We start from the raw sequence: 144,179 nt of genomic DNA on the forward strand, positions 1-144,179 counted from the left end.
AAATTTTTGAAAAAGAGCAACATCTCTTTCAGAATAGTTAGAATTCTTTTGTTTAAGGGGAGGAAAAAATTCTTGTTTTTGCTTAGAATGTTTGGAGATAACTTTTTGTCGAAGTAAAAAACTTTCTGGTATTTATATGTGTCATACAATGATCTCTAAGATAAGAGCAATTTTTTTCCCTTCAATTTTTCGAGTTAAGTTGTTATATCTCCATTCATTCAAATCAAGCTTATCATGTGCATTTACGCTATAACGAGAAAAAAAATAAATAAGCTCGGATAAATTTAGAATATTCATATAATTGTAATTTATTTTCTTTTTCTTCGTTTTTTTAGAAAATAATGTAAGTTTTAATAACTTGCGTGAAATGTAACAGATTTTAATTGATAACACTAAGTAAAAAAAAAATTTTCTGTAGCAGGAAATTTTTTTAACGGATCTCGTATATTTTTACTTTGCTGATTTCAAATATGTAATCGGTTTCTCTCTCCAAACTACAATCTTTTTTAATTTTATTAAAATCGAATTTTTTTTTAGTTTATTTTGCGTCTAAGTGTACAAGTTTAAAAACGTTATATATAATAAGGAATGAATAAATGCTGCGACAAACTTTTACAGGAGTTAGGGCACATCATCAGGATTAAAATTATATAGGAACCCATGTACGGCAATATTGCGTTCCTATATTGAACTGTTTCTTCCTACATTCCTAACAGGACAAAAATGCAAAGCGTACCAGCCACGTACGATGAGATTTCGGGCATGGGTTCCTATTCTTTTTAAATCCTGATAATGGGACTCTCAACTCCTTTGGAAGTTTATCGCAACATTTACACAAGCTCCGGTTATATCTAACGTTTACGACCTTGTACATTTCGACAAAAAATAGACTAAAAATGTTATTCAAAAGTAATCGGTAACTTTAGGAGCAAAACTAATATCAGATTTGAAATCCTCTCGCCAGAATTAGGCAAGATCAAGTACTTGTATTAATGCAACAAAAATTTCGGACCCCTATGTAAATATTTTAAAGTTTTAAATGGATAACTCTTGCATAAAAGAATTTAAAATTGACTTCTTGCTGAACAGTAATTTATGAGAATACTAGATATTTTTCTATTTGAGAATACTAGATTCAAAAGCGAGCTTGGCAGTGTAGCCAATAGGAGAATCGCTCAAACTTGTCATAGCGCTTGAGAATTCATATTACCATCTAATGATTTAACTGCATCGTTGAATAGAAATCAGAACTATTCCATCGGATTTATTGAGAGAGAGTGTTGATCCACATTTTCGAAGTTCTTAGAATTTTTGATAAAAGTTAAAAGCGGTTGCATTGCTCAAACGTGTCTTCGAAAGCAGGAATTCATATGACTACCATTCATCTAACCGTATACACGAATCATGATCAAAATTAATTCAGGATTTTAATGTAATAAAATGAAAATCCGCATCGTTGTTTTTATGATTTTTGAAAAAATATAAATTAATGACATTTTGATCAAAGTTCAAGTAAAGTTGAAAAATAATTATAATGAACAGTAAAAAACCTCATTGCATAGCTACAAAATCTATAATTTTTGCTAAAGACTTTTTTGAGAAAGATTATGTATACTGTATATAGCCAGAGCAAAATATATTAATAAAATAGTGAGAGGAGCACTAAAAAAATTTAAAAATTTAAACAAAAAAGAACACATAAAGTAAAAAATATATCACGTAAAAAATGGAAAATAAAGTGTAAAAACAAAAACAGAACAGAATGAAATCTATAGATCGTGCAGTGAATTCAAATGAACTTACAACTACGGAAACTTTACAGAATGATTCTAAATTTTTCGTAATACGACTTCCAGATTACAAAACAAGAAAACAGAAACGTAAATGGAGCTAAAAGCGTAAATAGAGAGATTTTGTTTTATGATTTTGTTTTTATATTTTTGTTTACTAAATACTCTAAATACTTTTTAAATTTTAATTACTTTAGTTGGATATTCTTTTGTTTTTTTGATCAAATTTAAAATAAAATCTTTTTAATGTTCTTAATTTTCTTCGTTTTTCGATTTTTTCTTTTTGTCTTTACTTTGATATAAATATATATATGGGTGATTCACACGAAATATGACAATTCACTGTCCCTTGCTCCCAGATCTAATACTAAAAGAAATTTTTCTTTTTAAAAAAATTAATAAATAGCATTGCTGTTAGAATTTTTAAATGACTTTGCAGTAGCATTGACTGTTTTGTATAGTTAAAAAATTTAATTGAACTTTAAAATTTCATGTTTCTGTCATGTCACAAGCAATGTTTCAAAATTTCCCATAAATTTTTCAATATCTAATTTTTTTTATCTCAACCGGTGTAAGCATTTCTAGAACATATGCAGAGGGTATTATTTACGAAAAATTCGTTTAAAAGAATTTTTTTCAGTCAATAATTTGTTTGTCCCACGAAAATCTGTCATTTTCCTGGCTACTTTTATTTAGTGGTTCATAACAAAATAGATAGGACCAGCAAACAATATTTTATGTTAATAGATTGATTAGATACCCTCCTATATGAACATGTCTTGTTGCATGAATAAAGAACCCATTTTCCGGCTCAAAATCTATTTAAAAAAATTTTTCATGGTGAGTAGGTTTCTGTGTTGTCATTTTCCTGACTTCTTGAAATCATTAATAACATAAGCTACATAGATTTATCTGAGTTATTTTAAGAAATCCTGTTATTTTCTGCAGAATATAAACGTCTCAGGCCAAAATATTAAATTAAAGTAAAGTTATGTGCTATAAAATGGCGAATTTGTCACTATTCCGGCTGTCATTTTCCTGGCTTATGAATGCCAGGACATTGAAGTGTTACCAGAAATTTTTTTTAACTGCTACTACTGTAAGGAGAGAAAGCAAAGATTAACCTAATACCAAGTTTATGTATGATTGTATTATGTTTGGATGTAATCAAAGTTATTTATTTATTTATTTAATGATTGATTATAATACACAATTTTATTCTGTACATATCAGCAACAAAAATTTTTTTGATTCTTTCTACAGTGGATAAAAAGAATTAATTTAAGCAATTTATGATTCATCTAACATAAAGGCTTAAGTTGAGTTACTTACTATTAACTTAAAATGACTGTTTTTTAAACTTCTAAGCTAATATGTCATTTTCCTGGCATTCAAGATTTGGTGAATTTCTATTTTTTTTTTTTTCGAGCAAATGTCAATAAACTACACCGCTGTCTGTAAGATATTAATAATTAATAAGTGTAACTACAGAAGTAAACGAAACATTTTTTAGATTATTTTGAAGAATTTAAATTTGAAGAAATTTTTTGGTCCGAATTGTCATGTTTAAGAGGAATCACCCATATATATATATATATATATATATATATATATATATATATATATATATATATATATATATATATATATATATATATATATATATATATATATATATATATATATATATATATATATATATATATATACACCGAAGAGCCACCCTGCTACTAACCTTTAGGACCACCTTTAGCGCTCAAAACTGCTAGCATCCGCCGTGGCATTGACTCCGCAAGGTGCTGATAGGTAGTCAGAAGTATCTGGTACCAAGCGCTCTCCAACTGGTCCGGCAATTCCCTCACATTGCGAGGGGGCAGCGTGGCAGCACGAATTTGGCTTTCCAAGTAGGACCACAAATGCTCTATTGGATTAAGTTCAGGTAAATTTGGGGGCCAAGACGTGACTTGAAAGTCACTGGAATGTTCCTCGAACCAATCCATGACGATTCGACCCTAATGACATGGTGCATTATCCTGTTGGTAAACACCATCCCTCTCAGGAAAAACTGTTGCCATGAATGGGTGAACCTGGTCTGCAACTCTGTTCAAGTAGCTTACTGACGTCAGGGATTGTTCTATGAGGATTATGGGTCCTAGTGTGCCTCATGAAAACACTGTTCCTCGGCAAGAAACCATGAAAACCAAGGCGAGCCCATTGTTATAGATGGAGAGTGGTCATAATGTAATGGCTCTTCGGTGTATATATATTGCATAACCGATGTGACTTGCTTCTAAAACTTGGATTCCTTTGTTTAAAATTAAAAAAATTGTGATCGTTTTCTTAAATAAACAGGTGTTGGAAAAAAATATTCAAACACTTGTATGCTAACTCCATTTAAACAATCTTTTTTTAGCAGCAAATGTCTTGCAAAATTTTATACGCCAAAAATGTTGACATAATTTGAAAGATCATGCTTGAACTTTTTAGAAATGGTGTCATTTTTACCCATGGAAAAGTTGTATCGGCCAAAATGAGAAAAGACAGGTTGTATCAGGAATTTTGAAATTTTTCTATGGGGGTGCAATATGGATATAAGAATGATTATAATGGTATTTAAAAAGATAAAAGCTTTTAACATTCATTTTGATCGATCCGAATTATGTATGGGTAAAAGGACCACCATTCCCAACAGCTTTAAGAATCATCTTTCAAATTGAGCCTACCACTTTGCCTTCTTCCAAAACATTTACTGCTAAAAGAAACAGTTTACAAAAAGTTTACAAAGGAGAGTATAGAAATGTTTCCATAACTTTGTCCAACCCATGTATTCTACTTTTACTTTCAAGTTCATTGAATTTACTCAGAGTATAGGGCTTCTATTGTAGCTTTAGATCTCACTCTATTTGTGGACTAATATTTTGCCTCTCTCCATGTCTTAATATTGTTTTTTAATTCGTTTACAATAGTCCTGTGCCAAGTATTTTAGGTCTTTTTCTCTGAGGGTTCCAATCAAAAACTTGTTTCAGGATAATTTAAAACATGACCAATCCATTTATCTTTTTTAATTTCCAGAACAAAATTTGGTTTCTGTTTTGTTTTTCTAAGGATTTCTGCATTTCAAATTTTATGGAATCACTTGATGCGTACGATTATTCTTAAACAGTTGTTAATGAATGCTTGAAGTTTTCCATGTTATTTTTATTGCAGTCCCATGTCTCAGATTCATATAGTAGAACATATTTAATATATTAGTACTGAAAAATCAAAGTTTTGTTGAATTTCTTACGTTCTTGTTTTTCCAGAATTTATTGAGAATAGCGTAACTGCTCCGGGCTTTGTTTACTCTTTTTTGTCTATCTTCATCATATCCTCCTTTTTTGTAAATTACACTTAAAAGATCCTTAAAACTGATCCCATAGTTCATTATTTTCTAAGAACATTGAATTTTGTTAAGTTCATTTTATTAAACTCGTCTTTTGAATTCTATCATTTCATTTTCCAACTCTGCATTTCAGGCGACTGACAAACCTATGTATGTTGACTTTTACCGAATTACAAATTTTATAATTTTATTGTTTTTGCATGCTTAGTATTTAATAATTAGTAACTTAGACATAGACAGGTGATCAACACGTAGAGGTAGATGTGGTACGTAACACATGACAGGTGTAACGATGACAGGTGTAACATATAGAGGTCAAGAAACTTAACAGATTTCATTGTATGTCTATTTGCACAAATGCATTAAACATGATTTCCGTAAATTAGACATAAATTAACAAGTGTTTCTCTGTATTTGGCTTTTAATCATTCATTGATTGTGATTGACAACCGTATTCGTACGGAATTTAAAAATAAAAAAACTAATCTAGTGCTAATTTGAAATATCTGTAAAAACTGTCTCTAAAAACTATTATAGCTCGCACATGAATATTTCTTTATTTTATGGGGAAAAAATATTAACAGATAATTCTAAATACAAAGATATTTTGAAGTCGGATATTTATTTACCCTTTAACGCGGAACATATTTTCATACTTTTTTTTCATTATTTTAGATCAAAATAAGTAAATACTATTATATTTAGCATCGAAATAATTTATTGGATATCGAACATCTTTGTCTTTTTCTAGGTTAAAGATAGAATCTACCAAACACGGCTCACTTTCAAACAAAAATTTTTCAAATTTGCACTTATTTGCAGTTATTTAGATCTAAAAGAACTGTTATTAATAATAATTTAATCGATCATTTAGAATTTTTTGAATATGTATGAAAAAAATTGTTCTAATTTATTATTGTTTATTGTTTATTGAATTATATTTGTTTAGCACAAATATAATTCCGATTATCTAACATATTTTTAGTAACTACTAAACTGCCTTTTTTTATAATGTAATATTTATATATATATATATATATATATATATATATATATATATATATATATATATATATATATATATATATACATACATATATATAAATACAAAAAAATACGAAGAAAATTAAACAAAACAATAAGATTAATTTATTGCGCATAAGCTACAAGTAAATAGAACTCATAAAATAGTTCAAAATGAAGATAAAACAAGGAAAATTACAGACTAATGAAAAAAGAGGGAAATAGAAAATTAATAATAAAAATAAAAATAATAAAAACTGAAGAAAAAAAACCAAAAAAAAGGATAGAATTCTTTTAAAAAATCCGGAAAATAAAAGATATATTCTTTTCATCAGCCCACACGATTATATCCGCAAAAAAGAGTGCTTTCTAATATTGTATAAATATAGCCAAAGCGAAATATATCAATACAATAGTGAGAGGAGCCTTCAAGGAATTTTTACAAAAATTACAACAATTAAAATAGAACACAACGTAAAGTAAAAATAACACGTAAAAACAGAAATTAAAATATAAAGAAACAACTGAATTAAACATAATCTATAAAACGAGTAGCGAAATCAAATGCACTTACCTGAATCGGAAATTTTTCAAGAATGATTTAAAATATTTGCGTAACAAGATTGCCAGATTGCAAAATATGAAAACAAACACGCTAATTGAGATAAAAGCGTAACAAGAGGAGTTTTTTTTATTAAAGTGCGTTCTTACTGCAGTACTGAAGTGCGTTTGATTTGTTAGTTACCAAGGATGGGCCCGAAAATGGATGTGCGCAAGGTAATATTATACTGGATAATTTAAAAAAGTTGACTATAAATAATTTTAGAAAATAAATATATATTTAAGAGAAAAATGGAAAAGAGAAAAGAGAAAGAAGCATGAATTGCCTGTTTTGCACGCAATTTTAGCCACGGTTTTGCCAGAAATGGATTTGCACATGGAAAATTTGATAAATTAACAAAGATATTTATTTAGTAAATAATTTTATCCACGGATTTGCCCGAAATGGATTTGCACGTGGAAAAATTGTATAAATTAACAAAGAAATTTATTAGTAAGACTCCATTTCGGACAAATCCGTGGCTAAAATTATTATTTCTGTTTTTACGTGTTATTTTTACTTATTGTGTTCGATTGTGTATATATTTGCTTGTAATTAGAGCGTCAGAAAAAATATATAAAAGGGGCAACGGTGACCCATCTGCATCAAAGGGTTTATATGATATTCTTAATAACTATTAACCCTATCAATTTAATCCTATTAAATACTATTTTTATAACATTAAAAAACATATTATTAAAGAAATTGTGAATATGTTTTAATATCAATTCATGATGTTCCAACACAATCCCTCAAAGAAAACCCCTTTGAATGAAAAAAATTAAAATCAATCAATTCAGATAGAACTAAAATTACGTAATATTTTATTGAAATGTAACTTAAATCAGATTTGCAATTGAAAAGCGAGATCGGGCATTAAAAATACGTTTATTATTTTGTATCTTTTACGCGGATTACATAAGACTATCACTTTACAATTTGAAGGTTATGTCTTGAATGGTTTCTTTAACTTAAATATTTTGTCAGTTTAGAAGTCGGTGGCTTGAAGAGATATAAAATTATAAAAAATAACGAGTTTTAAATTTCCAGATGGGACGGGGCGAAACTTAGGTTCGAACAAACCCATTTCCCTCTTTAATATAATCTAATGTTCTAGAGCTTCACTACTTAACGGTCTATGGAGAATTCTTTGGGAGAAAAAAAAGAATTTAAAAAAAAAAAATTTATACAGTGACACAGGAAGAGGGGAACGAAGAAATAAACAAGCTCCAAAATAATGATTCGAGGAGAAGTCGCAGAAAAGACGTTGTAACCTATATTTAACAACAAAAAAATAAATAAATAAATAATAAAAAAATGCTCCAACCAGTCAGGAAATCGTCTTGAAAACAGATGCGTTGCTGTTAGAGTATTTATTAACAGATGAATAAAGTGAATCCTATTCATTTGGCTTTGTGAAAAGTAACTAAAACAGTCCTGCCAACTTTTAGTCTTTGCGAAAAAGTATTTCCCTAGCAATAGGGAAAGATTAATAGGAATGCAATCGTAGATAAAATTACCTTTAATCAATTGTTATGGTTTATACTCGTTTTCGTTTTCATAATTTGGCCTTACATATAAGATTGATTAATTTGCTTTCTGTAGTATATAAAATCATATTAAATTAAATTTATAAATCAAAGTGAATCCTATTCATCTAACTCTGTGAAAAGTAACTAAAGTAACATTAATGCTTTATGAGGAAGTATTTCCCAAGAGGTAGTGAAAGACTAATTGAAATGCAATTGCAGATAAAATTAACTTTTCAAAATTGCTATGACATACACTCATTTATGGTTCCATAACTTCCGTATAAGATTGATTTATTTGCATTCAGTGGTATTTAAAATCATATTAAATAAAATTTGTAAATCCAAGTGAATCCTATTCATCTAACTCTGAGAAAAGTAACTAAAACAACTTTTATGCTTTCCGAGGAAGTATTTCCCAAGAGGTAGTGAAGGACTAATTAAAATGAAATTGCAGATAAAATTAACTTTTCAAAATTGCTATGACATACACTCATTTATGGCCTCATAACTTCCATATAAGATTGATTTATTTGCATTCAGTGTTAGTCAAAATCATATTAAATTAAATTCATAAATCCAAGTGAATCCTATTCATTTGAATTTGTGAAAAGTAACTGAAACAGGCTTATTTCCTTTCCGAGGAAATATTTCCGAAGTTATGCAATTGCATAGCTATCAGCTTGTACTGTTGTTGAGAAGTTTATAGAGAGTCTTGTAATACTTATTGTATATTTTCTGAAGATTAAGCTATTTCACCAACACACGTAAGGATATTTGCCGGACTAATCTGCCGACTTTCTACGCTTTGAGGGAAAATTTTTTTCGAATTTAGCTAAATCAATGTTTTAACACGTTCACGCCGGGGTGACCCACCGGTGAATCACGCTAGATTGTCTCATTTTGGCAGCGCACCGGAGTAAAAACTGGTAACAATAAATTTCATTTTTTAGTTTTTTTCCGGGAATAATAAAAATTCATAACTACCAATTGTTTTAAACGGATGCAATTTTTATATTGAATTGCTTCTCCGCCGTGATAAATTTCCTTACAGTGAATTGTTATTGTTGAGAATAGAATAACTCCTCCCGAATATTATCTAATATTGAAATAGTTCCTCTACCAGTATTTTCACTTTATCCCGGCGTGAACGTGTTAAAATATTATTCTTTGTTTTATAATTGAATTTAAAGTTATTTTCCAAAACACTACAAGTAAAGGATTCAAAAGTTTATCTGAAATGCCTCTTTGTTCTCTCATGGTGCGGCTTTTAAAATTTAGCGAAATTATCTAAAATTATGAAAACTTTAGCTTAATAATTGCCTACTACTCATTAAAAAAATTTGCAAACAGCGTAATAGTTAATAGTGCTATACTCTATCTTATATACATAGGATTGAATTATTGATTTGTCTTGGTAGGTAAACCAATCTAAAATTTAATATTTAACTTAAAATGTTTATGCTAAAAAAATATTACTTCCATTACGATAAAAAAAATTGCCCAATGGTCATACCAGTTGGCGCCTATGCAATTAAAATTAACTTTTCGGAATTGCTTTAGCTTACAATTATTTTCGGTTCTATAACTTCCTCTTATATATAAGATTAATTTTTTATTTTATTTATTTATTTACTTATTTTTGCATTCAGTGGTAGTCAAAATCATATTCAATTAAATTTATAAATCCAAGAAATAAAAAGAAATGTATAAGACTCATTACCACATAAATATAAGAATGAAATACTACGGACAGCAATGGAATGTTGTTTAATCTCTTCAAGACGAGCGAGTCATATATGCATTCTCAGAGTGGTGATAATCAGGGTAAAAAAAGATAAAACTGGTAGCAAAACTATTTTTATAGCAGTTTCATACCTGCCAACTTTTAATCCTTTCCATTATAATTTTTCCTAGTGGTATTGAAATGGAATTAAAACTTCAATTTTAAGCAAACAAATGCGTTGTATTTGAAAAAACTTAAGTTGACAACCATGATAGTAACGCATATTGATATATGTGCTAAATTTTTGTAAGAATAGTGGTGATCAAAATCATTTAAAAATTAAATTTATAACAGAAAAAATAGTATATATTTACTACCACTTTAAATACGAAAATAAAATCTTCCGGAAAATCCGGAAGAGTTGGCAGGTATGCAGTTTATTTCTGGGCTGGGTAATGATAGTTTGCTTTATTTAATTCACCACTACTTAGTTTAAATTAAAAATTGTATATAGTTACGCTTTTAACACACATGGCTTGGTTGTAGCTACCACAAAATCGCTAAACCCAATATGTTTATAAACCAATGTATCATATACTTTCATGGTGTATGGGATATGGGCAGCTGCGCTACCCAGGAGCCCAGTTTTTGATAAATAAAGGTAAAGGTACATGTCTTGGATGTGTTAGATTTAACCGCTTCCCTTACTAATTTTTTTTTTGAAAAAAAAAATGCAAATAATCACCGTATTTTTTTCTTTCATTAATAAATACAAGGAACTAAAGCAAAACATAAAATACAAGTTCTAAGTTGAGATTTTAATTTTTCTTATGTGTAAAAAAATATTTAATTTACCATCAGTTTACTATTCCGAATTATCTCGGGCAATTAAAAAAAAAATTAAATATTAGTCTTTGTATAAGTTCACATTTTCATAATCTGAAAAATCCCCTGCATTACTTTTACTTTTGCTCGTGAATCCCATTTTTTTACTCCTTTTTTCTATGTAAATTCAGCAACCATCGTAAATACAATAGCACAAAACACGTCTGCAGTTCCGCAAACAGCAACACTCCAAAAAAAAAAAATTTTAATCTTCTAATCACTGCAAATTATCATTATTTTTCCTTTGCTTTGCTTCCGGCCGAGTAAAAACGTGATAAAAAAAAAAAAAAAAAAAAAAAAAAAAAAAAAAACGTATTGATGAATTTTGCTGTAGCCGAGTTTACTCGGGATTATAAATATTTGCAATATATACATACCTGAGTTAACTCAGGATAATCAGGGAAGCGGTTAAAGTGAAAGCAAAAATAATTAGCAAAAATAAAATTACGAATACATGACTCGCCCGTCCCGAAAGGGTGAAAAGCGGCCACTCAATTGACTTTTAACCCTTTCGGGCCGACTGTCACAAATACGTGCCAGCATAAAACTGTATCAATCAGGGTAAAAAGATAAAACTGGTAACCAAAGTTATTCTTTAGCAGTTTATTTGTGGGCGGAGTTATAATTATTTGATTTATTTAATTCACCATTACTTTGTTCAAAATAAAACTATTTAGTTATGCTTTGAATTAACATTGATTATATATATGATTAAACTAACAATAATTAAAGTAAAAGCAAAGTAAGTCTGTCAAATTAGCAACGACTACATTTAAGTTACCGTTTTTTATTTAATTACAACTTGATTCTGATTATGTACGAATGCTTTTTTGAATCAACCGTCCCCAAGGGGTTAAACATCATTTAAGTTCAGATCAATTTTACAAAAAGGTAAATAGTGGTAACATTTGGATTTCAATAACAGATGGTTCTTCAGAGGAGGAAATCTATTTTTAAGAATAAATTTTTCATCGGGGAAGAAGCAGTCTTATACATGTATTGAGCAAGTTAAAAAATTTTGGTACTCATGAATGGTTTATTCTTCCCCCCCCCCAAAAAAAGGCCAAAAATGAAATTTCTTTGTACACTTTTCCGTCTTGATATATATGAATTTTCAACTTTGATCATCTTCGAGAAAGCCTTTAGGATTTTAGATAATTTCGCTGAAACCACTCTGCCTGCTAATAACAACCCCAAACTGTGTAATATTTTATGATGACTGGGATAGGGTCCGCTTCAAGGCGTCGGTGCTCAGCTTCAACGAAATACTAGGACTAGGATCATCTTAAAATTTTATCTGGGCGTTTTAAGTATCTGACTTTTTTGAAATTCGATTTCTCAGTAACTTTTCGACCAATTTTTGTCAAATTTTATTTCTTGCTATATAAAATTATATTCTTTAAAATGATGTAAAAAAATTATGTAAAATTCTTTTGACCTTTCTTAAATAAAATAATAAAAAATAATAAACATTTACTAAAAATTCTTTTTTGCATGGAATTATCTTTGAATAAACGAATTTTATAACTGTGTGTAAAATATATCAATTCTCTTAAAAGTTCTCGAGATGTAGTGAAATACGTAAAATTTAAATTAACATTAAGGGATCCAAAATTAGGAGCACTCTCCTGACCAAACTATTGGTACCAAATTTCCCAGATTGCTGTCAACCCCTTTTAAACATTTTAGGGACCAGAAATCCGGATCCGTCAGAAAAAAAGGTGTGTTTATTCAGAGAAAGTACGTTTTTATGTCTGATTTTGTAGCTTGAAGCATGGTCTGCACTTAGCTATTTGAGCATTAACATATTTGAGGTCACCCCTTTGAGCCATTAAGATTGAGTTGAGTCCTGGAACGTGAAAATCCAATCATTAGAGCAAAAGTTATTCAAGATGATCCATTATATACATATGTATATATATATATATATATATGTATATATATATATATATATATATATATATATATATATATATATATATATATATATATATATATATATATATATATATATATATATATATATATATATATATTGTACTTTTTACACAAAAGCTATATATAATTATGAAATTTTCAGAAATAGGTTTACATGTTACAGGGACGCCACTGTTGAATAAAGATGTAAGAAGTAGTAGAAACTCAATTGATTTTTATTTATTTATTATCTCTTTAATTATTAATTCGTAACTACCATTATGGCTTACATTTCAAATTATTCATATTTAAAGAAAAATATTTCTTTACATTCATTTTCAACAGTAAACTGAACGAAAAAAAAATGCTATATTTATTTATGTAATGCTAATTTTAATTTTGTTTGATAAAATTTTGGATTTACTACTTTTTCCAATATTAGTAGCCAGTTGCTTCACTCACTACTTTTGCCTAGTCACTACTTTTTACAATATTAGTCTCCAGTTGCCTCACTCACTACTTTTGCCTAATCACTACTTTTTACAATATTAGTCTCCAGTTGCCTCACTCACTACTTTTGCCTAGTCACTACTTCTTACAATATTAGTCTCCAGGTTTCATATAGAGGGCTGCCAACTTTTTACACTTCAGGAGAAAATTTCTTCTAGTACGAGCTAAGTATATGTTTTAATATATGATTCTTAATTTTATATATTTGATATAAAATTATTTTCCACGCCACAATTTGTGAAAAATTCAAAAATCTCATGACACGCCACTTTGCTCCAGCTCTCTCACAGTAAGTCATTTGAAAGGCTTGAAAAAATATCAAGAATTCTGAATGCTTTAATTTTTAAAGACGCTATAAAATATTTGTTTAAAAGTGCTGGCAGTTCTGTAAAGAAGTAGTGTTTACTTCATTGGAACCTCATACCTGTCAACTCCTTCGAATAATAAAAATAAATTTTTCTACCACATTAAACATAAAAATAAAATCTTCCAGAAATTCCGAAATAGTTTGCACGCATGCTGCATTTTTTCTTCTTCTTTTATAATATAGAAGTAAGCACTAATAATTTATGAAAAAAAAACTGATACCTGCCTAGATTTGAATTTATGTTATAATACATTTTATAGCTAAAGTGGTTGATACAGGAAGTGAGTTTAACGGGGCAGTGAATTCCTCTTAAAAAAGAAAAAATTAATAGTAAATCTGTTTTATGTCAAGTTTAGTGATTCATATCTAGTTTAACCAAAATATTGTGTTTAACACTAGACTACTTCATGAAATCTTTTACTAAAAAGCGGAGCAGTTGGAGTTTCTGCTCTAAATAAATTTCTGCGAAATTAAACAAATTTATATTCATATTTGAATTTCATATTCATATATGTTAAAATCATACGAAATACAAGAAGAGCTTGCTGATAGTGAAACTCTTAAATGTTACTCTTTGTGTCATAGCTTAAAAATAATCACCCATCATTTACTTACTTTGCATGTATTTTCTAAGTAATTTGATACATTGAACGCATAAGATTACTTATGTGGTGTTAAAAGTGAAATCAGAAAATGTCATTTCTGATGCAAAATTATATTAAACCGATTTTGAAAATTAACATACATGATAAAATAAAGAACTTAAAAATGAAAAACTTCTTCTTTCAGCCTTGATATATTATATAAGGATAAAACTTTTTTTTTCTGAACAGTTCAAACTTTATATGTAAATATTTTCCAAAGAAATAAATATGATTCAATACTAAAGCCCAAAAGCAAAAAAGACCCGAATGTCAGTTTGGCCGAAGTCTGTCAAAAAATACTACGAAGCTACGGAAATGAATTTGATACGAAATGAATGAATACAGACTTCCGATCTCTGGCCAGCATAGACAATGTATCATGTATAGAAAACCGAAAAAATATTCAAGAAATTCATGAAAAATCCCCCTCCTATTCGGCTTCATCGATCAATTCAAATTCGAATCATTTTTCTTTGCTGAGTCCATTTCTTTTAACCTTTACAGAAAATGAGGTCTATGCAGGGTGTTCGGGGTCTTTCGCGGAAATCGAATGGAGAACAAACTGACATTTCTCGAGATATTTTCCTTAAACCTTCCATTCTAGTGTATAAAAAAATACAAAATTGTGAGAAAGGAAAAAGGGGGTTCTATACCGGTTTGTTTTGGGTATTGCGTGCATTTTTGGACACCTTAGACAGTATACTGATATAAAGTAGAGGGAAGGGATCACGGTCAATACATATACTCCAACATGATAAATTGAAGAAGCTAGATTGCCACCCTAAACTCTGTTGAATTTGGGGGATTTTCATAAAGCCGGTCATTCACAAACATCGATAGATATTCCCGTTTCAAATCTTTAAAGGAAATCTTTCCTATTATTAAAAAATAAAATTGACTTCTTAACCATTTTACAATTTTGATCCTAATGCAAAGACAACTTTTTAATAGGCTTGTTTTCTCTCTCTTTCGAATTAACTGGCTCGTTTTTAACAAAACATGAAAGCAACTATTTTTAAAAATTGATACTTTTCTTAAAAAAAGGGTATAACACAATTGTTCATTGTTATAATTAATATCGCAACGGTAAAGCGATAGACAATATTCCGGAATAGCTAACGAATACAAAGATCATTATGGTAGAAGGAAAAGCTAACAAAACAATGCCAAACTTACTGAGTAAATCTCCTTAATATGATGTACTAAGGAACACTATACCTCTGCTTGTATAGTCATATCCTTTAGTCCTGATAGTCAAATCCTTTTCCTTTCTAGCAATGAATTGATGTTTGTAATCATCAGACACTTATTTTTCACTGTTTTGGTTTTCGTTGTTTTGGGTAGTGTAAATTTTTGAGCACCGTGGACTCTATAATGATATAAAGTATAGGGAAAGGACAGAGAAAAATCACGATCAATACGCATTAAAAACAGAAAGAAAAAAAAGACTCCAACTCCAAGAAGATAAATTGAAGAAGGCCAGAGTTAGAAAGCCATCCTAAACTCTGTAGAATTTGGGAGATTTTCATAAAGCCATTCATCTACAAACATCGATAGGTACTCTAGTCTCATATATATTTGGGAAAAACCTTCTCTATTATTAAAAAAAAAAAAGGTTCGCTTTGTAACTATTTTACTATTTTGAACGAACCACAATGACAACGCTTAGTAGTGTGTGTGTGTGTGTTTTTTTTTTTTTTTTTTTGAAGTTAACTGGCTTTGTTTTTAGCAAGACATGAAAACAACTAATTTAAAAAGGTTTATTCTTTTCTTCAAAAAAAAAATACAGATGACACAATTGTTTATTGTTAGAATTAATTTTACAACTGTAAACGGATAAACAATATTCCGGAATAATTAACAAAAACAAAGATCATTATGGTAGAAAGTAAGGCTAACATAACAATGCCGATCTTACTGAGCAAATATCTTTCGTATGATGTACTAATGAACAATATACTTCTGTTAGTATTTTTCGAGAGATAGAAAATAAAACTGGTATTAAAATCCTTCTTTTGTTCAGACTTGTTTTCCCAAGGAACAAATGTGCGTGCATGTCAAGACTTACTAACATTTATTTTAGAGTTTGAACACATGAACTTTTTAAATGACATTATTTGTCTTACTTACTTCGTTTTAACTTTATTTATTTGATGATTCTATTCTAAAATCAAATTTACATAAATTATTATACTTAAAAACAGAATTGTAGGGAAAATCGATTGACACCATTCATCGAGTCTTCTAAGTATAGAAGCTTAAAGAGACGGAAAAAAATGTCTCCGAAAGAAATTTTGAGTATATGTGCACATTCACAAAGTCTTATGATATTTTTTCTTTTATAACTGAAGAAATTAGAGAATGCTAAATGGAGTTTTAAAGACATTGAAATATGTATGTTTAAGAATATTATATGATTCATTGTTTAAAAAATTCCTTCATTCAGACATATATTTAAATTACGTGGTTTTCTTTGGATAAATATGATTTGCAAATAGCATTCGATGTTGCTATGCATTGCGAAACTAATTTTTGCAAATTTGCTATAAAATGTCGTTTAAGATGTTCTTCAATTTCGATCAGCTACATTTATCACCAAATAACGCTCCTATCATTTTCTCGTAAATTTCATTTATTTTCGAACTTATTTTATGATTCTCACCATTACTACATTCGTATATCTGATACGATAACATTCGCAAATTTATTGAGAAATTGAAATGGTGGCACCAAAATTAGGAAGATAAAATGTAATTTATTGCACTTATATTCAATTTCAATAACACCAAATACCTGTCACGTAATTGTAAGTTTTGAAATTTTAATTTTGAAGTTAAAAATAACTTCATAATTAGAATATTGATGCCATGGTTTTCTCACCTACCACGGTTTTCTTATCTTGGAACCATATGAACCGTGTTAAAATGTTAAAATGTAGATGTTTGCCTCGATAAGAATCAGAATCTGATTTTTTAAAAAATGATCAAATTATTCCAAACGTAACGCAATGATAAAAACTTCATTGGTTTCAAAAAAATGTGAATATAGTAATAAAAGTCGACAAAAATAGGCTCCCATTCTCACGACGTATCAGATGCGAATAAGGGAAGCGAAAGTGATTTGAAAAAGAAAATGAAAGAAGGAAAATAAAGGTGAAAAAAACGAACGAGAACAAGCACTAATTAATTAGCTATATTAGAGGTAACACCCAGAAACCATTAAAATCCGATTATAAGAACAAACGTTATTCAGGGGGACTTTTTTTTTTAATCTTTCAGAAATATGAAAGTGGAACCTTCATAATGGATATTAAAAAAAGGGTAAAATATGAGAACATTGGTAAATAAAAAGTATTAGAACTAGGTCTGTTATTATTCGTAAAAGACATTATTGGAAATTTAACATTGTAAGTTTAGCATCTGTATATAAAATAAATCATGAAATTCGTTTTCTTCACAATTTATTAATTGTTTATTCCAAGTATTTTGCGTCAAATTCGTTAGTTTTACAAAAATTCGATAAGAAATATTAGTTTAGTTTTAACGTAAGCACCATACAAACTCTTATTATTTTTTCAAATAACTTTTTATTTTTAAACTGATTACCACATACAGTTTTCTTGAAATCGATAATGGGATAGAAATTATATAATAATAGATTATTTTTAAAAAGAAATATATTCAACGCATAGTAATAACTTAGAAATTCAATTTCATCCAAGTACTTTAAAAGAGACGCCTTTTCCGCTAAAGTTGCCTTCATATGCCCAATCTATGAGTAGCTTACAACTCCATTGTTTTATCCGCAAAGTTCAACAATCATCGTTTGAGATGGAACAGATCGTTAGTTATCTCAAGTTCTAATTACTGTCTCGTTTTCATTATCTTTAGTTACAATCAGCTTGCTTCAGCTCTTTCCAACGACAATAATTGCTGCCGATTTTAATGAGCTGAATCCAGCAGCTTTCCACCTCCCTTTCGGCTTTATTTTATAGCCATAATGTCACAGCACTGTTTCTGTTACGTCAAATATTTGAAATCCATATTATCTGGCATGTATATATTTTTCCATGGAAGGTTTCTGTATAGAGTCAAATATGTCCATCTAATTTACAGATCACTAAATTAACGAAATCTTTTCATGCAATTGTATTAAAAAACACATTATTACATAATTCATAGCTTTTTAAGCTTTTTTTTAAAAAGTAAAAACCCACTGTTAATTGTATTCCCTAAAAACTGTAATATTTGAGCACAGGTGTCCATGCGGTTAACAAAGAGAAGTGGCATATCATAAAAATCATAAGTATAAGAGAATGAATATTGTATATTTCATATTCTTGTCTACCACCTTAGTTTTTGAAAATAATATTACCATTATTTCAGATTTAATAAGCTTCAGTTTTTTACTAGAGATTTCGCCTTGAATATATTCAAGCCAAACTTTTAAATTATGTTTCCTTTTGTTCGTAAAAGTACACGCCTCTTTTTACAGTAATACAAGAGATTCTTTTTAGAAAAGAAGGGTATTGCATACCTGCCAACTTTTACGCATTTGGCGTAAAATTTTATTTTTATATTTAATGTGGTAGTAAATATATACTATTTTTTCCTTTATAAACTAAATTTTTAAATGATTTTCATCACCACTATTCTAAAAAAAATTAAGCATATATATTAATATGCGTTACTATCACAGAGATGCCAACTTGCTCCGGACAACAAATAAATATTTTAAAGTGGTAGTTTATCAATTGTGATTCTTGGTTTAATAATTTCAATTTAATAGATTTTTATCCACCACTATTTCTAAATAATTCGTAGGCTTATATAAAACCACTTTTCAGTAGTTATTTCATGTTGAGCCTTTTAAAAAGCAAGCAAAAAATAGTCAAATATTTGCAAAATTTAGCATGTAGTTATTTACCGGTTTTTTAATTATTTTGGCGCGTCCGGAGCAGTTGGCATCTCTGCTATCATGATAGGCAGCTTAAGCCTTTTCAAATACAGCGTTTTACCCTCCAACTTATTAGGATATTGAAAATAATTCTTTCTAGTGGTAGCGAACCAAAGTAGAAATTTTTAAAGCAAAAGGATCTTTGCCTTAAATTTTATTTATTTTTTTTTTTCATCCTGTTTCTGATTCCACACGAATATCTTTATGACGCGCCCGTCCGAAATTACTCTTTCATTTAAGAATCATTGATTTTGCGATGCAAGTAAAATCAGTGTAAAAAGCAGAATTAACGGTAAAAAAGTCAACAATTTAACGAAAAAGTAGTTAATTTTAAATGCTCAATTACGTTAAAATTTTATTTAAGTTTCGGTGAGCAATTGTGTATTTCTAATCATAATAGTTTATGTCCTCCTTCTGAAAACTAAGAAAGTACAAACGAGTTTTGCTACCAGTTTTTTTTCTTCTTTTCTTTCTCCGGTCACAAATAGCTCTATCTTGTTTCACTCACAAATGTTTGAATAAATTCGAAAGTTTCCCACCATTTTATTTTGTTAAATACTTATTTATTTAATTTCTTAGGTGCTATAAACTTTGAGAAACGAACAAATCGGTTAGTCAAAATTTTCAGTCATTATTTTTTTAGCACATTGCTGACCGGCAACTTTTCTGCGGAATGGTTGTGGAAGTAAAAGAATATAAATAAATTTTAAAAAATTTTATTTATTATTCAACTCTGAATATTTATTTTTTGTATAATAAAAAGTTTAACAATCCCCTACGTGTAATGGTACACCACAAGTTTTGCAAATATATCGGGTTTCGTAAAGTTATGATAAATTGTTAGAGAATTAAATAGTAAAACTTGAAAAGTGAGGAAAATTACGCTCACTTTTTAGAATAGTCATTACACGATCATTGATTGCTATGACTCGTGACCGGTCACCAACTCTTGACCACGAAAACACGTGTTAACTCGTGACTGGTCAGCAATGTGTTAAAAAAATATTTTTTACTTTTCATATATTTACTATTTTATTTTCTTACTATTTCTTAGTTAGTTTTAAGTTACATTTACTGCCCTTTCATATAAAATAGATATTTTAGAACATTATGAAATAAAAATAACAAACTTAAAAAAAAAATCAGAAAAAAATAACATGAAATGAATTTTTAGAAATGAAAAGCGGCAAGGTTTGTTTCATATTCCCAATTTTATCTGTCCTCCCCCCAACAGTGTGAGGGGTGCCCTTGATCACCCCCGCCAGGAAAAGAAAGTCAATCGATCATTGGGTAGTGGAAAACTACAAAAGCAAAACCTCTTTCTCCCAATCAGTTGAGGATTGGAGGGTCAAAGAGTGGCCATGAATCACATATTTCTAATCAAATAACTCTTTATCATAGTTGCCTTATATGGCTTTTCTGCTAAAAGATATGCCGAATACTATCTTCTATTCGGCTAAATGTTAGTTCGAACAAAAACTCCGAATAAATATTCTTACATTATTTTTTAAACAGTTAATAATTATTGGCAGCAAAGATATAATATATTAGACTAATTAACAAACCTCTAAAAATGGCTTCATTATTTATTATTTTTATTATCCTCTTTTTCACATTCAGAGTCAAAAAATGTTTCCAACTCCTTATTTTTAATTTGTAACTGGAAAAAATTTACAGCTCATGTGGAGTCTTTTCTAAATGTTATTTTCAAAAATTTTTGTACTTTTGAAAAAAATTTCGTATGTATCGCTCGTGGGCTGCAATAGCGGCACAACTCAAAAAATCAAGTTTTGAGATAAGTGGGTTTAAAGTTTTCATAGCGAAGCAAAATGCATAAGAAATGATTTAGTTTGCTTAAACGAAGATTACTTTCAAGTTGAATTATGAGTTGTGCTAGTAATGCTGCTGAAATAATGCGTATTTTCATATTTACACCTGTTCTTAGTCCAAAACGCGCGTTTTTTGAGTTGTGCCACTATTGCAGCCCATGAGCGATATATTTTTATATTATTTTACTTAACAACATTCAACTTTTTGTGCTTGTAGTATAATATATTAATTTATGTACAGATTTCTAAATATGAATAGTTTTTTAATACCCTACCATTCATATATTCCGCATAAAAAAACTAAGCCAACTATTTATTCTTAATCTGTCTGTAAATGGAAAAATTGATAGCTCATATGCAGTTTTTTCTAAATATTTCTTTCAGGTTGTATTTCTGACAAAAATTGCGAATAAAGTTTTTTACATAATTCCTTCCTTTATTTTCTTTGTCAACTTATAATTTCGGGTATACAGTGTATTCCATTAATTTACTAACAACGAAAAATTATTAATTTTTATTATTTCCTCCTTCACATTCTGAATTCAGAAATTTTAATTTCTGTTTCATAAACTCACATTGTATTTTGTGAAGGTTCTTTATTTATCATTTATTTTTTTTATTATTTATTTATTTTTTTTCAAAAATGCTAATTTCAAATTGTTTGTATTTCAGACAAAGAATTCCAATAAATGCTTTTACTTAATTTACTTCAATTACTTATAACTTTTTTCGCATCTGGGACAGGTCCACTATTTTTAAATACCAATAAAATTGACTTTTTTTTTTATCATCTTCTAATATAGTCGTTATTTACCAACTTATTTTCATTTAACTCGCTATCGTGAAAGCAATCTCATTTAAGGAGAATTATTCGCATTAAAATAAAAAAAAAAACTATGACACAATTATTTCCTAAATACTTTTTATTCATAAGAGAAATAGGTTTAACCAACGTGATATATTAATAGTATAAAACTTTGAATTTGGATTATTAATCATAGAATTATACTTTTTTGTAATTTAATTGATAGACAAAATGAGAAAACACCCACTTAATTTAAATAATTCACTGCCACGCTTTTCATAAAAATAATACGTTTTAAGTCAAAGTGTGTATTAGGTAAGTTTTCTGGCTTAATAACTCTTTATACCTGAAGATTCATATAGTTTTACATTTTTCTATAAATTATTAGGAACATACTATTTAGGAAATACTTCGATTTAAAAAATAAATAAATATTTACATTGGAAATAGAATTCCCGATAACTTTATTACATTTATAAAATTTAATGAATGTTCACAAAACTTAATTTTTTTTTTGATTTCCATGTTTACAGAACAAAGCAGCCGTGTGTATTTAAAATTATTTTTATCGAAAATTGAATTGAATACTAAATAAAAATATTACATGATTCAACACTTTGACGCAGATGGGACACTAGTGTCCCTTTTATGTAATTTTTTTTTTCTGACGTTCTATTTACAAGCAAAATATATGTTGGTATACTTTTTAATTATAAGAAAAACAGTCTAATAGTAACTGAAAAAATTTGTCAAATTATCGGAATGATATTTGTACTGTGATATAAAATCCAAAATTATAAAATCAAAAAAATAAATAAATAAAATAAAATAAAATAAGTAAATGAATAGTTCGAAATTTCTCTTATTCATATTCAAAAATTTATCAACAATTAATTTTGTAAATTAAAGAATTTCAATGATCAATATTTGTTTCTCTTAGATCTAAATAACTGCAAATAAATGCAAAGTGAGCGGTGTTTGGAAGATTTTTACCTTTAACGCAAAAAAAAAAAAAAAAGACACCGGTGTTTCACGCCATAATTCATGACCATAAATTATTAAATTGCTAAAGATAATATTTTTCATTGATTTCATTGATGACTAATATAATTCAAAATATAAAAAAAGAAGAAAATTATGTTTAATAAAATTTCAACGTCAAAGGAATGACTGATTTATTATAATATTATAATTAGAGGATATATTATTTCATGTTTTATGTTAACAACTGCTTATATTTTACATGATTTACATTTTCGTACAAATCTTAGCAACAGAACGAAAAAAAAATTCAGGTCTTTAGTCAATTCTAGTTAGATATGTTCTATGAGGTCGAAAAAAGCGCCAAAAGTCGCCAATTGCAGCACTAGACAAATGTCGGAAAGGAAGGCTTGTTAACACGTGCTCATTCGTCACTTTCACTGACAGTAGAGAACCCATTACCATCAACTGAGTTGACATTGGCAGACGACTTGGGGAGTGAGTGTAGAGCTTCCCCTTTATAGGACTGCAATTTCTTCCTCAGCTAGACGTGATTTAAAATTCTCTCTAATTATGTTTTTAAATCAAATTTAATAAGTGTTCTATACTTTATTTCGTTGCAAAATAGTGAAATATAGTAAGATGATTCTTAAATTAATTTCTTTTACTTCCTAAATCTACATAAACAGTTGAACATTGCTATTAACTTTTACCAAGTACAAGTTTTTTCTTTTCTTGCGGGCTAACAACATGTATGCTTTACATTTGATTTACTAAACATAAATTAAAATGCTTTTGTTCACCGCAACACACAAATAAATAGAGTTGATAATATTATATAAATATGATCAACAGACCTGACAGAAGCTAAACGCTTTTCCGTGATGCTAACCAAATTTAATTCTAATTCCGCTTTAGTGGATTCTAAGGGACCGAAACTAAGCAATAACAAAAAGTGGTTACGAATTTTAACATAAACAAAAATTATTTTGTTACATTGGAATTTTTCGACTAAAAGATTTAGAAGTTTACTGTTTTGTTAGATTTGAACTTTAGAGTTAGAAAAATATCAATGTAATATTTAAAAAGCTCATAAAAACTATTAAATTAAAACAAACAATGTTAACATATACTACGAACAATATATTATTTTTCTTTCGTACATATGTATAACTTAGAACCAGTAGAAGTTGAAACTTCTCCAAGTTTTGTACATGTTCGCACAAAGTATTCAAAAAAAAAAAAAAAACTTGTTTTTTCTTTTTTCGTTCCGAATAAAAAGTTTTGTTACATGAAGAAATTCGCTGCAACGAATCTTCGTCGTAAAGGTACATAGTTCATTAGTGACTAATTTATAAAAATGTTATGCACTACTGCAAAAAGATAGAAAAAATTGTAAATCGTTTATAATGATCCATTGTAGCGAGTTTCCTACTCCATATAAAATCAAATCTCCTTGGCATTACAGTCCACGTTGGCCACACTAACTATTTTCCTCCAACTTCGCCAGCTCTTTGTTTCCAGTTTCGATATAAATTCAAATATAAACCGTTATTAATTAGTAAGTTAAAAGGGGGTCAATATGCTTTTGAAACTTCTGCGATCCGTACAAAAGTTTAAAAAGTGGTAGCCTCAGTGGTAGTAGCTACCTCAAACATAAAGGATTCAGTGTGTATATATGTAATCCGTACTACAATTACTCGTCATAATTTTTTTTTTTTTAATTGAGGTTGTAGCTGTAAAGACAAGCTGTAATCACAACTTTTATGAAATCTTGCTTATCACAATTTAAAATTTTATTCTATAGTAGCTTTAATAAATTTTTTTGGAATAGTTGGCCGAATGAAATGTGTTTATAGTGGTTGTAAATAAGTTGCGCGTTCTTGCTTTCGTACTAATTGTACGCTAAAGGTACATTTTTCCAAGATTTTGAACACTAGGCAGCATTGTTCAAAACATCATTTCTATTTAGACTTATATTATAAATTGAAATAGTTGGAACGGCTTATCGGGAATAAAAACAATTTGCGTGAACTACAATAAAATCGGAAAATTTCTTCTAGAATAATTTGTTAAAAATATATTTATGTTCGAATATAGGTACTCATTAATTTATAGTAGTTAATAAGTTGAGCGTGCTTGCTAAAAAATTGTGCGCAACTATGTTCGAATATAAGCAGTATTGTAACTGTAAATAAGTTGAGCGTACTTGTTTTCGAATTCAAAAGGTACGTATTTCTAAGGTTTTAAACATTAGGCAGCATTGTTCAAAACCACATTTATATTTATATTTTAAATTGAAATAGTTGGAAGTGCTTATCGAGAGTAAAAACAATTTGCGTAAAATACAATAGAAATCGGGAAATTTCTTCTAGAATGATGATCTTCCTTATTTAAGAAAACCATGGTTCCGTACACTGATTTTCCCCTAACATGATTTTCCCTTTTACCCTCCGCTTAGAACAGTAGCATCCCGAATTTTCCCCTCCAGGCGTTTTTCAGAAACAGAAAAAAGGAACCCTTTCATTACAAGAGCTTCAATTTGATTTGAAACAAAAAGCAAATGAAAGTTAAAGAAATAAAGAAGTAAAAGAAAAGAATTAAATAAAAAAATGCCATTTCAAAAACCCAGCCGTCTGTATCTTCTTTTATCACATAGCAGAACGGGTGGAAGCTGAAAAGAAAAAGGACAAAATTTTGCAACCAGTCAGTGGAGGATAAATTTTTAAGCGAAGAATTTTTAAAGGGAAAAAATGCATTTTCTGTTTCTGCGGAGCGAAAATTGCTTAAGACGAAAAAGGCAAGAACAAAAAAGGACAAAAAAAAAAGTCAGCATGAAAAAAAAATTTAAAAAATTGTAAAGAAAGAAGAAAATAAGATAGAGAGAAAATACTGAAGACTATCCGACTTTCGGGCTTATCAGAGCAAAAGAATGAAAGGGAGGAGGGTGAGTGGAAGCGGTGACTGCAGCCAATCAAATTCGCTATACCACTAACTTTCTGCCTTGCTGTCTAGAAAAACTAGAACGGCAAAGAGACCGACACTGCTGATTTCGGGGTAGATAAAACTTCTAAAATCAATGTAGCTTACAATATAAATATTTCCCCATCATTTTCTATCAGAACCAGACTGTAGTTCAAATACGAAATCTTTATAAAATGTAATATTTAGATTTCGGGGGAAAAATCGGCTAAAAATAAATTCAAACAGGTGTCTATTAAATTAAGGTAGCTTTAGCTGATTTTTTGAAGGAAGCATTGGAACGTGTGCAAATAAAGTAGAAAAGTACTAAAATTTCATTTTAATTTTCCTAATTTAACTATTTATTTATAACTAACACCTTAATGTTACCAACCTTGGGTTACCAACAATGTTGTAGTAGCAAATTTCCAACTTTTTTTCATACAAAATAATTATTATTATCACTATATTACTATTATTAAAATAACTAGTAAAATTGTTATTGGCACTTTTGGTTCTAACAGCATTTCGTTTAAAATTCTCGACGCATTTAATTTCAATTCATATTACAACTTATTAAAGCTCATTCAAATACAATAATAACAATATAAGCAGCACTTAAAATAGAACTTGCTAATTTGTCGTTTTAAATTTACATTGTTATTTGGCAGTTACTTGTCACAATAAAATGTTATATATATATATATATATAATATATATATATATATATATATATATATATATATATATATATATATATATATATATATATATATATATATATATATATATATATATATGAGGGTGATTCTAAAAAGATGGACATAATTTTAGGAAGTGATAGTACACACCCAAGCAAACAATTTTTATCAAAGAATGCATGGTCGAAAACCAAACGCAAGGGTGCTGGCGCATTTGGAAAGTTGTTTGATGCAAACGTGAAAGCTCCATTCCCGTTACGAGTTACTGTGCTGCGTTACTTGTCACCAAGTTTTCGGCAGCTGCAGGGAAAGTTCGTGATATGCCTGGTGTGTTTCAGAATGTTCGTCTATCTTTTCTTCGCCGTTGTACTGCGTGCATAACCGCTGCCGGCCACTGTTTTGAACACTTATTGTAATCACATGCCATTAAATTTGCTTTTATAACTAAACTTCATCGTTCTTTGTGTGTTTTTGCCTCATATAAGAACATAAACTTTGACGCTCTCTTGCGGTTTTGCGTTTGGTTTTCGACCATGCATTCTTTGATAAAAATTGTTTGCTTGGTTGTGTACTATCACTTCCTAAAATCTTGCCCATCTTTTTAGAATCACTCTGTATATATATATATATATATATATATATATATATATATATATATATATATATATATATATATATATATATATATATATATATATATATATATATATATATATATATATATTATACATATATGTATGTATATGTGTGTATGTATACAGTGAAACCTCCAGGAAAGACCACCCCTATGTAGCTATGTCTATTTACAACTACTTTTGTGAGGTACGGAATTTTTTCTATAGACTTGGCGGTAAGGAAAATCTTTAGGAAAGACCATCAAAACATCTTCCAGCGACCGGGTGAACTTCTGCATCAAATGCCGGTCAAATAAGGAAACACGAAATAATATCAAAACAAAGAATCATAACAAAACAAATAAGAAGATAATAGTATATATATTTAAAATATTGGAGCGAAGTTCTTATTTAGCGAACTCTTGTTGACGACTAAAGACGATGTTATCAATGATTTATTTTTAGAGTTGAAAGTTAAATTAGAAGATAAACAAAGTATCTACAACGAAGTAAACGAACAGACAACTCATTTTTTATAGCAAACTAATTTTCATGATATAAAATTAAATGCAAACTTAAGCAAAAAAACGTAATTGCTTATTTATTTAAAATAGATCTATCATTCAAAATTGATAAATTTATTTATGCACATAATTATATCAGAAGAGATCATTTAAATTGATGTTAAATATTATTCATCGATCCGGTTTCCATGATGCCAACACAGGTGGAATTTCTGCACCATGAAAATGACACTGAGTAAAATTAAAATCTTTTGTGAAATATCATGCACCATCGATAACATTTTGAAGTCAATGGAGGTATCTTCGAAGACCGACCCACCTCCGATTATTTTACTGTGGAACAGAGAGTTCTATAGAGGTTTCACTAAGTATAAAAAAAAAAAAATTTTTTTTTTGCTAAAAATACAAAACTAGGCACGAAAAAATTTGATTTTATTATTATTAAAAAAAAAATAATAAAAATTGTCTCCGGTTCAGATTATTAAGAATACATGTTTTTAATAATAAATTGAAAGAAATACATTTTTATTAATCACTGCTTATTAAACCCTGCACAAAAGCTGGCTATAAAGAAACACAGTTTGAAATTGGAGCATACAAATTCGAAGCCGTTGATAGCTTCACCTATTTGGGATCTAAGATTAACAACAAAAATGACACTGCACAAGAAATACACACGAGAATCACGATGGCCAATAAGTGTTTTTATGGCCTAAGAAAATATCTTAAGTCAAGCCTAATAAAAAGGAAAAAGAAAAGTGTTACTCTATAAATGTCTTATACGATCAGTGCTTACATACGCATGTGAGACCTGGACAATGACCCGTGGAGATGAAAATATGATAGCTAGTTTTGAGAGAAAAATACTGCGAAGCATTTTTGGTGGAATAAGTAAAAATGGTACCTGGTTTAGAAGATCAAACACGGAACTTAACAAAGCATATAAAGAACCTGATGTCATTAAATTTATCAAAATTCAAAGAATTAAATGGGCAAACCACATTATAAGAATGGAGGATAGCAGGACAACCAAAAAAGCTTTCTGTGCCAGACCAACAGGTACAAGAAAAAGAGGACGACCAAACCTAAGATTTTTAGATTGCCTTGAAAAGGTCCTACAAATTTTAAAGATAACTAACTGGAGAACCTTGGCTAAGGGAAGAATGTCTTGGCATAGACTTGTTGAGATGGCTAAGGCCCATCCTGGGCTGTCGTGCCAATGAGAAGAGAAGAAGAAGACATTCTTTTTATTATCTCTATAATTAATCATTCGTATTTATGACTTCATAAACAAAAATTTTAACTTTCAATAGTAAACTGTAAAAAATTTGCTGTAAAAAATTTTGAAATTTATTAGTTTGCATTTTTAGACACGCAACCCTGTATCTAACTTTTCACACGGATCTTACAAATTTAAAAAAGTGCTGAAAAATTTGAGTAAGTACTGACGTTTTATTTATGTGACGTTTTATGTCACGACGTTAAGTTTCGAGAAGTGGCAACTTGAATTTCTCATACAAATGTATTTTTTTTTAGTAAACAATATATAGGGGTGGTCACAAATGTATTAAAATACCGACGTGTGTTTCATTTTCTTCACCACTTTTTAAAACTTGTAAGGAGCGTTTGAAACCTGGTTCTATCCAATTCATGAATGAAGAAATCGATTGCTGCTTTCAAACAGATTCCCGTAAAAACAAACCGTTAATTTTCTTTTCAGACGTGTGTAACAAAAATACTTTTGAATTTCTCAAAATTGATTAAAATAGTATGTAACAGAACTCATACAGAAATAATATTTATTGCAAATGTAGATATTATTAATATTCAGTTCAGCAAAAAAAATCTTATAAATGAAAAAAAGAACCTTTAAAATATGCACAAATGTGTTAATTAAAAGTTAGCAGAAGAATACTCTAAGTTAAGACTTTAAAAAAACTATGTGTTGCATAAAAAATTTATTTAGATTGATTATCTGATTCATGCTGTTTAAAAAACATTAAAAAAATTCCGAATTAAATTACGGCACTCAGGATGCCAGTATTTTTTACTGTAAAATCCATTTTTATTGTTAAGTTTAGCGGGACAAAAAAAAAATATGATATACCATAATTTTTATGCAGCAATATTTACTATAAAATCACAGAATTACAGTAATTAAATGAATATTACCGTAACGTATACGGTTTAAAATTATACTGTAAAAATGGATTTTACGGTAAAAGGGATTTTATTAATGCTGCACTTCGTATGCCAATACCTTTTACCGTAATTTTATCGGAAATTTTTTTTATGATGTATTTTTTAAACAGCGTAAAATAAAGTACGTATTATATAATATACCTGAAAACTAAACCATATTTAAAGCTATATAATTAAGGGTTTCCTGCTGAAGCTAAAGCAAATGCATAACAAAAAGAAAAATTAAATTCATTAAATTTAAAATGTTAAGTTAAAAAAGTACAAATAATTTAAATTATCAATGGAATAAATAGCACAGTTTGTAAGTATTTATACACATGCTACTATTTAAGAGCATCTGTATTTTAAAATATTCCTAAAAAATTGAACTAGCATCCCATAGATACTTTCTAGTATAAACTAAAATATTTGTATTAATATAAAATGGACTTAAAGTAAATGTTTAAGTCAATTGCTATTATTAATTGATCTATAAAATTATATGCTAGAGAAAGTTAGTTTAAATAAAAAGTTTGTTTAATACTCGCTGTCCAAGAACCCCTTAGAATAAAATATTCACCTGAAAAACAAAAGTAAAACTTAAGCAGTCAAAAGCAGGATTAAAAATGAGTAAAAAGAACTACTTTTTGGAGCAAGGCTATTCGTTTCGACGATTGTAAAAAGATATGAAAAAGAAGTAAAAGGCGAGCGAAGGAAAACGAAATGAAACGAAGTATGAAAAAAAAAAAAGAGTCAAAAAAGTTAAATGAACGAATTCAGTATCCGAAAGAATATCATTGGAAGTAAAAAAAAATATTTAAAAAAAAAAAAATTAAAAGCTATCCAGCAATTTGGTTTTATCTTATTTCACTATTGCCCGAGGATTTGGAAAAGTCTGTCATCTGCAGGGGCATGAAGCGTAGAAGGAAGCAGGGGCGCAGTACTGTTCTGGTGCACTCTTTGTCTAATGGAAAGACTGGATCCCACCCTTAACAGTCACCTGCAACTGTTAGAAATATAATTGATGCATTTTGAGCTTCTTCAGATACTTTTCTTTCTTTTCATAACTCAGTTTAGTCTTTCGGTACGTTAAAATTATTCTTTCACTTCTCCTAGTTTCCATTAGGCACATTTATGCACAATTTTTTTTTTATTAATATTTTATTTCTATCAACCCCTTCCTTCGATTTTTGTTTATTTATATGTCTTTACATAGCGCCTTTTCCAGATAGTCCCCCCTTTCTCTTTTACCATTTTCCTAAATTTCTCTTTTCCCGTTTTAAATTTATTTAAGCATTTCGAATAGGACTGCAAAATGCTTTAAGCGTACAGAAGATTGTAGGGGAAGGGGGGTTCTTTTTTTCTAACGTTCCCGACTCCGTATTTCTTTTAATAAAATAAGGGATTTATTTGATGATCATCTTTTTGAAAAAAGCCTCCTCTCCTTTTCAATATGACTTTACTGTCTTTTGCAGAAAAGATGGAATAAAATGTCACTGGAAAAAAAAAATAATGAGTAGTGATAGGATTCTCAGAGAAACAGGTTTAATATAGATTTCATGGAGAATAAGAGACTTAAATCAAGAATTTATGGGACAGATACTGCTTTTTTCCCTTTTCAAATTATAAAAATTACTCTAAACGTAATTAAATTGATATAAATTTTATACACAAAGTTTGGTTAAAGCTTTTTTTAAACTAAGATATAATTGATATAATATAATATACTATTTATAACTGTAAATTTTATTAAGTTATATAGATTTTTTTTAATATTAAAAGTTATGAAGCTAGCGAGGTATGTTTGACCCATACACTGTGAAAAATGTAATGTAATATCTCTCCGAATTTGACGTGGAACAACCCTAACAGTTTTTTTATTTTTTATTTCAAGCTAACACCAAATTGAGCTTTTATGTGCAATTTAAATAGTACATCTCTGTTAGTATTCAATGATTTTATAATGTATTATTTCTATATAATAAGCCTTGTTCCTCTTCTGTCTGCTACACGTACGATTTCTATAAATTTCTTACTTAATTTTGTTTCATAAAAATAACTTCATTGATTCCTTTGTCTCTTATTGAAATTTTATTCTTACAAAACAGCAAAAAAGGGTTCTTTTACACCAAGTAGTGAACATTCTAGGTCAGGGGTGGTGAACCTTTATGCACCAACGTGCCATTTTTTCTAAAAAATTGTTTACTGAGGTCATAGGCGTGCCGACAAATAGTTTTGACTTCGTGATTATTGGGTAAATAATAATACTAAATACTATCAACTCATAACTCTTTATTCACTACGACAAAAAAAAATACTTTTTGCAATGTCTCAGTTACAAGCGTAATTCAACTAAGTAACATTAGTGTGACTTCTGTTGTTGCAGATTAGATGAGTAACTTATATTAGGGCCATAAGATGTTAGTTTAAGCAGAACTGCTAATTTTTTTTTGCTAGTTATTTATTGTTAGCTTGTTAATTTTTTGTGAATTTTACTTTAATTGTTAATATGCTTCACAGTGACCTTTGTGATCGGTGGCGTGTCCAAAATATTGTGTCACGTGCCATAAGTGGCACGCGTGCCATTGGTTCGCTATTCCTGTTCTAGGTGTTTCACAGCACCTTTGCTATAGTGGAGTACCATTTTTAAGTAAACAAGTTGCCTCCATTTTTGCTGAATACACATAAATTTTAGACGACGAAGGAATCACTAGGGTCAGTTAAATGTATTGAAGTGGTTATAAACCTTAAAGCAAGTAGAAATTTTTTTCTAGTTTAGCAACCTCCTCAATTTCTATTCGGTAAAAATTTCAATTCACGCATTTGGTTTATTGAGGTACTCAAGAATGTGATTGATAATTATTTTCAAAAAAGAAATGTATTTTATTACACGAGTTTTGATTCTAATTTAAATATTTTGGTGGGCTATTGGGAACCTGGAATTATGAATTAAAGAATTCAATATTGCGACAGCCCATGGAGGGCCAAGGAACTAGTATATTATAAGTCAGTGCTGTTTGTGTCCCGGAAGAGAGAAAAAGCTGGTAGGGAAATCTTTTTATGGCAAGCTTATTTACGCAAGAAATAAAGAACCCTGTCTGCCAAGACTTATTAAAAGGAATAATGAATGTACCAAACTGTTTCCTCAAGTGAAAACTACTGTTTCAAAGTCTTGGTAGCATGCATTTGTTTTCATGCTAAAGCAAGCTGAAAATGAAATGGCTTTATAACCAGTTTTTTCTCCTTTCCGGGGTACGCACAAGCCTGACATTCCTTATTAAACATAGGGAATGCTGATATAACATTAACCATTTTAACTACAATCAAAAAATTTTCCATTTTATCCTTTTTCTTATACAATAAAATGGAGACATTTATAGCACTAACCGTTAAACAACTTAAAGGTATTTATTACATCCCTACAAGAGAGGCTGCTATTCAAATATTTCGTCAACACCTAACTAGAGAAAGGTTTTTCAGGGCCTGATTATCGCCTAGGCCCAATAGGCACGGGTCTAGGGCCTTCAATTTCTGAAAGACCTCAAAAATTAGTAAAAAGTCCTCAAGATTACAATTAATTACTGAAAGAAATAGTTTTTCTCAAAAAGTGCATTTTTTTTTTACTTCAAATTTTCCTTATATCGTGATGCAACCAAACTCACATGAACATTGTACGATTCAAAATCGAAAATACAGCTGAATTTCAGCTGGTGCAATTTTTACGCTAACGGCTTAAACGAATGTAACAAGAATACACATTCGCAAAGTATTTTATTAATGATTAGTGTAAACAAGAGCTATAAGCTTATTCTTAACAAATATGTCAAGCTGTAGACAGAGTTGTTCATTTACGTCACACTAGAGCTGCACAATGGGCTATTGGCGATGGTCTGGGAAACATCCCTGAGGATGATCCGAAGACATGCCATCACAATTTTGATCCTCTGCAGAGAGGATTACACCCCCGATTCGGTATCCCGATGACCTGCACGCGAAGTCGAGAACTTTGTGGTAGAACAGTTTAACGAAGATTAATACCACACACCCTCGGTCTCTACGCAGACTTATCCAAGTGACCACCCACACGCGCACTGACCGCAGCCAGTGATGCTTGATTTCGGTGATCTGCTGGGAACCGTGTCTTAACGATCAGTCCACTGCGGGACGCTGTAAACAGAGAGCAATAATATTTGAAGTTGATGTTTTAAACTGATTTACACACTTTTACAATATGAAAACTTTGATTTTCTTGATAGTTTTGGAAGGATAAAACCTAATTATCAATTTGGTTGCACAGAAAGAAAGAAAAAAGCTTTAAATTATGAAACCAACAATAAAATGAGAAATTCCTTATCAAAATATTTCTCTATTGATAAAAATGAGTCATCTGTTTCCGACGAAGCTGCTCCCATTGAAAGTTTAATTAAATTTTTTGTTTGAGAGTTTTAACTGAATTCATTCAGAGTTTTAAATGTATCAATATTTTGAATATAACTTTTTCATTGAATATGAATTTTTATTTTTTTAAAATGTGTTATATCTAAATAAATTATTTAAATGTGTTTTCAATTTTCTATGAGTTGATATAATTTTGGCTCTTTTGAATATTTTTTCTGTGTCGAAATGTATGTTTTAAAAAAAATTATAATTGATAACCTTAATATTTTAGCTTACACGCTTATCGTTAAATCTAATAAAAGGTGTGCCAGCTTTGTGTTGGTTTAAGTATTAAGTTAAAAATAATTACAGCTTACAATAAAAAATAATTCAGTTAATTAGTGACTTTCAGCAGTTCAATTGTTTGTGGTAACCAAACTATTTTTAATTTGACATACAATTGTTTTGTTGTTTTATATTTTGCTTTAATTTATTGATGCGTTAACTTTATCATAGAAAAATTATCTTCAATTGCTTGCTTTCAAAATTTCGTAGAATTCTCTTGAATCATGCCGTTTCTTTTTCTCTGTTAGGACATAAGTAATTTAATTTTAAAATAATTTGTAAGGGGCCCAGAAAATTTGATGGACCTTGGACCTGAATTTTTCTTGATTGGTCTCTGGGTTTTGTGATTTGCTTATTCTGACTGACAAAAGAGGAGGAGGGGAAGGTAAGCGAAAAAAAAAAGAAAAACTAACAAAGAATTGAGAAATTTAAAATTTAGAATAAAAGTGGAATTTGTGGGAAAATACATCTTCGAAGAGGTCCAGAATTTTAAGCATAGAAGGAACACACACAAATTCTTCAAGAATATTCAGTTCAAAAATTTAAGAAAGGAATTAAAACGTTGCTTTATGCGAAGTTCCATCTTTTGATTTAATTTAATTCTAAAATTAGGAGTCAGTTAAAGCGAATGCCTGGTAATATTGTGACTTTTTTACGTAAGCATGGTAAGGAGCTTGTGATTTACTTAGGAGAGGGAAAGTTTGCACAGTGTTATCTGGAAATCGATTATAAACATTAGAACGTTATATAGCGAATTAATTTCGCTGCATAATGTTAAATCGATGCTACGGAACAAAATGGCTATTTTAACAGTTTTAAATTAAATTAAAAGACTTAAAAGAATTATATGTTTGCTAACTAAATGTTGCGTCTTTAAATTGTTACTGTTTTACGGTGGATACCGATGTGTTTATTCTTTTTTAAAGTTACAAATAAGTAATATATATATATATACAGCACAATAAATAAATGCAAAAAGAAAAAAGAGAGAAAAATTAAGAAAATTAAAAACATGGGAAAGCATGGAAAAAAGTACACAGTAATGAAGAGAGAAGAAGAAAATTATTATAATAAAATAACATCATAAAAAATATTTCAATAAAAAGCCGGGTAAAGAAAGATATAATCTCTTCATTAGCTCGCACTATTATATCCGCAAAAAAGAGTGCTTTCTAACATTGTGTCAATATAGCTAAAGCAGAATATATTAATACAATAGTGTGAAAAGCACTCAAAATTTTTGAAACAAAATAGAACACATTAAGTAAAAAATATAACGTGAAAAACATAAAATAAAATGTAAAGGCAAAAATGGAACAAAACACAAAACTAAATCTATAAAGCAAGTATTGAATTCAAATGAACTTACAAGTACAGGAAAATTTTCAAGAATGATTAAAATTTTCAAGAATGAATAATTGCTTCTTAATCATGATGAGTATATTAATTTTAAGTTTTTAGATTTGGATATTATAAAAGAAGAAAATATCCGCTCTGTTGATTCATGGGATAAAAGAAATGATTTTAATTTTAATATAAATAAACTAATTACTTGGAATTCTAATGGTTCTAAAAACATCGATTTAAATACCATTTTTAATTAAATTAATAGAATTAAAGGAATATGTAGTAATGTTTATTTATCCAAAAAGCAAATCGACAAATTCTTTCAAAATTTGATTTAAAAAAAACGATACATACCCAACTAAAGTAATTAAATTCTATATAAAATCATTGAGTTAATTGTATGTTATTATAATTAAATTTACTAAAAACCTCTTTGTTAATTTATATAATTTTTACCATGTGCAAATCCATTTCGGGCAAATCAGTGGCTAAAAGCGTTCAATCAATCTTTCTTTTCTCTCTATATCTATCTATCTTTGAGCTAAATAATATTAAATGAATGTTAATTTTCCAAATGTTATATGCTTAATAAATGCTAATTTTCTAAAATCATTAAAATTGTATAATTAAATATCAACCTTATTAGTCGTAAACTTTTTTAAATTATCCAGTATAACGTTACCTTGCGCACATCCATTTTCTTGCCAATCTTTGGTTACTAACAAATCAAACGCACTTCAGTGCTGCAGTAAGAACGCACTATAAAACAAAATCTCCTTAGTTTCGCTTTTACCTCAATTTGCGCTTCTGTTTATATATTTTCTGGCAATCTTATTATGAAAATATTTTAAATCATTCTTGAAAATTTTCCCGTACTTGTAAGTTTAATTGAATTCGCTACTCACTTGATAGATTTTGTTTTGTGTTTTGATCTGTTTTTATCTTTACATTTCACTTTCTGTTTTTACGTGATATATATTACTTAATGTGTTCTATTTTTCTTCAAAAATTTTTTGAAAGCTCCTCCCACTATCGTACTGATATATTTTGCTTTGGCTGTATTGATACACTATTAGAAAGCGCTCCTTTTTACGGATATAATTGTGTGTGCTGATGAAGCGATTAGATATTTTTTCCCGTTTTTCCCGTTCCAAGGCACAGTAGACCTTGTCCCTCTATGAGCTGTCGCGCCACTGAGTTTATATATATATATATATATATATATATATATATATATATATATATATATATATATATATATATATATATATATATATATATATATATATATATATATATTATATATATATATATATATATATATATATATATATATATATATATATATATATATATATATATATATATATATATATATATATATATATATATATATATTCTTTTTGTGGGGCAGTTTTTATCCCTCTGAAAGGGCTTACAGAACTCTTATAGGTCCCAAGCTAAGACTTTCTGACTGAGTTCGTTTCATATATATTTCTAACTACGATTGTCCCAAAGAGGTTGTGCATTGTAAATTAAAATAATAAATAAAAAATGATTTATGGAGGGAAATTTCCATAAATTTTGCGAAGCATAAACATGCTATCTTCATTTGTAATGCATTTATATAGATCATTAACTTATTCATATTCAGTGATTGCTGAAATCATTCGTAATTTAATTTAAAATCCAAAAATGAATTAGATATTTTTTGTTCTCGCATTAACTTTGGAATGAAATCTTCCAAAAAATCCGGAGGGATGGACAGCTTTAGATATGCAATAAGTAAGGAAAGTTTCGTTGAGTTAGCGAAATTTTTGAAAATTTCATGATCACTAATAAACTAATTCAAATACTTGTTGATCTATAATCAATTAGAAGCATGTATTTTTTTTTTTCAAAGAGACATTATAAATTACATTAACATTAAACTCATTCATATCATAGTTATTTACGAGAAGATAGATATTCACCAAATTATCGCAATTACAATTAAATTTATATTAAGTTCTGAAATGTCTCAATTTTCCAACTTTTACAAATCCAATTGATAGTAAATAAATGAAATATAAACTTAATTTAATTACAAAATTTTTACGATTGAAGCAAAGTTTATGGCTCTAAAATGACTCAATTGTTATACTTTTAAAAACCAAATTGAGATTTAATGAATAAAATATACGCTTACTTTAAATACAAATGCAAAACAAGGTAATTTAATCAATTTAAGGTAGTAAAGTTTATGGTTCAGGAATGACTTGGTTGTAATACTTTCATAGCACTAATTAATATTCAATAAAATATTCAAATTTGTCATAAAGGTGCTTTTCTCACCATTCCAAAATATGGGTCCGGAAGGCTTTTATAGATTTAAAGTGCTAAAAACTCTTATTTCATTTAAATTTTTGGATTTATAAATTTAATTTTATATGATTTTGCCTGCCACTAAATTCAAATGAATCAATCTTATAGATAAGAGCAAGTTTTACAAGACATTGAAAAAATTCATGCAACTGAATGTTCCACCTGGCCTCATTAAACTACTTTCCTGCTATCTCTCAAGCAGAACATTTCAAGTCTCCATACAAAACTACAAATCATCAAAAGAAACATCACAACAGGAGTACCTCAGGGCAGCATTCTTGGACCAATCTAATATATCTTATACACTTACGATTTTCCAGTTAACAAAGCAGACTACAATAGCATCACAGCTTTCTTTGCTGATGACAGTGGAATTATTATCAAATCTAGAAATCCAAATTTAGCTTTAATAAAACTACAAGATCAAATCCACGAAATAGAAGATAGGGGCACAAAATGGAAAACTGCTGTAAATGCCTGTAAATTAACTGAAGACAAGAAATTCAGACCAATAGCAGAATACTATTACAGAGATGCATCATATTCTCGAAATCAATAGTACATACATAATCTCATTTTCATCATACCAGCAAGTTCATACTTTTGCATTACCCTTTCATACATACATTCATTCTTCCACAGATCGTAATTTTGACAAGAACCAGAGAACGATCAATTTCCTATTTAGTACCCCCAGAGGTATGATTTGTTATGGTAATATAGAGGAGTTTATGACCCGACAGATTTAGCGTGCACCAATCACCATTTACTGCACGGGGAGTCATCGGCCGGTGGGATCGAGCTTTACCAACCAGGCTATCTCTGCCTCGAAAATAGGTGTAAACCATAGTAATTGTAAAAAGGTAATTTTATCTATAGTTGCATTTCATTTAGTCTTTCACTGCCGAATAGGGAAATATTTCCTCAGATAGAATAAAAGTTTGAAGCAGATTTGGAGAAAAGTGAAAAACCGGATGTCAATTACAAAGTCATAATTTTCATGTCAATTTTAATGCAGATACAAGAATTTTCCTGCATATATTTTTTCTTACCACATAATTTATTATGTTGGCTACAAAAGTCTTAAATGATCGAGGGTTTCCCCTTTTCAATGCCGCTTTTTAAAATTTCTGAGACTTACGAAAATCCTGTTCTATCATATTAAGAATCATAAATCACATTGAATGTAATGTTCCTCTTCAAGTAATTTGCAGTTTTTAACACAAAAGTAGATTGAAAAGTTTTAATTTTATTTATTTAATATAAATGTATACCCCGTGAAAATGTACTCGACCAGCGTAAAACCTTGAAGTTCATTCGCCTTTCACCATTATTTGTTCGAAACCAGATTCGAAAGAGAAAACTTGGATTGTTCGAAACAAGAAAAGAGTGTGATCTAGCGAAACATTCTACCCAGAGAAAGAACACAAAAGAGAGGAACAAAATGGAGTTTTGAAATTAAATACCACATCAGGAATGACAGAAATTTTCGAACCTCACCCAACCATCCCTTCCAGAACGGAAACTATCTGCTTAGAAATCTGGCATCGTTAACCGTCGGGCAGCCGATGAAATAGGAAGCATCTGAAATAGGGGTGGTAGACGTAGGGGGTGAGTTTTGTCAGTTGGGGAGATATTGATTTTTGACGATAAATACATATTGTAACCAGAAACAATCAATCAACTTTTCGAATTTCCTTCTTCATATGCATTATTAGAAATAGCAAAATGCAGTATCAGCTCCGACTTGCAAGTTCAAAAGCTCGCTGCCTCAGTCAGGTATTATTTTCCTACGTATGTAACGATCCGTCAGAGATTCGGCAGTATTCCAATATGCATGCCGTTCTGAAAGTTTTCCATTCTATCTATAATACTAATGTAACACACCCTGAAAAAGAAAAGGGGGTGCGTTGCCAAAGAAAATAATACAAATATCGAATTATGTATTGGTATTTGCTCTTCCTTTCACACAGATTGGACTAAGTTTTGAGCTAGGGTTAGAAAATCGAATGCCGTTTTCTAGCTTACATCTGCATTTTTTTTTCGTTCGATCTTATTTCCCTTTTTTTTTTCTTTCTTTCTATTTTTGCATTTTATTTCATACCAGCGGACGATTTATCTAAAGATGGGACGTTGCCACTTAGTTTTGCTTTCTGATGACTTCATATTCGCTTTTTTTTATTATTCTTTCTTGCTTTAACTGAAGTGTAATATCGCGCGAATGAATAAAACGAAAAAAAATTCAGTTTCAGTAAAGGATAGCATAGTTGAATAAAAAGATAGGCAATCGGGAAAAAAACGGCAATAAGTCTTTTGCTACCCCCTCTTTTTTTATATACTTTTCGATAGGGATCTATTTGACTCTATTGGGTGGACCAGTATGTTTGTTCCAATTTTCGATAGGCGGAGCTCCCAAAGGTCCTTTAAAAATATTCAAGTGGTAGCAAAATTCTATACCATAAAATCTAATTCTCGTTTGCGAAAATGAATTAGATTTCGCGAAAATGAATGGATACTTATTGCATATATAGAAGTCTTATACATGTTGTATAAATATTATTGAAATTGATGTAGTTGGGAAATTAGGAGAACTTCAAATTGCTTTGATGAATAATTTTTACCATTTGAATATTTCAGTCTACCTTTTGGAGTTTCGGCAGCCGAATATTGACACGAACTTTCCGGACGACCTACTCCTACCATTATAGGTAAAATTACAACGCTCTGAGTAATCAAAATTGATATAAAAGTGAATCAGCAAATCAAAATAAAAAAATAATTGAGATAATTAAAAACAATTCTAATAGAAGAAATGGATGAAATGTTAGAAAACCACATTTTGAAATGTACATTTTCATTTTTAAGTAGATAGGGTTCTCGCGAACCTTACAAATTTAAAAAAGTGGTTATCGAAAAACAATCGTCGAATTTCTAATACATTTGTGACCACCATCAGAAGGCATTCAAATATTACATAACCACATAACGGGGTTGCTTATTTCTACTGTAAGGAAGGGGACTTGATGCAATTTGAACGTACCTTCTGATATAAATAGCTGAAAACATAAAAGTTATTTTGTATCTTATCAACTTAAGATATTAAAGATAATACTAGGGAACAAATTTATACAAATGCTTGATCTTCCTAATTCGGGGGTGGGGATTTCAAATGTGAAATTAGTTTTGCTCCTAAAACTAAAGATTCTATTAAAAGTTATTTTTAGTCTATTTTTTGTCGACAAGTGTGTAGAAGTTTGAAAATGCTATATATAACAGGGGGTTAAGTAAATGTTGCGACAAACTTCTACGAGGCATTGGAGACTCCATAAGGATTAATATTGTATCTGCCCAGAAATATCATTGTACGTAGGCGCTTCCCTCTTATGACCTGTTCAGAAGCCCACGAAGAATCAGTTCATAATAAGGAAGCACCCATAGTAGCGTATAACGACATTTCAGGGCATGAATTCCTGAAAATCCTGATTATGCTCCCTAACTCTACTACAAAATTGTCGCAGCATTTGTTTGACCCCCTGTTATATAATGTTTAACATTTCGATAAAAAATAGACTTAAAAATGCCATTTAAAAAATAAAAAGAAAGAAACGGCAAATGTAGTTCGGAGAAAGATATCGATTGCAGATTTGAAATCGGTACTATTCAAGAACCATTAAAAAATCTCAAAGAACATAAAAAATATGTTCCACATTGTAATCCACGCTTATTAGAACACCTTGTTGAATTTAAGATCTAATTTTATGTTTGTAATGAATTAGCTAAGATATTTTTAACATTAAAATGGTAGCTCGGAGAAGAAAATTTTTACTCGGTTTAAACTTGGTTTAAGATAATTATATTACCTCTTTTCACATATTGGGTTAATACATAACCCACACAATCGCTAAAGCTCGGTCTTAAATGGTAATATAATGCATTAACACCACCTTAATTTATTTATTTTTTAAATGCAACCGAAGAAAGTTGGGGCTGATGAGAACTGAGCTTTTTCGTTCCTCAATGTAATAGATATCCCACAAAAACAAATTGAAGGAAATGTTATATTCCACAAGAAATTTTTTTTTTTTACGATAAGGTGTTCCGCACTCTAGTTCTTCATAAATCGCTTCCCACTAGCTGCTTTTGCTTTTCTCAGTGAATTAGAAATCCTACAAAACCAAATTAATGATTTGTAAGCTGCAAATCGTTTGTGGTCACCTCCTTTTACATGGTGGACGCTACAGGACGAGGGCTTGAACAGCTAGAGAACCACTCGTCTGGTCAGCGGAAGGGGAGTTAAGGAGTGATAGATTTATGAGGAATTAGAATGTAGAACCCCTGCCTTATCTTAACAATTTGTTCTTGTGGAATATACCATTTCCTTCAATTTGTTTTTGTGGGATATCTATTTCATTGAGGGACGAAATAGTTCCAAGCTTGCGTTCTCCAACTCCTTTTCTCCCCTTCTGCTGACCCTACCGATGGTCCTCTCGCTGTCCCCATCCTCTAGCGTCCACCATGTAAAAGGGGGCAACGACCATAGAGTTGAAATACTGGGGAATACATACTATTTCCACTCTATGGCAACGACAAACGATTTGTAGTTTACAAATTTTGTGATCGGGTTAAATGTCCTTGAGGAACGAAAAGTTACTTAAACGCAGCCTATTATGTTTCACTGAGGAACGAAAAACAGCAGAAAAACTTGCTTTCTCGCAGCGTGTTCGAAGTGAAATGACTCTCTAGCCTAGGTCCTACTAAACTAACAACCCTACTTTAAAGTACAATTTCTTTTAAGACTAGAAAGACAAAAATTGCCAGTAATTCGAGGCAAGTTAGTTCTACTGCAGGGTTAGTACAATTTAAAAAACTTAAAAGGGGTTATCGATCTTGCTTTAAAAAGATTACTTTTCATTAATTTCACTTTAAAATTAGATATATTTATTCGAAAACATAAAGAGTGGTAGTAGTCACGAACTTTTCTTACTTTTGCTACCACTTTTTAAACCTTTTAAGAACCGTATGAACCCTGCACTGCTTTTAAATTGTTTCTAGATAAGGATAGGACACTTTTATATGAAATGATATAATTAAGTTTTGTATCAAACCTATGTACAGTGCGCGAAAAAAAACAGACCATCATGAATAACTTTCGATCAAATGATCGGATCTTTATGTTTTAGGATTCAATCACTCGCGAGATTGACCTCAAATATGCAAATTAATGAGTGAAGATGATATTTTAAGTTATGAAATCAGACTAAAAACCGTACTTTCTCTGACAAAACATACCTTTTTTTTTTTTCAACGGACTTGGATTTTTGACCCCCAAAATATAAGTCGTAGCCGCAATCTGGAAAATAGGGTCCCCATAGTTTGGACAGGAGAGCGATTTGAAGCTTGGACTCCCTAATGTTAATTTTACTTTTTGCTTATTTCGATATATCTCGAGAACTTTTTAAGAGAATTGAAAAATTTTTGCACGCAGTCATAAAATTCGTTTATCCAAAGAAAATTCTATGCATAAAAGAAATTTTAGTAAATATTTATTATTTTTTATTAGTCTATTAATAGTCGAAAAAATTTTGAATCTTAAAATACACAATTTTTAAATCATTTTAAAGTATATAATTTTAAATGGCAGAATACAAAATTTGGGAGAAATTGGTTGAATAGTTCCTGAGAAAGCGAATTTTAAATATCTTATTTGTTTTTAAAATTTTATTTTTCAGGAGCAACTCAACCGATTTTGCTTAAATTTTTATTTTGCCATATAAAATTACATACTTTAAAATGAAGTAAAAATTTTATGCTTTACAATTCAAAATTTTTTCGACCTTTTTGAGTAAAACAATAATTAAATAATAAATATTTACCTAAAAATAATAAATAAGTTATTTTTTACGTGGAAATATCTTTGAATAAACGAATTTTATAATTGTGTACAAAAATGTTTCAATTCGCTTAAAACGTTCTTGAGATATAGCGAAATTCGCAAAAATTTAAGCTATCATTAAGGTGTCCAAACTTTTGAGGGGTCAGAAACCCCAAACAGTCGAAAAAGAGTTCAGAGAAAATACGTTTTTGTGTCAGATTGTGTAACTTAAAATATTGTCTGAGCTTGTTAATTAGCATATTTGAGATCAGCTCCTAGAGCAATTAAGATTGAATGCTAGAACATGAAGATCCGAGCATTGGATCAAAAGTTATTGAGTTCATTATTATATTATATATAAAAGTTATTAAAGTTTTTCGCTTTTTTTTTTTTGCGCACTGTGCATTTTTAACCCTTGAGTACTAATGCACAAGAAATTGCATAGGATGTAATTATTTATTTAGGCTACAACGAATGGAAAAAAAAAAAAGATACAACAGCAAAAACGATAGTTCCGCAGTGTACTTCAAAGAAATTTTTTATTAGCGATTCGGCTCTTGGAAATTTGATGACTATAAGTCGCTGATTTAAGCTAGGAGGTGCTATGAAATAAAAATTATGACGATTTTTATTCTTTATAGCTGCATTTATTTTAAAATAATTTAAAAAAGATGTGTTTTAACTAATTATTGAAGGACTCTTTCGTTTCTAGTTTAATGTTACAGACGATTAAAATGAGTTACAATTCGAATTTTTCTTTTCCGGGTGATAATTTTTTTAAAGTTATTTCCAAATTGTAATCAATATTTTTGCTATAAAAATAACTCTACAAATTCTATTTTCAATTTACTTATTGCCGAAATAATTTTAAACAATACATTGATGGAATATTCAAACGCTTAAAAAAAAAAAAAAAAAAAACAATATTTTGAAAGCTTTCGTGACTGTTTGCATTCTCCCTATTTACTAATATAGTAATATAATCAAACTAAGTCATATAAATACAGGTACAGACATGAAGTAAAATATAATAAAATAGTAAATCTATTGCTTATTTTCTACCAAATGATAATTGTAAACAAAATTTCCCGGTTTAAGAAACAATATTTTTAAATCTCTCACGATATTTTTTTTTTTTTCATTTTTACAAATTATCTATTCATAGTTAAATATCACAACAAAATTTTTAAACACGAATTCGTAAGTTTTTAAATAATGTTTTGCAGCAATTATTTCAAAATATTAATAGGTACTTCATTTTTTTTTCACTCTTATTTACATTTTCTTCTTCTTTAAAGATTTAGATACATTTTTTCAAATAAAGCTATATTCATACCTAAATAAAATAAGGGAAAAAGTATATTAACTGTTAATGATAGCTAAATAAATATCAAACACTATTTATAAACATTATTTCCGTATTTAAAAAGAAATTATTCTGTTTGAATTTCTCACTATTAATTTTTTTCTAAACTTTTCAGTTTAGTTTTTAACAACTAGCTATCAAAAACTAATTGTAAACATGACTATTAAAATAATTTTTTAAAAAATAATTTTAAATAATGTTTTTCTTCTATATAATCGATCAATCTTGTTTAAATTTTTTATCCACCTATAATGACTCAGCACATATTTTCTCATGTAAAAAAATCATAAAGAATTAAGTAAAAAATAATTTTAAACAATATTTTTCCTCTAAGGAAATTAGTTTTTTTCCCGAATCAATCAGTCTTGCTTATATTTTTTATCTACTTATTCATTTTTTTTTATTTTATCCACTCCATAAATATTTTTTCATGTAAAAAAAGTTATAAGGAATTCCATAAAAAAGTAATTTCAAACAATATTCTTCTGCTAAGGATTTTTTTTTCCGCTTTTTATTTATTTATTTATTTATTTATTTTTTTTTGTTTACATTTTTTATCAACCAGCAATGACTCCGCTAACATTTTTTCATGAATAATTTTAAACAATATTTTTCTGCTAAATAAACAAGATTTTTTTTAAATGGGCCAATCTTGTTTACATATTTTATCCACCTATAGTTACTCGGTAAATATTTTTTCATGGTAAAGAAATTATAAGGAACTGCATACAGAAATTATAAAATGTAAAAAAGTACATGCAGTACAGTAACAAGAAAATCAAACTACGCTCGATGAAGTATAAAAATAATGCTTATTCGAAGAAGTTGTCTAAATCAACTCAAGATGCATTTAAGCCTCATTCATTCCAGAATACAACCAGAAAAATTTCCGTGCACAGAAATAATTTTGAATAGTATTTTTCCGTTAAGTAAACAAGATTTTTTTTTTTTTTAAATCAATCAGTTTTGTTTACATTTTTTCTCACCGATAGTGACTTTGCAAGCATTTTATCAGGTAATGAAATCATAAAGAATTACGTACAGAATTTAAATATTATAAAAAAAGTACATGTAGTACAGTAAACAAGAAAACAAAATCGTGTTCAAAGACATATAAAAACAATGCTTTTTTGAAAAAACAATCCGAATCAATTCAACATGAATTTAAGCCTAATCTATTCTAGAATACAACCGGAAAAGATTTCGTTAATAAAAATGATTTTAAACAATATATTTCTTCTAAGTAAACAAGATTATTTACTTTTTTTTAAAAAAAATTGATCAGTTTTGTTTATATTTTTCATCCAACGCAAATATTTTTTCTGATAAGAAAAAATCATAAAAACTTGCATACAGAAATGAAATAATAATTTTTAAAAAAAAGTACATTTAGTACAATAAAGACGAAAATCCAATCGCGCTCAAAGAAATCTAAAAACAATGCTTTTTTGAAGCATTTAAGCCTACTTCCATATCACCGGAAATGTTTCCGTTTGTAAGAGTGAAACCACTGATTAGTGACATCTGGAAGCCATGCTTCTCAGTTGAGCTAATAATTTACAAGGAAAAACCGTAGGGGGTAAAAGTAACAAATAAAAAGAAGCTTACCATAGAAAATAGAATTTTTGTGTGAAGACCGCCATCTTGTGAGTTCCAAACGCCCGGAACGAAAGGAAAGGAGCCAGTTAGAAAGCGGGATGGAAAGCAGGGGAGGGGATAGAATATAATCGAATGCAAGGGGGGTGGATACAAAATGGAAAGATTTGGTGACAGTTTTGCAGTTGGAGTGGGGACATAAACTTCGGTTTAGTTTTTCCTCATCGGTATCGCTAGTGGCCGTGGTGATATTTTAAAACTTGATTCTTGAAATGGCCATATTTGTTTTTCTTTTAAATGTTGTAAAATGTACGAAATTTAAAAATTTGACGTTTTTGATGTTGGTATGAGAGAGCAGAAAATGTATACTCATTTTTCCTTTTCCAGGTTTAATTTTCGCCTAGAAAAATGTAACTAAGGGTAGTGCATATAAGTTACTACAATGGCAATTTAGTTTGATACTTTTCACTTAGCCAGGCAAGTACACAAGTAAAAAGTCGCCAAGAAATGTAGACCGCCAACTTAGAAGTCAAATCTGATATGAAAATGCACCATATTACATGCAGACATTTTTAATGTTTTTTATTTATTTTTTGCAAATACTTAAAAATTAAATAAATTTAAAAAAAAAATAATAATGATAAAATGAAACTAAAAAAATGAAACAGAAAAATAGTTTAATTTGCTATCCAAAAGGTACCTTTAGTTTTCTAAGAAGTCCCTTCATCGTTTAAAGTTTTAAGATCGTTTAAAGTTTGAGTAGAATTTTCATGCAGATATAGAGAAATAATAATGATTTCAATAGTATTAAAATATTTGTTAGTCACTGTGATGCCACTATAAGGCATTACCCACCTCATAAATTCTCTCTTTAAATAAATAAATCATTTAATTTCAATTTTATGAAGAGCTAATATAAATTCTCAATAAATGTAAACTTTTTATTTCATGTGCTTAACTAATTTCTTATTCAATATCACAACAACTGAACATCTATTTTTAACCATTCTTCTACCATATTAAACATTAGCATATGGGTTATTAGATTTACTTTCATTTCGAACGAACTATTTGATTTTAAGTACGAGATATCGTGGCTGATTTTTTTTTTTTTTTTTTTTTTTTTTTTTTTGCAATTTTTGATAATGCACCTATAATGCATCACTCCTGTGCAACAAAACGTTAATTGAATACTACTTTTAATTAGGCAGGATGTAGGGGATTTATCTCCCAGGAGCTGTTCTTAATCTTATTACGTAAAATTTATTATTTTAATTGGTACGTCACTTGGATAAAAAAATTTTTTTATTTTGCATCTCGATGTCTGCAACGACATAAAATTTTCATTGTGATTTTTATCCGTTTTCCACTATCTGTTTCAATTAGACCATCTACACCACCAATCACACCATCTTTCCACCACCTTCACCAATTGCACCATCCTTCCACCATCTTCACCAATCACACCATCATTAAGAATTTTATTCTCTGCTTCAATTAGGCCATCTTTCCGTTATAGTTATAGAGTCAAAATTTTAAACATTATCAGGAAAAATAGAATTATAATAATTTATTATGAAATTGTATGCATTAAATAAGGCTTTTGGATATTTAGTTATGGGATGAAATAATTTTCAAAATAATAATAAAAAAAGTAAACAAGTAAAAGAAAGAAAGAAAATTAGTTAGTTAGAAGCAGTTGGATTTTTTATCACTTATAGGCAATATGCAAAATAGCAGAAAAATATAAAAAAATTTGAAATAATAATCTTACGAAAAGAAGGTTTTAATATGTCCTAAAACAAAAACAATCTTGAATAGGTAATAAGCATTTAATAACAAAACTTAAAAAGAACTTGTGTTATGGGATCTGTTCCACGACGCGGAGCTTTTAGGAGCCTGTTCAGCATCCCTTCAACTTTTAATAAGTTTTACGGTTGTTAATCGCTCAATGGATTAAAATTAATTCTTTTAAAAATATTTTTAATATTTCTTTCAATAGACTGCAATAAAAAGATTAAAATCTTAAAAAATAATAACTTACAATTAGCGATTTTTACATAACTTTGAGAACATTCCTGCTGAATGTGATTTGATCATTCTACTTTAAATCAAATTCGCAATTTCTAAATGTATATTTTGTGATTTTTTTATTTTGATGAAAAATTGACAAAAATATTGTCAGTGCAGCGTTTTTTTTTTTTAAAAAAAAATTGAATTCTACACGAAATGGTTCATTTATAAGAAAGAGAGAAGAATATGTACACTGTCCTCTTGAGATGAAAAGCCGATTCAACTTTTAGATTGTTTTCAAGCGGCATGGTCAAAACAGCAAGCTCCAAATGAATTGACCCATTTTCCACTGCCTCCATTTCTAATAAAACTGCACTTTTTGTATCGGTTTCCATAGAAACGGATGCTAAAGAGAATTATAATAGGTCTACCGGAAAGTTCTATTAAGTCCTTTTACAGCAATGCGAAAGGTCCTTTATGAAAGAAAGTGTATTTACCCTTTAACTTAATACTAATATTTTAGCTTAAAGAGACACAGCATAAGAACATATTCAAACTTGTAATGAAAATTGAACTATGATTTGATAGACACATTTATGGGTAAATGGTTTTGCATCCTTGAATAATGATTCGTTCGCTAGTACATGGGTGAAAGTCCTTATATAGCAAGACAGAAAAGAGAAAAACCTGGTACGTAAAACATTTGATTCCAGCATTTTTTTCGAAAAAAATGAAATATCTGTAACTATCAAGATTTCTTTTATAATTCTGGCATATATATAAAACTGCTTCTTTTCCAAGATAAAGTAGATATTTTTGAAAAATTTAAAAAAAGAATAAGTAAACTCCTCCCCAAAACTAGCTATAACTGAAATGGTTTTACTACCAGCCTTTCCACTTTTCCGTCTCGCTTTCACCCCTGCGCTAGTAGAATTTCCCTGTACACCTGATATAAAAGGAAAGATTGGACGATACTTTAAAACTGTCACTAAAATGAGTTTAATAGTTAGCCATCGCATTTCCTTGGCAGTAAATAAACGAAATGTAACAAGCAACAAAATTTATTTTATCTTAAGTTTACAGACACAAAGAGCCAGTGGTGAAAACTAATATGTAAAAATAGTATAGTGCAAAACAAAGTAGTGGCAAAATTATCACTTCATAGAAGCCCATGTCAACAAAATAGTGATAAATGCAATATTATTTTTTTCTCTTTATTTATTTATTGTCACACACACATATATGGACAGATATGCTAGCCCATTACATAGATTTTAATTAGCCCTTGGCAAATTGAAGAAAAGATAGCGGAAATAAGATAAAGACACACAAAGATACATTAAGGATCCAGGATATCGAACCCGCTACCTATACGCTACAGAGTGTTTGATGGAGTGGTGAGCCCACTCGACCTAGCCTTTATTTCCTTTTTGTAAGGTGGGGCGATTTAGGTACAAATAAATACATACCCTCTAACATTCAAGGTTTGTACGAAATATTTTTTTTCAGTGTCGTGACGATTTTCATAAAGCATTTCTTCCTAACTTCAAGCCAATTTCATATAGGCCAACTTTTAATCTTTCAGAGGATGGTTTTCCTCAAAAGTAGTAAAACTAATAGACAGAAACATACTTTCTATTTTGTTAAATCTTGAACATACCATTGTATAGTTATCATACAATTATATATGTATGTTCAATAATTTTATATGTAGAGGTGGTTAAATCCTTTTTTATAAATCTATGAAATAAATAGAAAGCATAACTTTTACTATCATTTTAACCCTTTCCAGTGAACTAGTAGTGTAGTAAATTGTGACTGGTGCACGTTAAATCAGTCGGGTCACGAAATCCTCTATGCTCTCATAAGAAATCAATACCTCTGAAGAGATTGATACTGGGGTACTGTACTGAAGAGATTGATCGTTCTCTGGTTCAGGTCAAAATTACGATCTGTGGATGAATGAATGGGTCCGCCTTATAAACGAGTGCGACGCACGAATGCGGCAGAAGTCAAATTCTTGGCCATAGATGGCGCCAGTGGAAGGCACGAACAATCGCACTAATTGCCTTAATGGCCTACGACAACAGCAACAACCCTTTCTGGTGTAGTGTAGGCAGTCTGGCAACATTAGTTCAACAAAAGTTGCAAACCAATCGAAATGTAAAATTAATTGCTTTTAAACGTTTATCAACCACTATTCCTTAAACAACAAAGAGCTTAAGCATGTCGCTTTACTTAGAATTTTCTGTGCAAGGTCACACCTGATAATGTCCTACGTGACAGAGCCTTACAATTGAAATTTGCTGTTCCTGTGAGGGTTATATATATAACTGGGGAAAATATTGCTATTACAAAATTTAAATATGCTGTGGGAAAAATAATTAAAAATATCTGCAGAAAATATTTCAATTCCAATATTTTAAATATACTGTGATAGAACAACTAGTCTGATGAACTGGTTGCAAGTAAGATGACTTGGTCAGTTCTCTTTTACTTATTTTTTCTAACTGAAACGATTTAAACTCAAATATTCAACCGCATTTTGGTCAACACCACACATGTCCTCAATTATTTATAAAAAATGTACCCCTCAGCAATTTTTTTTTCCTTTGCTGCTTTACTTGATATTTCAATTTTTATGAGCCGATTCCTCTATATCGAAAGCGTAAAATCAATATTTGCGAATTTCCCAACTTTTTTGTAAATCTCTTTTAGCTGTTGCATTGATCGTTCGTCAATATTAAGCATTGTTGTCGCAATTACTAAAAAAACTGTAGCTTAAAAGAGTGAAACATCACAATTACACAGTTAATTTGCAGTTGTTAATGAAAGAAATTTAGGATCTCTTACTATTCATTACAGCAGTGATAATTATACTACTTTTTAGATCCAATCTATTTTCTCAACTAATTTAAATTCTCTGAGGCTTTTGTGTTATAGTCAACTTGCACTTAAATTTTTTTTCTCACAATTCAACTTTACTTGAGGATCGAGAAAACAAGGTATGCGACTAATGGATATAAAGAGTGCCAAAAAAGAACCAATTAGGTTTCTCGAATCCATCTGTAGCCAATAGTAAATAAAACTCGACTAAAAGCGGTACATACGCTAAAAAATTCCATGCATTCCGTTTTAGGAGTTTAAATTGTCACCCTTTTCACTTTCATTTTGTCTTAATTTGTTTCAGTAAAGATAAAACTTCGCTAATTTTAATTAAGTTCTTTCGGTAATTAGATTCGCTTGAAAGAAAGTCTTTATTTAAAAACATTTCTTTTAAAATCACTTTTACGATTTTTCGTTGAAGAGATTGGTTGACTTTCAGGCGATGAGAACACTTTTGTTAAGAACTTTTAATCTTCTTGAATTCTTTTAATTGTTCCTTTAGATAAATTTAGAACAATTTAATCCAGTAAATGAAGGGCATTTTTAAAATTATATATCTGAAAAATTGATATCCAAAATCATAAAGTTAGAATGCAATTCTTCATCGTTCCAGAGTTTTTCCGCTTGCGGCTTTAATGAAATGCTAATCAAAAATGAAACTTAATCTATATTTTTTTCACATAACTCGTGGTGAAAAAAAAAAAAGCTATAATAATAGTGTTTTACATTTTTATGAAAAATATGACAGTTTCTATCCAGGTATTTCATGGAAAAAAATTCCTTCTACTATTAACATGAATTTAATACCAGTAATTACATTTTTCTTAGCCGAGTAGGAAATTTGGAACTGTTAAATCCAAGCCTATCTTTTTGCGCTTTTGATAAGAGTTTTTTCTAGAGGTAACTAAGTCAATGTTTTGATGTGATGTTCTTTGCTTTGTAAATTGGATTTAAAATCATTTTCCCCACCAGTACATGCAAATGAATCAAAAGTTTATATGAAAAGTTTGCTGATTTAGTTTTTGATAGTCCACCACTCTTTGAAACTTTTTCTAAAAAGCGTAGTAGTTGACAGACTTTTGCACTCAAGGTTATTGCACCATAAATTACCTGAATGTTAAAATGTTTAGTAATTATTTTTTTTAATGGTCTCTTTGTGGTAATTGAGTGAACTCTCTTCTGAACTCTTAGTGGTTGCATGTTTTATTGTAGAAAGAACTTGGAGTGCAAATGGTATTTTTAGTCCTTATTTGTCTTGATTACAGAAGATTTTATCACTTTCATCACTATATCATCTAGCTTTTACGAAGATGATCTAATATTAGTTCTCGTTTAAGAGTCCAAAAAGGAGCTTTTAATTAAAATAAACAGCGAATATTTTTACCAAAACCAAGAGTCGCAATGGCTCAGGCGATAGAGCATTCGCCTCCAAATGATCCAGGGTCGAATCCCAAAGGTGGATGTTTGATAAGAATTCAGCTCCCAGCAGGCACCAGCCAAAGTGTTGACGCAAAATATCCTCAGTGGTTGGCGGATCATGGGTTGGATTCCTCTTGCCGTCTGGCTAACCGTTGGAGGTTTTCATTGCTTTCCCCTCCATGTAACGCAAATGAAGGTTAATTCCATCCAAAAGTCCTCCATGGAGGCTAATTTGGCCCAATTCTTAAACTATGAGTTCCCTTGTCTTCTGGGTTGGGTTCAAAATTACAAGGCCATGGTGTTGAACATTGATAGTCGCAAACTCTGAATTGGGTCGGCTGTTAAATGCCGGTTATAAAATAAAATAAAGCGTTTCATCAAACTTTTAAAAATAAATGTCATATTTAGAGAGTGGACGTTAAGTGGTGAATCAAAGTGTTAAAAGGAAGATAAAATCAACTATCGAGTAGAATGCAGAGATACACATCTTGTCCCAACTTCGTGGGGAAATATTTCCTGGTGATAGTAAAGTTTTTATTCTATTATCTGTTATTTTTGTTTTAGCTAATTTGATTTGAAGTTATATTTCCCGCCACTGCATGCAAATAATTCAAAGAGTATAAAAAAAAGGGAAGAAAAAAAATTTCCCTTTTAGTTTTTTCGTGGGGAAGCCTTAAAATGAATTTAGAATTTAACAAGATTGTAAAAGTTTTTGTTTTTCATTTTGTCCTATTTAATAAAATAATCCGGCCTCTCTGGCGTAGACTCACACTACAACAAATTTGCTGCAGTTTTGTGGAAAATATTTGTCCAAACTAGTAAGAAAGATTATTTATTAATATTTTATTAAAATTTATTTATTTTTTAAAAAAGTGCATCGCAACTTGTGAATAATTTAAATTGATATAAAATAATATTAAATTAGATTGATGCATCGCATTTTACAGTAATGCAAAAGGTTCTTTTATTTGAGAAAGTGGTAGGGGATATATCTTTTCATTCAATGGTGTAGCATAAAGAAGTACAGGTACAAAAATGTTTGTACACATATCTAAAGAATTGTAAGGAGAGTATCTGGGACAGATCTGAGTGGCACTTTATGTTTAAAGTCACTTTTGTATAATGGAGCATGTTTTTAACAGAATAGTAAAATCTTTATTTGATTTTCACTTTTGTTATGCCTTAAAAGTAATTTTGAATAATATATTTACTTAATTTAGTTACAAGATAGTTTTCCTATTGCTATGAGTTAGGAAAATTAATTAGTAAATAGATATTATATTCCTGAATTAACCCTTTGCAATTGAGGTTCACTAGTTCTAGGGTTAAAATAAACAGATTGAAAGAACTTGCAAGACACAGTTTTCAAAGTTACCAAAAAACACCATTAAATAAAGCTGAACATTAAAATGTGGGTGGTATGCATTTTGTGCATATTCATCACTACATATAAATAGTAAAATATTTTATAAGAAATTAAACGTCTTTGTTAGAGTTTTCATGTGTTTCTTTTTCCGTGTTGATATCGGTAAGCTAAATTTTTAATTCTCTATCTTCCACTCTATAAAATCTTTTGCAGAAAATGAAGAACTTAGCGTCTCTGATATAAAGGTAGAAAAAAAAAATGAAGCAACTAAATTCTTAAGAATGGAAAAAGAAATTATTAATGCTCTTAACATTAGTAAATAAGTTATGCTATTTCGTATTCATATTTTAAGTTTCTATGGAAAAATATGCGTTGTTTACAATGCAAATTTACGATGAATACTAGCAATGATCAAAATTCCAAATACGATGAACGAAAATTATTAACAGTTAATAATAACAATAATTAATAACAAACCTAATATATTATATCCCGAATGGATATGCCAACAATTATATGGTCCCGGTGATCACCACAGAATGGTATATTTTTTTTATTATCAAAAAACGTAATTAATACTAATCAGAATCAAATTCGAATGATTTACAATCAAATCGAACCACGAACAGATTGAGAAATAGAGAGTTTCTGTATATTACACTGTTATCGAATATCAATTCTGAAGACTTGCTAAGTATCTAACTGAAAACAATACTGAAGAGCAGTTTGATGCAAAATATCACCTTTGGAGAATGTGTAGCTTGTAAATAAATAGCCCCAAGCCCGTCATTTTTAAAGAACAAGATTTATTCAAGAAGAAGTTTATTTACACACAAAATATTAAATAAAAAGAGAATTTCGTTCCTTCTTTAGAGTGGATTTCGTTCAAATAATCTCATTAAAAATAATTGCATAAAAAAAAGAAAAAAAATGAACTTTATCCACTCCCAAATACAAATAAGAAATAAGGTGAAATTAAATCCAAGCCATTAAGTATCGACTATCCAAGAATAAGTTCTATGAAAACAGCGAGAGAAAAAGTTCTAAAACAAAGAACAGTTGTTCTTCTCTTGTATCTCCCTATCCTGAGGGTTGATTTCCTGAAAACAGACCTCTTCCATCCCCTGGTCACTGGGGCAAAACGGATAGATAGCTGTCCTTGCGGATGTTAGCTTAGGATATTCGGTTGGTGACGTTGCCATCACCGGGAAAGGAACATCCGACGTTCTTCTTTTCACAAGACTTCTCTGACAGATTGTCCAACTGAAAATCCTATAAAAAGAAACATTTCTATTTTATCGGAAAGTTTCAAGATTGGATTTATTTTAGCCACTGGTTGTTTCTTCTCTATTATGGTATTATATTTTGCTTTTCTTTAAGAGTGTAAATAACATGGGAAGACTCTACAGAACTCTAAATGTTTACGAATTTTTGAGAAAGAATTTTCCATTAATTATAAAGTAGAATAAGCGGTTATTTTTGTTTAAAAAATTCATCTGAAAACCTGATGTTTGCAAAGTTAAAAAATTTATATGTCGAGTATCAATCATAATATATCATAAATAAATTTTGCTTTCTCTAAGAAAAAATATGAAACTTGGTTATTGCATGCTCTCAAACTACAACGGAATTTCCGTAAAGTAAGAAAATATTTTTTCGTAAACTAAAAATATGTTAAAAGAAAAGGCAATAAATAATTATCAAAATATATATATTGTTTGTTAACTGAGTTTTATGTAAAAAGTCCGACTGTCCATCCAATTCTGACGACTATCAATGTTCAACTCGGTAATTTAGTAATCCAATCCAGATGGCAATTCCTGGCATCAAGACAAACCTCGTGTTTGAACTTTGGGATGGAACTAACCGGCGTTGCATGGAGAGGAGGTTCTAACCCATGATCCATCTACCGCTGAGGATATTTTACGGCAGCACTGTGGTCATTGCGAGTCTAGAGCAGAATTCGTATCAACCAGTCACCGCAAGAATTCAAACCTGCGTCACTTCACCGCGGCTCAGAAATGACAATTTTTTATTTTTGTTATATAGATGGCTTAGAACGGTTGACCCGATTCTGAGTTTATGACTATTAATGTTCAACTCCTTAGCCTTGTTATTTTGAATCCAACTGGGACGACAAGTGAACTCTTGGATCAAGCATTGAGAAAAACTAGTCTTCGTCACTTTTTTGAAAGAATTAACCCGCATTTGCGTTACATGGAAAGGAAAAACACGAAAACTTTCCATGGTTAGCCTGATATCAAGGGGATTCTAATCCGTTAGCTACTAAAGATATTTTACATCAAAATTGTATTCGGCACAAGCGGAATTCGCGTCAACCAGCCACCGCATGGATTCGTACCTGGTCACCATATTGAGAGGCGAACACTCTATTCTGTAAACCATCACTGCTAGACACAACTATGAATTTTGAAGCAATATGATAAACTTAACCTAATAAATTTTTTTATCTTATTGCACTTACTTAAATCTTCATTTAATCATGTTACAAATACAAACATTTTAAAAATTAGCGGTAATTTTAGAAGTCTTCGAAATAGCTTGTTACCAAATCCAATATATAATGCAAACAATATTCATTACAAACTACCAGAGAAACTGTATAATAAAATCTGTTCAGATATCCCAAGAAAAATCAAATCTAGAGTAGTATGCATTAGACGAATGGCTCTTCTTGAAATCTTGTTAGCACACTGAGAAAGTAAATCTACAAAAATTGTTTTACTCAGAAAGAACTTATTCTTAATGGGAGCCAGCTTATAAATTGAATTAGCTATCCTGCGTCGAACAAATTAAAGAAAGTGTCTTGTCCTTATCCATGATAGCTAATCTTGCAGAATTGAAAACTTCTTTTTGTTGGTATTGGAGGTCACAAATCGTTATTATTTTATTCAGATTTTTTTTTTCGTCACGTTAAAAATATCATAAGAGTATATTTTGAAATTCACGTGTCCTAGATATGTAGTGCCCAAAATAAAAATGAGCCACTCAGAATAACTTTGTTGTAATGATCGGTTCTTCACGTTCTATTTATTACTCATCTTAAAAGTTCAATAGGAAATAAGCTCATTTATTAGTGCAAACGATATTTTAAGTCACGAAATCAGACACACAAACGTACTTTGTCTGAATAAACATACCTTTTGTTCTTTTTTTTTTTCTTCACGGATTTCGATTTTTGACCTCCAAAATATAGGGAGTAGCGGCAATCTGGGAAATAAGGTCCCGATGGTTCAGTTAGGAGAGCGGTCCAAAGCTTGAGTCCCTTATTGTTAATTTTACTTATTACGTATTTCATCATATTTCGAGACTTTTTTAAGCGAATTGAAATATTTTTGCACAAAATTAAGAAATTGTATTTCAAAAGGTAACTCCATTGAAAATATAACTTTTAGTAAATATTTATTATTTTTTATTATTTTATTTAATAATAATCGATAAACTTTATTCTAAGGTATACAATTTTTATATCCTTTTAAACAATGTAATTTTAAATAGCAAAAAAATTGAACGAAATTGGTCGAATAGTCACGAAGAAATCAAATTTTAAAAACACCCTTTTTTCAAATGTAGATTTGTTTTTCATGGAAATGTGATTTGTGTTTGGTTCTGTAACTTTAAATTTCACACGCAAGAAATAATTAGCACTGTTAAAATCTGCATATATTCGAAAACTTTAGTGTGATTAGAGATGTAGATTAAGATAGAATACTGCAAAAATCCTATCATAAGTAAAAATAGGTGTTTCGATGGTTATTTTGCATCATGATCTACTCTCACAAAAAAGGCATTAAAACAATGAGAGCAATGTTTCTTACATTCTTTACGGTGATTTAAAGACGTTTTAAGAAAAAATTATTATTTTTAGTGACAAAATGTTAAAAAGAGTAATTTCATGAAGTATTTCATCATTTTCAAAGAATTAAATAAAGTTGTACCAGGTGGTCCATAATTCATCAACAATCAATTAAAAGAGAACGGATTGGTATTTAAATGTGCCATATGCTACGTTCTGCTTAAAATACCAAAATATTTCTTTTTACCAAGTGTCACAATTAATTACTAAATACGTAAGCAGATGTCTCTGATATATGAACTATAAACTAATATTTCTAAAATAACCTGTCTTTGGAAAAATATGATAGTGCAGTTGAAAGAAAAGGTGACAGTAAAAACGTTTCAGTTATGAATGGACTGGCAAGTAAAGTAAAAGATTCCCCAGAAGGGTCTTGAAAGTTAAAGGTCTACAATTTCATGACCTACGGCATGATTTTGGCAGTGTGGGAGTGCGGCATTGTGTATATTCCGCCTTTACTGCCCAGTAAAACTGGTACCCATCGAACTGAAGTTTGAGGAATAGTCTTGCTTGTAGGAGAAAGCATTGTCTAATAGTTTTCCAGTCAACAATGCCTTCTGTTAAAGAAATTTGCAATTAATTATAAAATATCGAGTCAAAAAAAAGAGTTACCTAAACACACTTACATCTATTTAAATTCATTTTTCTTTAATTGATTTTACAAATCGTCAATAATTTTTGCAACATCGACGATTTGAAAAATTTGAATTATTAATAAATGCCTAAACTAAAATTAAGCTTTTATTATAATTATTTATAAAGGAATTAATGTTGAAGATTTGTAGGTAAAACATAAGTTGATTAATTATGTATAAAAAAATTAATTTCAATTCAATGTTGTGAATGCCTAATAAAAACTTTCCCAGACCCATTTCTAGAGCTCTAAGATCAAAAAAGAAGGACTTTAATAACGAGTTCCTTCTGCAGTGTTTGTAAAAACTCATTTTAATGAAAAGTGACAGTAGGGTAGATTTGAGTTCGGGTATCATGGTGTATTATTGTTATTACAGAATGTTCTCAAATTATGAAATCCCATGAGGTCTTTCATATTTTAGACGTCAAGCTCATGTAATCAAAGGATACATTGTATTTTAACTATACCAAACATGCATTTGTCTTATTATCACATTTTGTACCCTGGAAAAGAATAATCAAATATCTTAGTTGGAATGATGGAGAAAATATTGTTTAGTAGTTTTTCAGTCAACAATAAAGCAAAATAAATAAATAAAGAAGCTACTTACCTAAACAAAACGCAAAAACCATGCGTGTCTATTTCAATCTATTTTTCTTTAATTGATTTGACCAATCGTTTGTAATTTTTGGGACATACTAAATAATTTTTTGCCTTGATAATAATTTCTATATCACGATAATAATAAATAATTTCCCCATGATAATAATAAATAATTTCCAAATGGACAAAATAAATACTTTTTGGCCTTTGGGAAAAAAGTAAAAAAACCGAGAAGAGACGTTAAAGAAGCTCAAACATTTACCTTCCTTTGTTTGCATAAAAACGCAAACACTTTTTCTCCAACATAATCGGATTTCACTTTCGCCGATCATGTCCCATTCAGAAACCTCTCTAGTGCAATGTACCCGGCCTGATGTGGAGACTTGGGTAGCTTGATGCGGAGACCAGGTGATTATTACCATCATCTGTACTACGATTTAAATAGTAGAACAATATTGCCTTTGGTTCACCATTAAGGAAGAAACCATCACCCACTAGCATGTCAACACAAATTTCTGCCTTTTTCAGTACTTAGAAAATATTCAGAAGCTGTTTTGACATAGAAAATTTCTGTCTTTTTCGGTACTTAGAAAATTTCAGCCGATTTCGGTACTTAGAAAAAATTTCACGATTTCGGTACTTTGAAAAAATCTCACGATTTCGGTACTTAGAAAAATTCTGCCTTTTTCGGAACTTAGAAAAATTCTGTCGATTTCGGTACTTAGAAAATTTCTGCCGATTTCGGTACTTAGAAAAATTCGGACTATTTCGGTACTTTATAAATTTCTGCCTTTTGCAGTACTTAGAAAATATTCAGAAGTTGTTTTGACATAGAAAATTTCTGTCTTTTTTGGTACTTAGAAAATTTCTGTCTTTTTCGGTACTTAGAAAATTTCTCACGTTTTCGGTACTTAGAAAAAATCTCACGATTTCGGTACTTAGAAAAATTCTCACGAATTCGGAACTTTGAAAAAATCTGACGTTTTCGGTACTTAGAAAATTTCTGCCTTTTTCGGTACTTAGAAAATTTCTGTCTTTTTCGGTACTTAGAAAATTTCTCACGTTTTCGGTACTTAGAAAAAATCTCACGATTTCGGTACTTAGAAAAAATCTCACGATTTCGGTACTTAGAAAATATTCAGAAGTTGTTTTGAAATAGAAAATTTCTGTCTTTTTCGCTACTTAGAAAATTTCTGATGTTTTCGGTACTTAGAAAATTTCTGCCTTTTTCGGTACTTAGGAAAAATTTCACGATTTCGGTACTTAGAAAATATTTGGAAGTTGTGTGGACATAGAAAATTTCTGTCTTTTTCGGTACTTAGAAAATTTCTGCCGATTTCGGTACTTTGAAAAATTCGGACAATTTCGGTACTTAGAAAAAATTTCACGATTTCGGTACTTAGAAAATATTTAGAAGTTGTGTGGACATAGAAAATTTCTGTCTTTTTCGGTACTTAGAAAATTTCCGACGTTTTCGGTACTTAGAAAAATTCTGTCGATTTCGGAACTTAGAAAAATTCTCACGAATTCGGTACTTTGAAAAAATTTGACGTTTTCGGTACTTAGAAAATTTCTGCCTTTTTCGGTACTTAGAAAATTTCTGTCTTTTTCGGTACTTAGAAAATTTCTCACGTTTTCGGTACTTAGAAAAAATCTCACGATTTCGGTACTTAGAAAAAATCTCACGATTTCGGTACTTAGAAAATATTCAGAAGTTGTTTTGAAATAGAAAATTTCTGTCTTTTTCGCTACTTAGAAAATTTCTGATGTTTTCGGTACTTAGAAAATTTCTGCCTTTTTCGGTTCTTAGAAAAATTCTGTCGATTTCGGTACTTAGAAAAATTCGGACTATTTCGGTACTTTGAAAATTTCTGCCTTTTTCAGTACTTAGAAAATATTCAGAAGTTGTTTTGACATAGAAAATTTCTTTTTTTTTCGGTACTTAGAAAATTTCTGCCGATTTCGGTACTTAGAAAAATTCGGACGATTTCGGTACTTAGAAAAAATTTCGCGATTTCGGTACTTAGAAAATATTTGGAAGTTGTGTGGACATAGAAAATTTTTGTCTTTTTCGGTACTTAGAAAATTTCTGCCGATTTCGGTACTTTGAAAAATTCGGACAATTTCGGTACTTAGAAAAAATTTCACGATTTCGGTACTTAGAAAATATTTAGAAGTTGTGTGGACATAGAAAATTTCTGTCTTTTTCGGTACTTAGAAAATTTCCGACGTTTTCGGTACTTAGAAAAATTCTGTCGATTTCGGAACTTAGAAAAATTCTCACGAATTCGGTACTTTGAAAAAATTTGACGTTTTCGGTACTTAGAAAATTTCTGCCTTTTTCGGTACTTAGAAAATTTCTGTCTTTTTCGGTACTTAGAAAATTTCTCGAGTTTTCGGTACTTAGAAAAAATCTCACGATTTCGGTACTTAGAAAAAATCTCACGATTTCGGTACTTAGAAAATATTCAGAAGTTGTTTTGAAATAGAAAATTTCTGTCTTTTTCGCTACTTAGAAAATTTCTGATGTTTTCGGTACTTAGAAAATTTCTGCCTTTTTCGGTTCTTAGAAAAATTCTGTCGATTTCGGTACTTAGAAAAATTCGGACTATTTCGGTACTTTGAAAATTTCTGCCTTTTTCAGTACTTAGAAAATATTCAGAAGTTGTTTTGACATAGAAAATTTCTTTTTTTTTCGGTACTTAGAAAATTTCTGCCGATTTCGGTACTTAGAAAAATTCGGACGATTTCGGTACTTAGAAAAAATTTCGCGATTTCGGTACTTAGAAAATATTTGGAAGTTGTGTGGACATAGAAAATTTTTGTCTTTTTCGGTACTTAGAAAATTTCTGCCGATTTCGGTACTTAGAAAAATTCGGACGATTTCGGTACTTAGAAAATTTCTGCCTTTTTCAGTACTAAGAAAATATTCAGAAGTTGTTTTGACATAGAAAATTTCTGTCTTTTTCGGTACTTAGAAAATTTCTGCCGATTTCGGTACTTAGAAAAATTCTGTCGATTTCGGAACTTAGAAAAATTCTCACGAATTCGGTACTTTGAAAAAATCTGACGTTTTCGGTACTTAGAAAATTTCTGCCTTTTTCGGTACTTCGAAAATTTCTGTCTTTTTCGGTACTTAGAAAATGTCTCACGTTTTCGGTACTTAGAAAAAATCTCACGATTTCGGTACTTAGAAAAAATCTCACGATTTCGGTACTTAGAAAATATTCAGAAGTTGTTTTGAAATAGAAAATTTCTGTCTTTTTCGCTACTTAGAAAATTTCTGATGTTTTCGGTACTTAGAAAATTTCTGCCTTTTTCGGTTCTTAGAAAAATTCTGTCGATTTCGGTACTTAGAAAAATTCGGACTATTTCGGTACTTTGAAAATTTCTGCCTTTTTCAGTACTTAGAAAATATTCAGAAGTTGTTTTGACATAGAAAATTTCTTTTTTTTTCGGTACTTAGAAAATTTCTGCCGATTTCGGTACTTAGAAAAATTCGGACGATTTCGGTACTTAGAAAAAATTTCGCGATTTCGGTACTTAGAAAATATTTGGAAGTTGTGTGGACATAGAAAATTTCTGTCTTTTTCGGAACTTTGAAAATTTCTGACATTTTCGGTACTTAGAAAAAATTTCACGATTTCGGAACTTTGAAAAAATCTCACGATTTCGGTACTTAGAAAAATTCTCACGAATTCGGTACTTTGAAAAAATCTGACGTTTTCGTTACTTAGAAAATTTCTGCCTTTTTCGGTACATAGAAAATTTCTGTCTTTTTTGGTACTTAGAAAATTTCTGACGTTTTCGGCACTTAGAAAATTTCTGCCTTTTTCGGTACTTAGAAAAATTCTGTCAATTTCGGTACTTAGAAAAAATTTCACGATTTCGGTACTTTGAAAAAATCTCACGATTTCGGTACTTAGAAAAATTCTGCCTTTATCGGTACTTAGAAAAATTCTGTCGGTTTCGGTACTTAGAAAAATTCTCACGATTTCGGTTCTTAGAAAAATCTCACGATTTCGGTACTTAGAAAAATTCTGACGATTTCGGTACTTAGAAAAATTCTGCCTTTTTCGGTACTTAGAAAAATTCTGCCGATTTCGGTACTTAGAAAAATTCGGACTATTTCGGTACTTTGAAAATTTCTGCCTTTTCAGTACTTAGAAAATTTCTGCCGATTTCGGTACTTAGAAAATTTCTGACGTTGTCGGTATTTAGAAAATTTCTGACGTTTTCGGTACTTAGAAAATTTCTGCCTCTTTCGGTACTTAGAAAAATTCTGTCTATTTCGGTACTTAGAAAAATTCTGACGATTTCGGTACTTAGAAAATTTCTGCCTTTTTCAGTACTTTGAAAATATTCAGAAGTTGTTTTGACATAGAAAATTTCTGTCTTTTTCGGTTCTTAGAAAATTTCTGCCGATTTCGGTACTTAGAAAAATTCGGACGATTTCGGTACTTTGAAAATATTTAGAAGTTGTGTGGACATAGAAAATTTCTGTCTTTTTCGGTACTTAGAAAATTTCCGACGTTTTCGGCACTTAGAAAATTTCTGACGTTTTCGCTACTTAAAAAAATTCTGACGATTTCGGTACTTAGAAAATTTCTGCCTTTTTCAGTACTAAGAAAATATTCAGAATTTGTTTTGACATAGAAAATTTCTGTCTTTTTCGGTACTTAGAAAATTTCCGACGTTTTCGGTACTTAGAAAAATTCTGTCGATTTCGGAACTTAGAAAAATTCTCACGAATTCGGTACTTTGAAAAAATTTGACGTTTTCGGTACTTAGAAAATTTCTGCCTTTTTCGGTACTTAGAAAATTTCTGTCTTTTTCGGTACTTAGAAAATTTCTCGAGTTTTCGGTACTTAGAAAAAATCTCACGATTTCGGTACTTAGAAAAAATCTCACGATTTCGGTACTTAGAAAATATTCAGAAGTTGTTTTGAAATAGAAAATTTCTGTCTTTTTCGCTACTTAGAAAATTTCTGATGTTTTCGGTACTTAGAAAATTTCTGCCTTTTTCGGTTCTTAGAAAAATTCTGTCGATTTCGGTACTTAGAAAAATTCGGACTATTTCGGTACTTTGAAAATTTCTGCCTTTTTCAGTACTTAGAAAATATTCAGAAGTTGTTTTGACATAGAAAATTTCTTTTTTTTTCGGTACTTAGAAAATTTCTGCCGATTTCGGTACTTAGAAAAATTCGGACGATTTCGGTACTTAGAAAAAATTTCGCGATTTCGGTACTTAGAAAATATTTGGAAGTTGTGTGGACATAGAAAATTTTTGTCTTTTTCGGTACTTAGAAAATTTCTGCCGATTTCGGTACTTAGAAAAATTCGGACGATTTCGGTACTTAGAAAATTTCTGCCTTTTTCAGTACTAAGAAAATATTCAGAAGTTGTTTTGACATAGAAAATTTCTGTCTTTTTCGGTACTTAGAAAATTTCTGCCGATTTCGGTACTTAGAAAAATTCTGTCGATTTCGGAACTTAGAAAAATTCTCACGAATTCGGTACTTTGAAAAAATCTGACGTTTTCGGTACTTAGAAAATTTCTGCCTTTTTCGGTACTTAGAAAATTTCTGTCTTTTTCGGTACTTAGAAAATGTCTCACGTTTTCGGTACTTAGAAAAAATCTCACGATTTCGGTACTTAGAAAAAATCTCACGATTTCGGTACTTAGAAAATATTCAGAAGTTGTTTTGAAATAGAAAATTTCTGTCTTTTTCGCTACTTAGAAAATTTCTGATGTTTTCGGTACTTAGAAAATTTCTGCCTTTTTCGGTTCTTAGAAAAATTCTGTCGATTTCGGTACTTAGAAAAATTCGGACTATTTCGGTACTTTGAAAATTTCTGCCTTTTTCAGTACTTAGAAAATATTCAGAAGTTGTTTTGACATAGAAAATTTCTTTTTTTTTCGGTACTTAGAAAATTTCTGCCGATTTCGGTACTTAGAAAAATTCGGACGATTTCGGTACTTAGAAAAAATTTCGCGATTTCGGTACTTAGAAAATATTTGGAAGTTGTGTGGACATAGAAAATTTCTGTCTTTTTCGGAACTTTGAAAATTTCTGACATTTTCGGTACTTAGAAAAAATTTCACGATTTCGGAACTTTGAAAAAATCTCACGATTTCGGTACTTAGAAAAATTCTCACGAATTCGGTACTTTGAAAAAATCTGACGTTTTCGTTACTTAGAAAATTTCTGCCTTTTTCGGTACATAGAAAATTTCTGTCTTTTTTGGTACTTAGAAAATTTCTGACGTTTTCGGCACTTAGAAAATTTCTGCCTTTTTCGGTACTTAGAAAAATTCTGTCAATTTCGGTACTTAGAAAAAATTTCACGATTTCGGTACTTTGAAAAAATCTCACGATTTCGGTACTTAGAAAAATTCTGCCTTTATCGGTACTTAGAAAAATTCTGTCGGTTTCGGTACTTAGAAAAATTCTCACGATTTCGGTTCTTAGAAAAATCTCACGATTTCGGTACTTAGAAAAATTCTGACGATTTCGGTACTTAGAAAAATTCTGCCTTTTTCGGTACTTAGAAAAATTCTGCCGATTTCGGTACTTAGAAAAATTCGGACTATTTCGGTACTTTGAAAATTTCTGCCTTTTCAGTACTTAGAAAATTTCTGCCGATTTCGGTACTTAGAAAATTTCTGACGTTGTCGGTATTTAGAAAATTTCTGACGTTTTCGGTACTTAGAAAATTTCTGCCTCTTTCGGTACTTAGAAAAATTCTGTCGATTTCGGTACTTAGAAAAATTCTGACGATTTCGGTACTTAGAAAATTTCTGCCTTTTTCAGTACTTTGAAAATATTCAGAAGTTGTTTTGACATAGAAAATTTCTGTCTTTTTCGGTTCTTAGAAAATTTCTGCCGATTTCGGTACTTAGAAAAATTCGGACGATTTCGGTACTTTGAAAATATTTAGAAGTTGTGTGGACATAGAAAATTTCTGTCTTTTTCGGTACTTAGAAAATTTCCGACGTTTTCGGCACTTAGAAAATTTCTGACGTTTTCGCTACTTAAAAAAATTCTGACGATTTCGGTACTTAGAAAATTTCTGCCTTTTTCAGTACTAAGAAAATATTCAGAATTTGTTTTGACATAGAAAATTTCTGTCTTTTTCGGTACTTAGAAAATTTCTGCCGATTTCGGTACTTAGAAAAATTCTGTCGATTTCGGAACTTAGAAAAATTCTCACGAATTCGGTACTTTGAAAAAATCTGACGTTTTCGGTACTTAGAAAATTTCTGCCTTTTTCGGTACTTAGAAAATTTCTGTCTTTTTCGGTACTTAGAAAATTTCTCACGTTTTCGGTACTTAGAAAAAATCTCACGATTTCGGTACTTAGAAAAAATCTCACGATTTCGGTACTTAGAAAATATTCAGAAGTTGTTTTGAAATAGAAAATTTCTGTCTTTTTCGCTACTTAGAAAATTTCTGATGTTTTCGGTACTTAGAAAATTTCTGCCTTTTTCGGTTCTTAGAAAAATTCTGTCGATTTCGGTACTTAGAAAAATTCGGACTATTTCGGTACTTTGAAAATTTCTGCCTTTTTCAGTACTTAGAAAATATTTGGAAGTTTTGAGGACATAGAAAATTTCTGTCTTTTTCGGTACTTAGAAAATTTCTGCCGATTTCGGTACTTAGAAAAATTCGGACGATTTCGGTACTTAGAAAAAATTTCACGATTTCGGTACTTAGAAAATATTTAGAAGTTGTGTGGACATAGAAAATTTCTGTCTTTTTCGGTACTTAGAAAATTTCCGACGTTTTCGGCACTTAGAAAATTTCTGACGTTTTCGCTACTTAAAAAAATTCTGACGATTTCGGTACTTGGAAAATTTCTGCCTTTTTCAGTACTAAGAAAATATTCAGAAGTTGTTTTGACATAGAAAATTTCTGTCTTTTTCGGTACTTAGAAAATTTCTGCCGATTTCGGTACTTAGAAAAATTCGGACGATTTCGGTACTTTGAAAATAATTAGAAGTTGTGTGGACATAGAAAATTTCTGTCTTTTTCGGAACTTTGAAAATTTCTGACATTTTCGGTACTTAGAAAAAATTTCACGATTTCGGAACTTTGAAAAAATCTCACGATTTCGGTACTTAGAAAAATTCTAAATTTTTCGGCACTTAGAAAATTTCTGACGTTTTAGGTACTTAGAAAATTTCTGTCGATTTCGGAACTTAGAAAAATTCTCACGAATTCGGTACTTTGAAAAAATCTGACGTTTTCGTTACTTAGAAAATTTCTGCCTTTTTCGGTACATAGAAAATTTCTGTCTTTTTTGGTACTTAGAAAATTTCTGACGTTTTCGGCACTTAGAAAATTTCTGCCTTTTTCGGTACTTAGAAAAATTCTGTCAATTTCGGTACTTAGAAAAAATTTCACGATTTCGGTACTTTGAAAAAATCTCACGATTTCGGTACTTAGAAAAATTCTGCCTTTATCGGTACTTAGAAAAATTCTGTCGGTTTCGGTACTTAGAAAAATTCTCACGATTTCGGTTCTTAGAAAAATCTCACGATTTCGGTACTTAGAAAAATTCTGACGATTTCGGTACTTAGAAAAATTCTGCCTTTTTCGGTACTTAGAAAAATTCTGCCGATTTCGGTACTTAGAAAAATTCGGACTATTTCGGTACTTTGAAAATTTCTGCCTTTTCAGTACTTAGAAAATTTCTGCCGATTTCGGTACTTAGAAAATTTCTGACGTTGTCGGTATTTAGAAAATTTCTGACGTTTTCGGTACTTAGAAAATTTCTGCCTCTTTCGGTACTTAGAAAAATTCTGTCGATTTCGGTACTTAGAAAAATTCTGACGATTTCGGTACTTAGAAAATTTCTGCCTTTTTCAGTACTTTGAAAATATTCAGAAGTTGTTTTGACATAGAAAATTTCTGTCTTTTTCGGTTCTTAGAAAATTTCTGCCGATTTCGGTACTTAGAAAAATTCGGACGATTTCGGTACTTTGAAAATATTTAGAAGTTGTGTGGACATAGAAAATTTCTGTCTTTTTCGGTACTTAGAAAATTTCCGACGTTTTCGGCACTTAGAAAATTTCTGACGTTTTCGCTACTTAAAAAAATTCTGACGATTTCGGTACTTAGAAAATTTCTGCCTTTTTCAGTACTAAGAAAATATTCAGAAGTTGTTTTGACATAGAAAATTTCTGTCTTTTTCGGTACTTAGAAAATTTCTGCCGATTTCGGTACTTAGAAAAATTCTCTCGATTTCGGAACTTAGAAAAATTCTCACGAATTCGGTACTTTGAAAAAATCTGACGTTTTCGGTACTTAGAAAATTTCTGCCTTTTTCGGTACTTAGAAAATTTCTGTCTTTTTCGGTACTTAGAAAATTTCTCACGTTTTCGGTACTTAGAAAAAATCTCACGATTTCGGTACTTAGAAAAAATCTCACGATTTCGGTACTTAGAAAATATTCAGAAGTTGTTTTGAAATAGAAAATTTCTGTCTTTTTCGCTACTTAGAAAATTTCTGATGTTTTCGGTACTTAGAAAATTTCTGCCTTTTTCGGTTCTTAGAAAAATTCTGTCGATTTCGGTACTTAGAAAAATTCGGACTATTTCGGTACTTTGAAAATTTCTGCCTTTTTCAGTACTTAGAAAATATTCAGAAGTTGTTTTGACATAGAAAATTTCTTTTTTTTTCGGTACTTAGAAAATTTCCGACGTTTTCGGCACTTAGAAAATTTCTGACGTTTTCGCTACTTAAAAAAATTCTGACGATTTCGGTACTTAGAAAATTTCTGCCTTTTTCAGTACTTAGAAAATATTCAGAAGTTGTTTTGACATAGAAAATTTCTGCCTTTATCGGTACTTAGAAAAATTCTGTCGATTTCGGTACTTAGAAAAATTCGGACGATTTCGGTACTTAGAAAATTTCTGTCTTTTTCGGTACTTAGAAAATTTCTGCCGATTTCGGTACGTAGAAAAATTCTGTCGATTTCGGAACTTAGAAAAATTCTCACGAATTCGGTACTTTGAAAAAATCTGACGTTTTCGGTACTTAGAAAATTTCTGCCTTTTTCGGTACTTAGAAAATTTCTGTCTTTTTCGGTACTTAGAAAATTTCTCACGTTTTCGGTACTTAGAAAAAATCTCACGATTTCGGTACTTAGAAAATATTCAGAAGTTGTTTTGAAATAGAAAATTTCTGTCTTTTTCGCTACTTAGAAAATTTCTGATGTTTTCGGTACTTAGAAAATTTCTGCCTTTTTCGGTACTTAGAAAAATTCTGTCGATTTCGGTACTTAGAAAAATTCGGACTATTTCGGTACTTTGAAAATTTCTGCCTTTTTCAGTACTTAGAAAATATTTGGAAGTTTTGAGGACATAGAAAATTTCTGTCTTTTTCGGTACTTAGAAAATTTCTGCCGATTTCGGTACTTAGAAAAATTCGGACGATTTCGGTACTTAGAAAAAATTTCACGATTTCGGTACTTAGAAAATATTTAGAAGTTGTGTGGACATAGAAAATTTCTGTCTTTTTCGGTACTTAGAAAATTTCCGACGTTTTCGGCACTTAGAAAATTTCTGACGTTTTCGCTACTTAAAAAAATTCTGACGATTTCGGTACTTGGAAAATTTCTGCCTTTTTCAGTACTAAGAAAATATTCAGAAGTTGTTTTGACATAGAAAATTTCTGTCTTTTTCGGTACTTAGAAAATTTCTGCCGATTTCGGTACTTAGAAAAATTCGGACGATTTCGGTACTTTGAAAATAATTAGAAGTTGTGTGGACATAGAAAATTTCTGTCTTTTTCGGAACTTTGAAAATTTCTGACATTTTCGGTACTTAGAAAAAATTTCACGATTTCGGAACTTTGAAAAAATCTCACGATTTCGGTACTTAGAAAAATTCTAAATTTTTCGGCACTTAGAAAATTTCTGACGTTTTAGGTACTTAGAAAATTTCTGTCGATTTCGGAACTTAGAAAAATTCTCACGAATTCGGTACTTTGAAAAAATCTGACGTTTTCGTTACTTAGAAAATTTCTGCCTTTTTCGGTACATAGAAAATTTCTGTCTTTTTTGGTACTTAGAAAATTTCTGACGTTTTCGGCACTTAGAAAATTTCTGCCTTTTTCGGTACTTAGAAAAATTCTGTCAATTTCGGTACTTAGAAAAAATTTCACGATTTCGGTACTTTGAAAAAATCTCACGATTTCGGTACTTAGAAAAATTCTGCCTTTATCGGTACTTAGAAAAATTCTGTCGGTTTCGGTACTTAGAAAAATTCTCACGATTTCGGTTCTTAGAAAAATCTCACGATTTCGGTACTTAGAAAAATTCTGACGATTTCGGTACTTAGAAAAATTCTGCCTTTTTCGGTACTTAGAAAAATTCTGCCGATTTCGGTACTTAGAAAAATTCGGACTATTTCGGTACTTTGAAAATTTCTGCCTTTTCAGTACTTAGAAAATTTCTGCCGATTTCGGTACTTAGAAAATTTCTGACGTTGTCGGTATTTAGAAAATTTCTGACGTTTTCGGTACTTAGAAAATTTCTGCCTCTTTCGGTACTTAGAAAAATTCTGTCGATTTCGGTACTTAGAAAAATTCTGACGATTTCGGTACTTAGAAAATTTCTGCCTTTTTCAGTACTTTGAAAATATTCAGAAGTTGTTTTGACATAGAAAATTTCTGTCTTTTTCGGTTCTTAGAAAATTTCTGCCGATTTCGGTACTTAGAAAAATTCGGACGATTTCGGTACTTTGAAAATATTTAGAAGTTGTGTGGACATAGAAAATTTCTGTCTTTTTCGGTACTTAGAAAATTTCCGACGTTTTCGGCACTTAGAAAATTTCTGACGTTTTCGCTACTTAAAAAAATTCTGACGATTTCGGTACTTAGAAAATTTCTGCCTTTTTCAGTACTAAGAAAATATTCAGAAGTTGTTTTGACATAGAAAATTTCTGTCTTTTTCGGTACTTAGAAAATTTCTGCCGATTTCGGTACTTAGAAAAATTCTCTCGATTTCGGAACTTAGAAAAATTCTCACGAATTCGGTACTTTGAAAAAATCTGACGTTTTCGGTACTTAGAAAATTTCTGCCTTTTTCGGTACTTAGAAAATTTCTGTCTTTTTCGGTACTTAGAAAATTTCTCACGTTTTCGGTACTTAGAAAAAATCTCACGATTTCGGTACTTAGAAAAAATCTCACGATTTCGGTACTTAGAAAATATTCAGAAGTTGTTTTGAAATAGAAAATTTCTGTCTTTTTCGCTACTTAGAAAATTTCTGATGTTTTCGGTACTTAGAAAATTTCTGCCTTTTTCGGTTCTTAGAAAAATTCTGTCGATTTCGGTACTTAGAAAAATTCGGACTATTTCGGTACTTTGAAAATTTCTGCCTTTTTCAGTACTTAGAAAATATTCAGAAGTTGTTTTGACATAGAAAATTTCTTTTTTTTTCGGTACTTAGAAAATTTCCGACGTTTTCGGCACTTAGAAAATTTCTGACGTTTTCGCTACTTAAAAAAATTCTGACGATTTCGGTACTTAGAAAATTTCTGCCTTTTTCAGTACTTAGAAAATATTCAGAAGTTGTTTTGACATAGAAAATTTCTGCCTTTATCGGTACTTAGAAAAATTCTGTCGATTTCGGTACTTAGAAAAATTCGGACGATTTCGGTACTTAGAAAATTTCTGTCTTTTTCGGTACTTAGAAAATTTCTGCCGATTTCGGTACGTAGAAAAATTCTGTCGATTTCGGAACTTAGAAAAATTCTCACGAATTCGGTACTTTGAAAAAATCTGACGTTTTCGGTACTTAGAAAATTTCTGCCTTTTTCGGTACTTAGAAAATTTCTGTCTTTTTCGGTACTTAGAAAATTTCTCACGTTTTCGGTACTTAGAAAAAATCTCACGATTTCGGTACTTAGAAAATATTCAGAAGTTGTTTTGAAATAGAAAATTTCTGTCTTTTTCGCTACTTAGAAAATTTCTGATGTTTTCGGTACTTAGAAAATTTCTGCCTTTTTCGGTACTTAGAAAAATTCTGTCGATTTCGGTACTTAGAAAAATTCGGACTATTTCGGTACTTTGAAAATTTCTGCCTTTTTCAGTACTTAGAAAATATTTGGAAGTTTTGAGGACATAGAAAATTTCTGTCTTTTTCGGTACTTAGAAAATTTCTGCCGATTTCGGTACTTAGAAAAATTCGGACGATTTCGGTACTTAGAAAAAATTTCACGATTTCGGTACTTAGAAAATATTTAGAAGTTGTGTGGACATAGAAAATTTCTGTCTTTTTCGGTACTTAGAAAATTTCCGACGTTTTCGGCACTTAGAAAATTTCTGACGTTTTCGCTACTTAAAAAAATTCTGACGATTTCGGTACTTGGAAAATTTCTGCCTTTTTCAGTACTAAGAAAATATTCAGAAGTTGTTTTGACATAGAAAATTTCTGTCTTTTTCGGTACTTAGAAAATTTCTGCCGATTTCGGTACTTAGAAAAATTCGGACGATTTCGGTACTTTGAAAATAATTAGAAGTTGTGTGGACATAGAAAATTTCTGTCTTTTTCGGAACTTTGAAAATTTCTGACATTTTCGGTACTTAGAAAAAATTTCACGATTTCGGAACTTTGAAAAAATCTCACGATTTCGGTACTTAGAAAAATTCTAAATTTTTCGGCACTTAGAAAATTTCTGACGTTTTAGGTACTTAGAAAATTTCTGTCGATTTCGGAACTTAGAAAAATTCTCACGAATTCGGTACTTTGAAAAAATCTGACGTTTTCGTTACTTAGAAAATTTCTGCCTTTTTCGGTACATAGAAAATTTCTGTCTTTTTTGGTACTTAGAAAATTTCTGACGTTTTCGGCACTTAGAAAATTTCTGCCTTTTTCGGTACTTAGAAAAATTCTGTCAATTTCGGTACTTAGAAAAAATTTCACGATTTCGGTACTTTGAAAAAATCTCACGATTTCGGTACTTAGAAAAATTCTGCCTTTATCGGTACTTAGAAAAATTCTGTCGGTTTCGGTACTTAGAAAAATTCTCACGATTTCGGTTCTTAGAAAAATCTCACGATTTCGGTACTTAGAAAAATTCTGACGATTTCGGTACTTAGAAAAATTCTGCCTTTTTCGGTACTTAGAAAAATTCTGCCGATTTCGGTACTTAGAAAAATTCGGACTATTTCGGTACTTTGAAAATTTCTGCCTTTTCAGTACTTAGAAAATTTCTGCCGATTTCGGTACTTAGAAAATTTCTGACGTTGTCGGTATTTAGAAAATTTCTGACGTTTTCGGTACTTAGAAAATTTCTGCCTCTTTCGGTACTTAGAAAAATTCTGTCGATTTCGGTACTTAGAAAAATTCTGACGATTTCGGTACTTAGAAAATTTCTGCCTTTTTCAGTACTTTGAAAATATTCAGAAGTTGTTTTGACATAGAAAATTTCTGTCTTTTTCGGTTCTTAGAAAATTTCTGCCGATTTCGGTACTTAGAAAAATTCGGACGATTTCGGTACTTTGAAAATATTTAGAAGTTGTGTGGACATAGAAAATTTCTGTCTTTTTCGGTACTTAGAAAATTTCCGACGTTTTCGGCACTTAGAAAATTTCTGACGTTTTCGCTACTTAAAAAAATTCTGACGATTTCGGTACTTAGAAAATTTCTGCCTTTTTCAGTACTAAGAAAATATTCAGAAGTTGTTTTGACATAGAAAATTTCTGTCTTTTTCGGTACTTAGAAAATTTCTGCCGATTTCGGTACTTAGAAAAATTCTCACGAATTCGGTACTTAGAAAAAATCTCACGATTTCGGTACTTAGAAAAAATCTCACGATTTCGGTACTTAGAAAATATTCAGAAGTTGTTTTGAAATAGAAAATTTCTGTCTTTTTCGCTACTTAGAAAATTTCTGATGTTTTCGGTACTTAGAAAATTTCTGCCTTTTTCGGTTCTTAGAAAAATTCTGTCGATTTCGGTACTTAGAAAAATTCGGACTATTTCGGTACTTTGAAAATTTCTGCCTTTTTCAGTACTTAGAAAATATTCAGAAGTTGTTTTGACATAGAAAATTTCTTTTTTTTTCGGTACTTAGAAAATTTCCGACGTTTTCGGCACTTAGAAAATTTCTGACGTTTTCGCTACTTAAAAAAATTCTGACGATTTCGGTACTTAGAAAATTTCTGCCTTTTTCAGTACTTAGAAAATATTCAGAAGTTGTTTTGACATAGAAAATTTCTGCCTTTATCGGTACTTAGAAAAATTCTGTCGATTTCGGTACTTAGAAAAATTCGGACGATTTCGGTACTTAGAAAATTTCTGTCTTTTTCGGTACTTAGAAAATTTCTGCCGATTTCGGTACGTAGAAAAATTCTGTCGATTTCGGAACTTAGAAAAATTCTCACGAATTCGGTACTTTGAAAAAATCTGACGTTTTCGGTACTTAGAAAATTTCTGCCTTTTTCGGTACTTAGAAAATTTCTGTCTTTTTCGGTACTTAGAAAATTTCTCACGTTTTCGGTACTTAGAAAAAATCTCACGATTTCGGTACTTAGAAAATATTCAGAAGTTGTTTTGAAATAGAAAATTTCTGTCTTTTTCGCTACTTAGAAAATTTCTGATGTTTTCGGTACTTAGAAAATTTCTGCCTTTTTCGGTACTTAGAAAAATTCTGTCGATTTCGGTACTTAGAAAAATTCGGACTATTTCGGTACTTTGAAAATTTCTGCCTTTTTCAGTACTTAGAAAATATTTGGAAGTTTTGAGGACATAGAAAATTTCTGTCTTTTTCGGTACTTAGAAAATTTCTGCCGATTTCGGTACTTAGAAAAATTCGGACGATTTCGGTACTTAGAAAAAATTTCACGATTTCGGTACTTAGAAAATATTTAGAAGTTGTGTGGACATAGAAAATTTCTGTCTTTTTCGGTACTTAGAAAATTTCCGACGTTTTCGGCACTTAGAAAATTTCTGACGTTTTCGCTACTTAAAAAAATTCTGACGATTTCGGTACTTGGAAAATTTCTGCCTTTTTCAGTACTAAGAAAATATTCAGAAGTTGTTTTGACATAGAAAATTTCTGTCTTTTTCGGTACTTAGAAAATTTCTGCCGATTTCGGTACTTAGAAAAATTCGGACGATTTCGGTACTTTGAAAATAATTAGAAGTTGTGTGGACATAGAAAATTTCTGTCTTTTTCGGAACTTTGAAAATTTCTGACATTTTCGGTACTTAGAAAAAATTTCACGATTTCGGAACTTTGAAAAAATCTCACGATTTCGGTACTTAGAAAAATTCTAAATTTTTCGGCACTTAGAAAATTTCTGACGTTTTAGGTACTTAGAAAATTTCTGTCGATTTCGGAACTTAGAAAAATTCTCACGAATTCGGTACTTTGAAAAAATCTGACGTTTTCGTTACTTAGAAAATTTCTGCCTTTTTCGGTACATAGAAAATTTCTGTCTTTTTTGGTACTTAGAAAATTTCTGACGTTTTCGGCACTTAGAAAATTTCTGCCTTTTTCGGTACTTAGAAAAATTCTGTCAATTTCGGTACTTAGAAAAAATTTCACGATTTCGGTACTTTGAAAAAATCTCACGATTTCGGTACTTAGAAAAATTCTGCCTTTATCGGTACTTAGAAAAATTCTGTCGGTTTCGGTACTTAGAAAAATTCTCACGATTTCGGTTCTTAGAAAAATCTCACGATTTCGGTACTTAGAAAAATTCTGACGATTTCGGTACTTAGAAAAATTCTGCCTTTTTCGGTACTTAGAAAAATTCTGCCGATTTCGGTACTTAGAAAAATTCGGACTATTTCGGTACTTTGAAAATTTCTGCCTTTTCAGTACTTAGAAAATTTCTGCCGATTTCGGTACTTAGAAAATTTCTGACGTTGTCGGTATTTAGAAAATTTCTGACGTTTTCGGTACTTAGAAAATTTCTGCCTCTTTCGGTACTTAGAAAAATTCTGTCGATTTCGGTACTTAGAAAAATTCTGACGATTTCGGTACTTAGAAAATTTCTGCCTTTTTCAGTACTTTGAAAATATTCAGAAGTTGTTTTGACATAGAAAATTTCTGTCTTTTTCGGTTCTTAGAAAATTTCTGCCGATTTCGGTACTTAGAAAAATTCGGACGATTTCGGTACTTTGAAAATATTTAGAAGTTGTGTGGACATAGAAAATTTCTGTCTTTTTCGGTACTTAGAAAATTTCCGACGTTTTCGGCACTTAGAAAATTTCTGACGTTTTCGCTACTTAAAAAAATTCTGACGATTTCGGTACTTAGAAAATTTCTGCCTTTTTCAGTACTAAGAAAATATTCAGAAGTTGTTTTGACATAGAAAATTTCTGTCTTTTTCGGTACTTAGAAAATTTCTGCCGATTTCGGTACTTAGAAAAATTCTCACGAATTCGGTACTTAGAAAAAATCTCACGATTTCGGTACTTAGAAAAAATCTCACGATTTCGGTACTTAGAAAATATTCAGAAGTTGTTTTGAAATAGAAAATTTCTGTCTTTTTCGCTACTTAGAAAATTTCTGATGTTTTCGGTACTTAGAAAATTTCTGCCTTTTTCGGTTCTTAGAAAAATTCTGTCGATTTCGGTACTTAGAAAAATTCGGACTATTTCGGTACTTTGAAAATTTCTGCCTTTTTCAGTACTTAGAAAATATTCAGAAGTTGTTTTGACATAGAAAATTTCTTTTTTTTTCGGTACTTAGAAAATTTCCGACGTTTTCGGCACTTAGAAAATTTCTGACGTTTTCGCTACTTAAAAAAATTCTGACGATTTCGGTACTTAGAAAATTTCTGCCTTTTTCAGTACTTAGAAAATATTCAGAAGTTGTTTTGACATAGAAAATTTCTGCCTTTATCGGTACTTAGAAAAATTCTGTCGATTTCGGTACTTAGAAAAATTCGGACGATTTCGGTACTTAGAAAATTTCTGTCTTTTTCGGTACTTAGAAAATTTCTGCCGATTTCGGTACGTAGAAAAATTCTGTCGATTTCGGAACTTAGAAAAATTCTCACGAATTCGGTACTTTGAAAAAATCTGACGTTTTCGGTACTTAGAAAATTTCTGCCTTTTTCGGTACTTAGAAAATTTCTGTCTTTTTCGGTACTTAGAAAATTTCTCACGTTTTCGGTACTTAGAAAAAATCTCACGATTTCGGTACTTAGAAAATATTCAGAAGTTGTTTTGAAATAGAAAATTTCTGTCTTTTTCGCTACTTAGAAAATTTCTGATGTTTTCGGTACTTAGAAAATTTCTGCCTTTTTCGGTACTTAGAAAAATTCTGTCGATTTCGGTACTTAGAAAAATTCGGACTATTTCGGTACTTTGAAAATTTCTGCCTTTTTCAGTACTTAGAAAATATTTGGAAGTTTTGAGGACATAGAAAATTTCTGTCTTTTTCGGTACTTAGAAAATTTCTGCCGATTTCGGTACTTAGAAAAATTCGGACGATTTCGGTACTTAGAAAAAATTTCACGATTTCGGTACTTAGAAAATATTTAGAAGTTGTGTGGACATAGAAAATTTCTGTCTTTTTCGGTACTTAGAAAATTTCCGACGTTTTCGGCACTTAGAAAATTTCTGACGTTTTCGCTACTTAAAAAAATTCTGACGATTTCGGTACTTAGAAAATTTCTGCCTTTTTCAGTACTAAGAAAATATTCAGAAGTTGTTTTGACATAGAAAATTTCTGTCTTTTTCGGTACTTAGAAAATTTCTGCCGATTTCGGTACTTAGAAAAATTCGGACGATTTCGGTACTTTGAAAATAATTAGAAGTTGTGTGGACATAGAAAATTTCTGTCTTTTTCGGTACTTTGAAAATTTCTGACATTTTCGGTACTTAGAAAAAATTTCACGATTTCGGAACTTTGAAAAAATCTCACGATTTCGGTACTTAGAAAAATTCTGCCTTTATCGGTACTTAGAAAAATTCTGTCGGTTTCGGTACTTAGAAAAATTCTAAATTTTTCGGCACTTAGAAAATTTCTGACGTTTTAGGTACTTAGAAAATTTCTGTCGATTTCGGAACTTAGAAAAATTCTCACGAATTCGGTACTTTGAAAAAATCTGTTGTTTCGTTACTTAGAAAATTTCTGCCTTTTTCGGTACATAGAAAATTTCTGTCTTTTTTGGTACTTAGAAAATTTCTGACGTTTTCGGCACTTAGAAAATTTCTGCCTTTTTCGGTACTTAGAAAAATTCTGTCAATTTCGGTACTTAGAAAAAATTTCACGATTTCGGTACTTTGAAAAAATCTCACGATTTCGGTACTTAGAAAAATTCTGCCTTTATCGGTACTTAGAAAAATTCTGTCGGTTTCGGTACTTAGAAAAATTCTCACGATTTCGGTTCTTAGAAAAATCTCACGATTTCGGTACTTAGAAAAATTCTGACGATTTCGGTACTTAGAAAAATTCTGCCTTTTTCGGTACTTAGAAAAATTCTGCCGATTTCGGTACTTAGAAAAATTCGGACTATTTCGGTACTTTGAAAATTTCTGCCTTTTCAGTACTTAGAAAATTTCTGCCGATTTCGGTACTTAGAAAATTTCTGACGTTGTCGGTATTTAGAAAATTTCTGACGTTTTCGGTACTTAGAAAATTTCTGCCTTTTTCGGTACTTAGAAAAATTCTGTCGATTTTGGTACTTAGAAAAATTCTTCCGATATCGGTACTTAGAAAAATTCTCGCGATTTCGGTACTTAGAAACTTTCTGCCTCTTTCGGTACTTAGAAAAATTCTGTCGATTTCGGTACTTAGAAAAATTCTGACGATTTCGGTACTTAGAAAATTTCTGCCTTTTTCAGTACTTTGAAAATATTCAGAAGTTGTTTTGACATAGAAAATTTCTGTCTTTTTCGGTTCTTAGAAAATTTCTGCCGATTTCGGTACTTAGAAAAATTCGGACGATTTCGGTACTTTGAAAATATTTAGAAGTTGTGTGGACATAGAAAATTTCTGTCTTTTTCGGTACTTAGAAAATTTCCGACGTTTTCGGCACTTAGAAAATTTCTGACGTTTTCGCTACTTAAAAAAATTCTGACGATTTCGGTACTTAGAAAATTTCTGCCTTTTTCAGTACTAAGAAAATATTCAGAAGTTGTTTTGACATAGAAAATTTCTGTCTTTTTCGGTACTTAGAAAATTTCTGCCGATTTCGGTACTTAGAAAAATTCTGTCGATTTCGGAACTTAGAAAAATTCTCACGAATTCGGTACTTTGAAAAAATCTGACGTTTTCGGTACTTAGAAAATTTCTGCCTTTTTCGGTACTTAGAAAATTTCTGTCTTTTTCGGTACTTAGAAAATTTCTCACGTTTTCGGTACTTAGAAAAAATCCCACGATTTCGGTACTTAGAAAAAATCTCACGATTTCGGTACTTAGAAAATATTCAGAAGTTGTTTTGAAATAGAAAATTTCTGTCTTTTTCGCTACTTAGAAAATTTCTGATGTTTTCGGTACTTAGAAAATTTCTGCCTTTTTCGGTTCTTAGAAAAATTCTGTCGATTTCGGTACTTAGAAAAATTCGGACTATTTCGGTACTTTGAAAATTTCTGCCTTTTTCAGTACTTAGAAAATATTCAGAAGTTGTTTTGACATAGAAAATTTCTTTTTTTTTCGGTACTTAGAAAATTTCTGCCGATTTCGGTACTTAGAAAAATTCGGACGATTTCGGTACTTAGAAAAAATTTCGCGATTTCGGTACTTAGAAAATATTTGGAAGTTGTGTGGACATAGAAAATTTTTGTCTTTTTCGGTACTTAGAAAATTTCTGCCGATTTCGGTACTTAGAAAAATTCGGACGATTTCGGTACTTAGAAAAAATTTCACGATTTCGGTACTTAGAAAATATTTAGAAGTTGTGTGGACATAGAAAATTTCTGTCTTTTTCGGTACTTAGAAAATTTCCGACGTTTTCGGCACTTAGAAAATTTCTGACGTTTTCGGTACTTAGAAAAATTCTGTCGATTTCGGCACTTAGAAAAATTCTCACGATTTCGGTTCTTAGAAAAATCTCACGATTTCGGTACTTAGAAAAATTCTGACGATTTCGGTACTTAGAAAAATTCTGCCTTTTTCGGTACTTAGAAAAATTCTGCCGATTTCGGTACTTAGAAAAATTCGGACTATTTCGGTACTTTGAAAATTTCTGCCTTTTCAGTACTTAGAAAATTTCTGCCGATTTCGGTACTTAGAAAATTTCTGACGTTGTCGGTATTTAGAAAATTTCTGACGTTTTCGGTACTTAGAAAATTTCTGCCTTTTTCGGTACTTAGAAAAATTCTGTCGATTTTGGTACTTAGAAAAATTCTTCCGATATCGGTACTTAGAAAAATTCTCGCGATTTTGGTACTTAGAAACTTTCTGCCTCTTTCGGTACTTAGAAAAATTCTGTCGATTTCGGTACTTAGAAAAATTCTGACGATTTCGGTACTTAGAAAATTTCTGCCTTTTTCAGTACTTTGAAAATATTCAGAAGTTGTTTTGACATAGAAAATTTCTGTCTTTTTCGGTTCTTAGAAAATTTCTGCCGATTTCGGTACTTAGAAAAATTCGGACGATTTCGGTACTTTGAAAATATTTAGAAGTTGTGTGGACATAGAAATTTTCTGTCTTTTTCGGTACTTAGAAAATTTCCGACGTTTTCGGCACTTAGAAAATTTCTGACGTTTTCGCTACTTAAAAAAATTCTGACGATTTCGGTACTTAGAAAAATTCTGACGATTTCGGTACTTAGAAAATTTCTGCCTTTTTCAGTACTTAGAAAATATTCAGAAGTTGTTTTGACATAGAAAATTTCTGCCTTTATCGGTACTTAGAAAAATTCTGTCGATTTCGGTACTTAGAAAAATTCGGACGATTTCGGTACTTTGAAAATTTCTGTCTTTTTCGGTACTTAGAAAATTTCTGCCGATTTCGGTACGTAGAAAAATTCTGTCTTTTTCGGTACTTAGAAAATTTTTCACGTTTTCGGTACTTAGAAAAAATCTCACGATTTCGGTACTTAGAAAATATTCAGAAGTTGTTTTGAAATAGAAAATTTCTGTCTTTTTCGCTACTTAGAAAATTTCTGATGTTTTCGGTACTTAGAAAAATTCTGTCGATTTCGGTACTTAGAAAAATTCGGACTATTTCGGTACTTTGAAAATTTCTGCCTTTTTCAGTACTTAGAAAATATTTGGAAGTTTTGAGGACATAGAAAATTTCTGTCTACTTCGGTACTTAGAAAATTTCTGCCGATTTCGGTACTTAGAAAAATTCGGACGATTTCGGTACTTAGAAAAAATTTCACGATTTCGGTACTTAGAAAATATTTAGAAGTTGTGTGGACATAGAAAATTTCTGTCTTTTTCGGTACTTAGAAAATTTCCGACGTTTTCGGCACTTAGAAAATTTCTGACGTTTTCGCTACTTAAAAAAATTCTGACGATTTCGGTACTTAGAAAATTTCTGCCTTTTTCAGTACTAAGAAAATATTCAGAAGTTGTTTTGACATAGAAAATTTCTGTCTTTTTCGGTACTTAGAAAATTTCTGCTGATTTCGGTACTTAGAAAAATTCGGACGATTTCGGTACTTAGAAAATATTCAGAAGTTGTTTTGAAATAGAAAATTTCTGTCTTTTTCGCTACTTAGAAAATTTCTGATGTTTTCGGTACTTAGAAAATTTCTGCCTTTTTCGGTTCTTAGAAAAATTCTGTCGATTTCGGTACTTAGAAAAATTCGGACTATTTCGGTACTTTGAAAATTTCTGCCTTTTTCAGTACTTAGAAAATATTCAGAAGTTGTTTTGACATAGAAAATTTCTTTTTTTTTCGGTACTTAGAAAATTTCTGCCGATTTCGGTACTCAGAAAAATTCGGACGATTTCGGTACTTAGAAAAAATTTCGCGATTTCGGTACTTAGAAAATATTTGGAAGTTGTGTGGACATAGAAAATTTCTGTCTTTTTCGGAACTTTGAAAATTTCTGACATTTTCGGTACTTAGAAAAAATTTCACGATTTCGGAACTTTGAAAAAATCTCACGATTTCGGTACTTAGAAAAATTCTAAATTTTTCGGCACTTAGAAAATTTCTGACGTTTTAGGTACTTAGAAAATTTCTGTCGATTTCGGAACTTAGAAAAATTCTCACGAATTCGGTACTTTGAAAAAATCTGACGTTTTCGTTACTTAGAAAATTTCTGCCTTTTTCGGTACATAGAAAATTTCTGTCTTTTTTGGTACTTAGAAAATTTCTGACGTTTTCGGCACTTAGAAAATTTCTGCCTTTTTCGGTACTTAGAAAAATTCTGTCAATTTCGGTACTTAGAAAAAATTTCACGATTTCGGTACTTTGAAAAAATCTCACGATTTCGGTACTTAGAAAAATTCTGCCTTTATCGGTACTTAGAAAAATTCTGTCGGTTTCGGTACTTAGAAAAATTCGGACGATTTCGGTACTTTGAAAATATTTAGAAGTTGTGTGGACATAGAAAATTTCTGCCTTTCTCGGAACTTAGAAAAATTCTATCGATTTCGGTACTTAGAAAAATTCTGCCTTTTTCGGTACTTAGAAAAATTCTGCCGATTTCGGTACTTAGAAAAATTCGGACTATTTCGGTACTTTGAAAATTTCTGCCTTTTTCAGTATAGAAAATTTCTGCCGATTTCGGTACTTAGAAAATTTCTGACGTTGTCGGTATTTAGAAAATTTCTGACGTTTTCGGTACTTTGAAAATATTCAGAAGTTGTTTTGACATAGAAAATTTCTGTCTTTTTCGGTTCTTAGAAAATTTCTGCCGATTTCGGTACTTAGAAAAATTCGGACGATTTCGGTACTTTGAAAATATTTAGAAGTTGTGTGGACATAGAAAATTTCTGTCTTTTTCGGTACTTAGAAAAATTCTGTCGATTTCGGTACTTAGAAAATTTCTCACGTTTTCGGTACTTAGAAAAAATCTCACGATTTCGGTACTTAGAAAAAATCTCACGATTTCGGTACTTAGAAAATATTCAGAAGTTGTTTTGAAATAGAAAATTTCTGTCTTTTTCGCTACTTAGAAAATTTCTGATGTTTTCGGTACTTAGAAAATTTCTGCCTTTTTCGGTTCTTAGAAAAATTCTGTCGATTTCGGTACTTAGAAAAATTCGGACTATTTCGGTACTTTGAAAATTTCTGCCTTTTTCAGTACTTAGAAAATATTCAGAAGTTGTTTTGACATAGAAAATTTCTTTTTTTTTCGGTACTTAGAAAATTTCTGCCGATTTCGGTACTTAGAAAAATTCGGACGATTTCGGTACTTAGAAAAAATTTCGCGATTTCGGTACTTAGAAAATATTTGGAAGTTGTGTGGACATAGAAAATTTCTGTCTTTTTCGGAACTTTGAAAATTTCTGACATTTTCGGTACTTAGAAAAAATTTCACGATTTCGGAACTTTGAAAAAATCTCACGATTTCGGTACTTAGAAAAATTCTAAATTTTTCGGCACTTAGAAAATTTCTGACGTTTTAGGTACTTAGAAAATTTCTGTCGATTTCGGAACTTAGAAAAATTCTCACGAATTCGGTACTTTGAAAAAATCTGACGTTTTCGTTACTTAGAAAATTTCTGCCTTTTTCGGTACATAGAAAATTTCTGTCTTTTTTGGTACTTAGAAAATTTCTGACGTTTTCGGCACTTAGAAAATTTCTGCCTTTTTCGGTACTTAGAAAAATTCTGTCAATTTCGGTACTTAGAAAAAATTTCACGATTTCGGTACTTAGAAAAATTCTGCCTTTATCGGTACTTAGAAAAATTCTGTCGGTTTCGGTACTTAGAAAAATTCGGACGATTTCGGTACTTTGAAAATATTTAGAAGTTGTGTGGACATAGAAAATTTCTGCCTTTCTCGGAACTTAGAAAAATTCTATCGATTTCGGTACTTAGAAAAATTCTGCCTTTTTCGGTACTTAGAAAAATTCTGCCGATTTCGGTACTTAGAAAAATTCGGACTATTTCGGTACTTTGAAAATTTCTGCCTTTTTCAGTATAGAAAATTTCTGCCGATTTCGGTACTTAGAAAATTTCTGACGTTGTCGGTATTTAGAAAATTTCTGACGTTTTCGGTACTTTGAAAATATTCAGAAGTTGTTTTGACATAGAAAATTTCTGTCTTTTTCGGTTCTTAGAAAATTTCTGCCGATTTCGGTACTTAGAAAAATTCGGACGATTTCGGTACTTTGAAAATATTTAGAAGTTGTGTGGACATAGAAAATTTCTGTCTTTTTCGGTACTTAGAAAAATTCTGTCGATTTCGGTACTTAGAAAATTTCTCACGTTTTCGGTACTTAGAAAAAATCTCACGATTTCGGTACTTAGAAAAAATCTCACGATTTCGGTACTTAGAAAATATTCAGAAGTTGTTTTGAAATAGAAAATTTCTGTCTTTTTCGCTACTTAGAAAATTTCTGATGTTTTCGGTACTTAGAAAATTTCTGCCTTTTTCGGTTCTTAGAAAAATTCTGTCGATTTCGGTACTTAGAAAAATTCGGACTATTTCGGTACTTTGAAAATTTCTGCCTTTTTCAGTACTTAGAAAATATTCAGAAGTTGTTTTGACATAGAAAATTTCTTTTTTTTTCGGTACTTAGAAAATTTCCGACGTTTTCGGCACTTAGAAAATTTCTGACGTTTTCGCTACTTAAAAAAATTCTGACGATTTCGGTACTTAGAAAATTTCTGCCTTTTTCAGTACTTAGAAAATATTCAGAAGTTGTTTTGACATAGAAAATTTCTGCCTTTATCGGTACTTAGAAAAATTCTGTCGATTTCGGTACTTAGAAAAATTCGGACGATTTCGGTACTTAGAAAATTTCTGTCTTTTTCGGTACTTAGAAAATTTCTGCCGATTTCGGTACGTAGAAAAATTCTGTCGATTTCGGAACTTAGAAAAATTCTCACGAATTCGGTACTTTGAAAAAATCTGACGTTTTCGGTACTTAGAAAATTTCTGCCTTTTTCGGTACTTAGAAAATTTCTGTCTTTTTCGGTACTTAGAAAATTTCTCACGTTTTCGGTACTTAGAAAAAATCTCACGATTTCGGTACTTAGAAAATATTCAGAAGTTGTTTTGAAATAGAAAATTTCTGTCTTTTTCGCTACTTAGAAAATTTCTGATGTTTTCGGTACTTAGAAAATTTCTGCCTTTTTCGGTACTTAGAAAAATTCTGTCGATTTCGGTACTTAGAAAAATTCGGACTATTTCGGTACTTTGAAAATTTCTGCCTTTTTCAGTACTTAGAAAATATTTGGAAATATTGAGGACATAGAAAATTTCTGTCTTTTTCGGTACTTAGAAAATTTCTGCCGATTTCGGTACTTAGAAAAATTCGGACGATTTCGGTACTTAGAAAAAATTTCACGATTTCGGTACTTAGAAAATATTTAGAAGTTGTGTGGACATAGAAAATTTCTGTCTTTTTCGGTACTTAGAAAATTTCCGACGTTTTCGGCACTTAGAAAATTTCTGACGTTTTCGCTACTTAAAAAAATTCTGACGATTTCGGTACTTGGAAAATTTCTGCCTTTTTCAGTACTAAGAAAATATTCAGAAGTTGTTTTGACATAGAAAATTTCTGTCTTTTTCGGTACTTAGAAAATTTCTGCCGATTTCGGTACTTAGAAAAATTCGGACGATTTCGGTACTTTGAAAATAATTAGAAGTTGTGTGGACATAGAAAATTTCTGTCTTTTTCGGAACTTTGAAAATTTCTGACATTTTCGGTACTTAGAAAAAATTTCACGATTTCGGAACTTTGAAAAAATCTCACGATTTCGGTACTTAGAAAAATTCTAAATTTTTCGGCACTTAGAAAATTTCTGACGTTTTAGGTACTTAGAAAATTTCTGTCGATTTCGGAACTTAGAAAAATTCTCACGAATTCGGTACTTTGAAAAAATCTGACGTTTTCGTTACTTAGAAAATTTCTGCCTTTTTCGGTACATAGAAAATTTCTGTCTTTTTTGGTACTTAGAAAATTTCTGACGTTTTCGGCACTTAGAAAATTTCTGCCTTTTTCGGTACTTAGAAAAATTCTGTCAATTTCGGTACTTAGAAAAAATTTCACGATTTCGGTACTTTGAAAAAATCTCACGATTTCGGTACTTAGAAAAATTCTGCCTTTATCGGTACTTAGAAAAATTCTGTCGGTTTCGGTACTTAGAAAAATTCTCACGATTTCGGTTCTTAGAAAAATCTCACGATTTCGGTACTTAGAAAAATTCTGACGATTTCGGTACTTAGAAAAATTCTGCCTTTTTCGGTACTTAGAAAAATTCTGCCGATTTCGGTTCTTAGAAAAATTCGGACTATTTCGGTACTTTGAAAATTTCTGCCTTTTCAGTACTTAGAAAATTTCACGATTTCGGTACTTTGAAAAAATCTCACGATTTCGGTACTTAGAAAAATTCTGTCGATTTCGGTACTTAGAAAAATTCTGACGATTTCGGTACTTAGAAAATTTCTCACGTTTTCGGTACTTAGAAAAAATCTCACGATTTCGGTACTTAGAAAAAATCTCACGATTTCGGTACTTAGAAAATATTCAGAAGTTGTTTTGAAATAGAAAATTTCTGTCTTTTTCGGTACTTAGAAAATTTCCGACGTTTTCGGCACTTAGAAAATTTCTGACGTTTTCGCTACTTAAAAAAATTCTGACGATTTCGGTACTTAGAAAATTTCTGCCTTTTTCAGTACTAAGAAAATATTCAGAAGTTGTTTTGACATAGAAAATTTCTGTCTTTTTCGGTACTTAGAAAATTTCTGCTGATTTCGGTACTTAGAAAAATTCGGACGATTTCGGTACTTAGAAAATATTCAGAAGTTGTTTTGAAATAAAAAAATTTCTGTCTTTTTCGCTACTTAGAAAATTTCTGATGTTTTCGGTACTTAGAAAATTTCTGCCTTTTTCGGTTCTTAGAAAAATTCTGTCGATTTCGGTACTTAGAAAAATTCGGACTATTTCGGTACTTTGAAAATTTCTGCCTTTTTCAGTACTTAGAAAATATTCAGAAGTTGTTTTGACATAGAAAATTTCTTTTTTTTTCGGTACTTAGAAAATTTCTGCCGATTTCGGTACTTAGAAAAATTCGGACGATTTCGGTACTTAGAAAAAATTTCGCGATTTCGGTACTTAGAAAATATTTGGAAGTTGTGTGGACATAGAAAATTTCTGTCTTTTTCGGAACTTTGAAAATTTCTGACATTTTCGGTACTTAGAAAAAATTTCACGATTTCGGAACTTTGAAAAAATCTCACGATTTCGGTACTTAGAAAAATTCTAAATTTTTCGGCACTTAGAAAATTTCTGACGTTTTAGGTACTTAGAAAATTTCTGTCGATTTCGGAACTTAGAAAAATTCTCACGAATTCGGTACTTTGAAAAAATCTGACGTTTTCGTTACTTAGAAAATTTCTGCCTTTTTCGGTACATAGAAAATTTCTGTCTTTTTTGGTACTTAGAAAATTTCTGACGTTTTCGGCACTTAGAAAATTTCTGCCTTTTTCGGTACTTAGAAAAATTCTGTCAATTTCGGTACTTAGAAAAAATTTCACGATTTCGGTACTTTGAAAAAATCTCACGATTTCGGTACTTAGAAAAATTCTGCCTTTTTCGGTACTTAGAAAAATTCTGCCGATTTCGGTACTTAGAAAAATTCGGACTATTTCGGTACTTTGAAAATTTCTGCCTTTTTCAGTATAGAAAATTTCTGCCGATTTCGGTACTTAGAAAATTTCTGACGTTGTCGGTATTTAGAAAATTTCTGACGTTTTCGGTACTTTGAAAATATTCAGAAGTTGTTTTGACATAGAAAATTTCTGTCTTTTTCGGTTCTTAGAAAATTTCTGCCGATTTCGGTACTTAGAAAAATTCGGACGATTTCGGTACTTTGAAAATATTTAGAAGTTGTGTGGACATAGAAAATTTCTGTCTTTTTCGGTACTTAGAAAAATTCTGTCGATTTCGGTACTTAGAAAATTTCTCACGTTTTCGGTACTTAGAAAAAATCTCACGATTTCGGTACTTAGAAAAAATCTCACGATTTCGGTACTTAGAAAATATTCAGAAGTTGTTTTGAAATAGAAAATTTCTGTCTTTTTCGGTACTTAGAAAATTTCCGACGTTTTCGGCACTTAGAAAATTTCTGACGTTTTCGGTACTTAGAAAAATTCTGTCGATTTCGGCACTTAGAAAAATTCTCACGATTTCGGTTCTTAGAAAAATCTCACGATTTCGGTACTTAGAAAAATTCTGACGATTTCGGTACTTAGAAAAATTCTGCCTTTTTCGGTACTTAGAAAAATTCTGCCGATTTCGGTACTTAGAAAAATTCGGACTATTTCGGTACTTTGAAAATTTCTGCCTTTTCAGTACTTAGAAAATTTCTGCCGATTTCGGTACTTAGAAAATTTCTGACGTTGTCGGTATTTAGAAAATTTCTGACGTTTTCGGTACTTAGAAAATTTCTGCCTTTTTCGGTACTTAGAAAAATTCTGTCGATTTTGGTACTTAGAAAAATTCTTCCGATATCGGTACTTAGAAAAATTCTCGCGATTTTGGTACTTAGAAACTTTCTGCCTCTTTCGGTACTTAGAAAAATTCTGTCGATTTCGGTACTTAGAAAAATTCTGACGATTTCGGTACTTAGAAAATTTCTGCCTTTTTCAGTACTTTGAAAATATTCAGAAGTTGTTTTGACATAGAAAATTTCTGTCTTTTTCGGTTCTTAGAAAATTTCTGCCGATTTCGGTACTTAGAAAAATTCGGACGATTTCGGTACTTTGAAAATATTTAGAAGTTGTGTGGACATAGAAATTTTCTGTCTTTTTCGGTACTTAGAAAATTTCCGACGTTTTCGGCACTTAGAAAATTTCTGACGTTTTCGCTACTTAAAAAAATTCTGACGATTTCGGTACTTAGAAAAATTCTGACGATTTCGGTACTTAGAAAATTTCTGCCTTTTTCAGTACTTAGAAAATATTCAGAAGTTGTTTTGACATAGAAAATTTCTGCCTTTATCGGTACTTAGAAAAATTCTGTCGATTTCGGTACTTAGAAAAATTCGGACGATTTCGGTACTTTGAAAATTTCTGTCTTTTTCGGTACTTAGAAAATTTCTGCCGATTTCGGTACGTAGAAAAATTCTGTCTTTTTCGGTACTTAGAAAATTTTTCACGTTTTCGGTACTTAGAAAAAATCTCACGATTTCGGTACTTAGAAAATATTCAGAAGTTGTTTTGAAATAGAAAATTTCTGTCTTTTTCGCTACTTAGAAAATTTCTGATGTTTTCGGTACTTAGAAAAATTCTGTCGATTTCGGTACTTAGAAAAATTCGGACTATTTCGGTACTTTGAAAATTTCTGCCTTTTTCAGTACTTAGAAAATATTTGGAAGTTTTGAGGACATAGAAAATTTCTGTCTACTTCGGTACTTAGAAAATTTCTGCCGATTTCGGTACTTAGAAAAATTCGGACGATTTCGGTACTTAGAAAAAATTTCACGATTTCGGTACTTAGAAAATATTTAGAAGTTGTGTGGACATAGAAAATTTCTGTCTTTTTCGGTACTTAGAAAATTTCCGACGTTTTCGGCACTTAGAAAATTTCTGACGTTTTCGCTACTTAAAAAAATTCTGACGATTTCGGTACTTAGAAAATTTCTGCCTTTTTCAGTACTAAGAAAATATTCAGAAGTTGTTTTGACATAGAAAATTTCTGTCTTTTTCGGTACTTAGAAAATTTCTGCTGATTTCGGTACTTAGAAAAATTCGGACGATTTCGGTACTTAGAAAATATTCAGAAGTTGTTTTGAAATAGAAAATTTCTGTCTTTTTCGCTACTTAGAAAATTTCTGATGTTTTCGGTACTTAGAAAATTTCTGCCTTTTTCGGTTCTTAGAAAAATTCTGTCGATTTCGGTACTTAGAAAAATTCGGACTATTTCGGTACTTTGAAAATTTCTGCCTTTTTCAGTACTTAGAAAATATTCAGAAGTTGTTTTGACATAGAAAATTTCTTTTTTTTTCGGTACTTAGAAAATTTCTGCCGATTTCGGTACTCAGAAAAATTCGGACGATTTCGGTACTTAGAAAAAATTTCGCGATTTCGGTACTTAGAAAATATTTGGAAGTTGTGTGGACATAGAAAATTTCTGTCTTTTTCGGAACTTTGAAAATTTCTGACATTTTCGGTACTTAGAAAAAATTTCACGATTTCGGAACTTTGAAAAAATCTCACGATTTCGGTACTTAGAAAAATTCTAAATTTTTCGGCACTTAGAAAATTTCTGACGTTTTAGGTACTTAGAAAATTTCTGTCGATTTCGGAACTTAGAAAAATTCTCACGAATTCGGTACTTTGAAAAAATCTGACGTTTTCGTTACTTAGAAAATTTCTGCCTTTTTCGGTACATAGAAAATTTCTGTCTTTTTTGGTACTTAGAAAATTTCTGACGTTTTCGGCACTTAGAAAATTTCTGCCTTTTTCGGTACTTAGAAAAATTCTGTCAATTTCGGTACTTAGAAAAAATTTCACGATTTCGGTACTTTGAAAAAATCTCACGATTTCGGTACTTAGAAAAATTCTGCCTTTATCGGTACTTAGAAAAATTCTGTCGGTTTCGGTACTTAGAAAAATTCGGACGATTTCGGTACTTTGAAAATATTTAGAAGTTGTGTGGACATAGAAAATTTCTGCCTTTCTCGGAACTTAGAAAAATTCTATCGATTTCGGTACTTAGAAAAATTCTGCCTTTTTCGGTACTTAGAAAAATTCTGCCGATTTCGGTACTTAGAAAAATTCGGACTATTTCGGTACTTTGAAAATTTCTGCCTTTTTCAGTATAGAAAATTTCTGCCGATTTCGGTACTTAGAAAATTTCTGACGTTGTCGGTATTTAGAAAATTTCTGACGTTTTCGGTACTTTGAAAATATTCAGAAGTTGTTTTGACATAGAAAATTTCTGTCTTTTTCGGTTCTTAGAAAATTTCTGCCGATTTCGGTACTTAGAAAAATTCGGACGATTTCGGTACTTTGAAAATATTTAGAAGTTGTGTGGACATAGAAAATTTCTGTCTTTTTCGGTACTTAGAAAAATTCTGTCGATTTCGGTACTTAGAAAATTTCTCACGTTTTCGGTACTTAGAAAAAATCTCACGATTTCGGTACTTAGAAAAAATCTCACGATTTCGGTACTTAGAAAATATTCAGAAGTTGTTTTGAAATAGAAAATTTCTGTCTTTTTCGCTACTTAGAAAATTTCTGATGTTTTCGGTACTTAGAAAATTTCTGCCTTTTTCGGTTCTTAGAAAAATTCTGTCGATTTCGGTACTTAGAAAAATTCGGACTATTTCGGTACTTTGAAAATTTCTGCCTTTTTCAGTACTTAGAAAATATTCAGAAGTTGTTTTGACATAGAAAATTTCTTTTTTTTTCGGTACTTAGAAAATTTCCGACGTTTTCGGCACTTAGAAAATTTCTGACGTTTTCGCTACTTAAAAAAATTCTGACGATTTCGGTACTTAGAAAATTTCTGCCTTTTTCAGTACTTAGAAAATATTCAGAAGTTGTTTTGACATAGAAAATTTCTGCCTTTATCGGTACTTAGAAAAATTCTGTCGATTTCGGTACTTAGAAAAATTCGGACGATTTCGGTACTTAGAAAATTTCTGTCTTTTTCGGTACTTAGAAAATTTCTGCCGATTTCGGTACGTAGAAAAATTCTGTCGATTTCGGAACTTAGAAAAATTCTCACGAATTCGGTACTTTGAAAAAATCTGACGTTTTCGGTACTTAGAAAATTTCTGCCTTTTTCGGTACTTAGAAAATTTCTGTCTTTTTCGGTACTTAGAAAATTTCTCACGTTTTCGGTACTTAGAAAAAATCTCACGATTTCGGTACTTAGAAAATATTCAGAAGTTGTTTTGAAATAGAAAATTTCTGTCTTTTTCGCTACTTAGAAAATTTCTGATGTTTTCGGTACTTAGAAAATTTCTGCCTTTTTCGGTACTTAGAAAAATTCTGTCGATTTCGGTACTTAGAAAAATTCGGACTATTTCGGTACTTTGAAAATTTCTGCCTTTTTCAGTACTTAGAAAATATTTGGAAATATTGAGGACATAGAAAATTTCTGTCTTTTTCGGTACTTAGAAAATTTCTGCCGATTTCGGTACTTAGAAAAATTCGGACGATTTCGGTACTTAGAAAAAATTTCACGATTTCGGTACTTAGAAAATATTTAGAAGTTGTGTGGACATAGAAAATTTCTGTCTTTTTCGGTACTTAGAAAATTTCCGACGTTTTCGGCACTTAGAAAATTTCTGACGTTTTCGCTACTTAAAAAAATTCTGACGATTTCGGTACTTGGAAAATTTCTGCCTTTTTCAGTACTAAGAAAATATTCAGAAGTTGTTTTGACATAGAAAATTTCTGTCTTTTTCGGTACTTAGAAAATTTCTGCCGATTTCGGTACTTAGAAAAATTCGGACGATTTCGGTACTTTGAAAATAATTAGAAGTTGTGTGGACATAGAAAATTTCTGTCTTTTTCGGAACTTTGAAAATTTCTGACATTTTCGGTACTTAGAAAAAATTTCACGATTTCGGAACTTTGAAAAAATCTCACGATTTCGGTACTTAGAAAAATTCTAAATTTTTCGGCACTTAGAAAATTTCTGACGTTTTAGGTACTTAGAAAATTTCTGTCGATTTCGGAACTTAGAAAAATTCTCACGAATTCGGTACTTTGAAAAAATCTGACGTTTTCGTTACTTAGAAAATTTCTGCCTTTTTCGGTACATAGAAAATTTCTGTCTTTTTTGGTACTTAGAAAATTTCTGACGTTTTCGGCACTTAGAAAATTTCTGCCTTTTTCGGTACTTAGAAAAATTCTGTCAATTTCGGTACTTAGAAAAAATTTCACGATTTCGGTACTTTGAAAAAATCTCACGATTTCGGTACTTAGAAAAATTCTGCCTTTATCGGTACTTAGAAAAATTCTGTCGGTTTCGGTACTTAGAAAAATTCTCACGATTTCGGTTCTTAGAAAAATCTCACGATTTCGGTACTTAGAAAAATTCTGACGATTTCGGTACTTAGAAAAATTCTGCCTTTTTCGGTACTTAGAAAAATTCTGCCGATTTCGGTTCTTAGAAAAATTCGGACTATTTCGGTACTTTGAAAATTTCTGCCTTTTCAGTACTTAGAAAATTTCTGCCGATTTCGGTACTTAGAAAATTTCTGACGTTGTCGGTATTTAGAAAATTTCTGACGTTTTCGGTACTTAGAAAATTTCTGCCTCTTTCGGTACTTAGAAAAATTCTGTCGATTTCGGTACTTAGAAAAATTCTGACGATTTCGGTACTTAGAAAATTTCTGCCTTTTTCAGTACTTTGAAAATATTCAGAAGTTGTTTTGACATAGAAAATTTCTGTCTTTTTCGGTTCTTAGAAAATTTCTGCCGATTTCGGTACTTAGAAAAATTCGGACGATTTCGGTACTTTGAAAATATTTAGAAGTTGTGTGGACATAGAAAATTTCTGTCTTTTTCGGTACTTAGAAAATTTCCGACGTTTTCGGCACTTAGAAAATTTCTGACGTTTTCGCTACTTAAAAAAATTCTGACGATTTCGGTACTTAGAAAATTTCTGCCTTTTTCAGTACTAAGAAAATATTCAGAAGTTGTTTTGACATAGAAAATTTCTGTCTTTTTCGGTACTTAGAAAATTTCTGCCGATTTCGGTACTTAGAAAAATTCAGACGATTTCGGTACTTAGAAAAAATTTCACGATTTCGGTACTTAGAAAATATTTAGAAGTTGTGTGGACATAGAAAATTTCTGTCTTTTTCGGTACTTAGAAAATTTCCGACGTTTTCGGCACTTAGAAAATTTCTGACGTTTTCGCTACTTAAAAAAATTCTGACGATTTCGGTACTTAGAAAATTTCTGCCTTTTTCAGTACTAAGAAAATATTCAGAAGTTGTTTTGACATAGAAAATTTCTGTCTTTTTCGGTACTTAGAAAATTTCTGCCGATTTCGGTACTTAGAAAAATTCGGACGATTTCGGTACTTTGAAAATAATTAGAAGTTGTGTGGACATAGAAAATTTCTGTCTTTTTCGGTACTTTGAAAATTTCTGACATTTTCGGTACTTAGAAAAAATTTCACGATTTCGGAACTTTGAAAAAATCTCACGATTTCGGTACTTAGAAAAATTCTGCCTTTATCGGTACTTAGAAAAATTCTGTCGGTTTCGGTACTTAGAAAAATTCTAAATTTTTCGGCACTTAGAAAATTTCTGACGTTTTAGGTACTTAGAAAATTTCTGTCGATTTCGGAACTTAGAAAAATTCTCACGAATTCGGTACTTTGAAAAAATCTGACGTTTTCGTTACTTAGAAAATTTCTGCCTTTTTCGGTACATAGAAAATTTCTGTCTTTTTTGGTACTTAGAAAATTTCTGACGTTTTCGGCACTTAGAAAATTTCTGCCTTTTTCGGTACTTAGAAAAATTCTGTCAATTTCGGTACTTAGAAAAAATTTCACGATTTCGGTACTTTGAAAAAATCTCACGATTTCGGTACTTAGAAAAATTCTGCCTTTATCGGTACTTAGAAAAATTCTGTCGGTTTCGGTACTTAGAAAAATTCTCACGATTTCGGTTCTTAGAAAAATCTCACGATTTCGGTACTTAGAAAAATTCTGACGATTTCGGTACTTAGAAAAATTCTGCCTTTTTCGGTACTTAGAAAAATTCTGCCGATTTCGGTTCTTAGAAAAATTCGGACTATTTCGGTACTTTGAAAATTTCTGCCTTTTCAGTACTTAGAAAATTTCTGCCGATTTCGGTACTTAGAAAATTTCTGACGTTGTCGGTATTTAGAAAATTTCTGACGTTTTCGGTACTTAGAAAATTTCTGCCTTTTTCGGTACTTAGAAAAATTCTGTCGATTTTGGTACTTAGAAAAATTCTTCCGATATCGGTACTTAGAAAAATTCTCGCGATTTCGGTACTTAGAAACTTTCTGCCTCTTTCGGTACTTAGAAAAATTCTGTCGATTTCGGTACTTAGAAAAATTCTGACGATTTCGGTACTTAGAAAATTTCTGCCTTTTTCAGTACTTTGAAAATATTCAGAAGTTGTTTTGACATAGAAAATTTCTGTCTTTTTCGGTTCTTAGAAAATTTCTTCCGATTTCGGTACTTAGAAAAATTCGGACGATTTCGGTACTTTGAAAATATTTAGAAGTTGTGTGGACATAGAAAATTTCTGTCTTTTTCGGTACTTAGAAAATTTCCGACGTTTTCGGCACTTAGAAAATTTCTGACGTTTTCGCTACTTAAAAAAATTCTGACGATTTCGGTACTTAGAAAATTTCTGCCTTTTTCAGTACTAAGAAAATATTCAGAAGTTGTTTTGACATAGAAAATTTCTGTCTTTTTCGGTACTTAGAAAATTTCTGCCGATTTCGGTACTTAGAAAAATTCTGTCGATTTCGGAACTTAGAAAAATTCTCACGAATTCGGTACTTTGAAAAAATCTGACGTTTTCGGTACTTAGAAAATTTCTGCCTTTTTCGGTACTTAGAAAATTTCTGTCTTTTTCGGTACTTAGAAAATTTCTCACGTTTTCGGTACTTAGAAAAAATCTCACGATTTCGGTACTTAGAAAAAATCTCACGATTTCGGTACTTAGAAAATATTCAGAAGTTGTTTTGAAATAGAAAATTTCTGTCTTTTTCGCTACTTAGAAAATTTCTGATGTTTTCGGTACTTAGAAAATTTCTGCCTTTTTCGGTTCTTAGAAAAATTCTGTCGATTTCGGTACTTAGAAAAATTCGGACTATTTCGGTACTTTGAAAATTTCTGCCTTTTTCAGTACTTAGAAAATATTCAGAAGTTGTTTTGACATAGAAAATTTCTTTTTTTTTCGGTACTTAGAAAATTTCTGCCGATTTCGGTACTTAGAAAAATTCGGACGATTTCGGTACTTAGAAAAAATTTCGCGATTTCGGTACTTAGAAAATATTTGGAAGTTGTGTGGACATAGAAAATTTTTGTCTTTTTCGGTACTTAGAAAATTTCTGCCGATTTCGGTACTTAGAAAAATTCGGACGATTTCGGTACTTAGAAAAAATTTCACGATTTCGGTACTTAGAAAATATTTAGAAGTTGTGTGGACATAGAAAATTTCTGTCTTTTTCGGTACTTAGAAAATTTCCGACGTTTTCGGCACTTAGAAAATTTCTGACGTTTTCGGTACTTAGAAAAATTCTGTCGATTTCGGCACTTAGAAAAATTCTCACGATTTCGGTTCTTAGAAAAATCTCACGATTTCGGTACTTAGAAAAATTCTGACGATTTCGGTACTTAGAAAAATTCTGCCTTTTTCGGTACTTAGAAAATATTCAGAAGTTGTTTTGACATAGAAAATTTCTGTCTTTTTCGGTACTTAGAAAATTTCTGCCGATTTCGGTACTTAGAAAAATTCGGACGATTTCGGTACTTTGAAAATAATTAGAAGTTGTGTGGACATAGAAAATTTCTGTCTTTTTCGGAACTTTGAAAATTTCTGACATTTTCGGTACTTAGAAAAAATTTCACGATTTCGGAACTTTGAAAAAATCTCACGATTTCGGTACTTAGAAAAATTCTAAATTTTTCGGCACTTAGAAAATTTCTGACGTTTTAGGTACTTAGAAAATTTCTGTCGATTTCGGAACTTAGAAAAATTCTCACGAATTCGGTACTTTGAAAAAATCTGACGTTTTCGTTACTTAGAAAATTTCTGCCTTTTTCGGTACATAGAAAATTTCTGTCTTTTTTGGTACTTAGAAAATTTCTGACGTTTTCGGCACTTAGAAAATTTCTGCCTTTTTCGGTACTTAGAAAAATTCTGTCAATTTCGGTACTTAGAAAAAATTTCACGATTTCGGTACTTTGAAAAAATCTCACGATTTCGGTACTTAGAAAAATTCTGCCTTTATCGGTACTTAGAAAAATTCTGTCGGTTTCGGTACTTAGAAAAATTCTCACGATTTCGGTTCTTAGAAAAATCTCACGATTTCGGTACTTAGAAAAATTCTGACGATTTCGGTACTTAGAAAAATTCTGCCTTTTTCGGTACTTAGAAAAATTCTGCCGATTTCGGTTCTTAGAAAAATTCGGACTATTTCGGTACTTTGAAAATTTCTGCCTTTTCAGTACTTAGAAAATTTCTGCCGATTTCGGTACTTAGAAAATTTCTGACGTTGTCGGTATTTAGAAAATTTCTGACGTTTTCGGTACTTAGAAACTTTCTGCCTCTTTCGGTACTTAGAAAAATTCTGTCGATTTCGGTACTTAGAAAAATTCTGACGATTTCGGTACTTAGAAAATTTCTGCCTTTTTCAGTACTTTGAAAATATTCAGAAGTTGTTTTGACATAGAAAATTTCTGTCTTTTTCGGTTCTTAGAAAATTTCTGCCGATTTCGGTACTTTGAAAAATTCGGACGATTTCGGTACTTTGAAAATATTTAGAAGTTGTGTGGACATAGAAAATTTCTGTCTTTTTCGGTACTTAGAAAATTTCCGACGTTTTCGGCACTTAGAAAATTTCTGACGTTTTCGCTACTTAAAAAAATTCTGACGATTTCGGTACTTAGAAAATTTCTGCCTTTTTCAGTACTAAGAAAATATTCAGAAGTTGTTTTGACATAGAAAATTTCTGTCTTTTTCGGTACTTAGAAAATTTCTGCCGATTTCGGTACTTAGAAAAATTCTCTCGATTTCGGAACTTAGAAAAATTCTCACGAATTCGGTACTTTGAAAAAATCTGACGTTTTCGGTACTTAGAAAATTTCTGCCTTTTTCGGTACTTAGAAAATTTCTGTCTTTTTCGGTACTTAGAAAATTTCTCACGTTTTCGGTACTTAGAAAAAATCTCACGATTTCGGTACTTAGAAAAAATCTCACGATTTCGGTACTTAGAAAATATTCAGAAGTTGTTTTGAAATAGAAAATTTCTGTCTTTTTCGCTACTTAGAAAATTTCTGATGTTTTCGGTACTTAGAAAATTTCTGCCTTTTTCGGTTCTTAGAAAAATTCTGTCGATTTCGGTACTTAGAAAAATTCGGACTATTTCGGTACTTTGAAAATTTCTGCCTTTTTCAGTACTTAGAAAATATTCAGAAGTTGTTTTGACATAGAAAATTTCTTTTTTTTTCGGTACTTAGAAAATTTCCGACGTTTTCGGCACTTAGAAAATTTCTGACGTTTTCGCTACTTAAAAAAATTCTGACGATTTCGGTACTTAGAAAATTTCTGCCTTTTTCAGTACTTAGAAAATATTCAGAAGTTGTTTTGACATAGAAAATTTCTGCCTTTATCGGTACTTAGAAAAATTCTGTCGATTTCGGTACTTAGAAAAATTCGGACGATTTCGGTACTTAGAAAATTTCTGTCTTTTTCGGTACTTAGAAAATTTCTGCCGATTTCGGTACGTAGAAAAATTCTGTCGATTTCGGAACTTAGAAAAATTCTCACGAATTCGGTACTTTGAAAAAATCTGACGTTTTCGGTACTTAGAAAATTTCTGCCTTTTTCGGTACTTAGAAAAATTCTGTCGATTTCGGTACTTAGAAAAATTCGGACTATTTCGGTACTTTGAAAATTTCTGCCTTTTTCAGTACTTAGAAAATATTTGGAAGTTTTGAGGACATAGAAAATTTCTGTCTTTTTCGGTACTTAGAAAATTTCTGCCGATTTCGGTACTTAGAAAAATTCAGACGATTTCGGTACTTAGAAAAAATTTCACGATTTCGGTACTTAGAAAATATTTAGAAGTTGTGTGGACATAGAAAATTTCTGTCTTTTTCGGTACTTTGAAAATTTCTGACATTTTCGGTACTTAGAAAAAATTTCACGATTTCGGAACTTTGAAAAAATCTCACGATTTCGGTACTTAGAAAAATTCTGCCTTTATCGGTACTTAGAAAAATTCTGTCGGTTTCGGTACTTAGAAAAATTCTAAATTTTTCGGCACTTAGAAAATTTCTGACGTTTTAGGTACTTAGAAAATTTCTGTCGATTTCGGAACTTAGAAAAATTCTCACGAATTCGGTACTTTGAAAAAATCTGACGTTTTCGTTACTTAGAAAATTTCTGCCTTTTTCGGTACATAGAAAATTTCTGTCTTTTTTGGTACTTAGAAAATTTCTGACGTTTTCGGCACTTAGAAAATTTCTGCCTTTTTCGGTACTTAGAAAAATTCTGTCAATTTCGGTACTTAGAAAAAATTTCACGATTTCGGTACTTTGAAAAAATCTCACGATTTCGGTACTTAGAAAAATTCTGCCTTTATCGGTACTTAGAAAAATTCTGTCGGTTTCGGTACTTAGAAAAATTCTCACGATTTCGGTTCTTAGAAAAATCTCACGATTTCGGTACTTAGAAAAATTCTGACGATTTCGGTACTTAGAAAAATTCTGCCTTTTTCGGTACTTAGAAAAATTCTGCCGATTTCGGTTCTTAGAAAAATTCGGACTATTTCGGTACTTTGAAAATTTCTGCCTTTTCAGTACTTAGAAAATTTCTGCCGATTTCGGTACTTAGAAAATTTCTGACGTTGTCGGTATTTAGAAAATTTCTGACGTTTTCGGTACTTAGAAAATTTCTGCCTTTTTCGGTACTTAGAAAAATTCTGTCGATTTTGGTACTTAGAAAAATTCTTCCGATATCGGTACTTAGAAAAATTCTCGCGATTTCGGTACTTAGAAACTTTCTGCCTCTTTCGGTACTTAGAAAAATTCTGTCGATTTCGGTACTTAGAAAAATTCTGACGATTTCGGTACTTAGAAAATTTCTGCCTTTTTCAGTACTTTGAAAATATTCAGAAGTTGTTTTGACATAGAAAATTTCTGTCTTTTTCGGTTCTTAGAAAATTTCTGCCGATTTCGGTACTTAGAAAAATTCGGACGATTTCGGTACTTTGAAAATATTTAGAAGTTGTGTGGACATAGAAAATTTCTGTCTTTTTCGGTACTTAGAAAATTTCCGACGTTTTCGGCACTTAGAAAATTTCTGACGTTTTCGCTACTTAAAAAAATTCTGACGATTTCGGTACTTAGAAAATTTCTGCCTTTTTCAGTACTAAGAAAATATTCAGAAGTTGTTTTGACATAGAAAATTTCTGTCTTTTTCGGTACTTAGAAAATTTCTGCCGATTTCGGTACTTAGAAAAATTCTGTCGATTTCGGAACTTAGAAAAATTCTCACGAATTCGGTACTTTGAAAAAATCTGACGTTTTCGGTACTTAGAAAATTTCTGCCTTTTTCGGTACTTAGAAAATTTCTGTCTTTTTCGGTACTTAGAAAATTTCTCACGTTTTCGGTACTTAGAAAAAATCTCACGATTTCGGTACTTAGAAAAAATCTCACGATTTCGGTACTTAGAAAATATTCAGAAGTTGTTTTGAAATAGAAAATTTCTGTCTTTTTCGCTACTTAGAAAATTTCTGATGTTTTCGGTACTTAGAAAATTTCTGCCTTTTTCGGTTCTTAGAAAAATTCTGTCGATTTCGGTACTTAGAAAAATTCGGACTATTTCGGTACTTTGAAAATTTCTGCCTTTTTCAGTACTTAGAAAATATTCAGAAGTTGTTTTGACATAGAAAATTTCTTTTTTTTTCGGTACTTAGAAAATTTCTGCCGATTTCGGTACTTAGAAAAATTCGGACGATTTCGGTACTTAGAAAAAATTTCGCGATTTCGGTACTTAGAAAATATTTGGAAGTTGTGTGGACATAGAAAATTTTTGTCTTTTTCGGTACTTAGAAAATTTCTGCCGATTTCGGTACTTAGAAAAATTCGGACGATTTCGGTACTTAGAAAAAATTTCACGATTTCGGTACTTAGAAAATATTTAGAAGTTGTGTGGACATAGAAAATTTCTGTCTTTTTCGGTACTTAGAAAATTTCCGACGTTTTCGGCACTTAGAAAATTTCTGACGTTTTCGGTACTTAGAAAAATTCTGTCGATTTCGGCACTTAGAAAAATTCTCACGATTTCGGTTCTTAGAAAAATCTCACGATTTCGGTACTTAGAAAAATTCTGACGATTTCGGTACTTAGAAAAATTCTGCCTTTTTCGGTACTTAGAAAAATTCTGCCGATTTCGGTACTTAGAAAAATTCGGACTATTTCGGTACTTTGAAAATTTCTGCCTTTTCAGTACTTAGAAAATTTCTGCCGATTTCGGTACTTAGAAAATTTCTGACGTTGTCGGTATTTAGAAAATTTCTGACGTTTTCGGTACTTAGAAAATTTCTGCCTTTTTCGGTACTTAGAAAAATTCTGTCGATTTTGGTACTTAGAAAAATTCTTCCGATATCGGTACTTAGAAAAATTCTCGCGATTTTGGTACTTAGAAACTTTCTGCCTCTTTCGGTACTTAGAAAAATTCTGTCGATTTCGGTACTTAGAAAAATTCTGACGATTTCGGTACTTAGAAAATTTCTGCCTTTTTCAGTACTTTGAAAATATTCAGAAGTTGTTTTGACATAGAAAATTTCTGTCTTTTTCGGTTCTTAGAAAATTTCTGCCGATTTCGGTACTTAGAAAAATTCGGACGATTTCGGTACTTTGAAAATATTTAGAAGTTGTGTGGACATAGAAATTTTCTGTCTTTTTCGGTACTTAGAAAATTTCCGACGTTTTCGGCACTTAGAAAATTTCTGACGTTTTCGCTACTTAAAAAAATTCTGACGATTTCGGTACTTAGAAAAATTCTGACGATTTCGGTACTTAGAAAATTTCTGCCTTTTTCAGTACTTAGAAAATATTCAGAAGTTGTTTTGACATAGAAAATTTCTGCCTTTATCGGTACTTAGAAAAATTCTGTCGATTTCGGTACTTAGAAAAATTCGGACGATTTCGGTACTTTGAAAATTTCTGTCTTTTTCGGTACTTAGAAAATTTCTGCCGATTTCGGTACGTAGAAAAATTCTGTCTTTTTCGGTACTTAGAAAATTTCTCACGTTTTCGGTACTTAGAAAAAATCTCACGATTTCGGTACTTAGAAAATATTCAGAAGTTGTTTTGAAATAGAAAATTTCTGTCTTTTTCGCTACTTAGAAAATTTCTGATGTTTTCGGTACTTAGAAAAATTCTGTCGATTTCGGTACTTAGAAAAATTCGGACTATTTCGGTACTTTGAAAATTTCTGCCTTTTTCAGTACTTAGAAAATATTTGGAAGTTTTGAGGACATAGAAAATTTCTGTCTATTTCGGTACTTAGAAAATTTCTGCCGATTTCGGTACTTAGAAAAATTCGGACGATTTCGGTACTTAGAAAAAATTTCACGATTTCGGTACTTAGAAAATATTTAGAAGTTGTGTGGACATAGAAAATTTCTGTCTTTTTCGGTACTTAGAAAATTTCCGACGTTTTCGGCACTTAGAAAATTTCTGACGTTTTGGCTACTTAAAAAAATTCTGACGATTTCGGTACTTAGAAAATTTCTGCCTTTTTCAGTACTAAGAAAATATTCAGAAGTTGTTTTGACATAGAAAATTTCTGTCTTTTTCGGTACTTAGAAAATTTCTGCTGATTTCGGTACTTAGAAAAATTCGGACGATTTCGGTACTTAGAAAATATTCAGAAGTTGTTTTGAAATAGAAAATTTCTGTCTTTTTCGCTACTTAGAAAATTTCTGATGTTTTCGGTACTTAGAAAATTTCTGCCTTTTTCGGTTCTTAGAAAAATTCTGTCGATTTCGGTACTTAGAAAAATTCGGACTATTTCGGTACTTTGAAAATTTCTGCCTTTTTCAGTACTTAGAAAATATTCAGAAGTTGTTTTGACATAGAAAATTTCTTTTTTTTTCGGTACTTAGAAAATTTCTGCCGATTTCGGTACTTAGAAAAATTCGGACGATTTCGGTACTTAGAAAAAATTTCGCGATTTCGGTACTTAGAAAATATTTGGAAGTTGTGTGGACATAGAAAATTTCTGTCTTTTTCGGAACTTTGAAAATTTCTGACATTTTCGGTACTTAGAAAAAATTTCACGATTTCGGAACTTTGAAAAAATCTCACGATTTCGGTACTTAGAAAAATTCTAAATTTTTCGGCACTTAGAAAATTTCTGACGTTTTAGGTACTTAGAAAATTTCTGTCGATTTCGGAACTTAGAAAAATTCTCACGAATTCGGTACTTTGAAAAAATCTGACGTTTTCGTTACTTAGAAAATTTCTGCCTTTTTCGGTACATAGAAAATTTCTGTCTTTTTTGGTACTTAGAAAATTTCTGACGTTTTCGGCACTTAGAAAATTTCTGCCTTTTTCGGTACTTAGAAAAATTCTGTCGATTTCGGAACTTAGAAAAATTCTCACGAATTCGGTACTTTGAAAAAATCTGACGTTTTCGTTACTTAGAAAATTTCTGCCTTTTTCGGTACATAGAAAATTTCTGTCTTTTTTGGTACTTAGAAAATTTCTGACGTTTTCGGCACTTAGAAAATTTCTGCCTTTTTCGGTACTTAGAAAAATTCTGTCAATTTCGGTACTTAGAAAAAATTTCACGATTTCGGTACTTTGAAAAAATCTCACGATTTCGGTACTTAGAAAAATTCTGCCTTTATCGGTACTTAGAAAAATTCTGTCGGTTTCGGTACTTAGAAAAATTCTCACGATTTCGGTTCTTAGAAAAATCTCACGATTTCGGTACTTAGAAAAATTCTGACGATTTCGGTACTTAGAAAAATTCTGCCTTTTTCGGTACTTAGAAAAATTCTGCCGATTTCGGTACTTAGAAAAATTCGGACTATTTCGGTACTTTGAAAATTTCTGCCTTTTCAGTACTTAGAAAATTTCTGCCGATTTCGGTACTTAGAAAATTTCTGACGTTGTCGGTATTTAGAAAATTTCTGACGTTTTCGGTACTTAGAAAATTTCTGCCTCTTTCGGTACTTAGAAAAATTCTGTCGATTTCGGTACTTAGAAAAATTCTGACGATTTCGGTACTTAGAAAATTTCTGCCTTTTTCAGTACTTTGAAAATATTCAGAAGTTGTTTTGACATAGAAAATTTCTGTCTTTTTCGGTTCTTAGAAAATTTCTGCCGATTTCGGTACTTAGAAAAATTCGGACGATTTCGGTACTTTGAAAATATTTAGAAGTTGTGTGGACATAGAAAATTTCTGTCTTTTTCGGTACTTAGAAAATTTCCGACGTTTTCGGCACTTAGAAAATTTCTGACGTTTTCGCTACTTAAAAAAATTCTGACGATTTCGGTACTTAGAAAATTTCTGCCTTTTTCAGTACTAAGAAAATATTCAGAAGTTGTTTTGACATAGAAAATTTCTGTCTTTTTCGGTACTTAGAAAATTTCTGCCGATTTCGGTACTTAGAAAAAATTTCGCGATTTCGGTACTTAGAAAATATTTGGAAGTTGTGTGGACATAGAAAATTTCTGTCTTTTTCGGAACTTTGAAAATTTCTGACATTTTCGGTACTTAGAAAAAATTTCACGATTTCGGAACTTTGAAAAAATCTCACGATTTCGGTACTTAGAAAAATTCTAAATTTTTCGGCACTTAGAAAATTTCTGACGTTTTAGGTACTTAGAAAATTTCTGTCGATTTCGGAACTTAGAAAAATTCTCACGAATTCGGTACTTTGAAAAAATCTGACGTTTTCGTTACTTAGAAAATTTCTGCCTTTTTCGGTACATAGAAAATTTCTGTCTTTTTTGGTACTTAGAAAATTTCTGACGTTTTCGGCACTTAGAAAATTTCTGCCTTTTTCGGTACTTAGAAAAATTCTGTCAATTTCGGTACTTAGAAAAAATTTCACGATTTCGGTACTTTGAAAAAATCTCACGATTTCGGTACTTAGAAAAATTCTGCCTTTATCGGTACTTAGAAAAATTCTGTCGGTTTCGGTACTTAGAAAAATTCTCACGATTTCGGTTCTTAGAAAAATCTCACGATTTCGGTACTTAGAAAAATTCTGACGATTTCGGTACTTAGAAAAATTCTGCCTTTTTCGGTACTTAGAAAAATTCTGCCGATTTCGGTACTTAGAAAAATTCGGACTATTTCGGTACTTTGAAAATTTCTGCCTTTTCAGTACTTAGAAAATTTCTGCCGATTTCGGTACTTAGAAAATTTCTGACGTTGTCGGTATTTAGAAAATTTCTGACGTTTTCGGTACTTAGAAAATTTCTGCCTCTTTCGGTACTTAGAAAAATTCTGTCGATTTCGGTACTTAGAAAAATTCTGACGATTTCGGTACTTAGAAAATTTCTGCCTTTTTCAGTACTTTGAAAATATTCAGAAGTTGTTTTGACATAGAAAATTTCTGTCTTTTTCGGTTCTTAGAAAATTTCTGCCGATTTCGGTACTTAGAAAAATTCGGACAATTTCGGTACTTTGAAAATATTTAGAAGTTGTGTGGACATAGAAAATTTCTGTCTTTTTCGGTACTTAGAAAATTTCCGACGTTTTCGGCACTTAGAAAATTTCTGACGTTTTCGCTACTTAAAAAAATTCTGACGATTTCGGTACTTAGAAAATTTCTGCCTTTTTCAGTACTAAGAAAATATTCAGAAGTTGTTTTGACATAGAAAATTTCTGTCTTTTTCGGTACTTAGAAAAATTCTGTCGATTTCGGTACTTAGAAAAATTCGGACGATTTCGGTACTTTGAAAATTTCTGTCTTTTTCGGTACTTAGAAAATTTCTGCCGATTTCGGTACGTAGAAAAATTCTGTCTTTTTCGGTACTTAGAAAATTTCTCACGTTTTCGGTACTTAGAAAAAATCTCACGATTTCGGTACTTAGAAAATATTCAGAAGTTGTTTTGAAATAGAAAATTTCTGTCTTTTTCGCTACTTAGAAAATTTCTGATGTTTTCGGTACTTAGAAAAATTCTGTCGATTTCGGTACTTTGAAAAATTCGGACTATTTCGGTACTTTGAAAATTTCTGCCTTTTTCAGTACTTAGAAAATATTTGGAAGTTTTGAGGACATAGAAAATTTCTGTCTATTTCGGTACTTAGAAAATTTCTGCCGATTTCGGTACTTAGAAAAATTCGGACGATTTCGGTACTTAGAAAAAATTTCACGATTTCGGTACTTAGAAAATATTTAGAAGTTGTGTGGACATAGAAAATTTCTGTCTTTTTCGGTACTTAGAAAATTTCCGACGTTTTCGGCACTTAGAAAATTTCTGACGTTTTGGCTACTTAAAAAAATTCTGACGATTTCGGTACTTAGAAAATTTCTGCCTTTTTCAGTACTAAGAAAATATTCAGAAGTTGTTTTGACATAGAAAATTTCTGTCTTTTTCGGTACTTAGAAAATTTCTGCTGATTTCGGTACTTAGAAAAATTCGGACGATTTCGGTACTTAGAAAATATTCAGAAGTTGTTTTGAAATAGAAAATTTCTGTCTTTTTCGCTACTTAGAAAATTTCTGATGTTTTCGGTACTTAGAAAATTTCTGCCTTTTTCGGTTCTTAGAAAAATTCTGTCGATTTCGGTACTTAGAAAAATTCGGACTATTTCGGTACTTTGAAAATTTCTGCCTTTTTCAGTACTTAGAAAATATTCAGAAGTTGTTTTGACATAGAAAATTTCTTTTTTTTTCGGTACTTAGAAAATTTCTGCCGATTTCGGTACTTAGAAAAATTCGGACGATTTCGGTACTTAGAAAAAATTTCGCGATTTCGGTACTTAGAAAATATTTGGAAGTTGTGTGGACATAGAAAATTTCTGTCTTTTTCGGAACTTTGAAAATTTCTGACATTTTCGGTACTTAGAAAAAATTTCACGATTTCGGAACTTTGAAAAAATCTCACGATTTCGGTACTTAGAAAAATTCTAAATTTTTCGGCACTTAGAAAATTTCTGACGTTTTAGGTACTTAGAAAATTTCTGTCGATTTCGGAACTTAGAAAAATTCTCACGAATTCGGTACTTTGAAAAAATCTGACGTTTTCGTTACTTAGAAAATTTCTGCCTTTTTCGGTACATAGAAAATTTCTGTCTTTTTTGGTACTTAGAAAATTTCTGACGTTTTCGGCACTTAGAAAATTTCTGCCTTTTTCGGTACTTAGAAAAATTCTGTCAATTTCGGTACTTAGAAAAAATTTCACGATTTCGGTACTTTGAAAAAATCTCACGATTTCGGTACTTAGAAAAATTCTGCCTTTATCGGTACTTAGAAAAATTCTGTCGGTTTCGGTACTTAGAAAAATTCGGACGATTTCGGTACTTTGAAAATATTTAGAAGTTGTGTGGACATAGAAAATTTCTGCCTTTCTCGGAACTTAGAAAAATTCTATCGATTTCGGTACTTAGAAAAATTCTGCCTTTTTCGGTACTTAGAAAAATTCTGCCGATTTCGGTACTTAGAAAAATTCGGACTATTTCGGTACTTTGAAAATTTCTGCCTTTTTCAGTATAGAAAATTTCTGCCGATTTCGGTACTTAGAAAATTTCTGACGTTGTCGGTATTTAGAAAATTTCTGACGTTTTCGGTACTTTGAAAATATTCAGAAGTTGTTTTGACATAGAAAATTTCTGTCTTTTTCGGTTCTTAGAAAATTTCTGCCGATTTCGGTACTTAGAAAAATTCGGACGATTTCGGTACTTTGAAAATATTTAGAAGTTGTGTGGACATAGAAAATTTCTGTCTTTTTCGGTACTTAGAAAAATTCTGTCGATTTCGGTACTTAGAAAAATTCGGCCGATATCGGTACTTAGAAAAATTCTCGCGATTTCGGTACTTAGAAACTTTCTGCCTCTTTCGGTACTTAGAAAAATTCTGTCGATTTCGGTACTTAGAAAAATTCTCACGATTTCGGTATTTAGAAAAATCTCACGATTTTGGTACTTAGAAAAATTCTGACGATTTCGGTACTTAGAAAATTTCTGCCTTTTTCAGTACTTTGAAAATATTCAGAAGTTGTTTTGACATAGAAAATTTCTGTCTTTTTCGGTTCTTAAAAAATTTCTGCCGATTTCGGTACTTAGAAAAATTCGGACGATTTCGGTACTTTGAAAATATTTAGAAGTTGTGTGGACATAGAAAATTTCTGTCTTTTTCGGAACTTTGAAAATTTCTGACGTTTTCGGTACTTAGAAAAAATTTCACGATTTCGGAACTTTGAAAAAATCTCACGATTTCGGTACTTAGAAAAATTCTAAATATTTCGGTACTTAGAAAAATTCTGTCGATTTCGGTACTTAGAAAATTTCTGTCTTTTTCGGTACTTAGAAAATTTCTGACGTTTTCGGCACTTAGAAAATTTCTGACGTTTTAGGTACTTAGAAAATTTCTGCCTTTTTCGGTACTTAGAAAAATTCTGTCGATTTCGGTACTTAGAAAAATTCGGCCGATTTCGGTACTTAGAAAAAATTTCACGATTTCGGTACTTTGAAAAAATCTCACGATTTCGGTACTTAGAAAAATTCTGACGATTTCGGTACTTAGAAAATTTCCTGTCTTTTTCGGTACTTAGAAAATTTCTGACGTTTTCGGTACTTAGAAAATTTCTGCCTTTTTCGGTACTTAGAAAAATTCTGTCGATTTCGGTACTTAGAAAAATTCGGCCGATTTCGGTACTTAGAAAAATTCTCGCGATTTCGGTACTTAGAAACTTTCTGCCTCTTTCGGTACTTAGAAAAATTCTGTCGATTTCGGTACTTAGAAAAATTCTCACGATTTCGGTATTTAGAAAATTCTCACGATTTCGGTACTTAGAAAAATTCTGACGATTTCGGTACTTAGAAAAATGTTGACATACGTATGAAATAAAATCAGCAAACAAAGAGAATATTTGTCTTCCTTACCAAGATATAATGAATAAAATCTTCCAAGTCTAAATATAACTGCTTCTTGGCTGCTGATATGAAGTTTTGCAATGCCATTAATCATCAGTCTCTAAAAAGCCAAAAATTTAACTACCATATTTTTTGTAGTTGTGGGGAGAACGGTACTTAAATACGAGAGTAAAGATCAACGGGTGAAAAAGTGAAGCATTGATGACTTCTAAAGAAAAGCGTGGTTTACTTCCCCCCAGATGCAGCAAATTCTTATCATCTGAGGGTGACAGATATTCGGACAACCACTCTGTGGTGTTGAATTTCTTATCTATCGCCCACGCATCCCCTGTGTTATTGAAAATAGAATATTTAACTCGTCTTCTATTTGCGCACATGAAGTAAGAGGAGAAATTTTCAAATTCGAATCGTAAAATTTAAATGTCTCTTTTTAAATGAAAGCAGCAAAAGAAAAAAGAATAAAAAAACTAAGAGAAGTTCAATTTATATTTTGTCGTTTTATGTTACTTTTTTAGGAAATGACAATGTTCCATCTAATTTATTCCTTTTTCTTTAAAGGTAATGGTAAGTTTTCATTTATCTTTTTTTATAGACCGCCATGTTTTCTTTCTGTTGATAAATATTATGATGAGGCTTTGGTATTACTGACATCTTATTTAAATTTGAATAAACATTTATTGTTTCTAATCTACAATTTAATAAAGATGATATATATATAAAATGAAATGATACATGAATTATGTTAAATAAAAAGGCGATGAAAGTTAATAACATTTTATTGCGCAAGCCGCATTTTGCAATCCATTCCAACTGACATCAGCTATAAAAGTTTTGAGGGGAAAAAAGTTATAATTTTTTCTCTGCTCTTGCTGCGCCATCTGCTGACAGTTTTTATTATGAGGGACAGACAATAAAGCAAACGCTGAAATTGTATTTACTCGTTACGAGATTATATGTTTGGATAGCTATTCAGTTGTAACCCATTTAGGACAAGTGCTTTTATAAAATTTCTCAAAAAGATAATGACTGGTAAATCAATTGTTTCCTCCTTGAAATTTATTTTCAAATAACAAGGTTTTCAAGTTCACCATAATTTATCATTAAAATAAATATATACAATTTTAGCTGAAACTCGGTTATAACAATAGCTCATCAAAGACACTATAAAATATAGACCGGCAACTGCCTTTTTCCTATCCGATGGAGTATTGTCTCGTAAATTTTGTAAATAGTTGTAAATACTTGTATATATTTTTGCGCATTTATTATCATGTATTTTTCCTATTTCTCTGAGGCTATGTGGCTACTGTGCACCTGAGAAGCACGGGGGTAATACATCCAGGGGAGGCGAGACAGTCTGCCACAAAAACCTCTTCTCTCTCTCTTAAATTTTTTTGTTTTATCTCGCTACTTCATTTTAATTTTCTCTAGTAATGTTAAATGTTACAGTTGCGCTTCGGCGATTTATTACTTATTCTCACTCAGATGAATTAGTTAGAGCCCCTCACAGGGCTGATGCTAAGATAACCACCACATATGAGTATTGTTAACATAACAAAGAAATAAAGTATGTCGTTTCACTTAGAATGCTCTGCCGGATGAAACTTTTCAACTGAAATTTGCTATTCCTGGTAAGGTTATTGCTTTCTAGTCCCATTAATATTTTATGGCGGCCCAAAAACTTGTCTGAAATAGCTCCGAATAACATCAGACTCGTGAGTTCATTAAAGAAATCCTAACGTTTTGCACACAGTAGGACTTTTGAAATAAAAAGTAATAATAATGGCAAGTTAGCCTATTAAACTATAGTCACGATTTTTAAAGTGGTAGGGAGTTATAAAATAAAGTTATCAGATTCTAATTCAAATTCGACAACACTTATGAATCTTCACAATGTAACAGAAACAAAGTAGTATTTGTTTGTTATGTATTATTTATTTATGCATTTTTAATAAGCACACATATTATTAATATTTTTGCATCCGTTTTTTTTTTCTTCAAATTTCTAGACTTGATTTCATTGACTGAGGAAAAATATGAAGGTATTAATGAAAGTCTATATGTTTCAAAGAACTCAAAAATTCTCAAAACTTGCCAGACTTTTATTACCATCTTTATATTTTTCGACGCCAATAAAGTTTTTAATCTAGTATATCCTCAGTTTCTGGGGATTATTTATTTAATATTGCTAGATTACTTTCAAAATTTTACTAGTTAAAATACATAGAACCATAATAGATGGACCTGGCCCATTTTTTAAAAGAATTTAGATTGTGCCTATAAGAAATTTTTTTCAAAAAAAACAAACTTCTCTTTTTTAATTTTCTTTTATCTATATTTCAATTATTTATGTGTAGTGGAGGGCACTGCTTATATCGTCACTAAATTAAAATTCCGATTTTAATAGGTTTAGAATTCATTTTTAATGACTGTTTACTTATAAGAAATTTCTATACTTATTTCATCTGTCAAATATTTTTGTAAGTAAGGGTATTTATAGTCTTAGGCATTAAAACTTGCACGATTTAAAATGAGTATAAATTTATTTTCTCGTAATATATCTAAAATTTCATTAGGTTACACTCGGCTAAGTTTGGATATAAAAATAATTTTAATGAATATCACATTTTTAATGGACATTTATTAAATTTTTGATTCCGCTCGGCAATTTAATTTTAATGCATCTTGCGCATTTCGACATCGTTATTATTATTTGATGACGTATTTTTAAATTATAACTAAAAAAAATCTTAAAAATAACTATGATTATAGGTGTCATTTCTTGACGGCTACGGATGGTTAAGCGTCGAACTCAAGGTAAATCACTTTTTCTTCGGTGAACGATTTAACAAAATTTTTATTTATTTAGAAACGTATGTTGGGATAAGAATGTCCGGAAATAACAGCAAAAGGTAGATAACAGGCTATATTTGATGACCTATGATTGGTATTATTAAAGAACAAATTACATACACCATGTGACCGTTTGATTTGAAATTTTCTTTCATTTTTTTTCTTCTCTATATTTACATAGCTTTGATATTTTTTGCTAGTTATTTTTCGTCTACTTGTTTGAATTTTTTTATTTGAAAAACATTGCTTAAGTTAGGTTTTTTTTAACTATTAATAATAGTTTTTATATAAAATAGCGTGTAGGAAATCCAATTCACAATATTTAATTAGTACAAAATCGTCGCTATCAAAAATTTTATATTAGATGTTTTATATTAGATATTTTTAATGTGCAATTAAAAAAATACAATTACCTGAGTCAGTTCCTTTTTTAAATAATAATTAAGTTTTTTTTGTAAGAAAATGAGTATGAATTCTAATTCAATATTTAATTAGCACAAAGTTGCTGCTTTTAGAAGTTTTATTGTTTATTTAATGTATACTCTTTATTTATTTTATTTTATTTATTTTATTTTATTTATTTATTTCTTGAGTATGGAAATCTCTTCATTCTTTTTCTGGTCTTAACCCATTTGTGCCTTCCTCTCTAAAGGACATTTCCTTAAAGGGCTTTTATTATTAGAATCTACTAACAAAAATTATAATAGTTCTGTCAGCTGCAAAATATAAATATTTATATATTAAGAATCTGCGAACTTTTTAAAGTTAAACCCATTTGCGCCTTTTAAAAAGGCTTCTTCAAGGAAGAATAAAGTGATAGTACAGGGGTGTCATTATTAATATTTTTTTCTTCTAATGGGATTGTCATTCGTCCATTCAAATGGCAGATTTGTCGGTCACTCTTTCAGGGCTAACATGTTAAGTGGGCCAACGCTGCTTCCACTGCAAGGACAGAGAATATCCATGCTTTGTGCGGGAATCGAACCCAGAATCTTTCTGACGCAAGGCCAGTTACCTGACCCCTACATAGTTCGGTTGGCGTCATTATTAGTGTTCATTTTTCGAAAGAACAAAGTTGTTCGCTCTACTACAATTATTTGGTGTACAAATATTTATATTCGGTCTTCATCAGTTAACACGCTCTGCTCTTTAAGACTTGAACTTGCACTTGAACTAGGGTAGCATACAGAGTGCCTGCCCGCCAAGAGGACAATTGACTCTTTCATATACGATGGTGACCGTGGGCAACTGGAATAATGACGATGCAGATATAGGAGTTCCACAGGGGGCTGTGGATGTCTTGGTAGGTGTGGCTTGGTGGAATATACACTTGGTATAAGCAATTATCTAACACTCTTTCTGATGTATGTGATTTTCATTTATCGACCATCTTTTGTGTCTAGACGTTAGTGTATAACTACCACAATGTTGCAAAACTCAATATGTTTGTAACTCAATGTTTTTAATATTGCATGATGTATGGGATAGTGCCCAGTTTTATTAAATAAAGCAAGCAAGTCTAGACGTTAGTGCCGAAACTTGGTTGGTAACGGAAAGAGAAACCCACTTTATCTTATGGGGTCCGATTGTCGGAAGACCCAAAGCCGTCCCTGGTCACCCCGCTCTCCTGATTTAAGCAGTGTGGATTTCTTTCCTTCGGGAGCACTGAAAAGTGACGCAGCACTAGTGGCTTCCGAAAAGTTTTCAAAATCGCCTGTGCTGTTGTGGATATCAAACAAAATTCAAGTGTATTTAAACAAGTTCATCAATCCATGGCTCGACCAAGGGTGAAAGCTAGATGCTGGCAGTTCAGTTAGAACTAGTTTTTGGGAGGATAATATTTTCTCTAAAGAAATCAGCAATATCTAGTTATTTTTCTTGAAAGAAGCAGTTTTATATGTATGCTATGATTGTAAAAACATTCCTGGATATTTCCGAAATTTTATTTTTGCTCGAAAAAAATGCTGGAATAAAATGTCTTTCGTGACAGTTTTTTCTTTTTTCCGTCTCTTGATATATATATATATATATATATATATATATATATATATATATATATATATATATATATATATATATATATATCTGGGCACGTCGGTGTAACGCATGCATCGCTAGCAGTAGTGAAAACTTAGAACATCTTTTGTGACATTTTCGCGTATCATCTCCACAGCACATGCATAATCTCTGACCAATAAATATTTCAGATTGATCTTTGTTTCTTTTGTATCTTTCATACTACTTTCCTATGAAGTTTTCGACCGTGCGTTGCTATGTATCTTTGCCCCCTACCTCCCTTTAAAATCTGTCCTCATAACACTGGGGCACCCTGTATTAGACAAGTTTTTGTACTCCTACATTTCTCGAACTTACAAGGATTATTCGTTTTGAACAAAAACTTTTACAAAGTTAAAATTCCAAAAATTTCTGAATTTTGTTTGATTTTATCATCATTTAAAAAGCTTCACGACAAAATGTCTGGAGTAAATTAATTGTTATACATGCATTTCTAAAACATTTATTTGAACAGATGGGCAAAATAACTTTAAAAAAAATTTATGAAATCAAGAGTAGTGGTAGAAAAATTCAAAATTCGCCACTACTTGAAGAATAAGAAATCTGACACAAAAGTTGATATCTCTGAGACACTGTGATGATATAAAAAGAGCCGTTACGTAAAAATTGGAAAGGTAGCCATTTAAGAAAAAAAATTTAAAAAGCAGTCGAAAAAGATGGAGGAAACGAAATATTTTAATTAATTTTTGTTAACCACAAATAGTTGTAAATTAATATTTGTATTTCAAGTGATCAACTAAATTTCTAAAATTAACTTGAAATTAAAGCCAATAAAACCTCATAAAAATTTTGACCTCATAAAATGATCATAATCATGACCTCATAAAAATTTTGCCTCCACTTTCTAAATTTTTTCAGACTGTAGCCTCAGAAGCTTTACCAAAGTGGATGTTTCTTTGTATTCTTAGCTTATTTTAAAGGTTTTATGTATAGCGCGTAAAAAAGGAAAAAAAAAACGATTATTCTGAATTTTCTTTGATTTAATCATCGGATTTTCATATTCTCGAACTCAATCTTAATCTCTCGATGGGTGTGATCTCAAATATATTAGTTAATAAGCACAGACAATATTTTAAGTTACAAAATTATACACAAAAACGTACTTTCTCTGCATAAGCATATAGTTTTTCGATGGATTTGGATTCTTGACCCCTAAAATGTAGGGGATAGCGTCTGGGAAAATTGGTCCCAATAGTTCGGTCAGGTGAGAGCTCCTAAGTTTGGACCCCGTCGTTTTAATTTTACTTTTTGGGTATTTCGCTATATCTCAAGTACTTTTTAAGCGAATTAAACAAATTTTAAACACAATTGTAAAATTCGTTTATCCAAAGATAATTCCATGCAAAATATAACTTTTAGTAAATATTTATTATTTCTGTTATTTTATTTAATAATGGTCGAAAAATTTTTGAAATGTGAGGTATACAACTTTTTACGTCATTTTAAAGAATGTAGTTTTACATGGCAAAATACGAAATTTAAGCGAAATTGGTCAAATATTTCCCGAGAAATTAAAAAAGTCAGATACTTAAAATTTGATTTCTCATTAACAATTCGACCGATTTTGCCCAAGTTTTGCATTTTGCAATGTGAAATTACGTTCTTTAAAATGATGCAAAAAATGATCTAGCTTACAATTCAAAAATTCTTTGACCATTATTAAATAAAATAATAAAAAAAATAAATATTTATCAAAAACTATCTTTTGCATGGAATTATCTTTTGATAAACAAATTTTATAATTGAGTGTAAAAACTTTTTAATTTGCTTAAAAAGTACTCAAGATATAGCGAAATATCCAGAAAGTAAAATTAAAATTATATACATTATATATATATATATATATCAAATGGAAAACATAAAAATATTTTCTTTTCGTAAATAAAAATATTATGAATAGTTAAAATATACATATATATGTGCTAGTTGACATTCTTTTACTATTACCTTATTACCTTGCAAAATCTCATTATAATTTTGAGGAGAATCGCGAATTTTGTGAAACATGCCCTACTCTAGTTTTAACGCAATTACTGTTAATTCTAGATTCGATGCTTTTTCTGAATTAGGCTTTGAAATTAATTGTTTGCGGCGAAGGAAGAAGAACTATTCAGAAAAAATAGATGAAAGCACAAGCTGAGGGAAGAATAATGGTATTTTTGGAAATTGATATTCTGCAATTACATTCAGAGGTTTAATTAGAAATTTGATAAATTAATGTTAGCTATGTAATCACGTAAAGCTTGAGTAAGGCACACTCTATCGATTTTTAAAATTCATTTAAATAATAACGAAATAAATTTGAAATGCATCATTTAATTTTTTTTTACGATCATGCAGATCGGGTTTTTACAAAAACAGTTGTTTTTAATTAAATGTTTTCGTTAATAAGTACATAAAATTTTCCCAAAAAATTATAAACACTTCGCATGTTTTTAATATAATAATCTTATCTTCAATGTAAAATAAATTAACAAAGCACATAAGCGGATTTGACTTATATTCACATGGGCTTTATATAATATTCAATTTTAAAAGCAGCCAAAAAGTCAAAAGTAGTAGTGCATTTAGTAATACACTAAAGAGATAATCTATACTGTCAGCTTTCAGAATATTTAATAATAATCTCGATCTCATAAATAAATATCTTTATCTCGTGAGAATAATTTAGATTTTCTTACTGCGCTGAAAATCTCTTTTGTAAACAAAGCTCTGCTTCACAATATATGTTATTGAGTCATGAATAATTTTTATTATCATTTTATTACTCTTCCGCAGTTAAACAAATAGAATAAATAAGTGAAAAGTAAGCATATTATTTAATAATATTAAAATAAATAAATTATTCATTAATTATTTAATAAATTATTTACGATTGAAATAAAAATATTTAAATTAATTAATTAATAAATAAATTATTTAAAATGAAGAAATCATGATATTTTCCATACAGCCATCGAATAATTTTTACTATAACTCTCTTGCGGTAAACAAATAAAATAAATTATAAAAAAACAACATAGACGCAAGCTGCTCTCATTACATGTGCTACGAGAAAAAAAGAGGGCAAAGGGGGAAATAGAAAAGAGAGAAGAAACAAAAAAGACAAGTTAAAATCTTAATTATACTTGGGATTAGTTAAACTACTGTTTTAATAACCCCAATTATTTAGAAAACTTAAGGATTATTAAAACAATGATAAGCGGTAAATTAACGGATCCTTAAAAAGTATGATGAACTAGGCAAGCTCTGGTCAGAAAAAAAAAGTTTTCTTGCATTCAAAGATGGAAACGAGATTCAAATAAATAAACAAACAAATTAATTAAATGAAATAAAATAAAAAATAGATTACTTAAGGAAATAAATTTTTAAAAAAATCTGCTTACCCTCGATTTCAAGTATCAGTAATTGTAGTCCGTGAGAAAGTATTAATCACTGAAGTACACAAAGCTCCTTTATTACTCGATGTATAACACTGAGTACATTCTGAAAAATAAAAACCCGATAGCTTTACCCCACGAATCGAAAAGGTAAACATGATATGTACGATTAAGAGCTACTAAACCCTAATTAGACAAACTGCCCTTTATTCCAGCCAACAGGAGTCCAGAAAAGCCTGAATCTAACAAATTACCCTCAACTTCTCTCAATTATTATTCTCGTCTACCCTGGACACCAAATCCAAAGCTTCCTACGTGCGGAAACTTTACCTGAATATGTCCTGTTTACCGGCTGTCCCCAGAGAAGGAAGCAAAAGTACCTCAAATTTTGGAAATTTATGACTTTGAATGCAAAGGTCTTGATCTGAGCATCAATCTTTCTGCCAGATATACCTTTTTAAACAGGGATAACCGTTCGAATAATGGAGGTGCGGGCATTGACAAAATGGGGCGAACACGGAGCTTTTATCAAAGCAGATGTATTCGATATCGTTCAACAATAGACGAAGTATCCACGGAAAATCGAAATAATTTGGCACAGAAAAGTGGCAGTGACTGAGGATTGCGATATAAATCATGAAATCAATGTTTAACCATTTCTACGATAAGATAAATTCATGCAGTACTTTGTAAAACTGTTTAGCTGTATCACGATAGTAAGATTCCACCACGATAAAAATTAAACAGAAAATAACTGTTTTTTAAGTTTTATGTATTTGGAAAGAAATAACAAGTTTCCTTGCGGTTTAGAGGACTTTATACCATGGAAGAAAATTTGCTAGGAAAATTCCGTTTAACCTAAATTAATACCTTAAAGTTCAGAGAAAAGTGAATTCGCGTGAAACTTGGGTGAATCATGAAATTTCAAATAATGAAAAAATATTTTTAAGATGTCTAAGTGCAAGCACATTATCGCAGGATAACTTCCTCACTGCTTAATTCAAATTTTCCTGCCATAGTTTGTTAGCATTTTGATATATCACGAGAAAAAAAAAATCAGTATTTGAGACTTAGTGGTTTATTCTAGGTTTACCAAGACTCACTTTTTTTGTTTTAAATTAGTTACGTGGTTTGAAAGTTAAGCAGATTATTGCATTATAACTTCCCTACTGCATAATCCTGATTTATCCTGGTATAATTCGTTTGAATTTTGATATTTCGGAAAAAAAATCAGTATTATTTTTTCTAGAACTCACTTTTTCTATTTTTAAATTTTAATTAAATTAATGAGAATTTAATGAGAGAAAGGTGCCCCATATAGCACAATTTGCGAAATCTATTATATTGCTAACTTTATGTTCTATATTCATTCTTATTAATAGAATGAGTAAAAATTTAGCGAAAATTAATTTTAGTTTTTGACCTAAATTCTCTAGAGCAATTATTGGATAGGGCACGCGGAAGTTTATGGCATGTTCACTGAAGAAAAAAAATCTCTTACGAATAAAAAAGAATACTTTGTTATAAATTAGAAGTAAGGTATTATTAACCCTTTGACGCAGAATGTTTTCATACTTCTTTCAATATTTTGTATTAATTTAGGTTAAAGTAAGTTAAAAATTTTATATTCAGCATTTAATAATTTATGGTTACGAAATATACCATAAAAATACCGGTGTCTTTTCTGAGTTAAAGTTGAAATCTTCCTAGCACGGCTCCTTTCCCATCAATAATTTTTCAATCTGCACTTATTTGTTATTTAGATCTAAGAAAAACAGTTACTATTCATCATTGAAATTTCTTTAATTTGCTAAATTGATAAATTTTTGAATATGAATGAAAAAAAAAATTTCAAACTACTTTTTTTATTTTTTATATTTTAGTTTATTCTGATGATCTAACAGATTTTTTTTCGTTACTATAGACCATTTTTTGCAGTTAGAAAATACCAAAATATATTTTTGATTGAAATTAGGGGGTCTGAAAAATATATCTAAAAATATATAATGCCCCATCTGCGTCAAAGGGAGGGTAAAAATGAGGATAAAACAATGTCTTAAATGTTCAATACATAACTAAGCTATTGGATCGGAACTCAAATATTCTTAAAAAAATAGCCTAAAAAACGATCAAAAGAATACGTTGTTAAGTTTACTTAATTCCAAAGTCAAGGAATAAAACTGTTTAACTAAGTCGACACATAAAAATGATTAGACAAAACAGTTTTATGTTTTAGTGTACCCACCCAGAAAAATAATAAACGCCCCATGAACATTTTCCTTAGATACAACAAGTATATGCGAATGCATTGAAAAATCACCAGTAAAGCTCGAGGAAAATGTTGTATCGAAAGTTCTAGAATGCCACAGGTGATGATAGCTAATGTAATTTAGATGGCCTAAGGAAGATTTCGACTTCATATGGGAGGATGTTTTCAATGTATAAGGATGTCTGGGCCACGTGAGATGCAAATGGTAATTGCATTTTGATCACTATGGGCGTTCTGTTGTTTTAACACATCTTCACTTTATGTTATACATTAGATTTGTTTTTTTCCGCGACGTTCGTTCAACCATATTTCCAGCCCACCTTTTATTTAGCTTCACTGTGATATTTATTTCATTGGATTTTTTTTTTTTTATTCCTCTGGGGAAAATAGTTTAGAAATTTTGAGGAAAATAATTACACATTTCTGCTTGCGCTTTGATCGAGTCTTCAACAGTATCAACTTTTGTCGGTTTTTCACTATATTATTAAATCTGCTCATGAAAGGATAAACCTTTATTTCCGAAATAAATTGCATTAATGGTTGTGAGAATGTTGCCGACAACAGAAATCGTAGCTGCTAACTTATGCGCTTTTTTTCTAAAGATTTTTTCTCAGTGGCGGTAAATGAAAAGAGGGGAAGTATTTAAAACAATTAAAAATGTTTTTATTCTCTCCGCCTTGAGGGGTCATAGTACTCTCGGAAATATTTTTTTTTTAAACTAAAGGAAAATAAAATCTTTAGTTGCTTTACATGCACATTTAATTGACAATGACTAATAAATTTTTAAAATCTTAGTAATATTGCACAGTTTAAAAAAAAAATGTAAAAAATTTCCCCCTTTTTTAAATAGTTGAGATTTTTTTTTTTTTTTTGAGTTTACATATTTATCAAAACTTTTCTCCTGAGCCAACGCGCCTCCTAATGAAGTGAAGCAGGTTCGAAACGCAGCAATGGCTGGTTGATCCGATTACTGCTCCCGGCTTGCACTGACCACAGTGCTGACGTAAAACATCCTCAGTGGTACCCGGATCACGGTAAGATTGCCTTTGCAGTTTGGCTAACCCTTGGAGGTTTTCGTGGTTTTTCTCTCCGGGTAGTGAAAATGCGTGTTAGTACCATCGAAAAGTCCTACAGAAAGGCTTGTTCGTCCCAATGTTTGATCCAGTTATTCCCCTGTCTTCTAGGTTCGGTGCAAAAATATTTTATTCTAATATATTTCTCTCAGTTTACTAATGAAGTTGATTGCAAAGAATTTTTTCGCTTAAAATACGAATAATTAACAAAGAGTGTCATGGTGGTAATTGGGATTGAATAATTAAAAAAACAAAAACGAATTGAGTGTTCTTACCATTTTTTACATTTTTAGCACCCTAGGGCATCCCTTCATTAGCCGTAAACTCAGAATCGGGTCGACTGTTCAGGGTTGGATATATAAAATGTAATCTAACATTATTAAATAATATAATGAAACATTCATTTGCTTAATGATTACAATATTTACTACTATATATTCGTGCAATCATTTGCTGTACATCATTTGCAACATTTTCTGTAACTAGTTATGCCCAAAATTAAGGAAAAAATGTCAAAAGTATAGAACATACGGATATACTATCAAATTAATAATATTTAAAACCTTTATTCAATGAAAAGTTTTATTAAGTATACGAAGCTGTTTGTTAGAAAGTTTACTTTTAAGTTCTACTTTCAAATGTAGCCTAAATAGTGTTGCTTAAATATGTAAATAATGTTAGCAGGGCTTCTAACGTTCCACCAAAACAATGAAGTTTATTATATAAAATGCGTGCCATGTTTTTTTTCTTTTAAAAAAAATTGTGATAAAAATGTTCCCGATTACCAAAATATTTCGGTAACTAAAATACTTATCGAGAAATTTAACATCTACTAAGTGAGAGTTGTTCAAATTGCAGGGAAATTTCCACTTGTTTATTACTGGTTGAAATTTTTTGACAGATTACTGGAAACTCTGTAATATCTATTCTTCAACTTAACTTATGAGCATAACAATTAATGTTGTGGTATTTTTAAGTGCAGGAAAAAATCGTAAAAACTTTTTCTTGATCAGTTTTTTTCTTTCCCTAACAGTGTAAACATAGTGGAAAGCAAAAATTTGTGGCTTATCAACTAAAACTACATATTTTTTCTCTCGTAAAGTTACTCAGTAACTTTGCAATATTTGTGACTGAGCTTTAATGGAATAAGAATATTTACAATATAATCATAGAAATAATAATGACATAAGCTTTATATCATTCTGAAAATGTACTAGTCCATAAATTTATTTCCGGGTTGTGGTTGATGGCAAAAACATTCCCTTTGCAAGCTCAGACAAAGAGTGGAAAAGAGGTACATTTTACAACCTACTGAACACAGTCGAGTAACTAAACAAGGTGAGAGATATATGTTACCATGGCGAAAAGCCACATGTGCTCCACTGAAACTTTGTTTGAACCATTCCCCCAGTCTTATTCGTATTGAAGAGGGAGAGACTTTATGTAAAGCCATTAATCTTCATCGGCCTCCTGGGGTGGCTGGCAGCCATTGTGGACGTTGACAGTCTTCCCGTTGTGAAACCCGCGGGGACCATGAATGGTTACCGGACCCATGAGGGGTGTGCGGAAGTCTCACCACTCAACACAAACCCACTGACTTTTTAAAAGCTTTATATCTTGTTTGGGGGAAATAAAGAATAAGCTCATTTGATTGAACTTTATCTGTGTGAAATACACTTGACCTTCAATGAACGAATCTCTTGTTTGCACAATGTAAAATAACTTGACTAATTCTAACTTTATTTGTTCTATTGCAACTATGGAGTGTCGGACATCTAAGATATCCGTTCTTCTCTGTCTCCAATTAGTTGCTACATTTAGATCAAAAATTTTGTCCCAAATCAGTTGTAATATTTCAAAATGGTGTAGTTATAAATAACTTCCAATGCTGTTTAGTAGACCGAGACCAGAAAAATAATAGGACTGTAATGAATATAACACGCGTACTAGAATATAGTTCAATGCGATTATTAATGGAAGATTCTTTACGAAATTGGGTGTGGTTTAAGTGTGTGCGAAACTATTTAAAGCGTGTGTGGAACTATTAAGTGTGTGTGAAACTATTTTGGTACTGATTTTAAAAGGGAATGCTTGATAAGTAAATGCTGTTGTTTGATAGCTCAGCACTTTGAAATCGCTGAAAAATGTTCAACAAAATCATAAAATCGGCAGTATTAATAATCAATACAAAAATATTCAAGTGTAGCAACTAATTTGAGACAGAGGGACTAATAATTTTTTGAATGAAAATACACTGCTAAAAAAAAAAAAAAAAAATGGGAGAGCAAATGGATTTAACGAAATTACACAAATATTTCGTTTAATAACTAAGCTAAAACAAAATATCCAAATTCTTCAGTATAGCAGAAAACAGCAGAAGAAAATTTTATATTCAAGTAAAAGTTGATGACTTCAAAAATCAGAAAAAGGATTTAAGTGCAGAAATCTTGATTTCGCAGAATTGTCTCTCATTATTTCAGTAATAAAATTCAACCTTTTGTTGTGAGGAAAATATACTTAAGAAGGTCACCAGACGAGGTGGTTCACCAGAATTCGAGGGTTTTTTTGTATTATCGAGGTACAAGAATTGGGTGAACACAAAGAAGTGTAGCAGACGCTGTTGAAGTGATAAGAAATGACATTGTAAGACTGTGGAATCGCTTCCGTGAGACAGAGCATGTTTGACCTCATCCAGGATAAGGTCGTCCACGCCTTATCACAACGAATAATGACTGATATTTCCACTTAACAGCTCATCCAAACAAAACTGTCAATACCATGCTAATTCAAAGACAGGCAACAGTACAAAAGGTCTCAAGACAAATAATTCAAAATCAGCTTCATGAGGATGGCATATATGCACGCAGGCCAATGGTGTGTATTCCCTTGACAGCCAGACATGGGGCTGCCCGAAGAAAGTGTCTGCTGAACATGGAGATTAGATGCAAAGTGATTGGAGTCGTGTGTTGTTTTCGGTCGAGTCCCGATTCAATTAAGAGGGTGACACTAGGCGTGCTTTGGTATAGAGAAAAAGGGGAGCTCGAAATAACCCTATATTCTCATAATATAGACGAGATGGTTTGATTGTATGAGTTGGAATCCGCATAGGTGAACGTACGGACCTGCTATTTTTCCTTCGGAAAGCTAATTTGCTGACTCAAAGGTATGCAGACGAGATCGTGAGACCCCATCGAAATCGGCTGTAGCCATCTGTGATCTTGCACTCCATCTGTGATCTTACACTGTAGCCATCTGTGATTCCTTTCTTTTAATACAGGATAATGTCAGACCCCATACAGCTAGTCTAGAGGAGAACTTTCTCTTAGCTGAAACAATATATCGACCAGCATGTTTTCCTGATATTGTTTCGCTCGAGAAGCACTCGGATGACGTGTTGCTGCACGACCAAGACCTCCTGTTACTGTCCAAGACTTGAAGTCTTGGAGATCACACTTCGTCAAGAGTGGAACAGTGTTCACCAAAGTCTCATCGGTAACCTCATCGCATCCATGCAAAATAGATGTGAAGCAGTCTTATCAGTTCGGGGGATTATATACCATATTTAACATTCTGTGGCTCACACACACACATTTCCGAACAAGCAGTTTTTATTTTACATGTTATCAAATTGTTGCCTTGAAATATTTCTTGTTTTTTATACCATTGCAAATAATTAAAGTTCCCACACAAATTTTTTTTTCATGTATTACGTTTTGTTATGCCCATGCATGGCTATCGCGCAAATGTTTTATAACTTTTTTGTTCGCTCCCTTAATTTTTTTGAGTAATGTATTTTAGAATATATTGCCGTTAAGCAAGTTAAATTTCTCAGTGATTTGTAAATGAAAATTTTTAAGCCCGTGATAAATTCTAGGACTCAAAAATTTCAAAATAATAATAGTTCCTGGTGCTCCAAAATCCGTAAAAAACAAACTTTAGGGATTATAAAAGTAATGCTTAAAGAGAAATGTGAAAACTTAGTATAGAATAGATTCCGGGATCGGAAACCTGTGAAAATCGTGGTAAATTCATGCAAGTTTCAATGTCACGCTTCTCAAGACATTATCAATTTGCTAAAGAAAAAAAAATTGATTTGTGCTTCTGATCACTTTCGTAGTGACGACAGACCGAGCTATGATGTCTTCCTTTCGTTTTCTCTACATTCAGAGCCAGCATGTGGTTTTCGAAATTTTCCTCCTCTCAATATGATTTGCGACTTTGTGTTAAGTTTTAATCCTCTTGATGATTTTTATTTCTCTGAATCAAATGTTAGAACACTCTTTATACGAGGTCGAAATTATGAGTAGTAGAAAAATGGGGGGTCTTGGTTGAGTTCAGTGACCGCTTCTATATCCATTTCAATAGTATAGGTAGGCTACTGACTTTAGTCCATCTTCGGTGATACCCCTCCTCTTCTTCTACTGTTGATTTTTGGAGAAAAAGTGTCTTATCGCTATAATAGAATTATTTAATTTTTGAGACTTCAATCTTTAAACAATTGCAAGCATTAAATTGTTTTGGTGTGAAGTTATACCAACGGATAGCTGACATGCTCTTGATGCTTTCGATGATAATGTTAAGATCAGCAGTTGTTTGGGTATATTAACATGAACTTTGTCTACATTATTGTCCATAAAATTAGTCAAATTTGCTGCGATGAGGAGAATAGGACTGACAAGCAATACTCATCATAGTGGTCGCTTTGCAGCCAAAATGTGCCACCTCAATCGAGCTGTTATTATTCAAATAATAGACCTTGAAGGTCAGTATACTCTCAGGATCACTACATTGAGCCATGATCATCAGATCACTATATAGAGTCGTGGAGGCTCAGGGGATAGAGATTTCTCCTTTCAATGAGGGAAACCGGGTTCGAATCCCAGAGATGGCTGGATGATACGCATCCGGCTTACGCCGACCACAGTGCTGACGTAAAATATCCTCAGTTATAGACGGATCATGGGTTAGAGTATCCTTTTTTTAAAGCTAACGGTGTAAAATTTTCGTGGTTTTCCTATGTAACATAATTGCGATTTAGCTCCATCAAAAAGTCCTCCACGTAGGCAAATTTCTGCCTCTACTCGATCAAGGAGTTCCCTTGTCTTCTGGATTGTGTTCAAAAGTACAATGCTAAGGAATTGAACATTAGTAGTCGTAATCACAAAATTGGGTTGGCTGTTCAACGACAAAAATATAATATAAAATCAAATATACATTAAAGCACTCAATATTTTTAATTTCAACTAAAAAATTTTGAACAATAGAAGTGTATGTGGTAATATAATAATAACAATAAATATAAAATATCCCAACTTGCCCTGCATTTAGTCCGCAAGATTTAAAATGTTCAACTGTTCAAAACTTATCAAGACTTTTTTCTTCTTCATATATCTCAACCTAGACGTATAATAGTGATACGCCTTGAGCTCAACAATTGTCTTCTTTTATTTACTACGGTAACTTGATTCTGAAGTTTTCCAATATGTAAGAATAAATATTTTGAAATCAGGTTTATGTTGTAGGTTTATTGAACGGTTTTTGGTATGTGAGTTTTAACGTGAAATGTCTATCCCTAAACAAAACTTATTTCTAAATCCTTACTTTTTGGGAGCAAAACATTGAAAAAACAAATTTTTTGCAGAGTTTAGGTTTTCACATTAAAATGAACCTTAGTATTATTTCAAAATTGATTCTTTACTGGCTTCCAAATAAAAAGAATAATGATAAAACCCAATGAAAACATCTTTTTACCAGAGTAAAAAGCGTGATGTTTTTTACCAACAATGCTCGTAAAAATTATTCCGTAAAAAAATTGCTTCAAGTCATTCAACAGTGAATGTGTGGAACCTCCGAATTTTTTTTCTCTTCCTGTAAATATTTTCCTCAACGTTTGGTGTTATTCCGGAACCGGATCAATAATGGTCTGGGGAGCTTAACAATATAATGGCGTCACCCGCGTCGTACGCATCTATGAAACTATGGATAAATATATTTAAAATATTTATGGAATTTAGCATGCTAGTTTATGCACGCAAAAAGATACTTTGTAAATGGGTGTTTCCATAGGATCCTTAAGCACATGTTCAAAATTGTGACTAGTTGGCTTATAACTAAGAAGATTACAACTACACGAGTTAATCATCTGACAAAATAGAACACCTTTGGGAATTGTTGGATAGCCATGATTAGAATAAAGGACTATAAAGAAGATCACAAAATAACATACATTTAATTAAAATTTTGTTGTTGTTGTTGTTTTCGCATGCCAGTTTTAGGCAGAGGGGTGTGATTGTTCTTGTTTTTACAGTGGCGCCATTCATGGCCTTGAATTCGACTTCTTCCACACCCATACGTCACACCCGTTTATAGGGCGGACCCATTTATACATCCATTCATTCATCCACAGATCATAATTTTGACCTGAATCAGAGAACGATCGATCTCCAATCCAGTACCCCCAGAGATATTGATTTGTTATGGGAACATGAAGGACTTTGCGACTCGACAGATTCAACGTGCATCAGTCACTATTTACTACAAGGGAGTCTTCGGCCAGCGGAATTCGACACCTCGAACTCTCGGACATGGGCCCATCGCCCTACCGACCAGGCTATCCCTACAAATTTAAATTTTAAAAGAATCAATTGAAATATGAAGGTATTAAACAGAGACGCAAAATTATTGTAAATTTTAAGGAAATGACGACAATTAAAAATGTTTACTTATCATTCTTTTTATTGTCTTTACCTCCTTTTTTTCATTTTTTTTCTTCATTATATTATTTGAATTCTTTATAGTAAATATTGTATGAGCACATGAGGGAAAGTTTTTTTTTATTAAAATGTGTTTTGCCAGAAAGAAAAAGATTAATTTTTATGCTTCGTTCATGAATCAGATTAGAGAAAAGTTAATATAAACGTAAAAAGTATTGTTATTCAAAATAAAATAAAAAAAAAGCAAAATATTCTTTATCTCTTAATAGGTGCACTCTCTTAATCTTCTTAAAGTTGCCTCTCAGAGCACTTAAATCTATTATTTTAAGCTAAATCTACAGCGATTTCGTAAACAATCTTTCTTCTTATTTCTTTATCAACAATAATAAATCAAAAAAAAACTCACACTATTAACGTCCTGACATGAAATAAAAGTATTTAAAAAAATATTTTTACCAACGAATAATATTTCTTCAATTAAAATCGCATTTCTATCTGTATCAAAGAAAATGTCTTCTTAGTTACAAAGTTATTCTTCTAGACGGATAAAAAGAAAAGTAAGATGAATTTGTACACACATTAATGTATATGTATGTGTATATACAAAGAGTATACGGGAGGAAGAGAAAGCGGCAGCCGGTTTCGGCATTTCAGTCAGTTACAGCTGAAATCCATTAATTTGAGTCCGGACAGTGCCCCCAATACTGGAGGGTGTAAGAGGTGCCACAAAAATAAAAGATTATTATGGTGCCATTTGTTAAGAAATGCTATTTTCATAAAAGACACTAATGCTGGCAATTTTTAACCATCCGCGCCAAGCGGACATATTTCTATTAATACTATTAAAATATATTATATTTAATACTTCTTATAATCATTATATATAAATATATATATACAGTCAAACCCCGCTATAGTGAACCTTCAATGGACCGAAATTTCGGTTCACTATAACCGGGAGTTCGCTATATCCGTTACGCAGGCAATTTAACTAATGGTTCCTTAAATCCTCCCTTTCATTACATTGTATTCATATAAATGACTGAAAAATATTATGTAGTAGCAAAAAATGTGTTATTTTTCATTTCGTCTTGCGTACAAATAAAAATTAGTAATCTTTAGCTGATGAGCAATCCTCAACATCAGATATGGAAACACTTCCCGACTCTCAGATAATTTTTCCTGAATTTCTGTTATTCCGCTTTTTAAACCTGTCTAATCTGCCATTCGAGCACATAAAAGTAGTTTCTATAGATGGTTTCAAAAATCGGCATATGTATTTATTTTGAAGTAGAAATTTCAAAATTATTACAAAGAAAATGGGGGGGGGGGAGGAAATCAGTCGAAGACAGAAAAAAGTTCATTATATCCAACTTCCTCACTTTTCTGGTTCACTATATCCACTAAAAATAATATTATACGTGTATAGCAAGGCACGGGACCGAGCATTTCGTTCACTATATCCGGGAGTTCACTATAAGCCCTGCTCACTATAAGCCCTGTTCACTATAGCGGGGTTTGACTGTATATATATATACCGTAAACCGGGGCGAGTCTACCCATTTTTTCAGTTTGTCAACTTTCAAGTGGTCAAACTTTTGTAAAAAGGCTTTTAATAGGTGTTTCGGAATCGCTATTTATCCCTCCTTAAAGCTGTGAAATCGATTTTTGAAAATATTAACAGTTACGCTGTTACTGTATATTTTTATAGAACTGCTGACAAATCTCTCGTATGGGGCGAGTCTACTCATTCTACTAAAATGAATGTTAACATAGTAAATAATCAAATTTTACTATTAAATTGTTATTTTAGTTACTATATAGGATATTTATGAAGTAAAATTCATAACTTTATTATATATTCCATTTTTTTATTCTTAAAATAACACAAATTGAGTATTTGATCGATTATCACATTTTGATCACAGTTTTGTTTTTATAATCATTAACATTATAAAATAACATTTTTTTCTGATTATTGTTGATAAAAATAAATTAAAATTAATATAAATTTACAATTAAATAATTAATAAATAATAATAATTAAAGATTATTAACACAATCGAAATTCAAACATTAGGAATCATGAAAAATCCTTTTCCCATTCTTTTAGGAGGCAATAATAATTTATAAATAATAATTTATTTAACTTGCATTAAGTAAAAAAAGTTAATTTTGTAATATAAAAATTGAAAAAATAGGTAAAATAAGCATATTTTATATTTGCATTTATATTTAACCTATAAATTTTCTTATTAATGATAAATTTATCAATGCAGAATTAAAATAATATACTCAAATTAATTTAAAATGACTTAATTTTAATATAAACAAAGTTCTAAATTATATTATTATGCTTTATTAAAACTAAATACGAATGGGTAGACTCGCCCCGCGAATTCTGTCTTTTTGTTTACAACAGCAAAACTTACATTCTTTTTGTTGTTTTTTTTTCATATAAAATTAATGTAATCTTAGTCTTAGATAAGTTTATCACTTAACCAAAGTGAAATTAGTAATAATAATAATATACTTACGGAGCACCAACTAAAAATTTGCTGATTTATATATATATATATATACATATATATATATATATATATATATATATATATATATATATATATATATATATATATATATATATATATATATATATATATATATATATATATAAATAGTTTCATAAAAATTGGATGTATGGTGGAAACTATTATTCGTAGGAGTTGACAAATACAAAGTCATATTTATTAATTAAGAATTTAAAAATTACAACCTATGCTACGATTGAAAAAATAATTATTCGCAAAAAAGGTAAATGTGATAAAAGGGGCAGCTATATTTAAGTTCCTTCACCAATTCTTTTGTAAATTGGAGATCTAGGGGATAAAGAGTTACAACACTCATTTTTGTAGTTTGGAGAAAGAATTTTTATGATAAACTGTTACTACTACCACAGCTGTCAACTTATGCTGCCATTAACAAGGTTTTTCGAAGCCAAGGAAAATTCGTAGTTTAAGTGTCTTACACCTGAAGCAAACCCATAACTGTGTATGCCATCTTGTTATTAAGAATTATGTGAGCTTTCTAGCGAACAAATAACTAAAATATTTTTAAAGCTATTTAACTTCTTTTTTAAAAAAATCACCACTTTGTGCGAAATTTTTTTCCCTAGATAAAAATTATCAAAATCAATGCTATAGGGTAAAGTAACCAGTGAAGGAACACTTAAGCTTCGCTTGCCTTTTAAAAAATCATATTAATTTCGAAATTCGTAATTTTAGTTAAATGACTGTGTCAACATATTTGTTACTAATTGCAAATTATGTAAAAAAATTTTAGAGAACTTACATAATATAGTTTTAAAGTTTCGGAGGTTAAAATAACAAGTAGTAGTAAGAAGACCAAGTGAAGGAACAGCTCTTACCAGCGACTGAACATCCAGTGAGGGAACACTTAATTTTGGATATTTTTTAATGCTCTTTATGAATTTATAAGCCATACAAATATTTAAAAACAATCCTATTCTTGAAATTATAACATATAAATACTTGGAAAATGTTAACTTTTTTTTGTAATCATGAATTGAAAATTAAAGTGTCAACATATTAACACATACTGTTCATTCACTGGGAAGTCTATGCCCAGTAAAGGAACATGCCTGTTCCCTCACTGGTCAGAAGTTGTTTTTCGTATTTTTAACATACTTTTGATGCGGAACATCACTAAAGGTACAAGAAAATTAAAATTTATCTTTTATTTTCATTAACTTAGAAAAAAAAACCAGTAAAGGAAGTTCCTTCACTGGTTTTTCATCATTTGATGATCCAGTGAATAAACACCCCCTTATCGCAGTATTTTATTATGCTATGATGTTTAAAAAAAATAAAACGTAACTTCGATAACTATATTTTGAATTCTCTTTTTCACAGTGAGAAAAATAAAACTATTACATGCAATTAATTCCACTTCAAACATATAAATACAATCACTCACCTTATATTTTTTTTAAAGAAACAAGGTGTTGCAGAGATAATAACAAATTCAAAATTTTTTCCAGAGAAGTCTATTTGACCAGGTAATCCAAAACATTGCTAGATGACTTCCCATTGTTTGGCAGTAAGCTATTGTTACCAATCAATCTAAAGAAAAACTTTCAAATTCTTATTTTTAATCAATATATATGAAATGTTCCTTCACTGGGTAGTGTTCCTTCACTGGTTGGTTTACCCTATTTCCATTTTTTTGCAAATTTTTATGAGTCCTGATAATGCAGCATTGGTGTAAGTTTCTAAATATTAAAAAATTAGAACACAAGAGAAAAAGCATCATTTTATGTTATCTGTGACTACAGAGTGTTCGAAAAATAGCCTTCGAAGCCCTGCATAAGAAAGCCCCATGTGTCTCTTATTTGTCTTCACGTTTCTTTAAAAGCTATTTTAAAGAAAATCTAGATCGGTTTAACTATTGATATTCCTTAAAATATCTTCTGCTATGTAGGATAAAGACGGATGGGGAAAGACCCACACATCCCCCTTACAGAGCACCTCATGAGGGGGTCTTTAACAATTTTCAAGGAATTTAAGTGATGGATTAGGGGGTGGAGTAGAACGGAACAGTTTTGCATGCATTTTATGAATTCCAAAATCATTAGTGCAAGCGGCAACTTCTTGGAGTTTTTAAGTTAAACAACAAACAAATATTGGACAGAAATTTTTATGTATTAGAAAGATTTATCACTTTCACCTACCATGCTGCATGTTCACATATGTTTTCAGCAAATTGTATGATCGTAACTCAGATTCCTCACACTTACTGTCCACTATATTCAGTCGGGGAAGTTATTTTAAAATTATTGCAAACCACTAAAAATTTCCTACTATCGTTTCTAAACATCCACCCTTTTTCAGCAACCACTTTTCTTTAAGCAACATATAGTTCAAGTGTATCTTTTTTCTTTAGAAGTCACGGATTACGGTCGCAATTACTAATATGCTCCCTGTCCAAAATATTCGTTCAAAATTTGCTGCGCTGGAAAGCGTTAAAATGTTTGGTTCTTGGTTAAAGTAAGGGTTAATATTGTATGTATATTATAAAAAGATTCTGTCAAGAAAATCATTCCAAATAAAGTTATTAGTTTTACTAGGCGTGTTTTAATTTTTATCAATTATTTTTAGAAAAATATAATTTATTAAAGAGCTTTGTTTTATTATGAGTTTTTTCACAAATCTCATAACCCATTAACTTTCTTTTACATTTCAATAATTTTCCCACTTTAAAAAGCGCTTATAACAATTTATATAGGTATTTTCCCTTTTTTTTATCTTAAGATGATTAAAAAGATCATAATTCTGTATTTACAGCTTAAATCTAAAAACTTTCTCTGAAATATATCTCTGTGAAGAGGCTTGTTTTGTTCCCATCATTTTGTTAATGATATTATTTTTTGTTAAAATATCGTGATAATTTCGGATGAATAGTTAAATTGAGAAACTGAATACTAATGAAATGAAATTCTTCAACTTTTTTACTTTCTTTGAAGCATTATCTCTGTATGGTACAAAAGGATTAAAAATGCAAAACTAAACACTATATTTCCTTCAACAGACTTTATAAGTCGATTAATTTTTTACATCACATTTTGAAAAGGGGGAGCCCATAGGCTTAAATTTCCTAGGAAAAATTGTATGTGCGTATTAAACATGGAAACATTCACCCTCTCATAGATAATTTTTACATATTGTACGTCTATTTTATGCACAATTTTTTATGTATAGGAAATGGACAAATGAAGCAAAAATAAGACACTAATTTTGTCGAAAATTAAAATTTATTTAAACGATAAAAGCAATATTAATGCGTGTTCCATTAACCCTTTAACGGGCCCTTTATTTCTAGTAAAAGTAAATTAAAGTATTTTTGGAATTGAAATTGTTTTAAGAACAGTAATTGATGTATATATATATATATATATATATATATATATATATATATATATATATATATATATATATATATATATATATATATATATATATATATATATATATATATATATATATATATATATATATATATATATATATATATATTAAAAAAAATTCATTTAATTTATAAAAATGCTTTTTTGGTGGTAAATATATTTAACATGACCTATTAGGAACTTACTGACTTTTATTTTTCTTTATTTATAAAATGAATTTCTTAAATGCTACGAACTTCAGCAGGAATTATGTACTTTATAACTTTTATACGTTTTTTAAAAGTGACAAATGGTTACCAATTTTATTCAAACTCACTTCAAGAAAGCTAAAGTTATTGAAAAATGGAAACTTAAATTAAAAGTGGTAAAACGTGGTGGTAAGTATGCTAACCACGGCCTTCAAAAGGGTTAAAACCCTTTTTTTTTCAACTGTCAAATTTCAATCCGGGAATATTGATTCTCGCGTAGTTCTTTATTGTATCAATCCTCCAAATTTTTATATAAAAAAAAATGAAAAACTATAGGCATATATTTAAATTATTGAGAATAATATAAAACAATAAAATTATCAACATTAGTATATTCAATAAGGTTCCTTAACAAGTTCGTAGATGATATTCTTCCTTCTAGTTAGAGTTAATAAAACAGATTAAACAGATAATAAATCTGTTAATAAAACAGATTTTTAGCTAGATGCATAGTATAATAAAACTATTTTTGCAGAAAATATGTTTTCTTATAACTATAACATATTGTTTATTTTATAACTGTCGTAGAACTGCCGACCCAATTTTGGGTTTACGACTATGTTCAACTCCACAGCATTGTAATTTTGTGACCAATCCAGAAAAAAAGGCACTCCTGTATCAAGTTAAGGGAGAAATTTGCCTTCGTAGAGGACTTTTTGATGGAACTAACCTGCATGGGCGTTAAACGGAGAGGAAAACCACGAAATCCTCCCATGGTCAGCCTGATGGCAAGGAGACTCTAACCCACGATCCATCTACCACTGAGGATATGTTATGTCAGCACTGTGGTCGGTGCGAGTCGGGTGGGGAATTTGTATCGACCCGCCATGGATGGGACACGAGCCCGATTCACCTAATTGGAAGGCGAACGCTCCTCAGCCACCACTACTCTTCAAAATAATTTTATTTTATATTATAACCGTCACCGCAAATAAAATTTTTTGTAATATTTAAAAATTAAAATGTTTTGCTAAAATAACGAAATTTAACTTTGATTTTATCTTTATAGTTCACCGCTCTTCAATGATAGATGTAGTACCTGCACTCGACTGGCAGTGAAGGAGTAAACAGATACAAAATATTTCCTATTGAGATGAGTAAGAAATGATAATGAAACAAAGGAACCGAAAGGAGAACTTTTAGCAGATCTTCGATAACAAAAATTTATTTATGCGACAATTACAACATTCATAACATTCCAATTAAAAGACTACAAAAGACTGAAAGAACAAGCTCAACCCCTCTCTCTTTGTAACAGAATTCAATCTTGGAGGGTAAAAATAGAATTAAAAATTTGGAACACAAAACTTACACGAACGAATGGATAAAAATAAGAGAATTTGGAATAACAATAGATGCAATGAAGAAAAGATTAAAAAACTTTTCCAAACACCCCTGGATAAGTTCTAGAACAGGAAGGCAGCGATTTCATCGGAATCTTTCTTTTTCGGTCTGTTTTCAATCTCTCTTGTAAAAGGTTTCTACAAGTATTAGGCGTTCCTTAGCTTACATTGTAAGCTGCTCACCTATCAAAGTCTGAGGCGATGTTTCAATTTTTTGGAATTCATTTACATGTTCCAATTTTACAAGTCACTGCTACGCTTTTGTTGTTCCTGCGTACCACTTCTTAAATTAAGAAGAGCTGTAAAAGTTATTTTTGTTTTGTTTTTGCTATCAGAGTTTAAATTTTGTAAAAGGTTTTGTCATCAACTGAGAATTGTTTTTTTCTTAATGAAAGAGGAGCGTCGAATTTTTCCTCTTCATTCAAAACAGTCGACGCTTAGAGCGTAATTTAAATTAAAGAGGAGCTTTTGTGGATTTGACATTTGTTATGAAAATTATAAAAACTAATAATGAATGATTATGTTTTTGACCTCTAACGAATTAAAAATAGAAATATTGAGGTAGACTGAAACTATGCGATTCTGAATAATCAGTGCATGCTTTTCTTATAGATAATTTTTAGAAAATATTTCTGTAAGTTGTAATTTAAAAAAAAATTTTTTATTAAGAAGCAGTTAGTCTCTTTATTTTACCTTTTTTTCTACAAAGATATAACAACAAAATTAAATTAGCATAAAAAAATTTTTTTTATTATTTTCTTCCTTTGTTTCGATTGAGGAGCATCGAAATATTTTTTTATTTCAAACCGTTGGCGCTTAATACATAAATTAACCAGAAGATTTTGTGGATTTAATATTTGCTATGAAAATTACAAAGACTAATAATGAATGATTATGTTTTTTACCTCTAACGAATTAAAAATTGAAATATTGTGGCAGACAGAAACAATGCGATTTTATTTCTGATTAATTACTACATACTTTCGCTATAAATAATCGAAATCTTCTTTTTCTTTCGTTAGTTGCGAGTTAAATAAAAAAAATATTTTATTAAAAAGTAGTTAGTTTCCTTATTTTTACTTTTTTTCTACGAACATATAACAGCAAAAATAAATATTTATAACAGGTATTGTTTTTGTTCCTCTGCTTTGATCGCGGAACATTGAATTTTGCCTTTTCATTCAAAACTGTTGACGCTTAATACGAAATTTAAATTTACCCTTTGATGCAGATCGATGTCCCTTTTGTATGTTTTTTTCTGATGCTCCAATTACATATAGAATATATATTTTGGTATTATTTAAGTATAAAAAACAGTCTAATAGTTATTAAAAAAATCTGTTAGGTTATCGAAGTTATATTCGTACTAAAATATAAAATCCAAAAAAAGGTAGTTTGAATTTATTTTCCCTGATAATCAAAAATGTATCAATAATTGATTCGTGACTCATTTTGACTTTTTTTGTCTTATTTTGACCTGAATTAATACAAAATAATGAAAAAATCAAGAAAAATATGTTCAATATGAATTCTGTTTCAAAGGCTTAAAAAGGAACTTTGGTGGATTTGATATTTGCTACGAAATTTATAATAAACTATTTGGGAATGAGTATTCGACCTTTTCCAAATTAAAAATAGTAAGTATATTATACGAACTTATGCAGTGAGATTTTATTTCTGAATAATCATTACGCTTTTTCTTTAAAATTATGATTTGATTTCTTTTGTAATTTTTAAATTAAATAAACGACATAATTAACCCCTTAACTTATGCGCTCGAGTTAATTCGAGCGCGCTAAACACACCAAATTGTGCACATTCGAGATAATTCGAGCAGCGTTGTATTCTATGCTGCTATGATTTTTCACACTCGAATATAATCAATAATTGAAAATAATGTGAAAGTTAAGGAAAAAAAATCGTTTTATTGATATTTATCATTTACATAGGATTGTAAGCTATAACGCTTATTTATTAAAGAATTAAATATATAGAGATGCCAACTTGCTCCGGACAGCAAATATATATTTTAAAGCTGTAGTTATCTCTACATGAGCCCTGCGAGGGGCTCTAACTAATTCATCTGAGTGGGAATGTATAATAAATATCCGAAGCGCAATTGAATGGTGAAAGTTAGGGTTCAGTAACATTTACAGAGAGAAAATTAAAATAAAGTACGATATATCCAGGGATGCCAACTGCTCCGCTCTGTGGAAAAGTTTTAATAAAGTGGTGGCGAATTAAATAGCATAACTTGTAAAATAAGCATAGTTACCCCTACTTAAAAAAAAAACAGTAACCAAATAATTAATGCTTTTAGGTTGCATGTTATATGATTCTTATAATGTTTGATATTTAGTGGTGGAAAATTAATTAAAATTAAAAATACTGAACTAAAAATAACTTAAATTTCGTTGCCGTAAGAAAATACTATTTTGCAAAGCGGAGCAAGTTGGCGTCTCTGTATATTTCCAGGACTGAAAATCTATATATACCAAGACGGAAAGGAGTAAAACTGGTTATTTTTTAAAATGAAACTTCAAACCATTTTATGACGATAGACACCAATTTCAGTTCAGTGGGTTAACTAGTTATTTTGTAATTAATATTTAAAGTTGCTCTATTAGCCACGCCTCCTAAAACGCAGTTAGTTTTCACATATCACCTGATGACGTCAGAATATAGGACTCCCATCACCTTCTGACTGAGGTGAAAGCGAGACGGAAAAGAGGAAAGGCTGGTAGTAAAACCATTTCAGTTATAACTAGTTTTCGGGAGGAGTTAACTTATTCTTTTTAAAACTATTCAACAATATCTACTTTATCCTTGTAAAATAAGCAGTTTTATATATAGACTAAAATTATAAAAGAAATCTTGATAGTTACAGATATTTAATTTTTTTAAAAAAAAATGCTAAAATGAAATGACTTTCGTACCAGTTTTTGCACTTTTCCGTCTTGCTATATAAGGGCTTTCAGCCATGCCTTCTGATACAGTACAAGACCATATAGACGAAATAGAAGACTGGTGCCTAAAATGGAAAACTGCAGTAAATGCTGGAAAATCACAAATATTAATTATACAAAAAAGAAGAATTAAAATACTTCCACAACTTCAACCAAAAATGTTCAACATACCAATACCAATAGTTAAAAAAGCAAATTATCTTGGCCTTATAATCAATAGCAAGCTCACCTGGAATGATCACATCAAAAGCACAATAGATAAAGCAAATGCAGCAATAATAGCCATACAACCATTAATATATAATCAGAATATGTCACTTAAACTAAAGAAGCTACTATATACAGCAATGATCCGCCCAATACTTACCTATGCCTCACCTGCCTGGACAACGATACCTCAACATCTACTGAAGAAATTAAACCAATGCCAAAACAAGATCCTTAGAAAAATAACCTGTGCAAGATGGTTCATCCGGAATACCAATATACATGCAGACCTCAAAATACCAACTCTATCACAGCATATATACAAGCTAAACGCAGATTTTTTCGATAAAGCCATAGAATGTAAAACAGCAAATTTTAATGAAATCTTTAAATTTGAAAATTATATCAAAGATAAAAACTACAGACCAATAGCTGCACATTTCACCTCCGACGCCTCATATCATAACTATCAAAACAAATAATTTCATCAACCTTTCTGAAAATAACGTTTACTCATGCTGATACAATTCTGAACAACTCCAAAATCAAACAAACACAGTTTAGAGCAAGCTGCTAAATTTATTTTTGATTCCTTTTTAGTTATTCAAGCAAAGAGCTTGAAACATTCATAAAAGCAACTCCATTGCCTGCTTACCTCATTGCTCAACCAAAACTGTTCTAAAATTCCAGATGAATGGGATAGGGGCCGCTTCGCGGCCCTGGTGCCCAATAAGATCAAAACACTAGGACTAGGACTTCTGATACAGCGCATGCCGTCGCTCGTAGAACATTGATAAGTACTTACAACAAGTATTGTTTTATATCACTTAGTAATAGCTTTACATTTAACACTCCGTATAATTTTTTTTGTAATGTACCAAAATGCAAAAAGCTTTAATGGAACCGTTCACCGAATTTGATTATAATGATGTAAATAATTCTGAGTTTGAATGTAATGAAGTAAATAATTTGGATACTTATAATATTTGGTAAAAAGACTTAGTCATTTCAATTCACAATACATGGTCATACCCTCCAACTTATGAGGATTTTGAAAATAATTCTTTCTAGTGGTAGCGAACCAAAGTAGAAATTTTTAAAGCAAATGGATCTCTCATAAAACTTTTATCAGAACTTAAGAATCTAGCCATATGGCCTGCACTTTTATAAGTAATAGTGGACAAGTTACGCTAAAATTAACTTTCTTTAAATATTAAGACATTAATTTTGCTACCGCCTGAAAAGAAGATTTCTGAAACTACCGAAATTCCGTAGCAGTTGGAGGGTATGCATGGTTAAAATGCAAAATGCTCTTGGCATAAAATTTAAAGATTTTGAAAATTATCATTGTGAATCTTGAGACATAAGTAAAGTAACCCATAAGAGTCATCCAATAATTAATACATATTGCTCAAAGTAATTCTATATTAGAGTTATTTCATGCTGACCTAACAGGCATTGTGATTCATTAGGAAATTCAAGATAATTTTTAGTTCTAGTGGATGATTTTTTTGGGATGCACTTTTCTTATTTCTTGAAGCATAAATATGAAGTATTTGAAATGTTTTGCATGTTTAAAGAAAGGTATGAAAATGCAATGAATAAAAAAATTAAAAGATTCAGATAGAAAGTAAAAGTTTATTGACATTAAACAGACAAACACATACAAATTTAAATAGAACGTCATCTCCCCCTACGAGAAGGGTTTTTTTCATGTATATTGTTATTTGTATTAAAAAGTAGAATCCTTCTCGCAGGGGGAGATTGTTGTCATTCCCAGGGAAGGATTGCTATGAAGTCTTTTTCTTTTTAATACCGCCAGATGGCTTTTTTTTTTAATTTGTATGTATTTGTCTGTTTAATGTCAATAGACTTTTACTTTCTATCTGAATCTCGATTTCCACGGACCTTTTTTTATGAAATTTTTTTTTTTCATTAAACGACCCATTTCGTTTCATTCTGCTTTAACTTCGTTATCTGAAACATACGCTCGTCTGTTTTTATTTTATTTACATCGAAGTTTTAGAGAAAAAATAACTTATTTTATTTTTGTGTAGTTAGGCGGAAAAAAATATAAAAAGAATTAAAATAAAAAATGGAAGGGCTAAAAATAATTTGCATCTCTTCTAATAATAAGTAAATGAAATATTTTAGAAGTGAATTATAAGAAATAAGAGAAATTTTTTTAAGAAAATTTTTAAGTGTTATTTCCCTAAAACATTTAATTAAGAATCTTATGTATTTCTATTTCCTCTGTCTGCGATCAAACTAGCATGGAATTTTTAAAACAATTCATACTTTAATGCATGTTTTTAGTAAAAATAAACCAACAATAATAAAAAAAATAATGCTCTTCAAAAGATATTGAAAAAAAAGTATAAATTAAGAAAGTAGTTTGAAACTTTTTTTTGGCATTCGTAAATTTATTTATTCCTTTATATATATTTTGTCAAGGGCACCTGCAAAAATTTTCTCAGAAAGGGGAGGAGAAATCAACCGGGGGGGGGGCACTCTTCAAATCATTAAAATTTCGAATTCGATATTTTAAAATCGTTTCTGTAATTTTTGAAATTTCAAAAAACAATTTTTGTAATTTATTCATTGTCACTAAAGTAGCAAATTTTAAAACAAAATTTGCAATTTTAACAATATTTAAATTTGAAAAAAGGAAAATTAAAAAGTCATACAATTTAATTCTTCACGAAAAAATAATCACCCTTTAAATTCTTTAAGTTTTTTACACACACACAAAGAACAATTCGCTATTGCGTTTTACAGTTTTTTTTATTTATTTTTTTTTATAAATTTTGTATAAATTTTACTTTGCGAAATGCATCTTGCAAACATATTTTAGGTAATAACGGTATAAAATTTTAAAATACAACTTTCGTGTCCAGTTTATTACTTTGAATAAATTCAATAATACACATAAGAAAAATTATTACAAATGATTAATTATTTATTTTTTATGATTTTTCAAAAGAAAAGGTTTCGAGAATAAAAAAAATAAAATAACTAAAGATAAATAAGGGATTAAGAATTAGTTGCATCGCTTGTAAAAAACTTAAAAATCTATATCTTAAATATTTCCATTTCCTATCTGGGATGAAAACATTGGGTGAAAAATTTCGAAACAGTTCTTATTTCTATGTATAGATCAGTTTACTTATAACACTTTAGAGTGATAAAATTGATATTTTGGAATAAAAAATATCAATTTTCAAACCAAATATCCTTCTCTCTCTGCATTATATCGAAAAGTTAACAAAATTTTGGCAAGAAAAAAAAAAATTAAAATAAAACTCCTTTGCCAACATCACTGCATCCTATGACAAGTTTTGATCCGGCAAATTCCGTTTTCTCAGGATGTAGATTCTGACGTCATAAGCAACCCCCGCCTCTTTTTTGAGTCACGTGAAGTTAGTTTCATTTTAAGCTAATTTTTTTTTCTTTTCTTAGAATTTCGAAAAAAAAATTTATTGGGAACAAAAACAAACACATAAATACAAAGAATATATGTTCGTCACCAAGAGGAAAATCCTGTCCAGGCGACAAAGAAAGGTAATACAATAATTTAAAATAGAAATTAAAAATAAAAAAAAGGGGTGAGGGGATATTACAATCATAAATTATTTTGCTCATCATAAGATATCATATATATTTGAACACTGTAATAATAGAAAGAAAAAAAAGAAAAATGCATGAGACTATATTAAAAAAATAACAGAAGAAATTCATTTGGATTGGCACAAGACAGGTATAAAAAATCAAATGCTTCCTTTAAAGTGAAAAATACAGATCTAAATCGTCAATGTTCATCACAAATTGAAATAAAGCATGCTTAAAAGAATAATATATTTGGATATTTTGTAACTGAAATGGTAATTTGTTATATAATTTAGGTGCTAAGTAAAAAAACTGTTTTCGTGAAATTTCTTTTGTAAAGTGGGGAATCTCATACATGTCAGTTGGTCTCCTTTCAGACACATTAGTTTTTAATTTGCATATTAATTTATTGTTGTGTAAATAAAGTAAAATACGAAAAAATACATTATGGCGAAATGGTAATAGATTAATTCTTGTATATATATTGGTAGTAGTTATACTTGAATTATTTATATTTTGAGAATTAATAATCTTGAAGCATATATTCTGAACTGAGATTAAAGGAAGTAAATGGTAGTAAAAAAGTGGCAAAATGAGTGTAAGCCATTGCAATTGGACAACTTAATTTTGTCTACAATTTCATTTCAATTAGTCTTTCACTACAACTTAGGTAATCCTTCTACTATTCATTACTAAGAATCTTTAGTACTATTATATTATGATCCTAAGAAGTCAGTAACTAATCTCAGCAATATCATACCTCATATCGAAGACTGGTGTACAAAATGGAAGGTAGCCATCAACACCACCAAATCTTCACTACTAATTATTAGAAAATCAAGTAAAAAGAAAGTCATTTATCCAAATATTACTCTTTTCAATGATACAATACCAAAGATGCCAACTGCTCCGGACACGCCACAATAATTAAAAACAAAACGGTAAATAACTACTAAGTAAATTTTGCAAATATCTGACTATTTTGTTTGCTTTTTAAAAGGTATAGCATGACATAAGTGCTATAAAGTGGTGAATTATGTAAGCCTACGAATTATTTAGAAATAGTAGTAGATAAAAATCTACTAAATTAAATTTATTAAACCAAGAACACAATTGATTAACTACCAGTTTAAAATTTATATTTGCTGTCCGGAGCAAGTTGGCATCTCTGCAATACCACTAGGTCGAAAGGCCACCTAAATAGGCGTCACTCTTACTAGCACTTTAAACTGGAACTTCCATATTGATAATATTCAAAGCAAAGCGCAAGGAGCCTATAGAGCTCTGAAACCAATATTAAACTATAACTCAGAACTTGCACTCAAAACAAAACGAACTCTATACCTCCAATGCATTCGACCGATCATCAGCTACGCAGCCCCGGCATGGAGCACAACCACTATTACTCAAAAGAAGAAGCTGGAGAGTACTCAAAATAAATTTCTCAGATACATCACTGAAGCCCCCAGATCCATGAGAATGAAAGATCTAAGAAGAGATTTAAAAATTAACAAAATAGATGAGCATATAGCTGAACTATGTGCAAGTTTCTTCAGAGATGCACTCTCTTGTGATACATGCAACTACTACTTTAAAAATTTTGATTTTGAGTTCATCA

General features: G+C 30.6%; 1 long non-coding RNA gene across 1 annotated transcript; it reads right to left on the bottom strand.

Annotated features, from left to right (window-relative positions):
* Nucleotides 1-55,669: 55,669 nt before the first annotated feature.
* LOC139427247 (uncharacterized) lies at nucleotides 55,670-120,300 on the bottom strand. The gene is made up of 2 exons (XR_011638385.2): nucleotides 118,160-120,300; nucleotides 55,670-56,149 (listed from the first exon to the last, which is right to left on the bottom strand). It is a non-coding gene; the product is annotated as an uncharacterized LOC139427247 (long non-coding RNA).
* Between the last annotated feature and the right edge of the window lie 23,879 nt (nucleotides 120,301-144,179).

The sequence above is a fragment of the Parasteatoda tepidariorum genome, chromosome 12 (assembly GCF_982258835.1).
Source record: "Parasteatoda tepidariorum strain Cologne lab strain chromosome 12, Ptep-v5.0, whole genome shotgun sequence".
In the NCBI taxonomy this organism is placed as follows: Eukaryota; Metazoa; Arthropoda; class Arachnida; order Araneae; family Theridiidae; genus Parasteatoda; species Parasteatoda tepidariorum.